Below are 144,179 nucleotides of genomic sequence, written 5' to 3'. Positions count from 1 at the left end.
TTGCCTTCAAATTGAATCGGGTGTTTTTTCCTAGCCGCAGACAATATATTTTCCTTGTCTTTAAAACTAGTGAACTTAATGACTATGTCACGAGGTGGTGCATTCTCTTTCGGGATCGGGCGCAATGCCCTATGATATCTATCCAGTGGGAACTCAATCTCCTCTTTATCTTCTGAAATAGAGTTGAACAGTCTCTGTAAATATGGTAATAGTTGTCCCGTCTGCACTGTTTCAGGGACACCCCGCAATCTTACATTCTGGCGGCGGCCCCTGTTGTCCAGGTCCTCAACCTGCTCTTGTAGCTGCGTTATTAAAGTGTAGTGAAGTGTGGACTGCCTAGATTGTTGGTCAAGATATTTATTAGTGAATTCTGCATCTTCCTCCAATGCAGCTATTCTGTTGCCAATTTCCTGGACATCTTTCTTTACTTCTGCTATGCTGGATTTGATAATCTGGCTCATTTGTGCAATCAGGGCAGTGAAATCTTCTTTAGACGGGAGCAGCTGGAGGTCTGCTCTTGTTAATGGTGCTTGCACCTCCGCATCTGTGTCTGAGTCTGTAGGATCATGTGTGGCATCTTCCTCTTCCCTGATCTCAACAGCGGTATTATCATTGAGTTTAAAAAAATTATGCATTTTAGGATTGGGAGTACCTGTAGTCTTGGATGGTTTTTCTGCTCTGGGAAGTCGCCTAGATGCCATGCCAAAATGTATGTCATTTTTATTTGAGTAAGTCCCAGTATCCAATTTCCTCATTATGCTTTAAGCTTTAAGTGCGCCATTCATCTGCATGCCAGTAGCAAGGTGTAGTATAAGTCTTCAGCTATTTCGCTGTTTGCAATAGATGTATAATAACAAAAGGGGCCTCACACACATTCCGGCAACAAAGCAGTCTATATTGTGTGTGTAAGTTTACCCTAAGTCTGTATTTACCCCAGTGGTATCTCCGCTGTGCAGGCCAATATGGCGTCTTTCGCGCCCTTTCTAGATGAAGCAGCCGCAGTGTTAAGTATTTAATTTACCTGCTCTGGCGGTTCGCGTATGTGCTGACTGAATGGCGACTGCAGTCCTCAGGTTAGTGATCGTGTGTCAGGTGCCCAAGATCTAAACCTGCTCTCTGTAGTGTCTCTGCGCCTCCATGCTGCACCGGGAGTTACGTGAGTAGGCCGCGGCTGGGAGTCTTTGCCGATAGTGTAAAATGCCTTTAAAATACTCCTTCGCCGTTTTACCGGTCGGTCCTCTGTATTCTAAGTGCTTCCCGGTTGCAGTTTGGGCTTTCTGCTTGCTTTTGGATAGCAAAAAACATTAAGGTGGTTGTCTGCCTCATGGAGCTCTCCTTTCACACGACCATCTTAGGCGCTGGTCGGCTCCGCCCCCTCAAAAAAGAAGAACTTTTTAACCTATCCCGTAGAAACCAACCAGTTAAGTTCAGGGGCAATGTGCTCCAGTTCTACACTGATCTTTCTCAACGGACATTACAGAGAAGGAAGGAATTGGCACCATTAACATCTTTACTAAGAAGTAAAAAAATATTATACAGGTGGGGTTTTCCTTTCCATTTATATGTGCTACACGGAAACAGGAAGCTTTCCTGCACCAAAATCTCAGAGATACCGGACTTTTGTGCTGCTCTAGACCTTTAACCACCCCTTGAACAGGGAGATACAGACCCTCAACCACTACCGCAACGGAAGAAAAGACAAAAGGATACCAGTAAATAACGCAAAGATGCCCGTAGCGTGGGAGGCAGTCCCACTAGAGGACATCTTCCACCGCAGGCAAAAAATATGTCCCAGATCTCGAAAACTGTCATGCAGGACAATGATTAAAAGACTTGACACACGTCTGGATGGGTACATTATGTTTACTGAACCTAAAAGGGCTACATACAGACTATATAATGCAATGAAGGTATAGAAAAATGTATTGAGTAGGTTAGATGTATATGCTGTAACCTATATAAATAGTTATAACCACTAATTGAAATGTTCAGGGTTATGTAGAGAATCTAAGGCTCAAGGTGTTAACAGATAATATGAAGATATCCCAGTTATCTAGGGGAAAACCTCAGGGAAAGGTAAAAGGTTTCATAGAACTTTTTATATTGTTATGTGTTTTATAGGAAATATGTTCAACGTTGGTTTACGCCTCTTGTTTTATTAACAGGTGAAAATAAGATCTAGTATTATATTTCAGTCATATTATAGACAACCCAGAGCGTCTTTCAATAATAATTTCTAATTTAGTTATATTTGTTTTAAGAAACAAGGAACAAAAAGAAAGCGAAGAAGCTACTGTTAATTTTGTTTGTTTTACCTTATTTTTCTCTTTTTATTTTCTTTTCTTGGTTGTTTTTCTTATTAGTTGTTTCTTGTATGTAATTTTGATTCAAAGCTGTGTGCATATGCTGTTGCGCTACTAAAACAGTCAGACTTGCAATACCACTTACAAGACATATCATATATACATTGAAGACACATATAGGTTTCATATTTGTAAGATTATGATGAGCAAAATAATCAATATCATCTCTCAAAATACAAGGGGATTAAACTCTCCACAGAAAAGATTGATAGCACTGCTAGATTTGTATAAAAGAAAGGGAGACATACTTTTCCTCCAAGAGACCCACTTTAGGAGAAAGAATGAACCTAAATATTTAGGGACAAGGTACACTCAACACTTCCATAGCTCAGTAGATTCTAAAAGATGTGGGGTTAGTATATTAATACATAGGGATATCCCTTCTAAACATATACAAACCACGTCAGACACTGAGGGCAGATTTCTAGGGGTGTTCGGGCTCCTTTATGGAAGCCCAGTAACCTTGATAAATATATATGCACCAAATGTGCGGCAATTACCATTCTTTAAGAAAATCTTTAACAAGATCGTGGACTTCTCTAGAGGAGTGACCTTCTTAGGAGGAGACCTAAACTTAGCACTAATCCCAGCATGGATAACTCATACGCCACAAATAGAACCTCAAAACATGTAACTAAGTACTTGGGGAAACTAATAAGAGACCATAACTTATATGACGTATGGAGATTTATAAACACTCATAAAAGGGATTACACATTCTTTTCATCGCCACACCATACGTATAGCCAGATAGATTATATCATGACCAATCAATGTGGTTTAACAACCATACGGACCTCAAAAATCTCACACACTGCATGGTCAGACCATTCTGCTGTAATAACACAAATACAATGGCCCGACACTCCGATACACCCTTTTATATGGAGGCTTGATGACTCCATACTCAACACGCCTAATCACACAGAAAGACTAGTCAACTCCCTGAAAGAATACTTTACGATAAACACACAAGCAGATACCGATCTATACATGGTTTGGGAGGCACACAAGTGCTACATGAGAGGCAAATTTATTAAAATTAAATTACAGATGAAGAAAAAAGCCAGGCAGCAATACATGGATCTCTCAAACACTCTCTCTCACGTAGAATATATACATAAACAAGATCCACAGAATGAGGAGGTTCTCAAAGAATTACAAAACACTAGAGAGGCCGTTAGAGATCTTTTAGCCAAGGAACACAATCTTATGGCCATAAAACTTAAACAGCGATATTACTATGAAAGCAATAGAAGTGGAAAATTACTAGCACGGGCATTGAAATTGAAAAAGCTCAAAACATATATCCATGAGCTGGTTACACCTGATAAACATAAAGTGAAAACAAAACCAGATATTCTTACTCACTTCGAGAACTACTACTCAAACTTATATAATATAGAGGACAAAGATAATCACAGTACATCACCACCAAATATATTGTCATACTTAGAAAGTTGCCAAATTCCTCAATTGTCAGCAGACCAAAGAATTAGAAAAACCATTAACATCCGAAGAGATAACATTGGCCATTGCTAACTTAAATTCGGGGAAAAGCCCGGGACCTGACGGTTATACTGTCCAATATTATAAAAAATTCTCTACTATTTTAATTCCGCATTTACAGACAATTTTAAATCAAATATCAGAGACCTCGCCATTCCCATCTAGTATGCTAGAAGCGCACATTACAGTGCTCCCAAAGCCTGGGAAACCATCTACTACTCCATCTAACTTTCGGCCCATCTCCTTGTTAAATGTAGCTGTGAAAATCTATGCGAAAGTATTGGCGGCGAGACTCAATAGATACCTGCCGGAATTAATACATATAAACCAGGCCGGATTTGTGCCTCGTAGAGAGGCACAGGATAACACAGTAAAAGTGATAAACCTCATGGAATATGTCCAAAGAGAAAAAAAATCCCCACAATCTTCCTAGGAATTGATGCCGAAAAGGCCTTTGATAGGCTCAATTGGTCTTTTTTACGCCACTCTCTTATCAGATTCGGACTAGGGCCTCTTATGATAGACAAGATTTTTGCACTATATTCCAATCCCTCAGCTTAGGTTAGACTAAATGATTCCCTATCGAAAGCCATCCCTATTAAAAATGGAACCAGGCAGGTATGTCCCCTATCCCCCCTACTTTTTGTGCTGGCCATGGAGGTATTAGCCTGCAAAAAATGTCATAACACGGCCATTGAAGGTATTAAGATTAGAGACACACACTATAAACTATCGTTGTATGCGGATGACCTTATGCTGACAATGACTAACCCAGTGACATCTCTTAAAGCACTACAGAAAGAATTCGACCTATATAGCTCATACTCTTATTTTAAAATCAATACAACTAAATTAGAGGTCCTAGGAGCAGCGGTGCCCGAAACACTATTACAACAAATTAGCAACCAATTTCAGTTCTCTATTCAGAGAAATTCCTTGAAATATTTAGGAATACATGTAGCAAAAACTAGAGAAGATCTTTTCACATTAAACTATATGAAACTGTTAAAAGACCTACAAATAGAGATACAGGGATGGAGAAGCAAATATCTCTCCTGGCTTGGTAGAATTCATGCCTTTAAGATGTCATTTCTGCTGAGAATACTGTACATTTTCCAGACAGTCTCCATTCCACTTACAAAATCTTACCTAAATAGGCTCCAGAATCAAGTTAACATATTTATATGGCAGAACAAAATGCCTAGAGTATCGAAGAAAATTATATACAGAGATAGACATAACAGGGGCTTGAGCGTACCTAACCTAACATATTATAAACAAGCATCTATTATGAATAGAATAATAGACTGGAGCAAACATTTCAGGGATAAAGAATGGGTAATATTAGAGCATGAATTAGCACAGTCACCAAGCTTGAGCGGTCAATGCTGGTTACGCAAATCGCAGAGGAATATTAGTAATGCAGCTACAAGTATAGTAATAGAAACATTCGAAGTATGGGACACATTACTGAAAAACAAACAGGATATATCATCTGTTCCATCTCCACTAACTCCTCTATTAGCTAACGCAGACTCCCCAGTAAGCCATAACATTATAGAAGGCGGTAACATGGACCTACATTGTTGTGTACCCACATACTCAGTTCTAGATAATGGCAAGATGCTGACAAAAAAAGAAATGGTAGACAGACACATATTCAGCAGCCAGAATTGGTATGAATACCTGCAACTTTCACATTACATCAATCATAATAAGAATAGGACAGACCTTTTTAGGCCGCTCACCACATTTGAATCCATATGTTATACAACAGACTCGTCGAGGAGAGGGTTATCGCAGTCATATAGATTACTATTAACAAGACACTCACAGCAATTGCCAGCATATACTAAAGTGTGGGAGGAGGAATTGAATGTATCTTTAGCACTGAGCGAGAGGCAAGCGATCTTCCACCAAAAAGGAAAAGCCCCATCATCTATGAATATCACAGAGACAAATATGAAGCTACTCACCAGATGGTACTTAACCCCTACACGATTATCTAATATATTCCCAAATACCAGCAAACTTTGCTGGAGAGGATGTGGTCAGGAAGGAAATCTCTCACATATATGGTGGAACTGCCCGCTATTAGAAATATACTGGAGAGACATACGCGTAGAAATAGGGAAAGTAATATCAACCCACTTAAGCAACGACCCAGCTGTATTTTTGTTTAACAAAGTTCCTAAAATAAAATGTAAGCTAAGGTCAATGTTATTATACATTATGTTAAGTTGTGCAAAACAACTAATCCCAAGGCTATGGAAAAATACATGAATCCCTAAAGTACAAGAATGGGAACAGGTTTCGAGATTACTATCCCTGGAAAGGTACCACTACCAACAAACTAATCGCATGGAAGAGTACCATTCTATACTATTCCTTTGGGAGGATTACTTAGGGCCACTGAAAAGGAGAATGTAAGTGTATACATTAGACATTTACAGACATTTACGGGGAATAGATACAAAGGTTTATGAGTGTAAGAACAGGAGCAGTCTAATCTGGTAGCAACACAACAAGGCAAGTGGTAGATAGTAAGGAGAAGCGCGGCAGCAGCACTCTTATCTTTAATCTTTAAATGTTTATCCCTATGTGTTTTGTTATCTCTTCTCACTGTTAAAGTCTGCAACCAGGGGACAACAACTGTGGAGTGGTCTCTGTCTTTACATGTACAATCTTTGAATGTATTGTAATGTTTGATTATATATGTTGTAAACCAAATAAAAATTTAAATAAAAAAAATAATAATAATAATTTTGACACATAAAATTAAAAAATATATACACACACACACACACACACACACACACACACATTGAGAGCACCTAATAATAAATGCTAAAAAGTAAAATACTTTACAAAGGGAGTGACTTATATACAGATACAGTGAAAAATATTGGCACCCATGCATTTTGGACTACTCTTCTTTTGCCAACTGCTCCATGTCTCTCAGATTGGAAGGGTTCCTTTTCCCACCTGCTGTTTTGAGATCTTTCTACAGGTGCTCTATGGGATTGAGATCTGGGGGCTGATTTATCCGTATGGAGCTTGATGCCCCTGTTTCCATGCGAGCCTTCAGCCTCGCCGGAAACCGAAGTTATGAAGCAGCGGTCTAAAGACCACTATTCCATAACTTGTCCACCTGCTCTGAGGCCGTAGACAGAAATCAACCCAATTGGGTTGATTGACACCCCCTGCTTGTGCAATGATACATCGCTGTCAGCATTTATAGATATGTAGCAGAAATAAGACCCATGACCTCTGACACCGGGCCCTACATTGCACCACATAATTCCTTGGTAGTCTTCAGATTTCATAATGCCATACAGACAGTCAAGACATCCAGTGCCTGAAGCAGCAAAGCAACCTCAAAACATTAGTGAACCTCCACCATTTTTGACTGTAGGGACTGTATTATCTTCTTTAAAAGCCTCATTTCTTTTTCTGAAAACAGTAGATTGATGGGCTTTACCATGTTTCTGTGCCAGCAGTGGGGTCCTCCTGGGTCTCTTCCATAGCATCCCTTTTCATTCAGATGGTGACGTATAGTGCAAGCTGACATATGTTGTACCCTATGCCTGAAGGTCCGCTTGAATTTGCCTGGAAGTTTATCAAGATTCTTTATCCACCATTCAACAATGTTCGATCAATTTTTCTCTTTCTTCCACATTCAGGGAGATTAGCTACAGTGCCATGGGCTGTATACTTCTTGACAATGTTAGCACAGTGTACACAGGAACATTAAGATCTCTAGAGATGGACTTGTAACCTTGAGATTGTGCAATCTGTCCAAAATTTTTGTTCTCAAATCCTCAGACATTTTTTTGCTGCTCTTTCTGTTCTCCCTGCTCAGTATGGCACACACAACAGAAAAGTTGAGTCAATTATTCACCATTTGAACTGGTTTCCGGTGTGATTTCTATATTGTCAGCGCCTGTTAATTGATACAAGTGAGTTTAATTACAAATTACAGGAGCATCACAAACTTGGAATGCAATTATTTCTTTCCTAAGATATGGTGAGTCCACGGACTCATCAATTACTAGTGGGAATATCACTCCTGGCCAGCAGGAGGAATATTCCCATGAGTAATTGATGATTCCATGGACTCACATATCCGGAAATTTATCAGGTAAGCATAAATTATGGGGGGGGTTCTCCACTTTTTCATGGGGAATTGCTATTGGAATATAAATAGACAGTGAAAAATATATAAATGTCACAATTTATTACACACACACATGACCTCAAGGCCCAGTGAAATTTAGCAGAACATATATACACACACTATCTACTGGGCCCTGGTCATGTTCAGCTAAAATTTACTGGGCCCTGAGGTCACTTGGTTTGAGAACCAATGATCTATATTGCACACATGAATTTACACCCTCTAGTTGTGAAAAAAAATTCAAAATGCATTCAGATAAGAGGTTGCCTATAAGGGCTCAGAAATTAGCATGTGAACCTACCTAGGTTTAGCGATCAACTAAGAATACCAAGAGAACAAAGCAAACTTGATGATAAAAGTAAATTTGGAAAGCCGTTTAAAATGACATGCCCTAGTTGCTGTCAATAGCGCAGAGAAAGAGCATTAGAAATAATTTCAATAAAACAACATAAAAAAAAGACTTGTCAAACTGTAAACCTTTCAACTCAGGAGGCCACTTTTAGGATCAAATTACAGTAGAAGGTAACCTAAAACCAAGGAGACCAATCATGGGTCTCAACACATAAACCTCAGATTTTTAACATCCTAGTAAGTTTTAGGCTATATCTAACATTGATTGTAACAAGGAATATAAATTTCTATTTTTACTTTGTTTAGTAATCCCCTTAGAACACAATAAATGCTGAAATAAAAGATTTACCCCTGCATGACACTAGCGGCCACTCTTGACCACTAAAAATGCTAAAAATACAATGCAGAGTAGAATATTAGAGGAAACGAAACATAAAGGGAAAAGGGTCACTTTTATACCCGACTATTGGCTAAATTATAAGTGGAGCGCAAATTTAAGCTCCCGTGAGTGCTTTATCTGTGCTCAACCCTTTTTTTTATATTTTTTATAGAACCATCGCACATCCAGTTGCGCATGTATTACAGGGCATAAGTAATATTTTTGCACGGTCGCATCCACTTGCAGACAAAAAGGATTTGAAGTTGAAAAACCAGGATCGTATTACCCCATGATATTTTAATGAAGCTTCATTTTTAGCAAAAGAAAACAGTCACTAGCTCATGCAAACATTACAGTTGTGCTCATAAGTTTACATACCCTGGCAGAATTTATGATTTCTTGGCCATTTTTTAGAGAATATGAATGATAACACAAAAACTTGTCTTTCACTCATGGTTAGTGATTGGCTGAAGCCATTTATTATCAATCAACTGTGTTTACTCTTTTTAAATCATAATTACAACAGAAACTACCCAAATGACCCTGATCAAAAGTTTACATACCCTGGTGATTTTGGCCTGATAACAAGCACACAAGTTGTCACAAAGGGGTTTGAATTGTTTTAGTGTGTGTGTGTATAAAAGGTCAATGAGTTTCTGGACTCCTGACAGACCCTTGCATCTTTCATCCAGTGCTGCACTGACGATTCTGGATTCTGAGTCAAGGGGAAAGCAAAAGAATTGCCAAAGGATCTGTGGGAAAAGGTAGTTGAACTGTATAAAACAGGAAAGGGATATAAAAAGATATCCAAGGAATTGAGAATGCAAATCAGCAGTGTTTAAACTCTAATAAAGAAGTGAAAAATGAGGGGTTCTGTTGAAACCAAACCACGGTCAGGTAGACCAACTAAAATTTCAGCCACAACTGCCAGGAAAATTGTTCGGGATGCAAAGACAAACCCACAAATAACTTCCGGTGATACACAGGACATGTGGTGTGGCTGCTTAAAGATGCACAATAAGGAGGCACTTGAAGAAAGATGGGCTGCATGATTGAGTCGCCAGAAGAAAGCCATTACTATGCAAATGCCACAAAGTATCCCACTTACAATACGCCAAACAGCACAGAGACAAGCCTCAAACCTTCTTGCACAAAGTCATTTGGAGTGATGAGACCAAAATTGAGCTTTTGGCCACAACCATAAACGCTACATTTGGAGAGGAGTCAACAAGGCCTATGATGAAAGGTACACCATTCCTACTGTGAAACACAGAGGTGGATCACTGATGTTTTGGGGATGTGTGAGCTACAAAGGCACAGGAAATTTTGTCAGAATTGATGGCAAGATGAATGCAGTATGTTATCAAACAGAATGCCTCATTTTCCACTTCTTGATTAGAGTTTGAACACTGCTTATTTGCATTTTCAATTCCTTGGATATCTTTTTATATCCCTTTCCTGTTTTATAAAGTTCAACTACCTTTTTCCCACAGATCCTTTGACAATTCCTTTTCTTTCCCCATGACTCAGAATCCAGAAACGTCAGTGCAGCACTGGATGAAAGATGCAAGGGTCTGTCAGGAGTCCTGAAACTCATTGACCTTTTATACACACACACTAATTACAAGCAAACAGATCACAGGTGTGGATGATTACCTTTAATAGCCATTCAAACCCCTTGTGTCAACTTGTGTGCATGTTATCAGGCCAAAATCACCAGGATATGTAAACTTTTGATCAAGGTCATTTGGGTAGTTTCTTTTGTCATTACGATTTAAAAAGAGTAAAACCAGTTGATTGATAATAAATGGCTTCAGCCAAACACTAACCATGAGTGAAAGAAAAGTTTGTGTTATCATTCATATTCTCTGAAAAATGGGCACAACTGTATGCATTTCTATACCTATGTATCTTTTTTATATGTGTATATGTCTGTAAATACATAGGTATAGAAATACATGCATATATATTTATATACATACATATATTTATACATGTGTTCCTATGGATCCTTATGTAAAAACACATTTTTTTCTAACACCTGACATCTCATATCTTTGAGCCCATATAACTTTTATTGCAATTTTTTTTAAAATAATTTTTATTAGTGTCATTAATGTAACTGTACTTTTAAATGCATTTTTTATATGTTTTTTGACTTGTGTAACAGTTAACCAGAGCTCTGAAGTCACTGTAATCATTCTAGCATAAATTGCAATTGCGCTCACATGTTCGTATTTACTTATAACTTGTAATGTGGTGGAATTTAACTTGCGCTCAAACTGCCACCTAAAAAACCTGACATTGCTCGCACTTCACTCGTAATCTAGCCCTCTGAGATATTACGTAAGATTGGTAAATCTGAACACATTAGTACAAACATAATAAATATAACGTATAATTGGAGCATGCCCTGAGGAAGCCCCGTCTCACTGATGATGAGGGGGTGAAACGCATGTCGGCAATTGGCTGACTCACGTGACTTTCCATGCTGGTTTGGCTTGTGGCAGGACAGAGCAACTATTCGGAGAACGCTGAATATTGGCACTCACTTTGAATCAACAGATGCATCCCAATGTTGGGCTAAGCAGCAACGCAATAAGTAAGCAAGTCTTATGGGTGACTTAAAAAGAGGATATTGCCTGAGCAGAGTACAGGACTGTTGGGCTCCTTTGCCGATGTGTATCGAGGGAACAGGTGCAGTTGACAGAGGGGTACATAATTAAAAACGAGTTATCGTCCTGTACTGTGTTCCGTGCTTTATTAACCCAACCTTTGCATTTACATGTGCTCTATACTTCGCTGTCCTGACCGACTTGACTTCACTTTGCTTAAAAATCTGCTTTAACAACCTGCTTCATTTGCACAGAACTTTCAATCTGCTATACAATTTTGCCACTTGCCGCTTTATTGACAGTTTGCAATTATTGGATGACGTTTTTCAATTGGAGTTCTAGGAACATGAACAGTTACTGACAGGACTGTCTATCCAACTTTATTTTACCAGCAACAGTATTTGCAATTATTCGCCCTGTTATTTCTATATACAGAGGCGTGTTCAACTACATATCCCTTGTGCGTGGCCACGCATTTAGTATTTTCTGTATGATATGTATAGAATTGCATCTAATCACATGTGTCTAGGGATACATTTATCATTTATACAGCAGTAGGTATAAGATTGTGATAGTTGTGTATAGATAAATTTTGTTCCCATAATATATTCATTTCAGTCTTTTTACTAAAACCTATTTTGGTCTGAATATTTGAACGGAACATACACATCTATTCATTCTCTAATTCATATGATTTATCACATTATTATCATTGAACTGTCTTACAATTCACCAGCATAGTTAGTCACTGGGGCTGGTCCTATTTTGTAAACTTAGGCTTTGTTCTAGTTTATATTTTAGTGTTTTAATTATGTTTTGAATAGTATTCAATGCAGGCTTTGATACTTTCTCTGGTCTGGGACCTCGGCCAACAGTTTGCATAAATAAAACCCTTTTTTGATATTGTATCAATTTGAGTGTTCCGTTTTTGTTATTATTGAACGAGTGCTGAATTCCCAGTCTTTTATAAGTGTTACTATTGTGTGTCGCTTTATCTTTCTATTTTTTTATCTTAAATATAACTGCCTCTGGGCAAAATTACAAGTTTTGCGGTACTGCTATACCGCTGAAAAATTGTCCTTTTCGCGCGGAATGGCGGTTCTCCCATAGTAAAAGTCGTGGCCATACGGCTATACCTCAAGCGTTTTAGCCTGTACAGCAACTCTCTATTCCACACTCAAAAAAAATAGCTTTTGAGTGTGGAATTTTCATTGCACCTTTTTAACAGGTTGTATGGTCCAACTATAACGCTAGCGTTATAGCTTATACCGCTGTGATCCATTCAGTGATCAGAGACCAGTAGTTATAGATTTTGCAAAACCAAAATGTTACAGAGTACACAACACCTATAAACTGCACTATTCACCCCTAAAACGCCATCCACCTGCATTGCAAATACTTTATTTAACTTCTTAACCCCTAATCTGCTGCCCACCCACATAGTCAACACTAAATTAAAGTATTAACCCCTAAACCACCAGTCCCCCACATCCCAACCACTATAATAAACCTATTAACCCCTAAACCGCCGGCCCCCTCACCGCGACTACTATAATAAGTCTATTAAGCCCTAAACTGCTGGCCCCCATACATTGCAACTACTATAATAAACCTATTAGCCCCTAAACCGCCGGCCCCCCAAATCGCAACTACTATAATAAACCTATTAACCCCTAAACTGCCAGCCCCCTCCAATTGCCACACACTAAAATAAACTATTAACCCGTAAACCTAACACCCCCTAACTTTAAATTAAAGCTTCAATATGCTAACTACCTTAAAATAAATAAAAACTTACCTGTGAAATAAAAAAAGCTAATCTTAAACTATAAATTAACCTAACATTACTATTTTAAAAAAATAAAATAAAATAAAAAATTTAAGTTACAAAATTAAAAAATCTTAACACTACGAAAAAATAAAAAAAATCTAACATTACAAAAAAAAACCACTAAAATTACGAAAAATAAATAAATCTAAGATAACAAAAAAATAAACTAAATAATCCAAAATAATAAAAATGAAGCCAAATCTAATACCCCTATAAAAACAAAAAGCCACCCCAAAATTAAGCCCCCCTAATCTAACAATAAACTACCAATAGCCCTTAAAAGGGCCTTTTGTAGGGCATTGCCCTAAAGGAATCAGCTTTTTTACATAAAAAAAATTACAAAGTACCCATAACAGTAAAACCCCCCACCCAGGGGCATTTGTAAGGGCATTGCCCTTAAAAGGGCAATCAGCTCTTTAGTGCCCATTAAAATAAAAAATCCCTAATCTAAAAAAAAACCCACCCCAAAAAAAACCAAAAAAAACCCAACACTAACCCCAAAAAATGTACTCACATTTCCTGAAGTCCTGACATCCATCTTCATCCAGGCAGCGGCAAGTCGTCATCCAGGCGGCACATCTTTATCCATCACGGGGGCATCTTCTATATTCATCCCGGTGGTGCGGAGCTGTGGTGGCGCTGAGTTGAGCAGGACGACGACATCCAGGGGTTAGCCATCAGCAATGAAGAATTGTATAATTCATCTCCTGCAGCTTGTGAGCTGCTGGTGCAATGCTGAAGACGAAGAGTGTATTGCTCTCCGTATTCAGTGAGGTCTGCCAGACCTTGATAAATAGAGGCCATATTGTTAGCCCAGTCTCTGGCTTCCCCAGTAAGAAAAGAGATAGTGGTGCAAACTTTAATTTTTTTCTGTTCAATAAGTATGTAGTTTCATTCTAAAGAGTAAATTGCAAGCATTTTTGAATTCCCTAAATTCTGTACGTTTACCAGAAAAAGGGGTAGGCAGGTTTATGTGTGGCTCAGGTGCTTATGTTTGCTTGTGAGTCATTACATCTTTTTTTTTTTTTTATATATATATATCTTTTTATTGATTTACAACATGTTTATATTTACAATAAGAAGGCAAAAGAAAAAACAAAAATAACACAAAAGCAATAATAAAGAGAAAAAATTGAGCATTTACAAATCGTAAGGTATCAGTACATGATCAGTTAAACATTATATATATAGTTTTTACTACTAGTCAATTGAAAAGGCCAAAAAAAAAAAATGAAAAAAAGGATACTTCATCAACTGATACTTCCTCTCTATATTTTTCTGTTGAAACCAAAAAAAATTTTCTCTCTCTTCTTTTCCATCTTCATCCCTTCTCTTTCTACTCTCCTTCCCTCTCCCCCTCTCTCTCTCTTATCCTCTATTTCCCCTTCCCCTTCTAATTCCACTTTCCTTTTTGAATCAAGACAAGTTGTAAAAAAGTATAACAACTACAACAACAACAACAACAACAGGGGGGGGGAAGAAAAAAAAAAAAAGGGGAGGGGGAAATAATTCTCCCCCCCTTCCTTCTTCCCCTCCTTCCTCCCTTCCTCTCCTCTTCATCAAGTTACCATATCCCTAATAATACTAACTCTGTGTTTCTGAACGGGTAGATTAAATATTCAATTTCACTTGGAGAAAAGGATTTGATAAAGATTGACCATTTTCTAAAGAATCTTATTACACTATTTTCATTATTTAAGTCCGTATCTATCTGCTCAAGTATGCACTGCTTTTTAAGACAGTTTTTAACCTCTTGGATACTGGGGGGTGTCCTATTTTTCCATTTTTTAAGAATTAAATATCTTACTGCCAAAATGGCTAAATTTACAATCTTGGTGTTCATGAGCCGCTCCTGTGAGTCTTTCCAGAGAAATATTATATGTAATGGTGATAGTGTCGGAGGAGAGGCTCCTATTGCCCCAAGCCAATATTGTATCTTTAACCAAAGTTGTTGAATGATTGGGCATTCCCAGATCATATGTATAAGATTTGCTAAAGGTAGGGAACATCTAGGACATCTAGTAAAGTCAAGGCTCCCACATTTAAAACCTTTCTCAGGGGTGAAGAAAGTATGTAATAACAATTTTACATGGGTCTCTCTCCATGTGGATGAAAGAGTAATTCTTGAGACCTCTGATATAGAAAATCGAATTGCTCCAATGTCTCTGCAATTTTGCGGAAGTATCGGTGCCCATTTAATAAATATATTTTCCAGGTTTATATCTCCCTTTAAGGAAATTAAATCCAGATAACTAGTCGAGATAGACATGATGCCATTTTTGGCTAAAATTAGCCATTTTTCTATGGGCCCAAGAGTCCAATTCCATCCCATTTTATGTATTAAACTCAGGGCTAAGTGTCTTGCTTGCAAATAAGCAAAGAACTCCTTATGTGGGATATTAAACTCCTCCCTTAAAGAACCAAAAGTTTTTATACATTTCCTATCAAAATCAAGTAACTGAGAGATTTTACTAAGACTCAGTACTTCCCATTTTTGAAAAAGAGGTGATTGGATTCCGGCTTGGAATTGTGGATTCCCTGTTATTGGGATAATTTTGGACACATTATATTCTATGTTTAACAATTTACAAACTTTCCACCAAATCTTAAGTGGATTAAACATAGATCTCATTTTTTTCACCTCTTTAGGTACAGTACAGGGGGTACAATGGATAATTGCCACCGGATTATATGGAAATATTGCATTTTTTTCGAGTTCATTGTCAGTGACATAGTTTCTCTCTGCGAGCCAATCTAAGATCAAACGGATCTGGTATGCATAATTGTATACCTTGATATCAGGAAGGGCTAGTCCCGCATATTCTCTGGGAAGAGATAATTTAGTTAGGGAAATCCTGGGTTTTTTATCTTGCCAAATAAATTTTCTTAATGCTATGTTAAACGTCAAAATATATTTTCCTTTAATAATGAAAGGAGTATTTTGTAAAATATACAATATTTTAGGGAGGCTAATCATTTTAAAAAGAGCGATTCGGCCCGACAGGGAGAGCAGAAGATTCTGCCAATTTTTCAAGTTATCTTTAATTCTATTCAAGACTGGAGAAATATTGAGATTGTACCACTCATTAGGATTGGAAGAAATTGAAATACCCAAGTATTTAAATGAATTAATCACTCTTTTAAATGGGATATTCAATAAGGAATCTTTAGTTTGTTTAATCCATAGTAATTCAGTTTTAGAAGTGTTTACCCTATATCCCGAGAATGAGCCGAATTTTTCAATAATAGAGACTAATTTAGGAATATTCATAGAGGTGTTTGAAATATATATTAGGATATCGTCAGCATCAAGTGCAATTCTCATTTCTTTCTTGCCCACTTTAATACCGTTAAGATGTTGCCTAATAAATATGGCTAACGGTTCAATAGAAATATTAAAAAGCAGAGGGGAGAGAGGGCACCCCTGTCGGGTTCCTCTTTTGAGAAAGATGTTTGAAGAGATTAGTCCATTGACTAAGAGTTTAGTGGAAGAGTTTTTATATAAATTATGGACAATGTTAAGAAAATTTCCATAAAAGCCAAATTGCTGAAGAGAGTATAACAAGTGGTCAAAATGGACTGAATCGAAAGCTTTCTCTGCATCGATTGATATAATTGCAGAGTCAGGGGGGTCCCTCTCTCTATCCCTCTCCACCTCTTCTTTGGCCCAATGGTAATCTATGGTGAGAAAGAGTTCTCTTATCTTAGCTGATGAGTTTCGTTTAGACATGAACCCTGCCTGATCTTTATGAATAATTTTAGGGAGCAGTATTTGTAACCTTGAAGCTAAAATTGATGACATTATTTTATAGTCTACATTTAACAATGCAATAGGCCTATAGGATTCTTTCTTATCCGGTTCCTTCCCAGGTTTAAGTATTAGAGTGGTAAATGAGGCCGTGAAACTCGATGGTGGGGTATTATTCTTTATGTAAATATCATTATATACTAAGGATAAGTACGGTAGCAGATTTGGTGAAAGCATTTTATAAAATTCATTTGGAAGCCCGTCCTTTCCTGGGGATTTATTAAAGGAGAGATTTTGTATTGCCTTAGATATTTCAATTTCCTATATGGGAGAGTTAAGGGAATCAATCAGATCTGCGGGCAAGGTTTCAGTTGTGACATCCATCTTCATCAAGGCAGCGGCAAGTCGTCATCCAGGCGGCCACATCTTTATCCATCACGGGGGCATCATCTATATTCATCCCGGTGGTGCGGAGCTGTGGTGGCGCTGAGTTGAGCAGGACGACGACATCCAGGGGTTAGGCATCAGCAATGAAGAATTGTATAATTCATCTCCTGCAGCTTGTGAGCTGCTGGTGCAATGCTGAAGATGAAGAGTGTATTGCTCTCCGTATTCAGTGAGGTCTGCCAGACCTTGATAAATAGAGGCCATATTGTTAGCCCAGTCTCTGGGTTCCTCAGTAAGAAAAGAGATAGTGGTGCAAACTTAAATTTTTTTCTGTTCAATAAGTATGTAGTTTCATTCTAAAGAGTAAATTGCAAGCATTTTTGAATTCCCTAAATTCTGTACGTTTACCAGAAAAAGGGGTAGGCAGGTTTATGTGTGGCTCAGGTGCTTATGTTTGCTTGTGAGTCATTACATCTTTTAACATACCCTTTAATGCTGAATTCTCAGCTTGTACTTCAGTGAATCCACATGCTAAATAATCAATTTCCTGATTGAATGAGGCAAACTGATTATTAATTTCGTTTGGATCCATTTCACTCAGTTTTCAGAATAATATTGGCCTGATTATTATGTTAGGATTCACTAAATATATTTGGTTGATATATAAGTTTTGTTGCTGTAATAGGCCAGATAAATTGGTAATAAATCCAGGGGTGGAACAAGCTCTGCATCTGAGCGGTCACACAATTCATTAGCTCTAAATATACTCCGATATTATAACCATATCTGACCGCTCAGACCATGCAGAATTCCATCTGAAGAAGAGGCTAAGTTGTGTAAGAACCCTACCAAACAGTGGTGACTGTGGAAGCAGCCCATTTAGAGATATCTATCATCTTTATACCCACGGAGATCGCTGAGATGAACACAAGGGAGCGGCCATCTTTCATTGCCCCTGTGACACACTGCCTTTGTCTGCCGACTGCCCGTCTACACCTGGGAGGAAGCAGTTACCTAGGCCGGTAAATAACACTGAGGATCACCCCAGGCAGCAAATTTACCTCGCACACAGTGACTCGCAGACGAGCCGCAGTATGCTAACAAAGCCAGTAAGTCAGCAGCAGACTCAAGATAGTTCGGCATAATCTGTAGCCTAGTTCCGAACTCAACACACCATTTCCAACTCACTCACAAGACGCAAACTCAGCGCCGGACTTCTATCTCACTAAACTTAACTCTCCTATAATCCATTATCAGTCCATTAGAATGACCATCAGGTGATAGGCTACAAACGCAACTACTAAATGTTCAGTGACAGCAATAGCGTGATCTACAACTATTACTACCAAAGTCACTCTCTGGATTCCTCACTTCCTTAATTTATCATGGAGGATCAATACAGATCTTTGCAGACCCTTCTAGTGCACCTAGGACACAAGATGGACACTGGCTTTGAAAGAGCTTACTGCGCTATGTAGGGCTACTGCTAATCAGGAATCCTCACCATTGAGTGAGAATTCCACCTCGGATGTTCAGAGCCTAGTACGGATGCCATCAAGAATCCTCAAATCCACCAAGGCTACCTACAGACGAATGGTGTGAAATAGACGGAGCACCCCGGTGCGCAGATGCTAGCACATATGTCAGACTGCCACAGGCCTACAAACTAAGTCTATAGAGCTGCAGACCCTGAATGTCGCCTCGAGCGATGCGGCCAATCGTTCGGGACATATCTGGAAATGGAGGGACTTGACCACTACAAAGGCAATCTCAACACAGCTAAAATCTCAAGCTGCCAGCCCAGAGCACTTACCAGAAGGGTTTGAGTATGTCTCCTCTGATCTGGCTGGTATTCATACTAGACAGAACTCTGCCATAGCTTGCTTAGTCTGTAGATGCCAGTCTTTCTGCAAGCCGTCTACACACTTGTGGAGGAGCAGATTATGCATCTGAGAGCTGGTATAGGCTAAGGACAAATGATACCAACATGATGTGGGACTTTGACTAGCTTTAAATAGGTTGTAAGTAGTGATGTTGTGAATAGTTCGCCGGCGAATAGTTCCTGGCGAATATAGCTTGTTCGTGTTCACCGCGGCGGGCGAACATATGCGATGTTCGATCCGCCCCCTATTCATCATCATTGAGTAAAACTTTGACCCTGTACCTCACAGTCACCAGACACATTCCAACCAAACAGCAGCAGACCCTCCCTCCCAGACCCTCCTACCTCCTGGACAGCATCCATTTTAGATTCATTTGGAAGCTGCATTCTTAGTGAGAGGAGGGACAGTGTAGCTGCTGCTGATTTAATAGGGAAATAGATAGCTAGGCTAGTGTATTCAGTGTCCACTACAGTCCTGAAGGACTCATCTGATCTCTGCTGTAAGGACAGCACCCTGCTTTTTTTTTCCTGTGTAATCTAATTGCAGTTGCCTGTCTGCCAGCGTGTGTGTCAGGCTCACAGCGTATACTGTGCCCACTTGCCCAGTGCCACCACTCATATCTGGTGTAACAGTAGTGTACATTTTAAAAAAACAACACTTTTTTGACTGTGAAATAATAGCAGTCAGTTTCCTTCACACGTGTGCGTTTCAGTGCCGGCCAGGGCACAGTGTCACCCCAGTGCAACTCATATCTGGTGTAACAGTAGTGTACATTTAAAAAAAAACAACACTTTTTTGACTGTGAAATAATAGCAGTCAGTTTCCTTCACACGTGTGCATTTCAGTGCCTGCCAGGGCACAGTGCAACCCCAGTGCAACTCATATCTGGTGTAACAGTAGTGTACATTTAAAAAAAAACAACACTTTTTTGACTGTGAAATAATAGCCGTGTCAGTTTCCTTCACACGTGTGCGTTTCAATGCCTGCCAGGGCACCGTGTCACCCCAGTGCAACTCATATCTGGTGTAACAGTAGTGTACATTTAAAAAATAAAAAAAAACACTTTTTTGACTGTGAAATAATAGCAGTGTCCGTTTCCTTCACATGTGTGCGTTTCAGTGCCTGCCAGGGCACAGTGTCACCCCAGTGCAACTCATATCTGGTGTAACAGTAGTGTACATTTAAAAAACAAACAAACACTTTTTTGACTGTGAAATAATAGCAGTCAGTTTCCTTCACATGCGTGCGTTTCAGTGCCTGCCAGGGCACAGTGTCACACCAGTGCAACTCATATCTGGTGTAACAGTAGTGTATTACATTTAAAAAAAAAATAGATTGAATAGCAGTTAGTTGTCTGCAAGCTTGTGTGTCAGGCCTACAGCGTCTACTCTGCCAACTTCTGCCAGTGCACAGTGCCACTCATATCTGTTGTCACAGTAGCTTGCACGCATAGTACCACTAATCGAAAAAAAAATGACAGGTAGAGGCAGGCCACCCCGCAGGGGCCATCGTGTTCATGGTGCTGTGATTCCCTTTGGCCCTAGAATAATGTCCAGTGTTCAGAGGCCACATACCCCAAACTCGAACAGTTCTGAGGACATAGTTGACTGGCTAACACAGGACACCCAATCTTCTACAGCTTCTGCTCGGAACCTTGACGCACCATCCTCCTCCAGCTTAGCTTCGGGCACCTCTCAAGTTATCACTCGCCCGCCTGCCACCACCACCAACACTAGCACCACAGCCGCTTCACTTGATCTGTCAGAGGAGTTATTTACACATCAGTTGGAAGAAATGGAGTGATAGTGATGCGCAACCATTATTGCCAGAGGATAAAGATAACAGGGATATGTCTCAGTCAGGCAGCATTACACACATGGACGTACGGTGTGATGATGATGATGTTGTACCTGCTGCTGCTTCCTTTGCTGAGTTTTCAGATACAAGTGAAGCGGTTGATGATGATGATGCGTCCGTGGATGTCACGTGGGTGCCCGCTAGAAGAGAAGAAGAAGAGGGGGAAAGTTCAGATGGGTAGACAGAGAGGAGGAGGAGACGAGTTGGAATCAGGGGGAGGTCATCACAACGAGCTAGTGGCACAGTCATACAGCATGCATCGGCACCCGGGGTCAGCCAGACAGCACGCCAATCAACGCATGCTGTTGCCACCACCAGAATGCCGTCATTGCAGAGCTAAGCAGTGTGGCAATTTTTTGTGTGTCTGCCTCTGACAACAGCGATGCCATTTGCAACCTGTGCCAAAAGAAACTGAGTCATGGGAAGTCCAACACCCACCTAGGTACAACTGATTTGCGAAGGCACATGATCGCACATCACAAACGCCTATGGGATCAACTCATGAGTACAAGCAGCATGCAAACTCAAAGCTGCCATTCTCCTCCTGGTCCAGCATCTTCAGCCACATCAACCACTGCTGTCCTCCTTGTCCCCTCTCAGCCATCTGCCACTACGTGTCTCGCCTTGAGCAGTTCCTGCTCATCTGCCCACAGTCAGGTGTCTGTCAAGGACATGTTTGAGCGTAAGAAGCCAATGTCACAAAGTCACCCCCTTGCCCGGCATCTGACAGCTGGCTTGTCTGAACTCTTAGCCCGCCAGCTTTTAACATACAAGCTGGTGGAGTCTGAGGCGTTCAAAAAATTTGTAGCTATTGGGACACCGCAGTGGAAGGTACCCGGCCGAAATTTCTTTGCACAAAAGGCAATCCCCAACCTGTACTTAATTGTGCAAAAGGAAGTAATGGCATGTCTGGCACACAGTGTTGCAGCAAGGGTCCATCTGACCACTGATACCTGGTCTGCAAAGCATGGTCAGGGCAGGTATATCACCTACACTGCGCATTGGGTAAACCTGCTGATGGCTGCCAAGCATGGAATGCCTGGCTCTCTGCCACCTCCTCTACTCCTCCTACTCCATCCTCTTCCATAACCTCCTCGGCTGAGTCCTCTTCTGCTGCTGCATCTTGCTCCACATCAACGGCACCCCCCAGCTCCCCAGGTACTATTCAACATCCCGGATATGGCAGTGTCACGCCATCTTGGGGTTGACTTGCCTGAAAGCCGAGAGTCACACCGCACCTGCACTCCTGTCCACCCTGAACGCACAGGTGGATCAGTGGCTGACTCCGCACCAACTGGAGATTGGCAAGGTTGTTTATGACAATGGAAGTAATTTGGTGGCGGCATTGAAATTGGGCAAGTTGACACATGTGCCGTGCATGGCACATGTGTGTAATCTGATTGTACAACGCTTTGTGCATAAGTACCCAGGCTTACAGGACATCCTGAAGCAGGCCAGGAAGGTGTGTGGCCATTTCAGGCATTCCTATACGGCCATGGTGCACTTGTCCGATATCCAGCGTCAAAACAACCTGCCAGTGAGGCGCTTGATTTGCGACAGCCCGACACATTGGAATTCAACACTCCTAATGTTCGACCGCCTGCTCCAACAAGAAAAAGCTGTTAATGAGTATTTGTATGACCGGGGTGCTAGGACAGCCTCTGGGGAGCTTGGGATTTTTTTGCCAAATTACTGGATGCTCATGCGCAATGCCTGTAGGCTCATGCGTCCTTTTGAGGAGGTGACAAACCTTGTCAGTTGCACCGAAGGCACCATCAGCGACATCATACCATTTGTTTTCTTCCTGGAGCGTGCCCTGCAAAGAGTGCTGGATCAGGCCATAGATGAGTGTGAAGAGGAAGAGTTGTGGTGTCCATCACCACCAGAAACAGCCGTATCAGCATCGCTTGCTGGACCTGAGGCAACGCAGGAAGAGGATTGTGAGGAAGAGGAGTCAGAGGAGGAATGTGGCTTTGAGGAGGAGGAGGAGGAAGACCAAGCACAACAGGCATCCCAGGGTGCTCGTTGTTGTCACCTATCTGGTACCCATAGTGTTGTACGTGGCTGGGGGGAAGAAGATACCTTCAGTGACATCAGTGAGGACGAGGAACGGGTCATGATTAGCTCGGCATCCAACCTTGTGCAAATGGGGTCTTTCATGCTGTCGTGCCTGTTGAGGGACCCTCGTATAAAAAAGCTGAAGGAGAACGACCTGTACTGGGTGTCCACGCTACTAGACCCCCGGTATAAGCATAAAGTCCATAAATCCTCCTCCTCCTCCCACGACCACAGTGGCAAGGACAGGACGCTTTCCTGACGTGTTGTTGATGGAGGACATGCAGACCTTTTTAACTCCTATGCATCGCCAGAGCCTTTCGGGATCCAGCCTCAGAAAAATACTCAACCGACAGGTAGCAGACTACCTAGCATTAACTGCGAATCTCGACACTCTGAGGAGCGATGGACCCCTGGGTGTACAGGCTTGACCTGTGGCCTGAGCTATCCCAATTTGCAATCAAACTTCTGGCCTGCCCCGCTTCAAGTGTCCTGTCAGAAAGGACCTTCAGTGCAGCAGGAGGTTTTGTCACTGAGAAGAGAAGTCGCCTAGGTCAAAAAAGCCTGGACTATCTCACCTTTATTAAAATGAATGAGGGATGGATCCCAAACGGACTGACATTGGGCGATACATTTGAGTAAAAAAGGCCTGATGATGAGATGAGCTGCCTTGGGCTACAAATGGTACACACGCTGGCGTATTTTTTCTTAGAATGCAGGATGACTTGCATGACTTATCCGCCAACAACTAGTGTTCAATCCGCAAGGTTTTAGGGCACTTTCTAACTGATTTACAAACATCAATTTTTCTGGCCGCTGCTACAGCAGCAGCTGCAACAATACCTAATTTTTCAGGCATTTGGACATGCCTAATTTTTCTGGCCTCTGGTGCTGCACTGTGGCTACAAAACCCAAACCAAAAAACGGCACATAACAGTGATGAAACTGTTAAGAATAGTACTCAGTCATTAACACACCACTCATATCTGGTGGCACAGTAGATTGTACGCGCAGTGCCCCAAATTTGAAGTAGGAGGACCGACCAAGCACCTTTTTCCATCTCACGGTTCCGAAAAATTATCTATGGGTTCCTAAAAACGATGCCATACCTGTACTCGATTGTGCAAAAGGATTGTGTGGTGTTTCATGCTGTTGTGCCTGTTGAGGGTCATGGATCATTGTATAAAAAGTTTGAAGGAGAACGACCTGTACTGGGTGTCCAGGCATGGTTTTTTGTTCAATTTCCCGGTTCCTAAAAATTATCTCCGGGTTCCTAAAATCAATCCCCTATCTGTAATCTATTGTGCAAAAGGATGGTATATGTGGTGTTTCATGCTGTTGTGCCTGTTGGGGGTCGTGGACCATCGTATAAAAAGGCTGAAAGAGAACGAGCTGTACTGGGTGTCCAAGCATCTTTTTCCATCTCCCGGTTCCTAAAAATGATCTCCGGGTTCCTAAAATCATACCTGTACTGGATTGTTCAAAAGGATGGCATATGTGTTGTTTCATGCTGTTGTTTCTGTTGAGGGTCCTGGACCCTCGTCTAAAAAGGCTGAAGGAGAACAAGCTGTACTGGGTGTCCAAGCATGGTTTTTTGTTCAATTTCCTGGTTCCTAAAAATTATCTCCGGGTTCCTAAAATCAATGTCATACCTGTACTGAATTGTTCAAAGGGATGGAATATGTGGTGTTTCATGCTGTTGTTTCTGTTGAGGGTCTGGGACCCTCTTATAAAAAGGCTGAAGGAGAATGACCTGTACTGGGTGTCCAAGCATGTTTTTTTTGTTCAATTTCCTGGTTCCTAAAAATTATCTCCGGGTTCCTAAAATCAATGCCATACCTGTACTGAATTGTTCAAAAGGATGGAATATGTGGTGTTTCATGCTGTTGTTTCTGTTGAGGGTCTGGGACCCTCTTATAAAAAGGCTGAAGGAGAACGAATTGTACTGGTTGTTCCAAGCATCTTTTTCCATCTCCCGGTTCCTAAAAATTATCTCCGGGTTCCTAAAATGGATGCCATACCTGTACTCTTTTGTGCAAAAGGAAGTAACCTTCCCATGGGTCCCAGTCAACATGTCTTGTTGTTATATTTGGTGAGGGTAATCAGACAGGCTGTATAGACCTCTCCCGATAGGGGGAGTAAAAGGGATTAAAGTGCTAAGAATAGTACTAATATAAATACAACCTAGTTGCCATGGGTCCCAGACTGAATGTCTTGTTGTTATATTTGGTCAGGGTAATCATGCAGGCCGTATAGACCTCCCCCGATAGGGGGAGTTACAGGGATTAAAATGCTAAGAATAGTACTACTTAAAACACAACCTAGTTACCATGGGTCCCAGACCGCATGTCTTGTTGTTATATTTGGTGAGGGTAATCAGGCAGGCCATATAGACCTCCCCCGATAGGGTGAGTAAAAGGGATTAAAGTGCTAAGAATAGTACTAATATAAACACAACCTAGTTACCATGGGTCCCAGACCGCATGTCTTGTTGTTATATTTTGTCAGGGTAATCAGGCAGGCCGTATAGACCTCCCCCGATAGGGTGAGTAACAGGTATTAAACTAATAAGAACAGTACTACTTAACACAACCTAGTTACCATGGGTCCCAGACCGAATATCTTGTTGTTATATTTGGTGAGGGTAATCAGGCAGGCTGTATAGACCTCCCCCGATAGGGGGAGTAACAGGGATTAAAGTGCTAAGAATAGTACTACTTAAAACACAACCTAGTTACCATGGGTCCCAGACCGCATGTCTTGTTGTTATATTTGGTGAGGGTAATCAGGCAGGCCGTATAGACCTCCCCCGATAGGGTGATTAAAAGGGATTAAAGTGCTAAGAATAGTACTAATATAAACACAACCTAGTTACCATGGGTCCCAGACCGCATGTCTTGTTGTTATATTTGGTGAGGGTAATCAGGCAGGCTGTATAGACCTCCCCCGATAGGGGGAGTAACAGGGATTAAAGTGCTAAGAATAGTACTACTTAACACAACCTAGTTACCATGGGTCCCAGACCGCATATCTTGTTGTTATATTTGGTGAGGGTAATCAGGCAGGCTGTATAGACCTCCCCCGATAGGGGGAGTAACAGGGATTAAAGTGCTAAGAATAGTACTACTTAAAACACAACCTAGTTACCATGGGTCCCAGACCGCATGTCTTGTTGTTATATTTGGTCAGGGTAATCATGCAGGCCGTATACACCTCCCCCGATAGGGTGAGTAACACGTATTAAACTAATAAGAACAGTACTACTTAACACAACCTAATTACAATGGGTCCCAGACCGCATGTCTTATTATTATATTTTGTCAGGGTAATCAGGCAGGCCGTATAGACCTCCCCCGATAGGGTGAGTAACAGGTATTAAACTAATAAGAACAGTACTACTTAACACAACCTAGTTACCATGGGTCCCAGACCGCATATCTTGTTGTTATATTTGGTGAGGGTAATCAGGCAGGCTGTATAGACCTCCCCCGATAGGGGGAGTAACAGGGATTAAAGTGCTAAGAATAGTACTACTTAAAACACAACCTAGTTACCATGGGTCCCAGACCGCATGTCTTGTTGTTATATTTGGTGAGGGTAATCAGGCAGGCCGTATAGACCTCCCCCGATAGGGGGAGTAAAAGGGATTAAGGTGCTAAGAATAGTACTAATATAAACACAACCTAGTTACCATGGGTCCCAGACCGCATGTCTTGTTGTTATATTTGGTCAGGGTAATCATGCAGGCCGTATACACCTCCCCCGATAGGGTGAGTAACACGTATTAAACTAATAAGAACAGTACTACTTAACACAACCTAGTTACAATGGGTCCCAGACCGCATGTCTTATTATTATATTTTGTCAGGGTAATCATGCAGGCCATATAGACCTCCCCCGATAGGGTGAGTAACAGGGATTAAAGTGCTAAGAATAGTACTACTTAACACAACCTAGTTACCATGGGTCCCAGACCGCATGTCTTATTATTATATTTTGTCAGGGTAATCATGCAGGCCATATAGACCTCCCCTGATAGGGGGAGTAACAGGGATTAAAGTGCTAAGAATAGTACTACTTAAAACACAACCTAGTTACCATGGGTCCCAGACCGCATGTCTTGTTGTTATATTTGGTGAGGGTAATCAGGCAGGCCGTATAGACCTCCCCCGATAGGGTGATTAAAAGGGATTAAAGTGCTAAGAATAGTACTAATATAAACACAACCTAGTTACCATGGGTCCCAGACCGCATGTCTTGTTGTTATATTTGGTGAGGGTAATCAGGCAGGCTGTATAGACCTCCCCCGATAGGGGGAGTAACAGGGATTAAAGTGCTAAGAATAGTACTACTTAACACAACCTAGTTACCATGGGTCCCAGACCGCATATCTTGTTGTTATATTTGGTGAGGGTAATCAGGCAGGCTGTATAGACCTCCCCCGATAGGGGGAGTAACAGGGATTAAAGTGCTAAGAATAGTACTACTTAAAACACAACCTAGTTACCATGGGTCCCAGACCGCATGTCTTGTTGTTATATTTGGTCAGGGTAATCATGCAGGCCGTATACACCTCCCCCGATAGGGTGAGTAACACGTATTAAACTAATAAGAACAGTACTACTTAACACAACCTAATTACAATGGGTCCCAGACCGCATGTCTTATTATTATATTTTGTCAGGGTAATCAGGCAGGCCGTATAGACCTCCCCGGATAGGGTGAGTAACAGGTATTAAACTAATAAGAACAGTACTACTTAACACAACCTAGTTACCATGGGTCCCAGACCGCATATCTTGTTGTTATATTTGGTGAGGGTAATCAGGCAGGCTGTATAGACCTCCCCCGATAGGGGGAGTAACAGGGATTAAAGTGCTAAGAATAGTACTACTTAAAACACAACCTAGTTACCATGGGTCCCAGACCGCATGTCTTGTTGTTATATTTGGTGAGGGTAATCAGGCAGGCCGTATAGACCTCCCCCGATAGGGGGAGTAAAAGGGATTAAGGTGCTAAGAATAGTACTAATATAAACACAACCTAGTTACCATGGGTCCCAGACCGCATGTCTTGTTGTTATATTTGGTCAGGGTAATCATGCAGGCCGTATACACCTCCCCCGATAGGGTGAGTAACACGTATTAAACTAATAAGAACAGTACTACTTAACACAACCTAATTACAATGGGTCCCAGACCGCATGTCTTATTATTATATTTTGTCAGGGTAATCATGCAGGCCATATAGACCTCCCCTGATAGGGTGAGTAACAGGGATTAAAGTGCTAAGAATAGTACTACTTAACACAACCTAGTTACCATGGGTCCCAGACCGCATGTCTTATTATTATATTTTGTCAGGGTAATCATGCAGGCCATATAGACCTCCCCTGATAGGGTGAGTAACAGGGATTAAAGTGCTAAGAATAGTACTACTTAAAACACAACCTAGTTACCATGGGTCCCAGACCGCATGTCTTGTTGTTATATTTGGTGAGGGTAATCAGGCAGGCCGTATAGACCTCCCCCGATAGGGTGATTAAAAGGGATTAAAGTGCTAAGAATAGTACTAATATAAACACAACCTAGTTACCATGGGTCCCAGACCGCATGTCTTGTTGTTATATTTGGTGAGGGTAATCAGGCAGGCTGTATAGACCTCCCCCGATAGGGGGAGTAACAGGGATTAAAGTGCTAAGAATAGTACTACTTAACACAACCTAGTTACCATGGGTCCCAGACCGCATGTCTTGTTGTTATATTTGGTGAGGGTAATCAGGCAGGCTGTATAGACCTCCCCCGATAGGGGGAGTAACAGGGATTAAAGTGCTAAGAATAGTACTACTTAAAACACAACCTAGTTACCATGGGTCCCAGACCGCATGTCTTGTTGTTATATTTGGTCAGGGTAATCATGCAGGCCGTATACACCTCCCCCGATAGGGTGAGTAACACGTATTAAACTAATAAGAACAGTACTACTTAACACAACCTAATTACAATGGGTCCCAGACCGCATGTCTTATTATTATATTTTGTCAGGGTAATCAGGCAGGCCGTATAGACCTCCCCCGATAGGGTGAGTAACAGGTATTAAACTAATAAGAACAGTACTACTTAACACAACCTAGTTACCATGGGTCCCAGACCGCATATCTTGTTGTTATATTTGGTGAGGGTAATCAGGCAGGCTGTATAGACCTCCCCCGATAGGGGGAGTAACAGGGATTAAAGTGCTAAGAATAGTACTACTTAAAACACAACCTAGTTACCATGGGTCCCAGACCGCATGTCTTGTTGTTATATTTGGTGAGGGTAATCAGGCAGGCCGTATAGACCTCCCCCGATAGGGGGAGTAAAAGGGATTAATGTGCTAAGAATAGTACTAATATAAACACAACCTAGTTACCATGGGTCCCAGACCGCATGTCTTGTTGTTATATTTGGTCAGGGTAATCATGCAGGCCGTATACACCTCCCCCGATAGGGTGAGTAACACGTATTAAACTAATAAGAACAGTACTACTTAACACAACCTAATTACAATGGGTCCCAGACCGCATGTCTTATTATTATATTTTGTCAGGGTAATCATGCAGGCCATATAGACCTCCCCTGATAGGGTGAGTAACACGTATTAAACTAATAAGAATAGTACTACTTAAAACACAACCTAGTTACCATGGGTCCCAGACCGCATGTCTTATTATTATATTTTGTCAGGGTAATCATGCAGGCCATGATTACCCTGATAGGGGGAGTAATAGGGATTAAAGTGCTAAGAATAGTACTACTTAACACAACCTAGTTACCATAGGTTCCAGACCACTTTGTCTTATTATTATATTTTGTCAGGGCAATCATGCAGGCCATATAGAACTCCCCTGATAGGGGGAGTAACAGGGATTAAAGTGATAAGAATAGTACTACTTAACACAACCTAGTTACCATGGGTCCCAGACCACATGTCTTATTATTATATTTTGTCAGGGTAATCATGCAGGCCATATAGACCTCCCCCAATAGGGGGAGTAACAGGGAATAAAGTGCTAAGAATAGTACTACTTAATACAACCTAGTTACCATGGGTCCCAGACCGGATCTCTTATTATTATATTTTGTCAGGGTAATCATGCAGGCATGCAGGCCATATAGACCTCCCCCGATAGAGGGAGTAACAGGGATTAAATGCTAAGAATAGTACTACTTAACACAACCTAGTTACCATGGGTCCCAGACCGCATGTCTTGTTGTTATATTTGGTAAGTGTAATCATGCAGTCCATATAGACCTCCCCCGATAGGGGGAGTAAAAGGGATTAAAGTGCTAAGAATAGTTCTAATATAAATACAACCTAGTTGCCATGGGTCCCAGACCGAATGTCTTGTTGTTATATTTGGTCAGGGTAATCACGCAGGCCGTATATACCTCCCCCGATAGGGTGAGTAAACAGGTATTAAACTAATAACAACAGTACTACTTAACACAACCTAGTTACCATGGGTCCCAGACCGTGTGTCTTGTTGTTATATTTGGTGAGGGTAATCAGGCAGGCCGTATAGACCTCCCCCGATAGGGGGAGTTACAGGGATTAAAGTGCTAAGAATAGTACTACTTAAAACACAACCTAGTTACCATGGGTCCCAGACCGCATGTCTTATTATTATATTTTGTCAGGGTAATCATGCAGGCCATGATTACCCTGATAGGGGGAGTAATAGGGATTAAAGTGCTAAGAATAGTACTACTTAACACAACCTAGTTACCATAGATTCCAGACCACATGTCTTATTATTATATTTTGTCAGGGTAATCATGCAGGCCATATAGAACTCCCCTGAAAGGGGGAGTAACAGGGATTAAAGTGATAAGAATAGTACTACTTAACACAACCTAGTTACCATTGGTGCCAGACCACATGTCTTATTATTATATTTTGTCAGGGTAATCATGCAGGCCATATAGACCTCCCCCAATAGGGGGAGTAAAAGGGATTAAAGTGCTAAGAATAGTACTACTTAACACAACCTAGTTACCATGGGTCCCAGACCGGATGTCTTATTATTATATTTTGTCAGGGTAATCATGCAGGCCATATAGACCTCCCTCGATAGGGGGAGTAACAGGGAATAAAGTGCTAAGAATAGTACTACTTAATACAACCTAGTTACCATGGGTCCCAGACCGGATGTCTTATTATTATATTTTGTCAGGGTAATCATGCAGGCCATATAGACCTCTCCCGATAGGGGGAGTAACAGGGACTAAAGTGCTAAGAATAGTACTACTTAACACAACCTAGTTACCGTAGGGTCCCAGACCGGATGTCTTATTATTATATTTTGTCAGGGTAATCATGCAGGCCGTATAGACCTCCCCCGATAGGGTGAGTAACAGGTATTAAACTAATAAGAACAGTACTACTTAACACAACCTAGTTACCATGGGTCCCAGACCGCATGTCTTGTTATATTTGGTGAGGGTAATCAGGCAGGCCGTATAGACCTCCCCCGATAGGGGGAGTAAAAGGGATTAAAGTGCTAAGAATAGTTCTAATATAAATACAACCTAGTTGCCATGGGTCCCAGACCGAATGTCTTGTTGTTATATTTGGTCAGGGTAATCATGCAGGCCGTATATACCTCCCCCGATAGGGTGAGTAAACAGGTATTAAACTAATAACAACAGTACTACTTAACACAACCTAGTTACCATGGGTCCCAGACCGTATGTCTTGTTGTTATATTTGGTAAGTGTAATCATGCAGTCCATATAGACCTCCCCCGATAGGGGGAGTAAAAGGGATTAAAGTGCTAAGAATAGTTCTAATATAAATACAACCTAGTTGCCATGGGTCCCAGACCGAATGTCTTGTTGTTATATTTGGTCAGGGTAATCATGCAGGCCGCATATACCTCCCCCGATAGGGTGAGTAAACAGGTATTAAACTAATAACAACAGTACTACTTAACACAACCTAGTTACCATGGGTCCCAGACCGTGTGTCTTGTTGTTATATTTGGTGAGGGTAATCATGCAGGCCATATAGACCTCCCCCAATAGGGGGAGTAACAGGGAATAAAGTGCTAAGAATAGTACTACTTAATACAACCTAGTTACCATGGGTCCCAGACCGGATGTCTTATTATTATATTTTGTCAGGGTAATCATGCAGGCCATATAGACCTCTCCCGATAGGGGGAGTAACAGGGACTAAAGTGCTAAGAATAGTACTACTTAACACAACCTAGTTACCGTAGGGTCCCAGACCGGATGTCTTATTATTATATTTTGTCAGGGTAATCATGCAGGCCGTATAGACCTCCCCCGATAGGGTGAGTAACAGGTATTAAACTAATAAGAACAGTACTACTTAACACAACCTAGTTACCATGGGTCCCAGACCGCATGTCTTGTTATATTTGGTGAGGGTAATCAGGCAGGCCGTATAGACCTCCCCCGATAGGGGGAGTAAAAGGGATTAAAGTGCTAAGAATAGTTCTAATATAAATACAACCTAGTTGCCATGGGTCCCAGACCGAATGTCTTGTTGTTATATTTGGTCAGGGTAATCATGCAGGCCGTATATACCTCCCCCGATAGGGTGAGTAAACAGGTATTAAACTAATAACAACAGTACTACTTAACACAACCTAGTTACCATGGGTCCCAGACCGTATGTCTTGTTGTTATATTTGGTAAGTGTAATCATGCAGTCCATATAGACCTCCCCCGATAGGGGGAGTAAAAGGGATTAAAGTGCTAAGAATAGTTCTAATATAAATACAACCTAGTTGCCATGGGTCCCAGACCGAATGTCTTGTTGTTATATTTGGTCAGGGTAATCATGCAGGCCGCATATACCTCCCCCGATAGGGTGAGTAAACAGGTATTAAACTAATAACAACAGTACTACTTAACACAACCTAGTTACCATGGGTCCCAGACCGTGTGTCTTGTTGTTATATTTGGTGAGGGTAATCATGCAGGCCATATAGACCTCCCCCAATAGGGGGAGTAAAAGGGATTAAAGTGCTAAGAATAGTACTACTTAACACAACCTAGTTACCATGGGTCCCAGACCGCATGTCTTATTATTATATTTTGTCAGGGTAATCATGCAGGCCATGATTACCCTGATAGGGGGAGTAATAGGGATTAAAGTGCTAAGAATAGTACTACTTAACACAACCTAGTTACCATAGATTCCAGACCACATGTCTTATTATTATATTTTGTCAGGGTAATCATGCAGGCCATATAGAACTCCCCTGATAGGGGGAGTAACAGGGATTAAAGTGATAAGAATAGTACTACTTAACACAACCTAGTTACCATTGGTGCCAGACCACATGTCTTATTATTATATTTTGTCAGGGTAATCATGCAGGCCATATAGACCTCCCCCAATAGGGGGAGTAAAAGGGATTAAAGTGCTAAGAATAGTACTACTTAACACAACCTAGTTACCATGGGTCCCAGACCGGATGTCTTATTATTATATTTTGTCAGGGTAATCATGCAGGCCATATAGACCTCCCTCGATAGGGGGAGTAACAGGGAATAAAGTGCTAAGAATAGTACTACTTAATACAACCTAGTTACCATGGGTCCCAGACCGGATGTCTTATTATTATATTTTGTCAGGGTAATCATGCAGGCCATATAGACCTCTCCCGATAGGGGGAGTAACAGGGACTAAAGTGCTAAGAATAGTACTACTTAACACAACCTAGTTACCGTAGGGTCCCAGACCGGATGTCTTATTATTATATTTTGTCAGGGTAATCATGCAGGCCGTATAGACCTCCCCCGATAGGGTGAGTAACAGGTATTAAACTAATAAGAACAGTACTACTTAACACAACCTAGTTACCATGGGTCCCAGACCGCATGTCTTGTTATATTTGGTGAGGGTAATCAGGCAGGCCGTATAGACCTCCCCCGATAGGGGGAGTAAAAGGGATTAAAGTGCTAAGAATAGTTCTAATATAAATACAACCTAGTTGCCATGGGTCCCAGACCGAATGTCTTGTTGTTATATTTGGTCAGGGTAATCATGCAGGCCGTATATACCTCCCCCGATAGGGTGAGTAAACAGGTATTAAACTAATAACAACAGTACTACTTAACACAACCTAGTTACCATGGGTCCCAGACCGTATGTCTTGTTGTTATATTTGGTAAGTGTAATCATGCAGTCCATATAGACCTCCCCCGATAGGGGGAGTAAAAGGGATTAAAGTGCTAAGAATAGTTCTAATATAAATACAACCTAGTTGCCATGGGTCCCAGACCGAATGTCTTGTTGTTATATTTGGTCAGGGTAATCATGCAGGCCGCATATACCTCCCCCGATAGGGTGAGTAAACAGGTATTAAACTAATAACAACAGTACTACTTAACACAACCTAGTTACCATGGGTCCCAGACCGTGTGTCTTGTTGTTATATTTGGTGAGGGTAATCATGCAGGCCATATAGACCTCCCCCAATAGGGGGAGTAAAAGGGATTAAAGTGCTAAGAATAGTACTACTTAACACAACCTAGTTACCATGGGTCCCAGACCGGATGTCTTATTATTATATTTTGTCAGGGTAATCATGCAGGCCATATAGACCTCCCTCGATAGGGGGAGTAACAGGGAATAAAGTGCTAAGAATAGTACTACTTAATACAACCTAGTTACCATGGGTCCCAGACCGGATGTCTTATTATTATATTTTGTCAGGGTAATCATGCAGGCCATATAGACCTCCCCCGATAGGGGGAGTAACAGGGACTAAAGTGCTAAGAATAGTACTACTTAACACAACCTAGTTACCATAGGGTCCCAGACCGGATGTCTTATTATTATATTTTGTCAGGGTAATCATGCAGGCCGTATATACCTCCCCCGATAGGGTGAGTAAACAGGTATTAAACTAATAACAACAGTACTACTTAACACAACCTAGTTACCATGGGTCCCAGACCGTATGTCTTGTTGTTATATTTGGTAAGTGTAATCATGCAGTCCATATAGACCTCCCCCGATAGGGGGAGTAAAAGGGATTAAAGTGCTAAGAATAGTTCTAATATAAATACAACCTAGTTGCCATGGGTCCCAGACCGAATGTCTTGTTGTTATATTTGGTCAGGGTAATCATGCAGGCCGTATATACCTCCCCCGATAGGGTGAGTAAACAGGTATTAAACTAATAACAACAGTACTACTTAACACAACCTTGTTACCATGGGTCCCAGACCGCATGTGTTGTTGTTATATTTGGTAAGTGTAATCATGCAGTCCATATAGACCTCCCCCGATAGGGGGAGTAAAAGGGATTAAAGTGCTAAGAATAGTTCTAATATAAATACAACCTAGTTGCCATGGGTCCCAGACCGAATGTCTTGTTGTTATATTTGGTCAGGGTAATCATGCAGGCCGTATATACCTCCCCCGATAGGGTGAGTAAACAGGTATTAAACTAATAACAACAGTACTACTTAACACAACCTAGTTACCATGGGTCCCAGACCGTGTGTCTTGTTGTTATATTTGGTGAGGGTAATCAGGCAGGGCGTATAGACCTCCCCCGATAGGGGGAGTTACAGGGATTAAAGTGCTAAGAATAGTACTACTTAAAACACAACCTAGTTACCATGGGTCCCAGACCGCATGTCTTATTATTATATTTTGTCAGGGTAATCATGCAGGCCATGATTACCCTGATAGGGGGAGTAATAGGGATTAAAGTGCTAAGAATAGTACTACTTAACACAACCTAGTTACCATAGGTTCCAGACCACATGTCTTATTATTATATTTTGTCAGGGTAATCATGCAGGCCATATAGAACTCCCCTGATAGGGGGAGTAACAGGGATTAAAGTGATAAGAATAGTACTACTTAACACAACCTAGTTACCATGGGTCCCAGACCACATGTCTTATTATTATATTTTGTCAGGGTAATCATGCAGGCCATATAGACCTCAACCAATAGGGGGAGTAACAGGGATTAAAGTGCTAAGAATAGTACTACTTAACACAACCTAGTTACCATGGGTCCCAGACCGCATGTCTTGTTGTTATATTTGGTAAGTGTAATCATGCAGTCCATATAGACCTCCCCCGATAGGGGGAGTAAAAGGGATTAAAGTGCTAAGAATAGTTCTAATATAAATACAACCTAGTTGCCATGGGTCCCAGACCGAATGTCTTGTTGTTATATTTGGTCAGGGTAATCATGCAGGCCGTATATACCTCCCCCGATAGGGTGAGTAAACAGGTATTAAACTAATAACAACAGTACTACTTAACACAACCTAGTTACCATGGGTCCCAGCCCCGCATGTCTTGTTGTTATATTTGGTAAGTGTAATCATGCAGTCCATATAGACCTCCCCCGATAGGGGGAGTAAAAGGGATTAAAGTGCTAAGAATAGTTCTAATATAAATACAACCTAGTTGCCATGGGTCCCAGACCGAATGTCTTGTTGTTATATTTGGTCAGGGTAATCATGCAGGCCGTATATACCTCCCCCGATAGGGTGAGTAAACAGGTATTAAACTAATAACAACAGTACTACTTAACACAACCTAGTTACCATGGGTCCCAGACCGTGTGTCTTGTTGTTATATTTGGTGAGGGTAATCAGGCAGGCCGTATAGACCTCCCCCGATAGGGGGAGTTACAGGGATTAAAGTGCTAAGAATAGTACTACTTAAAACACAACCTAGTTACCATGGGTCCCAGACCGCATGTCTTATTATTATATTTTGTCAGGGTAATCATGCAGGCCATGATTACCCTGATAGGGGGAGTAATAGGGATTAAAGTGCTAAGAATAGTACTACTTAACACAACCTAGTTACCATAGGTTCCAGACCACATGTCTTATTATTATATTTTGTCAGGGTAATCATGCAGGCCATATAGAACTCCCCTGATAGGGGGAGTAACAGGGATTAAAGTGATAAGAATAGTACTACTTAACACAACCTAGTTACCATGGGTCCCAGACCACATGTCTTATTATTATATTTTGTCAGGGTAATCATGCAGGCCATATAGACCTCCCCCAATAGGGGGAGTAACAGGGATTAAAGTGCTAAGAATAGTACTACTTAACACAACCTAGTTACCATGGGTCCCAGACCGGATGTCTTATTATTATATTTTGTCAGGGTAATCATGCAGGCCATATAGACCTCCCCCGATAGGGGGAGTAACAGGGAATAAAGTGCTAAGAATAGTACTACTTAATACAACCTAGTTACCATGGGTCCCAGACCGGATGTCTTATTATTATATTTTGTCAGGGTAATCATGCAGGCCATATAGACCTCCCCCAATAGGGGGAGTAACAGGGATTAAAGTGCTAAGAATAGTACTACTTAACACAACCTAGTTACCATAGGGTCCCAGACCGGATGTCTTATTATTATATTTTGTCAGGGTAATCATGCAGGCCGTATAGACCTCCCCCGATAGGGTGAGTAACAGGTATTAAACTAATAAGAACAGTACTACTTAACACAACCTAGTTACCATGGGTCCCAGGCCGCATGTCTTGTTATATTTGGTGAGGGTAATCAGGCAGGCCGTATAGACCTCCCCCGATAGGGGGAGTTACAGGGATTAAAGTGCTAAGAATAGTATTACTTAAAACACAATCTAGTTACCATGGGTCCCAGACCGCATGTCTTATTATTATATTTTGTCAGGGTAATCATGCAGTCCATATAGACCTCCCCCGATAGGGGGAGTAACAGGGATTAAAGTGCTAAGAATAGTTCTACTTAACACAGCTTGGTTACCATAGGTTCAAGACCGCATATCTTATTATTATATTTTGTCAGGGTAATCATGCAGGCCATATAGACCTTCCACGATAGAGGGAGTAACAGGGATTAAAGTGCTAAGAATAGTACTACTTAACACAACCTAGTTACCATGGGTCCCAGACCGCATGTCTTGTTGTTATATTTGGTGAGGGTAATCAGGCAGGCTGTATAGACCTCCCCCGATAGGGGAGTTACAGGGATTAAAGTGCTAAGAATAGTACTACTTAAACACAACCTAGTTACCATGGGTACCAGACCACATGTCTTATTATTATATTTTGTCAGGGTAATCATGCAGGCCATATAGACCTTCCACGATAGAGGGAGTAACAGGGATTAAAGTGCTAAGAATAGTACTACTTAACACAACCTAGTTACCATGGGTCCCAGACCGCATGTCTTGTTGTTATATTTGGTGAGGGTAATCAGGCAGGCTGTATAGACCTCCCCCGATAGGGGAGTTACAGGGATTAAAGTGCTAAGAATAGTACTACTTAAAACACAACCTAGTTACCATGGGTCCCAGACTGCATGTCTTATTATTATATTTTGTCAGGGTAATCATGCAGGCCACATAGACCTCCCCCGATAGGGGGGAGTAAAAAGGGATTAAAGTGCTAAGAATAGTACTAATATAAACACAACCTAGTTACCATGGGTCCCAGACCGCATGTCTTATTATTATATTTTTTCAGGGTAATCATGCAGGCCATATAGACCCCCCCCCCCCCCCCGATAGGGGGAGTAACAGGGATTAAAGTGCTAAGAATAGTACTACTTAAAACACAATCTAGTTACCATGGGTCCCAGACCGCATGTCTTATTATTATATTTTGTCAGGGTAATCATGCAGTCCATATAGACCTCCCCCGATAGGGGGAGTAACAGGGATTAAAGTGCTAAGAATAGTTCTACTTAACACAGCTTGGTTACCATAGGTTCAAGACCGCATATCTTATTATTACATTTTGTCAGGGTAATCATGCAGGCCATATAGACATCCCCCGATAGGGGGAGTAACAGGTATTAAAGTGCTAAGAATAGTACTACTTAACACAACCTAGTTACCATGGGTACCAGACCACATGTCTTATTATTATATTTTGTCAGGGTAATCATGCAGGCCATATAGACCTTCCATGATAGAGGGAGTAACAGGGATTAAAGTGCTAAGAATAGTACTACTTAACACAACCTAGTTACCATGGGTCCCAGACCGCATGTCTTGTTGTTATATTTGGTGAGGGTAATCAGGCAGGCTGTATAGACCTCCCCCGATAGGGGAGTTACAGGGATTAAAGTGCTAAGAATAGTACTACTTAAAACACAACCTAGTTACCATGGGTCCCAGACTGCATGTCTTATTATTATATTTTGTCAGGGTAATCATGCAGGCCATATAGACCTCCCCGATAGGGGGAGTAAAAGGGATTAAAGTGCTAAGAATAGTACTAATATAAACACAACCTAGTTACCATGAGTCCCAGACCACATGTCTTGTTGTTATATTTGGTGAGGGTAATCAGGCAGGCTGTATAGACCTCCCCCGATAGGGGGGAGTAAAAAGGGATTAAAGTGCTAAGAATAGTACTAATATAAACACAACCTAGTTACCATGGGTCCCAGACCGCATGTCTTATTATTATATTTTGTCAGGGTAATCATGCAGGCCATATAGACCTCCCCCGATAGGGGTAGTAACAGGGATAAAAGTGCTAAGAATAGTACTACTTAACACAACCTATTTACCATGGGTCCCAGACCACATGTCTTATTATTATATTTTGTCAGGGTAATCATGCAGGCCATATAGACCTCCCCAGATAGAGGGAGTAACAGGGATTAAAGTGCTAAGAATAGTACTACTAAAAACACAACCTAGTTACCATGGGTCCCAGACCACATGTCTTGTTGTTATATTTGGTGAGGGTAATCAGGCAGGCTGTATAGACCTCCCCCGATAGGAGGGAGTAAAAAGGGATTAAAGTGCTAATAATAGAACTAATATAAACACAACCTAGTTACCATGGGTCCCAGACCGCATGTCTTATTATTATATTTTGTCAGGGTAATCATGCAGGCCATATAGACCCCCCCCCCCCGATAGGGGAAGTAACAGGGATTAAAGTGCTAAGAATAGTACTACTTAACACAACCTAGTTACCATAGGTCCCAGACCGCATGTCTTATTATTATATTTTGTCAGGGTAATCATGCAGGCCATATAGACCTCCCCCGATAGGGGTAGTAACAGGGATTAAAGTGCTAAGAATAGTACTTCTTAACACAACCTATTTACCATGGGTCCCAGACCACATGTCTTATTATTATATTTTGTCAGGGTAATCATGCAGGCCATATAGACCTCCCCCGATAGGGGGAGTAAAAGGGATTAAAGTGCTAAGAATAGTACTAATATAAACACAACCTAGTTACCATGGGTCCCAGACCACATGTCTTGTTGTTATATTTGGTGAGGGTAATCAGGCAGGCTGTATAGACCTCCCCCGATAGGAGGGAGTAAAAAGGGATTAAAGTGCTAATAATAGAACTAATATAAACACAACCTAGTTACCATGGGTCCCAGACCGCATGTCTTATTATTATATTTTGTCAGGGTAATCATGCAGGCCATATAGACCCCCCCCCCCCCGATAGGGGAAGTAACAGGGATTAAAGTGCTAAGAATAGTACTACTTAACACAACCTAGTTACCATAGGTCCCAGACCGCATGTCTTATTATTATATTTTGTCAGGGTAATCATGCAGGCCATATAGACCTCCCCCGATAGGGGTAGTAACAGGGATTAAAGTGCTAAGAATAGTACTTCTTAACACAACCTATTTACCATGGGTCCCAGACCACATGTCTTATTATTATATTTTGTCAGGGTAATCATGCAGGCCATATAGACCTCCCCCGATAGGGGGAGTAAAAGGGATTAAAGTGCTAAGAATAGTACTAATATAAACACAACCTAGTTACCATGGGTCCCAGACCACATGTCTTGTTGTTATATTTGGTGAGGGTAATCAGGCAGGCTGTATAGACCTCCCCCGATAGGGGTAGTAAAAGGGATTAAAATGCTAAGAATAGTACTAATATAAACACAGCCTAGTTACTATGGGTCCCAGACCGCATGTCTTATTATTATATTTTGTCAGGGTAATCATGCAGGCCATATAGACCCCCCCCCCCGATAGGGGAAGTAACAGGGATTAAAGTGCTAAGAATAGTACTACTTAACACAACCTAGTTACCATAGGTCCCAGACCGCATGTCTTATTATTATATTTTGTCAGGGTAATCATGCAGGCCATATAGACCTCCCCCGATAGGGGTAGTAACAGGGATTAAAGTGCTAAGAATAGTACTTCTTAACACAACCTATTTACCATGGGTCCCAGACCACATGTCTTATTATTATATTTTGTCAGGGTAATCATGCAGGCCATATAGACCTCCCCCGATAGGGGGAGTAAAAGGGATTAAAGTGCTAAGAATAGTACTAATATAAACACAACCTAGTTACCATGGGTCCCAGACCACATGTCTTGTTGTTATATTTGGTGAGGGTAATCAGGCAGGCTGTATAGACCTCCCCCGATAGGAGGGAGTAAAAAGGGATTAAAGTGCTAATAATAGAACTAATATAAACACAACCTAGTTACCATGGGTCCCAGACCGCATGTCTTATTATTATATTTTGTCAGGGTAATCATGCAGGCCATATAGACCCCCCCCCCCCGATAGGGGAAGTAACAGGGATTAAAGTGCTAAGAATAGTACTACTTAACACAACCTAGTTACCATGGGTCCCAGACCGCATGTCTTATTATTATATTTTGTCAGGGTAATCATGCAGGCCATATAGACCTCCCCCGATAGGGGTAGTAACAGGGATTAAAGTGCTAAGAATAGTACTTCTTAACACAACCTAGTTACCATGGGTCCCAGACCACATGTCTTATTATTATATTTTGTCAGGGTAATCATGCAGGCCATATAGACCTCCCCCGATAGGGGGAGTAAAAGGGATTAAAGTGCTAAGAATAGTACTAATATAAACACAACCTAGTTACCATGGGTCCCAGACCACATGTCTTGTTGTTATATTTGGTGAGGGTAATCAGGCAGGCTGTATAGACCTCCCCCGATAGGGGTAGTAAAAGGGATTAAAATGCTAAGAATAGTACTAATATAAACACAGCCTAGTTACTATGGTTCCCAGACCGGATGTCTTATTATTATATTTTGTCAGGGTAATCATGCAGGCCATATAGACCTCCCCCGATAGGGGGAGTAACAGGGAATAAAGTGCTAAGAATAGTACTACTTAAAACACAACCTAGTTACCATGGGTCCCAGACCGCATGTCTTATTATTATATTTTGTCAGGGTAATCATGCAGGCATGCAGGCCATATAGACCTCCCCCGATAGAGGGAGTAACAGGGATTAAAGTGCTAAGAATAGTACTACTTAAAACACAACCTAGTTACCATGGGTCCCAGACCGCATGTCTTATTATTATATTTTGTCAGGGTAATCATGCAGGCCATGATTACCCTGATAGGGGGAGTAATAGGGATTAAAGTGCTAAGAATAGTACTACTTAACACAACCTAGTTACCATGGGTCCCAGACCACATGTCTTATTATTATATTTTGTCAGGGTAATCATGCAGGCCATATAGACCTCCCCTGATAGGGGGAGTAACAGGGATTAAAGTGCTAAGAATAGTACTACTTAACACAACCTAGTTACCATGGGTCCCAGACCACATGTCTTATTATTATATTTTGTCAGGGTAATCATGCAGGCCATATAGACCTCCCCCAATAGGGGGAGTAACAGGGATTAAAGTGCTAAGAATAGTACTACTTAACACAACCTAGTTACCATGGGTCCCAGACCGCATGTCTTATTATTATATTTTGTCAGGGTAATCATGCAGGCCATATAGACCTCCCCCGATAGGGGGAGTAACAGGGAATAAAGTGCTAAGAATAGTACTACTTAATACAACCTAGTTACCATGGGTCCCAGACCGCATGTCTTATTATTATATTTTGTCAGGGTAATCATGCAGGCCATATAGACCTCCCCCAATAGGGGGAGTAACAGGGATTAAAGTGCTAAGAATAGTACTACTTAACACAACCTAGTTACCATAGGGTCCCAGACCGGATGTCTTATTATTATATTTTGTCAGGGTAATCATGCAGGCCGTATAGACCTCCCCCGATAGGGTGAGTAACAGGTATTAAACTAATAAGAACAGTACTACTTAACACAACCTAGTTACCATGGGTCCCAGGCCGCATGTCTTGTTATATTTGGTGAGGGTAATCAGGCAGGCCGTATAGACCTCCCCCGATAGGGGGAGTTACAGGGATTAAAGTGCTAAGAATAGTATTACTTAAAACACAATCTAGTTACCATGGGTCCCAGACCGCATGTCTTATTATTATATTTTGTCAGGGTAATCATGCAGTCCATATAGACCTCCCCCGATAGGGGGAGTAACAGGGATTAAAGTGCTAAGAATAGTTCTACTTAACACAGCTTGGTTACCATAGGTTCAAGACCGCATATCTTATTATTATATTTTGTCAGGGTAATCATGCAGGCCATATAGACCTTCCACGATAGAGGGAGTAACAGGGATTAAAGTGCTAAGAATAGTACTACTTAACACAACCTAGTTACCATGGGTCCCAGACCGCATGTCTTGTTGTTATATTTGGTGAGGGTAATCAGGCAGGCTGTATAGACCTCCCCCGATAGGGGAGTTACAGGGATTAAAGTGCTAAGAATAGTACTACTTAAACACAACCTAGTTACCATGGGTACCAGACCACATGTCTTATTATTATATTTTGTCAGGGTAATCATGCAGGCCATATAGACCTTCCACGATAGAGGGAGTAACAGGGATTAAAGTGCTAAGAATAGTACTACTTAACACAACCTAGTTACCATGGGTCCCAGACCGCATGTCTTGTTGTTATATTTGGTGAGGGTAATCAGGCAGGCTGTATAGACCTCCCCCGATAGGGGAGTTACAGGGATTAAAGTGCTAAGAATAGTACTACTTAAACACAACCTAGTTACCATGGGTCCCAGACTGCATGTCTTATTATTATATTTTGTCAGGGTAATCATGCAGGCCATATAGACCTCCCCCGATAGGGGGGAGTAAAAGGGATTAAAGTGCTAAGAATAGTACTAATATAAACACAACCTAGTTACCATGGGTCCCAGACCGCATGTCTTATTATTATATTTTGTCAGGGTAATCATGCAGGCCATATAGACCCCCCCCCCCCGATAGGGGGAGTAACAGGGATTAAAGTGCTAAGAATAGTACTACTTAAAACACAATCTAGTTACCATGGGTCCCAGACCGCATGTCTTATTATTATATTTTGTCAGGGTAATCATGCAGGCCATATAGACCTTCCATGATAGAGGGAGTAACAGGGATTAAAGTGCTAAGAATAGTACTACTTAACACAACCTAGTTACCATGGGTCCCAGACCGCATGTCTTGTTGTTATATTTGGTGAGGGTAATCAGGCAGGCTGTATAGACCTCCCCCGATAGGGGAGTTACAGGGATTAAAGTGCTAAGAATAGTACTACTTAAAACACAACCTAGTTACCATGGGTCCCAGACTGCATGTCTTATTATTATATTTTGTCAGGGTAATCATGCAGGCCATATAGACCTCCCCGATAGGGGGAGTAAAAGGGATTAAAGTGCTAAGAATAGTACTAATATAAACACAACCTAGTTACCATGAGTCCCAGACCACATGTCTTGTTGTTATATTTGGTGAGGGTAATCAGGCAGGCTGTATAGACCTCCCCCGATAGGGGGGAGTAAAAAGGGATTAAAGTGCTAAGAATAGTACTAATATAAACACAACCTAGTTACCATGGGTCCCAGACCACATGTCTTATTATTATATTTTGTCAGGGTAATCATGCAGGCCATATAGACCTCCCCCGATAGGGGTAGTAACAGGGATAAAAGTGCTAAGAATAGTACTACTTAACACAACCTATTTACCATGGGTCCCAGACCACATGTCTTATTATTATATTTTGTCAGGGTAATCATGCAGGCCATATAGACCTCCCCCGATAGAGGGAGTAACAGGGATTAAAGTGCTAAGAATAGTACTACTAAAACACAACCTAGTTACCATGGGTCCCAGACCACATGTCTTGTTGTTATATTTGGTGAGGGTAATCAGGCAGGCTGTATAGACCTCCCCCGATAGGAGGGAGTAAAAAGGGATTAAAGTGCTAATAATAGAACTAATATAAACACAACCTAGTTACCATGGGTCCCAGACCGCATGTCTTATTATTATATTTTGTCAGGGTAATCATGCAGGCCATATAGACCCCCCCCCCCCCCCGATAGGGGAAGTAACAGGGATTAAAGTGCTAAGAATAGTACTACTTAACACAACCTAGTTACCATAGGTCCCAGACCGCATGTCTTATTATTATATTTTGTCAGGGTAATCATGCAGGCCATATAGACCTCCCCCGATAGGGGTAGTAACAGGGATTAAAGTGCTAAGAATAGTACTTCTTAACACAACCTATTTACCATGGGTCCCAGACCACATGTCTTATTATTATATTTTGTCAGGGTAATCATGCAGGCCATATAGACCTCCCCCGATAGGGGGAGTAAAAGGGATTAAAGTGCTAAGAATAGTACTACTATAAACACAACCTAGTTACCATGGGTCCCAGACCACATGTCTTGTTGTTATATTTGGTGAGGGTAATCAGGCAGGCAGTATAGACCTCCCCCGATAGGGGTAGTAACAGGGATTAAAGTGCTAAGAATAGTACTAATATAAACACAGCCTAGTTACTATGGGTCCCAGACCGGATGTCTTATTATTATATTTTGTCAGGGTAATCATGCAGGCCATATAGACCTCCCCCGATAGGGGGAGTAACAGGGAATAAAGTGCTAAGAATAGTACTACTTAAACACAACCTAGTTACCATGGGTCCCAGACCGCATGTCTTATTATTATATTTTGTCAGGGTAATCATGCAGGCATGCAGGCCATATAGACCTCCCCCGATAGAGGGAGTAACAGGGATTAAAGTGCTAAGAATAGTACTACTTAAACACAACCTAGTTACCATGGGTCCCAGACCGCATGTCTTATTATTATATTTTGTCAGGGTAATCATGCAGGCCATGATTACCCCTGATAGGGGGAGTAATAGGGATTAAAGTGCTAAGAATAGTACTACTTAACACAACCTAGTTACCATGGGTCCCAGACCACATGTCTTATTATTATATTTTGTCAGGGTAATCATGCAGGCCATATAGACCTCCCCTGATAGGGGGAGTAACAGGGATTAAAGTGCTAAGAATAGTACTACTTAACACAACCTAGTTACCATGGGTCCCAGACCACATGTCTTATTATTATATTTTGTCAGGGTAATCATGCAGGCCATATAGACCTCCCCCAATAGGGGGAGTAACAGGGATTAAAGTGCTAAGAATAGTACTACTTAACACAACCTAGTTACCATGGGTCCCAGACCGCATGTCTTATTATTATATTTTGTCAGGGTAATCATGCAGGCCATATAGACCTCCCCCGATAGGGGGAGTAACAGGGATTAAAGTGCTAAGAATAGTACTACTTAACACAACCTAGTTACCATGGGTCCCAGACCGCATGTCTTATTATTATATTTTGTCAGGGTAATCATGCAGGCCATATAGACCTCCCCCAATAGGGGGAGTAACAGGGATTAAAGTGCTAAGAATAGTACTACTTAACACAACCTAGTTACCATGGGTCCCAGACCGCATGTCTTATTATTATATTTTGTCAGGGTAATCATGCAGGCCATATAGACCTCCCCCGATAGGGGGAGTAACAGGGATTAAAGTGCTAAGAATAGTACTACTTAACACAACCTAGTTACCATGGGTCCCAGGCCGCATGTCTTATTATTATATTTTGTCAGGGTAATCATGCAGGCCATATAGACCTCCCCCGATAGGGGGAGTAACAGGGATTAAAGTGCTAAGAATAGTACTACTTAAACACAATCTAGTTACCATGGGTCCCAGACCGCATGTCTTATTATTATATTTTGTCAGGGTAATCATGCAGGCCATATAGACCTCCCCCGATAGGGGGAGTAACAGGGATTAAAGTGCTAAGAATAGTACTACTTAACACAGCTTGGTTACCATAGGGTCCAGACCGCATGTCTTATTATTATATTTTGTCAGGGTAATCATGCAGGCCATATAGACCTCCCCGATAGAGGGAGTAACAGGGATTAAAGTGCTAAGAATAGTACTACTTAACACAACCTAGTTACCATGGGTCCCAGACCGCATGTCTTGTTGTTATATTTGGTGAGGGTAATCATGCAGGCAGTATAGACCTCCCCCGATAGGGGGAGTTACAGGGATTAAAGTGCTAAGAATAGTACTACTTAAACACAACCTAGTTACCATGGGTACCAGACCACATGTCTTATTATTATATTTTGTCAGGGTAATCATGCAGGCCATATAGACCTCCCCCGATAGGGGGAGTAACAGGGATTAAAGTGCTAAGAATAGTACTACTTAACACAACCTAGTTACCATGGGTCCCAGACCGCATGTCTTATTATTATATTTTGTCAGGGTAATCATGCAGGCCATATAGACCTCCCCCGATAGGGGGAGTAACAGGGATTAAAGTGCTAAGAATAGTACTACTTAAACACAACCTAGTTACCATGGGTCCCAGACCGCATGTCTTATTATTATATTTTGTCAGGGTAATCATGCAGGCCATATAGACCTCCCCCGATAGGGGGAGTAACAGGGATTAAAGTGCTAAGAATAGTACTACTTAAACACAACCTAGTTACCATGGGTCCCAGACCGCATGTCTTATTATTATATTTTGTCAGGGTAATCATGCAGGCCATATAGACCTCCCCCGATAGGGGGAGTAACAGGGATTAAAGTGCTAAGAATAGTACTACTTAAACACAACCTAGTTACCATGGGTCCCAGACCGCATGTCTTATTATTATATTTTGTCAGGGTAATCATGCAGGCCATATAGACCTCCCCCGATAGGGGGAGTAACAGGGATTAAAGTGCTAAGAATAGTACTACTTAACACAACCTAGTTACCATGGGTCCCAGACCGCATGTCTTATTATTATATTTTGTCAGGGTAATCATGCAGGCCATATAGACCTCCCCCGATAGGGGGAGTAACAGGGATTAAAGTGCTAAGAATAGTACTACTTAACACAACCTAGTTACCATGGGTCCCAGACCGCATGTCTTATTATTATATTTTGTCAGGGTAATCATGCAGGCCATATAGACCTCCCCAGATAGGGGGAGTAACAGGGATTAAAGTGCTAAGAATAGTACTACTTAACACAACCTAGTTACCATGGGTCCCAGACCGCATGTCTTATTATTATATTTTGTCAGGGTAATCATGCAGGCCATATAGACCTCCCCCGATAGGGGGAGTAACAGGGATTAAAGTGCTAAGAATAGTACTACTTAACACAACCTAGTTACCATGGGTCCCAGACCGCATGTCTTATTATTATATTTTGTCAGGGTAATCATGCAGGCCATATAGACCTCCCCGATAGGGGGAGTAACAGGGATTAAAGTGCTAAGAATAGTACTACTTAAACACAACCTAGTTACCATGGGTCCCAGACCGCATGTCTTATTATTATATTTTGTCAGGGTAATCATGCAGGCCATATAGACCTCCCCCGATAGGGGGGAGTAACAGGGATTAAAGTGCTAAGAATAGTACTACTTAAACACAACCTAGTTACCATGGGTCCCAGACCGCATGTCTTATTATTATATTTTGTCAGGGTAATCATGCAGGCCATATAGACCTCCCCCGATAGGGGGAGTAACAGGGATTAAAGTGCTAAGAATAGTACTACTTAACACAACCTAGTTACCATGGGTCCCAGACCGCATGTCTTATTATTATATTTTGTCAGGGTAATCATGCAGGCCATATAGACCTCCCCCGATAGGGGGAGTAACAGGGATTAAAGTGCTAAGAATAGTACTACTTAACACAACCTAGTTACCATGGGTCCCAGACCGCATGTCTTATTATTATATTTTGTCAGGGTAATCATGCAGGCCATATAGACCTCCCCCGATAGGGGGAGTAACAGGGATTAAAGTGCTAAGAATAGTACTACTTAACACAACCTAGTTACCATGGGTCCCAGACCGCATGTCTTATTATTATATTTTGTCAGGGTAATCATGCAGGCCATATAGACCTCCCCCGATAGGGGGAGTAACAGGGATTAAAGTGCTAAGAATAGTACTACTTAACACAACCTAGTTACCATGGGTCCCAGACCGCATGTCTTATTATTATATTTTGTCAGGGTAATCATGCAGGCCATATAGACCTCCCCCGATAGGGGGAGTAACAGGGATTAAAGTGCTAAGAATAGTACTACTTAACACAACCTAGTTACCATGGGTCCCAGACCGCATGTCTTATTATTATATTTTGTCAGGGTAATCATGCAGGCCATATAGACCTCCCCCGATAGGGGGAGTAACAGGGATTAAAGTGCTAAGAATAGTACTACTTAACACAACCTAGTTACCATGGGTCCCAGACCGCATGTCTTATTATTATATTTTGTCAGGGTAATCATGCAGGCCATATAGACCTCCCCCGATAGGGGGAGTAACAGGGATTAAAGTGCTAAGAATAGTACTACTTAACACAACCTAGTTACCATGGGTCCCAGACCGCATGTCTTATTATTATATTTTGTCAGGGTAATCATGCAGGCCATATAGACCTCCCCCGATAGGGGGAGTAACAGGGATTAAAGTGCTAAGAATAGTACTACTTAACACAACCTAGTTACCATGGGTCCCAGACCGCATGTCTTATTATTATATTTTGTCAGGGTAATCATGCAGGCCATATAGACCTCCCCCGATAGGGGGAGTAACAGGGATTAAAGTGCTAAGAATAGTACTACTTAACACAACCTAGTTACCATGGGTCCCAGACCGCATGTCTTATTATTATATTTTGTCAGGGTAATCATGCAGGCCATATAGACCTCCCCCGATAGGGGGAGTAACAGGGATTAAAGTGCTAAGAATAGTACTACTTAACACAACCTAGTTACCATGGGTCCCAGACCGCATGTCTTATTATTATATTTTGTCAGGGTAATCATGCAGGCCATATAGACCTCCCCCGATAGGGGGAGTAACAGGGATTAAAGTGCTAAGAATAGTACTACTTAACACAACCTAGTTACCATGGGTCCCAGACCGCATGTCTTATTATTATATTTTGTCAGGGTAATCATGCAGGCCATATAGACCTCCCCCGATAGGGGGAGTAACAGGGATTAAAGTGCTAAGAATAGTACTACTTAACACAACCTAGTTACCATGGGTCCCAGACCGCATGTCTTATTATTATATTTTGTCAGGGTAATCATGCAGGCCATATAGACCTCCCCCGATAGGTGGAGTAACAGGGATTAAAGTGCTAAGAATAGTACTACTTAACACAACCTAGTTACCATGGGTCCCAGACCGCATGTCTTATTATTATATTTTGTCAGGGTAATCATGCAGGCCATATAGACCTCCCCCGATAGGGGGAGTAACAGGGATTAAAGTGCTAAGAATAGTACTACTTAACACAACCTAGTTACCATGGGTCCCAGACCGCATGTCTTATTATTATATTTTGTCAGGGTAATCATGCAGGCCATATAGACCTCCCCCGATAGGGGGAGTAACAGGGATTAAAGTGCTAAGAATAGTACTACTTAACACAACCTAGTTACCATGGGTCCCAGACCGCATGTCTTATTATTATATTTTGTCAGGGTAATCATGCAGGCCATATAGACCTCCCCCGATAGGGGGAGTAACAGGGATTAAAGTGCTAAGAATAGTACTACTTAACACAACCTAGTTACCATGGGTCCCAGACCGCATGTCTTATTATTATATTTTGTCAGGGTAATCATGCAGGCCATATAGACCTCCCCCGATAGGGGGAGTAACAGGGATTAAAGTGCTAAGAATAGTACTACTTAACACAACCTAGTTACCATGGGTCCCAGACCGCATGTCTTATTATTATATTTTGTCAGGGTAATCATGCAGGCCATATAGACCTCCCCCGATAGGTGGAGTAACAGGGATTAAAGTGCTAAGAATAGTACTACTTAACACAACCTAGTTACCATGGGTCCCAGACCGCATGTCTTATTATTATATTTTGTCAGGGTAATCATGCAGGCCATATAGACCTCCCCCGATAGGGGGAGTAACAGGGATTAAAGTGCTAAGAATAGTACTACTTAACACAACCTAGTTACCATGGGTCCCAGACCGCATGTCTTATTATTATATTTTGTCAGGGTAATCATGCAGGCCATATAGACCTCCCCCGATAGGTGGAGTAACAGGGATTAAAGTGCTAAGAATAGTACTACTTAACACAACCTAGTTACCATGGGTCCCAGACCGCATGTCTTATTATTATATTTTGTCAGGGTAATCATGCAGGCCATATAGACCTCCCCCGATAGGGGGAGTAACAGGGATTAAAGTGCTAAGAATAGTACTACTTAACACAACCTAGTTACCATGGGTCCCAGACCGCATGTCTTATTATTATATTTTGTCAGGGTAATCATGCAGGCCATATAGACCTCCCCCGATAGGGGGAGTAACAGGGATTAAAGTGCTAAGAATAGTACTACTTAACACAACCTAGTTACCATGGGTCCCAGACCGCATGTCTTATTATTATATTTTGTCAGGGTAATCATGCAGGCCATATAGACCTCCCCCGATAGGGGGAGTAACAGGGATTAAAGTGCTAAGAATAGTACTACTTAACACAACCTAGTTACCATGGGTCCCAGACCGCATGTCTTATTATTATATTTTGTCAGGGTAATCATGCAGGCCATATAGACCTCCCCCGATAGGGGGAGTAACAGGGATTAAAGTGCTAAGAATAGTACTACTTAACACAACCTAGTTACCATGGGTCCCAGACCGCATGTCTTATTATTATATTTTGTCAGGGTAATCATGCAGGCCATATAGACCTCCCCCGATAGGGGGAGTAACAGGGATTAAAGTGCTAAGAATAGTACTACTTAACACAACCTAGTTACCATGGGTCCCAGACCGCATGTCTTATTATTATATTTTGTCAGGGTAATCATGCAGGCCATATAGACCTCCCCCGATAGGGGGAGTAACAGGGATTAAAGTGCTAAGAATAGTACTACTTAACACAACCTAGTTACCATGGGTCCCAGACTGCATGTCTTATTATTATATTTTGTCAGGGTAATCATGCAGGCCATATAGACCTCCCCCGATAGGGGGAGTAACAGGGATTAAAGTGCTAAGAATAGTACTACTTAACACAACCTAGTTACCATGGGTCCCAGACCGCATGTCTTATTATTATATTTTGTCAGGGTAATCATGCAGGCCATATAGACCTCCCCTGATAGGGGGAGTAACAGGGATTAAAGTGCTAAGAATAGTACTACTTAACACAACCTAGTTACCATGGGTCCCAGACCGCATGTCTTATTATTATATTTTGTCAGGGTAATCATGCAGGCCATATAGACCTCCCCCGATAGGGGGAGTAACAGGGATTAAAGTGCTAAGAATAGTACTACTTAACACAACCTAGTTACCATGGGTCCCAGACCGCATGTCTTATTATTATATTTTGTCAGGGTAATCATGCAGGCCATATAGACCTCCCCCGATAGGGGGAGTAACAGGGATTAAAGTGCTAAGAATAGTACTACTTAACACAACCTAGTTACCATGGGTCCCAGACCGCATGTCTTATTATTATATTTTGTCAGGGTAATCATGCAGGCCATATAGACCTCCCCCGATAGGGGGAGTAACAGGGATTAAAGTGCTAAGAATAGTACTACTTAACACAACCTAGTTACCATGGGTCCCAGACCGCATGTCTTATTATTATATTTTGTCAGGGTAATCATGCAGGCCATATAGACCTCCCCCGATAGGGGGAGTAACAGGGATTAAAGTGCTAAGAATAGTACTACTTAACACAACATAGTTACCATGGGTCCCAGACCGCATGTCTTATTATTATATTTTGTCAGGGTAATCATGCAGGCCATATAGACCTCCCCCGATAGGGGGAGTAACAGGGATTAAAGTGCTAAGAATAGTACTACTTAACACAACCTAGTTACCATGGGTCCCAGACCGCATGTCTTATTATTATATTTTGTCAGGGTAATCATGCAGGCCATATAGACCTCCCCCGATAGGGGGAGTAACAGGGATTAAAGTGCTAAGAATAGTACTACTTAACACAACCTAGTTACCATGGGTCCCAGACCGCATGTCTTATTATTATATTTTGTCAGGGTAATCATGCAGGCCATATAGACCTCCCCCGATAGGGGGAGTAACAGGGATTAAAGTGCTAAGAATAGTACTACTTAACACAACCTAGTTACCATGGGTCCCAGACCGCATGTCTTATTATTATATTTTGTCAGGGTAATCATGCAGGCCATATAGACCTCCCCCGATAGGGGGAGTAACAGGGATTAAAGTGCTAAGAATAGTACTACTTAACACAACCTAGTTACCATGTGTCCCAGACCGCATGTCTTATTATTATATTTTGTCAGGGTAATCATGCAGGCCATATAGACCTCCCCCGATAGGGGGAGTAACAGGGATTAAAGTGCTAAGAATAGTACTACTTAACACAACCTAGTTACCATGGGTCCCAGACCGCATGTCTTATTATTATATTTTGTCAGGGTAATCATGCAGGCCATATAGACCTCCCCCGATAGGGGGAGTAACAGGGATTAAAGTGCTAAGAATAGTACTACTAAACACAACCTAGTTACCATGGGTCCCAGACCGCATGTCTTATTATTATATTTTGTCAGGGTAATCATGCAGGCCATATAGACCTCCCCCGATAGGGGGAGTAACAGGGATTAAAGTGCTAAGAATAGTACTACTTAACACAACCTAGTTACCATGGGTCCCAGACCGCATGTCTTATTATTATATTTTGTCAGGGTAATCATGCAGGCCATATAGACCTCCCCCGATAGGGGGAGTAACAGGGATTAAAGTGCTAAGAATAGTACTACTTAACACAACCTAGTTACCATGGGTCCCAGACCGCATGTCTTATTATTATATTTTGTCAGGGTAATCATGCAGGCCATATAGACCTCCCCCGATAGGGGGAGTAACAGGGATTAAAGTGCTAAGAATAGTACTACTTAACACAACCTAGTTACCATGGGTCCCAGACCGCATGTCTTATTATTATATTTTGTCAGGGTAATCATGCAGGCCATATAGACCTCCCCCGATAGGGGGAGTAACAGGGATTAAAGTGCTAAGAATAGTACTACTTAACACAACCTAGTTACCATGGGTCCCAGACCGCATGTCTTATTATTATATTTTGTCAGGGTAATCATGCAGGCCATATAGACCTCCCCCGATAGGGGGAGTAACAGGGATTAAAGTGCTAAGAATAGTACTACTTAACACAACCTAGTTACCATGGGTCCCAGACCGCATGTCTTATTATTATATTTTGTCAGGGTAATCATGCAGGCCATATAGACCTCCCCCGATAGGGGGAGTAACAGGGATTAAAGTGCTAAGAATAGTACTACTTAACACAACCTAGTTACCATGGGTCCCAGACCGCATGTCTTATTATTATATTTTGTCAGGGTAATCATGCAGGCCATATAGACCTCCCCCGATAGGGGGAGTAACAGGGATTAAAGTGCTAAGAATAGTACTACTTAACACAACCTAGTTACCATGGGTCCCAGACCGCATGTCTTATTATTATATTTTGTCAGGGTAATCATGCAGGCCATATAGACCTCCCCCGATAGGGGGAGTAACAGGGATTAAAGTGCTAAGAATAGTACTACTTAACACAACCTAGTTACCATGGGTCCCAGACCGCATGTCTTATTATTATATTTTGTCAGGGTAATCATGCAGGCCATATAGACCTCCCCCGATAGGGGGAGTAACAGGGATTAAAGTGCTAAGAATAGTACTACTTAACACAACCTAGTTACCATGGGTCCCAGACCGCATGTCTTATTATTATATTTTGTCAGGGTAATCATGCAGGCCATATAGACCTCCCCCGATAGGGGGAGTAACAGGGATTAAAGTGCTAAGAATAGTACTACTTAACACAACCTAGTTACCATGGGTCCCAGACCGCATGTCTTATTATTATATTTTGTCAGGGTAATCATGCAGGCCATATAGACCTCCCCCGATAGGGGGAGTAACAGGGATTAAAGTGCTAAGAATAGTACTACTTAACACAACCTAGTTACCATGGGTCCCAGACCGCATGTCTTATTATTATATTTTGTCAGGGTAATCATGCAGGCCATATAGACCTCCCCCGATAGGGGGAGTAACAGGGATTAAAGTGCTAAGAATAGTACTACTTAACACAACCTAGTTACCATGGGTCCCAGACCGCATGTCTTATTATTATATTTTGTCAGGGTAATCATGCAGGCCATATAGACCTCCCCCGATAGGGGGAGTAACAGGGATTAAAGTGCTAAGAATAGTACTACTTAACACAACCTAGTTACCATGGGTCCCAGACCGCATGTCTTATTATTATATTTTGTCAGGGTAATCATGCAGGCCATATAGACCTCCCCCGATAGGGGGAGTAACAGGGATTAAAGTGCTAAGAATAATACTACTTAACACAACCTAGTTACCATGGGTCCCAGACCGCATGTCTTATTATTATATTTTGTCAGGGTAATCATGCAGGCCATATAGACCTCCCCCGATAGGGGGAGTAACAGGGATTAAAGTGCTAAGAATAGTACTACTTAACACAACCTAGTTACCATGGGTCCCAGACCGCATGTCTTATTATTATATTTTGACAGGGTAATCATGCAGGCCATATAGACCTCCCCCGATAGGGGGAGTAACATGGATTAAAGTGCTAAGAATAGTACTACTTAACACAACCTAGTTACCATGGGTCCCAGACCGCATGTCTTATTATTATATTTTGTCAGGGTAATCATGCAGGCCATATAGACCTCCCCCGATAGGGGGAGTAACAGGGATTAAAGTGCTAAGAATAGTACTACTTAACACAACCTAGTTACCATGGGTCCCAGACCGCATGTCTTATTATTATATTTTGTCAGGGTAATCATGCAGGCCATATAGACCTCCCCCGATAGGGGGAGTAACAGGGATTAAAGTGCTAAGAATAGTACTACTTAACACAACCTAGTTACCATGGGTCCCAGACCGCATGTCTTATTATTATATTTTGTCAGGGTAATCATGCAGGCCATATAGACCTCCCCCTATTGGGGGAGTAACAGGGATTAAAGTGCTAAGAATAGTACTACTTAACACAACCTAGTTACCATGGGTCCCAGACCGCATGTCTTATTATTATATTTTGTCAGGGTAATCATGCAGGCCATATAGACCTCCCCCGATAGGGGGAGTAACAGGGATTAAAGTGCTAAGAATAGTACTACTTAACACAACCTAGTTACCATGGGTCCCAGACCGCATGTCTTATTATTATATTTTGTCAGGGTAATCATGCAGGCCATATAGACCTCCCCGATAGGGGGAGTAACAGGGATTAAAGTGCTAAGAATAGTACTACTTAACACAACCTAGTTACCATGGGTCCCAGACCGCATGTCTTATTATTATATTTTGTCAGGGTAATCATGCAGGCCATATAGACCTCCCCCGATAGGGGGAGTAACAGGGATTAAAGTGCTAAGAATAGTACTACTTAACACAACCTAGTTACCATGGGTCCCAGACCGCATGTCTTATTATTATATTTTGTCAGGGTAATCATGCAGGCCATATAGACCTCCCCCGATAGGGGGAGTAACAGGGATTAAAGTGCTAAGAATAGTACTACTTAACACAACCTAGTTACCATGGGTCCCAGACCGCATGTCTTATTATTATATTTTGTCAGGGTAATCATGCAGGCCATATAGACCTCCCCCGATAGGGGGAGTAACAGGGATTAAAGTGCTAAGAATAGTACTACTTAACACAACCTAGTTACCATGGGTCCCAGACCGCATGTCTTATTATTATATTTTGTCAGGGTAATCATGCAGGCCATATAGACCTCCCCCGATAGGGGGAGTAACAGGGATTAAAGTGCTAAGAATAGTACTACTTAACACAACCTAGTTACCATGGGTCCCAGACCGCATGTCTTATTATTATATTTTGTCAGGGTAATCATGCAGGCCATATAGACCTCCCCCGATAGGGGGAGTAACAGGGATTAAAGTGCTAAGAATAGTACTACTTAACACAACCTAGTTACCATGGGTCCCAGACCGCATGTCTTATTATTATATTTTGTCAGGGTAATCATGCAGGCCATATAGACCTCCCCCGATAGGGGGAGTAACAGGGATTAAAGTGCTAAGAATAGTACTACTTAACACAACCTAGTTACCATGGGTCCCAGACCGCATGTCTTATTATTATATTTTGTCAGGGTAATCATGCAGGCCATATAGACCTCCCCCGATAGGGGGAGTAACAGGGATTAAAGTGCTAAGAATAGTACTACTTAACACAACCTAGTTACCATGGGTCCCAGACCGCATGTCTTATTATTATATTTTGTCAGGGTAATCATGCAGGCCATATAGACCTCCCCCGATAGGGGGAGTAACAGGGATTAAAGTGCTAAGAATAGTACTACTTAACACAACCTAGTTACCATGGGTCCCAGACCGCATGTCTTATTATTATATTTTGTCAGGGTAATCATGCAGGCCATATAGACCTCCCCCGATAGGGGGAGTAACAGGGATTAAAGTGCTAAGAATAGTACTACTTAACACAACCTAGTTACCATGGGTCCCAGACCGCATGTCTTATTATTATATTTTGTCAGGGTAATCATGCAGGCCATATAGACCTCCCCCGATAGGGGGAGTAACAGGGATTAAAGTGCTAAGAATAGTACTACTTAACACAACCTAGTTACCATGGGTCCCAGACCGCATGTCTTATTATTATATTTTGTCAGGGTAATCATGCAGGCCATATAGACCTCCCCCTATCGGGGGAGTAACAGGGATTAAAGTGCTAAGAATAGTACTACTTAACACAACCTAGTTACCATGGGTCCCAGACCGCATGTCTTATTATTATATTTTGTCAGGGTAATCATGCAGGCCATATAGACCTCCCCCGATAGGGGGAGTAACAGGGATTAAAGTGCTAAGAATAGTACTACTTAACACAACCTAGTTACCATGGGTCCCAGACCGCATGTCTTATTATTATATTTTGTCAGGGTAATCATGCAGGCCATATAGACCTCCCCAGATAGGGGGAGTAACAGGGATTAAAGTGCTAAGAATAGTACTACTTAACACAACCTAGTTACCATGGGTCCCAGACCGCATGTCTTATTATTATATTTTGTCAGGGTAATCATGCAGGCCATATAGACCTCCCCCGATAGGGGGAGTAACAGGGATTAAAGTGCTAAGAATAGTACTACTTAACACAACCTAGTTACCATGGGTCCCAGACCGCATGTCTTATTATTATATTTTGTCAGGGTAATCATGCAGGCCATATAGACCTCCCCCGATAGGGGGAGTAACAGGGATTAAAGTGCTAAGAATAGTACTACTTAACACAACATAGTTACCATGGGTCCCAGACCGCATGTCTTATTATTATATTTTGTCAGGGTAATCATGCAGGCCATATAGACCTCCCCCGATAGGGGGAGTAACAGGGATTAAAGTGCTAAGAATAGTACTACTTAACACAACCTAGTTACCATGGGTCCCAGACCGCATGTCTTATTATTATATTTTGTCAGGGTAATCATGCAGGCCATATAGACCTCCCCCGATAGGGGGAGTAACAGGGATTAAAGTGCTAAGAATAGTACTACTTAACACAACCTAGTTACCATGGGTCCCAGACCGCATGTCTTATTATTATATTTTGTCAGGGTAATCATGCAGGCCATATAGACCTCCCCCGATAGGGGGAGTAACAGGGATTAAAGTGCTAAGAATAGTACTACTTAACACAACCTAGTTACCATGGGTCCCAGACCGCATGTCTTATTATTATATTTTGTCAGGGTAATCATGCAGGCCATATAGACCTCCCCCGATAGGGGGAGTAACAGGGATTAAAGTGCTAAGAATAGTACTACTTAACACAACCTAGTTACCATGGGTCCCAGACCGCATGTCTTATTATTATATTTTGTCAGGGTAATCATGCAGGCCATATAGACCTCCCCCGATAGGGGGAGTAACAGGGATTAAAGTGCTAAGAATAGTACTACTTAACACAACCTAGTTACCATGGGTCCCAGACCGCATGTCTTATTATTATATTTTGTCAGGGTAATCATGCAGGCCATATAGACCTCCCCCGATAGGGGGAGTAACAGGGATTAAAGTGCTAAGAATAGTACTACTTAACACAACCTAGTTACCATGGGTCCCAGACCGCATGTCTTATTATTATATTTTGTCAGGGTAATCATGCAGGCCATATAGACCTCCCCCGATAGGGGGAGTAACAGGGATTAAAGTGCTAAGAATAGTACTACTTAACACAACCTAGTTACCATGGGTCCCAGACCGCATGTCTTATTATTATATTTTGTCAGGGTAATCATGCAGGCCATATAGACCTCCCCCGATAGGGGGAGTAACAGGGATTAAAGTGCTAAGAATAGTACTAATATAAACACAACCTAGTTACCATGGGTCCCAGACCGCATGTCTTATTATTATATTTTGTCAAGTTAATCATGCAGGCCATATAGACCTCCCCCGATAGGGGGAGTAACAGGGATTAAAGTGCTAAGAATAGTACTACTTAACACAACCTAGTTACCATGGGTCCCAGACCGCATGTCTTATTATTATATTTTGTCAGGGTAATCATGCAGGCCATATAGACCTCCCCCGATAGGGGGAGTAACAGGGATTAAAGTGCTAAGAATAGTACTACTTAACACAACCTAGTTACCATGGGTCCCAGACCGCATGTCTTATTATTATATTTTGTCAGGGTAATCATGCAGGCCATATAGACCTCCCCCGATAGGGGGAGTAACAGGGATTAAAGTGCTAAGAATAGTACTACTTAACACAACCTAGTTACCATGGGTCCCAGACCGCATGTCTTATTATTATATTTTGTGAGGGTAATCAGGCAGGCCATATAGACCTCCCCTGATAGGGGAGTAACAGGATTAAAGTGCTAAGAATAGTACTACTTAACACAACCTAGTTACCATGGGTCCCAGACCGCATCTCTTATTATTATATTTTGTCAGGGTAATCATGCAGGCAGGCCATATAGACCTCCCCCGATAGAGGGAGTAACAGGGATTAAAGTGCTAAGAATAGTTCTACTTAACACAACCTAGTTACCATGGGTCCCAGACCGCATGTCTTGTTGTTATATTTGGTCAGGGTAATCATGCAGGCCATATAGACCTCCCCCGATAGGGGGAGTAACAGGGATTAAAGTGCTAAGAATAGTACTACTTAATACAACCTAGTTACCATGGGTCCCAGACCGAATGTCTTGTTGTTATATTTTGTCAGGGTAATCATGCAGGCCGTATAGACCTCCCCCGATAGGGTGAGTAACAGGGATTAAACTAATAAGAACAGTACTACTTAACACAACCTAGTTACCATGGGTCCCAGACCGCATGTCTTATTATTATATTTTGTCAGGGTAATCATGCAGGCCATATAGACCTCCCCCGATAGGGGGAGTAACAGGGATTAAAGTGCTAAGAATAGTACTACTTAAACACAACCTAGTTACCATGGGTCCCAGACCGCATGTCTTATTATTATATTTTGTCAGGGTAATCATGCAGGCCATATAGACCTCCCCGATAGGGGGAGTAACAGGGATTAAAGTGCTAAGAATAGTACTACTTAACACAACCTAGTTACCATGGGTCCCAGACCGCATGTCTTATTATTATATTTTGTCAGGGTAATCATGCAGGCCATATAGACCTCCCCCAATAGGGGGAGTAACAGGGATTAAAGTGCTAAGAATAGTACTACTTAACACAACCTAGTTACCATGGGTCCCAGACCGCATGTCTTATTATTATATTTTGTCAGGGTAATCATGCAGGCCATATAGACCTCCCCCGATAGGGGGAGTAACAGGGATTAAAGTGCTAAGAATAGTACTACTTAACACAACCTAGTTACCATGGGTCCCAGACCGCATGTCTTATTATTATATTTTGTCAGGGTAATCATGCAGGCCATATAGACCTCCCCCGATAGGGGGAGTAACAGGGATTAAAGTGCTAAGAATAGTACTACTTAACACAACCTAGTTACCATGGGTCCCAGACCGCATGTCTTATTATTATATTTTGTCAGGGTAATCATGCAGGCCATATAGACCTCCCCCGATAGGGGGAGTAACAGGGATTAAAGTGCTAAGAATAGTACTACTTAACACAACCTAGTTACCATGGGTCCCAGACCGCATGTCTTATTATTATATTTTGTCAGGGTAATCATGCAGGCCATATAGACCTCCCCCGATAGGGGGAGTAACAGGGATTAAAGTGCTAAGAATAGTACTACTTAAACACAACCTAGTTACCATGGGTCCCAGACCGCATGTCTTATTATTATATTTTGTCAGGGTAATCATGCAGGCCATATAGACCTCCCCCGATAGGGGGAGTAACAGGGATTAAAGTGCTAAGAATAGTACTACTTAACACAACCTAGTTACCATGGGTCCCAGACCGCATGTCTTATTATTATATTTTGTCAGGGTAATCATGCAGGCCATATAGACCTCCCCCGATAGGGGGAGTAACAGGGATTAAAGTGCTAAGAATAATACTACTTAACACAACCTAGTTACCATGGGTCCCAGACCGCATGTCTTATTGTTATATTTTGTCAGGGTAATCATGCAGGCCATATAGACCTCCCCCGATAGGGGGAGTAACAGGGATTAAAGTGCTAAGAATAGTACTACTTAAACACAACCTAGTTGCCATGGGTCCCAGACCGCATGTCTTATTATTATATTTTGTCAGGGTAATCATGCAGGCCATATAGACCTCCCCCGATAGGGGGAGTAACAGGGATTAAAGTGCTAAGAATAGTACTACTTAACACAACCTAGTTACCATGGGTCCCAGACCGCATGTCTTATTATTATATTTTGTCAGGGTAATCATGCAGGCCATATAGACCTCCCCCGATAGGGGGAGTAACAGGGATTAAAGTGCTAAGAATAGTACTACTTAACACAACCTAGTTACCATGGGTCCCAGACCGCATGTCTTATTATTATATTTTGTCAGGGTAATCATGCAGGCCATATAGACCTCCCCCGATAGGGGGAGTAACAGGGATTAAAGTGCTAAGAATAGTACTACTTAAACACAACCTAGTTACCATGGGTCCCAGACCGCATGTCTTATTATTATATTTTGTCAGGGTAATCATGCAGGCCATATAGACCTCCCCCGATAGGGGGAGTAACAGGGATTAAAGTGCTAAGAATAGTACTACTTAACACAACCTAGTTACCATGGGTCCCAGACCGCATGTCTTATTATTATATTTTGTCAGGGTAATCATGCAGGCCATATAGACCTCCCCCGATAGGGGGAGTAACAGGGATTAAAGTGCTAAGAATAGTACTACTTAACACAACCTAGTTACCATGGGTCCCAGACCGCATGTCTTATTGTTATATTTTGTCAGGGTAATCATGCAGGCCATATAGACCTCCCCCGATAGGGGGAGTAACAGGGATTAAAGTGCTAAGAATAGTACTACTTAAACACAACCTAGTTACCATGGGTCCCAGACCGCATGTCTTATTATTATATTTTGTCAGGGTAATCATGCAGGCCATATAGACCTCCCCCGATAGGGGGAGTAACAGGGATTAAAGTGCTAAGAATAGTACTACTTAACACAACCTAGTTACCATGGGTCCCAGACCGCATGTCTTATTATTATATTTTGTCAGGGTAATCATGCAGGCCATATAGACCTCCCCCGATAGGGGGAGTAACAGGGATTAAAGTGCTAAGAATAGTACTACTTAAACACAACCTAGTTACCATGGGTCCCAGACCGCATGTCTTATTATTATATTTTGTCAGGGTAATCATGCAGGCCATATAGACCTCCCCGATAGGGGGAGTAACAGGGATTAAAGTGCTAAGAATAGTACTACTTAACACAACCTAGTTACCATGGGTCCCAGACCGCATGTCTTATTATTATATTTTGTCAGGGTAATCATGCAGGCCATATAGACCTCCCCCGATAGGGGGAGTAACAGGGATTAAAGTGCTAAGAATAGTACTACTTAAAACAAACCTAGTTACCATGGGTCCCAGACCGCATGTCTTATTATTATATTTTGTCAGGGTAATCATGCAGGCCATATAGACCTCCCCCGATAGGGGGAGTAACAGGGATTAAAGTGCTAAGAATAGTACTACTTAAACACAACCTAGTTACCATGGGTCCCAGACCGCATGTCTTATTATTATATTTTGTCAGGGTAATCATGCAGGCCATATAGACCTCCCCCGATAGGGGGGAGTAACAGGGATTAAAGTGCTAAGAATAGTACTACTTAAACACAACCTAGTTACCATGGGTCCCAGACCGCATGTCTTATTATTATATTTTGTCAGGGTAATCATGCAGGCCATATAGACCTCCCCCCGATAGGGGGAGTAACAGGGATTAAAGTGCTAAGAATAGTACTACTTAAACACAACCTAGTTACCATGGGTCCCAGACCGCATGTCTTATTATTATATTTTGTCAGGGTAATCATGCAGGCCATATAGACCTCCCCCGATAGGGGGAGTAACAGGGATTAAAGTGCTAAGAATAGTACTACTTAACACAACCTAGTTACCATGGGTCCCAGACCGCATGTCTTATTATTATATTTTGTCAGGGTAATCATGCAGGCCATATAGACCTCCCCCGATAGGGGGAGTAACAGGGATTAAAGTGCTAAGAATAGTACTACTTAACACAACCTAGTTACCATGGGTCCCAGACCGCATGTCTTATTATTATATTTTGTCAGGGTAATCATGCAGGCCATATAGACCTCCCCCGATAGGGGGAGTAACAGGGATTAAAGTGCTAAGAATAGTACTACTTAAACACAACCTAGTTACCATGGGTCCCAGACCGCATGTCTTATTATTATATTTTGTCAGGGTAATCATGCAGGCCATATAGACCTCCCCCGATAGGGGGAGTAACAGGGATTAAAGTGCTAAGAATAGTACTACTTAACACAACCTAGTTACCATGGGTCCCAGACCGCATGTCTTATTATTATATTTTGTCAGGGTAATCATGCAGGCCATATAGACCTCCCCCGATAGGGGGAGTAACAGGGATTAAAGTGCTAAGAATAGTACTACTTAACACAACCTAGTTACCATGGGTCCCAGACCACATGTCTTATTATTATATTTTGTCAGGGTAATCATGCAGGCCATATAGACCTCCCCGATAGGGGAAGTAACAGGGATTAAAGTGCTAAGAATAGTACTACTTAACACAACCTAGTTACCATGGGTCCCAGACCGCATGTCTTGTTGTTATATTTTGTGAGGGTAATCATGCAGGCCATATAGACCTCCCCCGATAGGGGGAGTAACAGGGATTAAAGTGCTAAGAATAGTACTACTTAAAACACAACCTAGTTACCATGGGTCCCAGACCGCATGTCTTATTATTATATTTTGTCAGGGTAATCATGCAGGCCATATAGACCTCCCCCGATAGGGGGAGTAACAGGGATTAAAGTGCTAAGAATAGTACTACTTAACACAACCTAGTTACCATGGGTCCCAGACCGCATGTCTTATTATTATATTTTGTCAGGGTAATCATGCAGGCCATATAGACCTCCCCCGATAGGGGGAGTAACAGGGATTAAAGTGCTAAGAATAGTACTACTTAACACAACCTAGTTACCATGGGTCCCAGACCGCATGTCTTATTATTATATTTTGTCAGGGTAATCATGCAGGCCATATAGACCTCCCCCGATAGGGGGAGTAACAGGGATTAAAGTGCTAAGAATAGTACTACTTAAACACAACCTAGTTACCATGGGTCCCAGACCGCATGTCTTATTATTATATTTTGTCAGGGTAATCATGCAGGCCATATAGACCTCCCCCGATAGGGGGAGTAACAGGGATTAAAGTGCTAAGAATAGTTCTACTTAACACAGCTTGGTTACCATAGGTTCAAGACCGCATATCTTATTATTATATTTTGTCAGGGTAATCATGCAGGCCATATAGACCTCCCCCGATAGGAGAGTAACAGGGATTAAAGTGCTAAGAATAGTACTACTTAACACAACCTAGTTACCATGGGTACCAGACCACATGTCTTATTATTATATTTTGTCAGGGTAATCATGCAGGCCATATAGACCTTCCACGATAGAGGGAGTAACAGGGATTAAAGTGCTAAGAATAGTACTACTTAACACAACCTAGTTACCATGGGTCCCAGACCGCATGTCTTGTTGTTATATTTGGTGAGGGTAATCAGGCAGGCCTGTATAGACCTCCCCCGATAGGGGAGTTACAGGGATTAAAGTGCTAAGAATAGTACTACTTAACACAACGTTACCATGGGTCCCAGACTGCATGTCTTATTATTATATTTTGTCAGGGTAATCATGCAGGCCATATAGACCTCCCCCGATAGGGGGAGTAACAGGGATTAAAGTGCTAAGAATAGTACTACTTAACACAACCTATTTACCATGGGTCCCAGACCACATGTCTTATTATTATATTTTGTCAGGGTAATCAGGCAGGCCTGTATAGACCTCCCCCGATAGGTGGGAGTAACAGGGATTAAAGTGCTAAGAATAGTACTACTTAAACACAACCTAGTTACCATGTGTCCCAGACCACATGTCTTGTTATATTTTGTGAGGGTAATTAGGCAGGCCAGTATAGACCTCCCCCGATAGGGGGAGTAACAGGGATTAAAGTGCTAAGAATAGTACTACTTAACACAACCTAGTTACCATGGGTCCCAGACCGCATGTCTTATTATTATATTTTGTCAGGGTAATCATGCAGGCCATATAGACCCCCCCCCCCGATAGGGGGAGTAACAGGGATTAAAGTGCTAAGAATAGTACTACTTAACACAACCTAGTTACCATGGGTCCCAGACCGCATGTCTTATTATTATATTTTGTCAGGGTAATCATGCAGGCCATATAGACCTCCCCCGATAGGGGGAGTAACAGGGATTAAAGTGCTAAGAATAGTACTACTTAACACAACCTAGTTACCATGGGTCCCAGACCGCATGTCTTATTATTATATTTTGTCAGGGTAATCATGCAGGCCATATAGACCTCCCCCGATAGGGGGAGTAACAGGGATTAAAGTGCTAAGAATAGTACTACTTAACACAACCTAGTTACCATGGGTCCCAGACCGCATGTCTTATTATTATATTTTGTCAGGGTAATCATGCAGGCCATATAGACCTCCCCCGATAGGGGGAGTAACAGGGATTAAAGTGCTAAGAATAGTACTACTTAACACAACCTAGTTACCATGGGTCCCAGATAGCATGTCTTATTATTATATTTTGTCAGGGTAATCATGCAGGCCATATAGACCTCCCCGATAGGGGGAGTAACAGGGATTAAAGTGCTAAGAATAGTACTACTTAACACAACCTAGTTACCATGGGTCCCAGACCGCATGTCTTGTTATTATATTTTGTCAGGGTAATCATGCAGGCCATATAGACCTCCCCCGATAGGGGGAGTAACAGGGATTAAAGTGCTAAGAATAGTACTACTTAACACAACGTTACCATGGGTCCCAGACTGCATGTCTTATTATTATATTTTGTCAGGGTAATCATGCAGGCCATATAGACCTCCCCCGATAGGGGGAGTAACAGGGATTAAAGTGCTAAGAATAGTACTACTAAAACACAACCTAGTTACCATGGGTCCCAGACCGCATGTCTTATTATTATATTTTGTGAGGGTAATCATGCAGGCCATATAGACCTCCCCCGATAGGGGGGAGTAACAGGGATTAAAGTGCTAAGAATAGTACTACTTAACACAACCTAGTTACCATGGGTCCCAGACCGCATGTCTTATTATTATATTTTGTCAGGGTAATCATGCAGGCCATATAGACCTCCCCCCGATAGGGGGAGTAACAGGGATTAAAGTGCTAAGAATAGTACTACTTAACACAACCTAGTTACCATGGGTCCCAGACCGCATGTCTTATTATTATATTTTGTCAGGGTAATCATGCAGGCCATATAGACCTCCCCCGATAGGGGGAGTAACAGGGATTAAAGTGCTAAGAATAGTACTACTTAACACAACCTAGTTACCATGGGTCCCAGACCGCATGTCTTATTATTATATTTTGTCAGGGTAATCATGCAGGCCATATAGACCTCCCCCGATAGGGGAGTAACAGGGATTAAAGTGCTAAGAATAGTACTACTTAACACAACCTAGTTACCATGGGTCCCAGACCGCATGTCTTATTATTATATTTTGTCAGGGTAATCATGCAGGCCATATAGACCTCCCCCGATAGGGGAGTTACAGGGATTAAAGTGCTAAGAATAGTACTACTTAAAACACAACCTAGTTACCATGGGTCCCAGACTGCATGTCTTATTATTATATTTTGTCAGGGTAATCATGCAGGCCATATAGACCTCCCCCGATAGGGGGAGTAAAAGGGATTAAAGTGCTAAGAATAGTACTAATATAAACACAACCTAGTTACCATGGGTCCCAGACCACATGTCTTGTTGTTATATTTGGTGAGGGTAATCAGGCAGGCTGTATAGACCTCCCCCGATAGGGGGAGTTACAGGGATTAAAGTGCTAAGAATAGTACTACTTAAAACACAATCTAGTTACCATGGGTCCCAGACCGCATGTCTTATTATTATATTTTGTCAGGGTAATCATGCAGTCCATATAGACCTCCCCCGATAGGGGGAGTAACAGGGATTAAAGTGCTAAGAATAGTTCTACTTAACACAGCTTGGTTACCATAGGTTCAAGACCGCATATCTTATTATTATATTTTGTCAGGGTAATCATGCAGGCCATATAGACCTCCCCCGATAGGGGGAGTAACAGGGATTAAAGTGCTAAGAATAGTACTACTTAACACAACCTAGTTACCATGGGTCCCAGACCACATGTCTTATTATTATATTTTGTCAGGGTAATCATGCAGGCCATATAGACCTCCCCGATAGGGGGAGTAACAGGGATTAAAGTGCTAAGAATAGTACTACTTAACACAACCTAGTTACCATGGGTCCCAGACCGCATGTCTTATTATTATATTTTGTCAGGGTAATCATGCAGGCCATATAGACCTCCCCCGATAGGGGGAGTAACAGGGATTAAAGTGCTAAGAATAGTACTACTTAACACAACGTTACCATGGGTCCCAGACTGCATGTCTTATTATTATATTTTGTCAGGGTAATCATGCAGGCCATATAGACCTCCCCCGATAGGGGGAGTAACAGGGATTAAAGTGCTAAGAATAGTACTACTTAAACACAACCTAGTTACCATGGGTCCCAGACCGCATGTCTTATTATTATATTTTGGTGAGGGTAATCATGCAGGCCATATAGACCTCCCCCGATAGGGGGGAGTAACAGGGATTAAAGTGCTAAGAATAGTACTACTTAAACACAACCTAGTTACCATGGGTCCCAGACCGCATGTCTTATTATTATATTTTGTCAGGGTAATCATGCAGGCCATATAGACCTCCCCCCCGATAGGGGGAGTAACAGGGATTAAAGTGCTAAGAATAGTACTACTTAAACACAACCTAGTTACCATGGGTCCCAGACCGCATGTCTTATTATTATATTTTGTCAGGGTAATCATGCAGGCCATATAGACCTCCCCCGATAGGGGGAGTAACAGGGATTAAAGTGCTAAGAATAGTACTACTTAACACAACCTTGTTACCATGGGTCCCAGACCGCATGTCTTATTATTATATTTTGTCAGGGTAATCATGCAGGCCATATAGACCTCCCCGATAGGGGGAGTAACAGGGATTAAAGTGCTAAGAATAGTACTACTTAACACAACCTAGTTACCATGGGTCCCAGACCGCATGTCTTATTATTATATTTTGTCAGGGTAATCATGCAGGCCATATAGACCTCCCCCGATAGGGGGAGTAACAGGGATTAAAGTGCTAAGAATAGTACTACTTAAACACAACCTAGTTACCATGGGTCCCAGACCGCATGTCTTATTATTATATTTTGTCAGGGTAATCATGCAGGCCATATAGACCTCCCCCGATAGGGGGAGTAACAGGGATTAAAGTGCTAAGAATAGTACTACTTAAACACAACCTAGTTACCATGGGTCCCAGACCGCATGTCTTATTATTATATTTTGTCAGGGTAATCATGCAGGCCATATAGACCTCCCCCGATAGGGGGGAGTAACAGGGATTAAAGTGCTAAGAATAGTACTACTTAACACAACCTAGTTACCATGGGTCCCAGACCGCATGTCTTATTATTATATTTTGTCAGGGTAATCATGCAGGCCATATAGACCTCCCCCGATAGGGGGAGTAACAGGGATTAAAGTGCTAAGAATAGTACTACTTAAAACACAACCTAGTTACCATGGGTCCCAGACCGCATGTCTTATTATTATATTTTGTCAGGGTAATCATGCAGGCCATATAGACCTCCCCCGATAGGGGGAGTAACAGGGATTAAAGTGCTAAGAATAGTACTACTTAACACAGCTAGGTTACCATGGGTCCCAGACCGCATGTCTTATTATTATATTTTGTCAGGGTAATCATGCAGGCCATATAGACCTCCCCCGATAGGGGGAGTAACAGGGATTAAAGTGCTAAGAATAGTACTACTTAACACAACCTAGTTACCATGGGTACCATACCGCATGTCTTATTATTATATTTTGTCAGGGTAATCATGCAGGCCATATAGACCTCCCCCGATAGGGGGAGTAACAGGGATTAAAGTGCTAAGAATAGTACTACTTAACACAACCTAGTTACCATGGGTCCCAGACCGCATGTCTTATTATTATATTTTGTCAGGGTAATCATGCAGGCCATATAGACCTCCCCCGATAGGGGGAGTAACAGGGATTAAAGTGCTAAGAATAGTACTACTTAAACACAACCTAGTTACCATGGGTCCCAGACCGCATGTCTTATTATTATATTTTGTCAGGGTAATCATGCAGGCCATATAGACCTCCCCGATAGGGGGAGTAACAGGGATTAAAGTGCTAAGAATAGTACTACTTAACACAACCTAGTTACCATGGGTCCCAGACCGCATGTCTTATTATTATATTTTGTCAGGGTAATCATGCAGGCCATATAGACCTCCCCCGATAGGGGGAGTAACAGGGATTAAAGTGCTAAGAATAGTACTACTTAACACAACCTAGTTACCATGGGTCCCAGACCGCATGTCTTATTATTATATTTTGTCAGGGTAATCATGCAGGCCATATAGACCTCCCCCCGATAGGGGGAGTAACAGGGATTAAAGTGCTAAGAATAGTACTACTTAACACAACCTAGTTACCATGGGTCCCAGACCGCATGTCTTATTATTATATTTTGTCAGGGTAATCATGCAGGCCATATAGACCTCCCCCGATAGGGGTAGTAACAGGGATTAAAGTGCTAAGAATAGTACTACTTAACACAACCTATTTACCATGGGTCCCAGACCGCATGTCTTATTATTATATTTTGTCAGGGTAATCATGCAGGCCATATAGACCTCCCCCGATAGAGGGAGTAACAGGGATTAAAGTGCTAAGAATAGTACTACTTAAACACAACCTAGTTACCATGGGTCCCAGACCGCATGTCTTATTATTATATTTTGTCAGGGTAATCATGCAGGCCATATAGACCTCCCCCGATAGGGGGAGTAACAGGGATTAAAGTGCTAAGAATAGTACTAATATAACACAACCTAGTTACCATGGGTCCCAGACCACATGTCTTATTATTATATTTTGTCAGGGTAATCATGCAGGCCATATAGACCTCCCCCAATAGGGGGAGTAACAGGGATTAAAGTGCTAAGAATAGTACTACTTAAACACAGCCTAGTTACCATGGGTCCCAGACCGCATGTCTTATTATTATATTTTGTCAGGGTAATCATGCAGGCCATATAGACCTCCCCCGATAGGGGGAGTAACAGGGATTAAAGTGCTAAGAATAGTACTACTTAACACAACCTAGTTACCATGGGTCCCAGACCGCATGTCTTATTATTATATTTTGTCAGGGTAATCATGCAGGCCATATAGACCTCCCCCGATAGGGGGAGTAACAGGGATTAAAGTGCTAAGAATAGTACTACTTAACACAACCTAGTTACCATGGGTCCCAGACCACATGTCTTATTATTATATTTTGTCAGGGTAATCATGCAGGCCATATAGACCTCCCCCGATAGGGGGAGTAACAGGGATTAAAGTGCTAAGAATAGTACTACTTAAACACAACCTAGTTACCATGGGTCCCAGACCGCATGTCTTGTTGTTATATTTTGTGAGGGTAATCATGCAGGCCATATAGACCTCCCCCGATAGGGGGAGTAACAGGGATTAAAGTGCTAAGAATAGTACTACTTAAACACAACCTAGTTACCATGGGTCCCAGACCGCATGTCTTGTAGTTTTATTTGGTCAGGGTAATCATGCAGGCCGTATAGACCTCCCCCGATAGGGGGAGTAACAGGTATTAAAGTGCTAAGAATAGTACTACTTAACACAACGTAGTTACCATGGGTCCCAGACCGCATGTCTTGTTGTTATATTTTGTCAGGGTAATCATGCAGGCCATATAGACCTCCCCCGATAGGGGGAGTAACAGGGATTAAAGTGCTAAGAATAGTACTACTTAACACAACCTAGTTACCATGGGTCCCAGACCGCATGTCTTTTTTTTATATTTTGTGAGGGTAATCATGCAGGCCATATAGACCTCCCCCGATAGGGGGAGTAAAAGGGATTAAAGTGCTAAGAATAGTACTAATATAAACACAACCTAGTTACCATGGGTTTTATTAGATAATAAAGTGTGGTTGTCTTTGAATGAGCAGCTTTTAAACAAACGCAGGCCTCTAGGAATCTGTGTTTTGTCCTTATATTTTTTTAAGTGTGTCCATAACCCACCAATGTCTGCATTCATCTTTAAGCTGCTCCTCCAATTTAAATAAACAAAGTATGAATAGATATATTATTCTGTGAATTAATATCAGTGGATTCAGAATTGGTTATAGATGGAAAATTGGCACCCAAAAGTAATCTTTTGTTATTACGCTCATTCATAGATAATATCTTGACTGCTCTCTTGTAATGGCAGAAAAAAACAAAACTGTAAAATATATATAGATATTTGTTCACACCACACCAAGTTGTGAACCAGAAAGCTATAAAGAGGCACCAAAAGATGATGTGGTAAGGAAAAAAGAAATGGAAAATAAAAATAGTATTAAAATAAAATACAATTCATCTAATATACAACTAATATACAAGTGGTATACAACAGTATATATAAGCGCAATCAGTGTGTGCTTCCTAGTGGCAGTGATAAAACAATTAATTGATAATATCAATAAGTGTCCATATAGAAAACAGAGCAACCAAATATATGATCCAGGGTCTCCAAATACTCATGCAGAGTACGGGCAGCTTTTCCTGTAATGTCCAGCCAGACACTCGAGGAAGCTATAACAAAGAGAGAAGAAAAGTAAGGTCCTCATAGGGTAGACCAACCAGTATCAGGGAAGCACAAACGACAGGTAGAAATCTACTCACATGGAGGAAAGCACTATAATGTGCAAAAAAGGTAGGCCGGGTCCTCAAAGTTGCCCCAAAAGACTTAAACACCACGGCTATCACAGGGGATCAGCGGAGGTGTACTAGAGGAAGGCCACCCACAGCAGCCACATGATATCCGTATCAGTCTAGGCAGCGGTAACACCGGGAGCACTCCAAACAAACTGACAGGCAATTACAGTCAGTGGTGCGTATAACAGTTTACGCAAGGTGAACTTCTGGGAGAGACTAGGCTCTAAGACATAAAGGAGTCGCAGCAGCAAAAGTTAAAACACTATCGCCTAGATTACAAGTTTTGCGTTATGAGTGAAAAAGCCTCATAACGCTGATTTTTCACTACCGCTGCTATTACGAGTCTTGTAAGTACAGCTGTACCGCACACTTTTTTGGCCGTCACGCAACGTAACTACCGCATCTTTTAAAAAGTCCTTTTTCAATGGGACTTCCCCAGCGTCGGTATTACGAGTTTGCCTGTCCGTCCAAAAGGTGAGCGGTACAGCCCATAACTACAAGATCTTTACCGTCTCCTGAAAGTCAGTAGTTATGAGTTTTACGTTACAAAGCTGTAGCATAAAACTCATAACTAAAGTGTTACAAAGTACACTAACACCCATAAACTAACAATTAACCCCTAAAACTAGGCCCTCCCTCATCACAAACACTAAATTAATTTATTACCCCCTAATCTGCCATTCCAGGCATCGCCGCCTCTATAATAAATATATTAACCCCTAAACCGCCATACTCCCCGCATCGCAAACACTGGTTAAATATTATTTACCGCAATCTGCTGCTCCCAATGTCGTTGCCACCTACATAAACTTATTAACCCCTAATCTGCTGTCTCTAACATCGCCGCAACCTACATTACTATTATTAACCCCTAAATCTCCACAACCTAACTACACTTCTTAACCCCTAATCTGCTGCCCCCCAATGTTGCCGCCACTATACTAAAGTTATTAACCCCTAAACCTAACCCTAACCCTTACCCCCCCTAACTTTAATATAACTAAAATAAATCTAAATACAAATTACTATCATTACCTAAATAATTCCTATTTAAAATTAAAATTCATTAAAATTATGGAGGGAGATAAAAAAACTGAAATTAAAATCCTCCATGTCTCAAATTTAAATCAATGTAAATATTTGCATATAAAGTGCTAAGAATAGTACTAATATAAACACAACCTAGTTACCATGGGTCCCAGACCGCATGTCTTATTATTATATTTTGTCAGGGTAATCATGCAGGCCATATAGACCCCCCCCCCCGATAGGGGGAGTAACAGGGATTAAAGTGCTAAGAATAGTACTACTTAACACAACTTAGTTACCATAGGTCCCAGACCGCATATCTTATTATTATATTTTGTCAGGGTAATCATGCAGGCCATATAGACCTCCCCCGATAGGGGTAGTAACAGGGATTAAAGTGCTAAGAATAGTACTACTTAACACAACCTATTTACCATGGGTCCCAGACCACATGTCTTATTATTATATTTTGTCAGGGTAATCATGCAGGCCATATAGACCTCCCCCGATAGAGGGAGTGTTACAAACTGCTATTTGTAACTGGCCCTTTAAATGGAAAATTGCCCTGCTTCCCTGGATTTTGGAGAAGCCTATTTGCCAGCCTCCTTCCACATGACTATGGCCCCTGGAAGATTGTGCCCCTGAAAACATATTAACTTTTATTGGGTGTGTATGGCCCTTTAAGAACCGTCTGGGGACATATTGTGACTTTGGTGAACAATGCCCCTTTAAGACTATGTCCCCAGACCTGTGAAATGACTTGTCCCTGGCTTTCTCCCACTTGGTTCAGTTTCATTGTGTGCCATTAAGTGCTATGTGACAGACCCTTCGGTCAGAACTACAGAGATAACTTTGTTCAGCTTCAAGAAGCATTCTAAATACAAGTTTGCTGGGATCAGCTCTAATTAAGTTTAGTGATAAAACATTCCCATTGTCTAATCAGACTTCTAGTATTGATAAGGTGGACTGCATTGTTTTATTGTGTGTAATGTTATCTGCTGAAGTAAATGTTGTGGCCTGTCAAGGGGAGTGTCTCTCTATCTAATATCAAATGTGTGATGGGGGATTTTGTGCCTCCCCCTGAGAGTGTCCTGTTTGCATGTGACCTCGATGGGAGGCAGGCTGTGTGCTCCAGCACTTGAGACCTATTTTCTGTCCCTCTAACTTGCAGCTTTGACTCATGTTTGTAGGGGACAGCTTCAGCTAATATCACTACAGGGATTGCTGACTATGGTGCTGATGATTCTTTGGTGAGCGCTAGGAGCATCCTTTTCTACGGTCCAACTTCCAGCCAGCCTGGAGGCAACCGTAACATTTGGCGGCAGCGGTGGGATCGCGTCCTAGCGCAAGGAGCAGCACCACAACAGCACTGGTATCGTAAGAGAGTAATTGAGGGCAACGCTAGCCACTGCGCAGCGTCCCTACCTACAGCAGCATGGAGCTGACAAGACACTGGTCAGAACCCTGTGAAGAGCACCTCAACCTAATCCGTCGCTATGAGGGCGCTGATTTCGTTCCAGAGGTAAAGAGGCGGCTAGTCCGATATGGTCCAGACCCTGCACAGGAGGTAGTCAGTCGCCTCATCCGGGAATTGGCTACTGAGAACAAAGCGGCACGAGCCTTTGAGCGCCAACTGTGGAGTTTGGGGGTATGGACACCTGCTCTCCAGCGAGAAAATGAGTTACAGGGGGCAGAGACAGTTGGTCCTGTCCCCCAGCAGCAGAGTGAATTGCAGGGAATTGGGAGCCCAGACTCCATTCCCCAGCGGCAGGCTGAGTTACAGGGGGCAGAGACAGTTGGTCCTGTCCCCCAGCAGCAGAGGAATATGCAGGGAATTGTGAGCCCAGACTCCATTCCCCAGCGGCTGGAAGTATGTAAGGGAGAGGAGAGCAGCGACCTCCCTCCCCAGCGGCAGTATACTGTGCAGAGGGAAGAGACAACCAGTCTCCTTCCCCAACCCCAACCAGAGATACCAGAGGCAGCAGGCCTCATAGACTGGTCCTGGGAGGACCCCCAGCAGGCAGGTGGAGATGGGACCGCAGTCTCTCTACCGGCCCTACAGGGATGCTGGGCAGGCGGCCCAGATCCCCAGCGACAGACCCAGCCACAGGGAGGGGAGAGCATTGACCTCCCTCCCCAGCCGGAGTGTGCCTTCCAGGGAGAGGAGACAGCCGGTCTCTCTCCCCAGCTGCAGCATGTTCCACAGGAAGCGGAGAGCATCGACCTCCCTTCCCAACGGCCGCCGGAGTATCAGGAGGAGGAGGTAAGCCAATCTCCCCCTCCCCAGCTAACTCCTAACTTGGGCCCAGGGTTAACAGTGGAGATGTTAACCCCCACTGACCCCCACGTTCCCTTTGCCACCGGGGCAGGACTATGCCCCAATTCCCCCAGCAGAAGAGCTGGCATCAGGACAGAGCGCTGCTGGCCTCTGCCCTACAGACCCCCTTGTTACAGGACTGGCCTGCAAACCCCTCACCCCAGCAGAAGCGCTGGCACCAGGGCAGAGTGCCGCTGGCCTCTGCCCCCCAAGTACCATCAGCTATTTGCCCAGCTGCACCAGGAAGGCAGAGGATGCTACACTTTCATCCTATAACCTGGAACCTACAGGCCAGTGCTACTTGTTGTGGGGGGGCTGCTTTGCTGCTAGTGTTTATTTGTGGGTGGGTTGCGAGACTAACTTAGGCACTGACCGACAGAAGGTCAGGTGCCTTGTTAGTCTCCCTCCAAAAGGGGAGATATGTTACAAACTGCTATTTGTAACTGGCCCTTTAAATGGAAAATTGCCCTGCTTCCCTGGATTTTGGAGAAGCCTATTTGCCAGCCTCCTTCCACATGACTATGGCCCCTGGAAGATTGTGCCCCTGAAAACATATTAACTTTTATTGGGTGTGTATGGCCCTTTAAGAACCGTCTGGGGACATATTGTGACTTTGGTGAACAATGCCCCTTTAAGACTATGTCCCCAGACCTGTGAAATGACTTGTCCCTGGCTTTCTCCCACTTGGTTCAGTTTCATTGTGTGCCATTAAGTGCTATGTGACAGACCCTTCGGTCAGAACTACAGAGATAACTTTGTTCAGCTTCAAGAAGCATTCTAAATACAAGTTTGCTGGGATCAGCTCTAATTAAGTTTAGTGATAAAACATTCCCATTGTCTAATCAGACTTCTAGTATTGATAAGGTGGACTGCATTGTTTTATTGTGTGTAATGTTATCTGCTGAAGTAAATGTTGTGGCCTGTCAAGGGGAGTGTCTCTCTATCTAATATCAAATGTGTGATGGGGGATTTTGTGCCTCCCCCTGAGAGTGTCCTGTTTGCATGTGACCTCGATGGGAGGCAGGCTGTGTGCTCCAGCACTTGAGACCTATTTTCTGTCCCTCTAACTTGCAGCTTTGACTCATGTTTGTAGGGGACAGCTTCAGCTAATATCACTACAGGGATTGCTGACTATGGTGCTGATGATTCTTTGGTGAGCGCTAGGAGCATCCTTTTCTACGGTCCAACTTCCAGCCAGCCTGGAGGCAACCGTAACAGGGAGTAACAGGGATTAAAGTGCTAAGAATAGTACTACTAAAAATACAACCTAGTTACCATGGGTCCCAGACCGCATGTCTTATTATTATATTTTGTCAGGGTAATCATGCAGGCCATATAGACCTCCCCCGATAGGGGGAGTAAAAGGGATTAAAGTGCTAAGAATAGTACTAATATAAACACAACCTAGTTACCATGGGTCCCAGACCACATGTCTTGTTGTTATATTTTGTCAGGGTAATCATGCAGGCCATATAGACCTCCCCCGATAGAGGGAGTAACAGGGATTAAAGTGCTAAGAATAGTACTACTAAAAATACAACCTAGTTACCATGGGTCCCAGACCGCATGTCTTATTATTATATTTTGTCAGGGTAATCATGCAGGCCATATAGACCTCCCCCGATAGGGGGAGTAAAAGGGATTAAAGTGCTAAGAATAGTACTAATATAAACACAACCTAGTTACCATGGGTCCCAGACCACATGTCTTGTTGTTATATTTGGTGAGGGTAATCAGGCAGGCTGTATAGACCTCCCCCGATAGGGGAGTTACAGGGATTAAAGTGCTAAGAATAGTACTACTTAAAACACAACCTATTTACCATGGGTCCCAGACCGCATGTCTTATTATTATATTTTGTCAGGGTAATCATGCAGGCCATATAGACCTCCCCCGATAGGGGGAGTAAAAGGGATTAAAGTGCTAAGAATAGTACTAATATAAACACAACCTAGTTACCATGGGTCCCAGACCACATGTCTTGTTGTTATATTTGGTGAGGGTAATCAGGCAGGCTGTATAGACCTCCCCCGATAGGGGTAGTAAAAGGGATTAAAATGCTAAGAATAGTACTAATATAAACACAGCCTAGTTACCATGGGTCCCAGACCGCATGTCTTATTATTATATTTTGTCAGGGTAATCATGCAGGCCATATAGACCTCCCCCGATAGGGGGAGTAACAGGGATTAAAGTGCTAAGAATAGTACTACTTAACACAACCTAGTTAGCATGGGTCCCAGACCACATGTCTTATTATTATATTTTGTCAGGGTAATCATGCAGGCCATATAGACCTCCCCCGAAAGGGGGAGTAAAAGGGATTAAAGTGCTAAGAATAGTACTAATATAAACACAACCTAGTTACCATGGGTCCCAGACCGCATGTCTTGTTGTTATATTTGGTGAGGGTAATCAGGCAGGCCATATAGACCTCCTCCGATAGGGGGAGTAAAAGGGATTAAAGGGCTATAATAGTACTAATATAAACACAGCCTAGTTACTATGGGTCCCAGACCGCATGTCTTGTTGTTATATTTGGTCAGGGTAATCATGCAGGCCGTATAGACGTCCCCCGATAGGGTGAGTAACAGGTATTAAACTAATAAGAACAGTACTACTTAACACAACGTAGTTACTATGGGTCCCAGACCGCATGTCTTGTTGTTATATTTGGTGAGGGTAATCAGGCAGGCCGTATAGACCTCCCCCGATTGGGGGAGTAAAAGGGATTAAAGTGCTAAGAATAGTACTAATATAAACACAACCTAGTTACCATGGGTTTTATTAGATAATAAAGTGTGGTTGTCTTTGAATGAGCAGCTTTTAAACAAACGCAGGCCTCTAGGAATCTGTTTTTTGTCCTTATATTTTTTTAAGTGTGTCCATAACCCACCAATGTCTGCATTCATCTTTAAGCTGCTCCTCCAATTTAAATAAACAAAGTATGAATAGATATATTATTCTGTGAATTAATATTAGTGGATTCAGAATTGGTTATAGATGGAAAATTGGCACCCAAAAGTAATCTTTTGTTATTACGCTCATTCATAGATAATATCTTGACTGCTCTCTTGTAATGGCAGAAAAAAACAAAACTGTAAAATATATATAGATATTTGTTCACACCACACCAAGTTGTGAACCAGAAAGCTATAAAGAGGCACCAAAAGATGATGTGGTAAGGAAAAAAGAAATAGAAAATAAAAATAGTACAATTCATCTAATATACAACTAATATACAAGTGGTATACAACAGTATATATAAGCGCAATCAGTGTGTGCTTCCTAGTGGCAGTGATAAAACAATTAATTGATAATATCAATAAGTGTCCATATAGAAAACAGAGCAACCAAATATATGATCCAGGGTCTCCAAATACTCATGCAGAGTACGGGCAGCTTTTCCTGTAATGTCCAGCCAGACACTCGAGGAAGCTATAACAAAGAGAGAAGAAAAGTAAGGTCCTCATAGGGTAGACCAACCAGTATCAGGGAAGCACAAACGACAGGTTAGAAATCTACTCACATGGAGGAAAGCACTATAATGTGCAAAAAAGGTAGGCCGGGTCCTCAAAGTTGCCCCAAAAGACTTAAACACCACGGCTATCACAGGGGATCAGCGGAGGTGTACTAGAGGAAGGCCACCCACAGCAGCCACATGATATCCGTATCAGTCTAGGCAGCGGTAACACCGGGAGCACTCCAAACAAACTGACAGGCAATTACAGTCAGTGGTGCGTATAACAGTTTACGCAAGGTGAACTTCTGGGAGAGACTAGCCTCTAAGACATAAAGGAGTCGCAGCAGCAAAAGTTAAAACACTATCGCCTAGATTACAAGTTTTGCGTTATGAGTGAAAAAGCCTCATAACGCTGATTTTTCACTACCGCTGCTATTACGAGTCTTGTAAGTACAGCTGTACCGCACACTTTTTTGGCCGTCACGCAACGTAACTACCGCATCTTTTAAAAAGTCCTTTTTCAATGGGACTTCCCCAGCGTCGGTATTACGAGTTTGCCTGTCCGTCCAAAAGGTGAGCGGTACAGCCCATAACTACAAGATCTTTACCGTCTCCTGAAAGTCAGTAGTTATGAGTTTTACGTTACAAAGCTGTAGCATAAAACTCATAACTAAAGTGTTACAAAGTACACTAACACCCATAAACTAACAATTAACCCCTAAAACTAGGCCCTCCCTCATCACAAACACTAAAATTAATTTATTACCCCCTAATCTGCCATTCCAGGCCTCGCCGCCTCTATAATAAATATATTAACCCCTAAACCGCCATACTCCCGCATCGCAAACACTGGTTAAATATTATTTACCGCAATCTGCTGCTCCCAATGTCGTTGCCAGCTACATAAACTTATTAACCCCTAATCTGCTGTCTCTAACATCGCCGCAACCTACATTACTATTATTAACCCCTAATCTGCTGCCCCAAAAATCTCCACAACCTAACTACACTTCTTAACCCCTAATCTGCTGCCCCCAATGTTGCCGCCACTATACTAAAGTTATTAACCCCTAAACCTAACCCTAACCCTTACCCCCCCTAACTTTAATATAACTAAAATAAATCTAAATACAAATTACTATCATTACCTAAATAATTCCTATTTAAAATTAAAATTCATTAAAATTATGGAGGGAGATAAAAAAACTGAAATTAAAATCCTCCATGTCTCAAATTTAAATCAATGTAAATATTTGCATAGGAAATTAGCACATCTAGGCAAGAATCCCCGCTTGCTTTTCCCCAGAAATACCTCATATACAATGTTACCAATGCACAAGAGAATTCTGGGTAAGTAATGCAAATTAGATATGCAAATTCTCAGTTTTTTTGCTTCAAAAATACTGTTTTAACACAGCTATCCTTAATTTTTCAGTAATGACAAAGGGACCTTTCTTCTCCCTAACCTGATCTCTTCCAAAGTTATAAAGATAAACTTTATCATTTATTTCATATTCCTTTTTGGACGTCTTGAGATCATGATAGGTTTTAGTGTCAGTTGCGGCTTTCTCTAAGTTCCTTTGAGCAAATGCAAAGGCATATTGCAGGTGCTTTCTTAGGTTCTCCACATATTGATGTATATTGGCAGCGTTTATCAAATTTTGGTCTGACGTACGGTACAGTAGATGTTGAGGTAGAACCATTCTTCTACCAGTCATCAGTTCAAAAGGTGACATCTTGGTAGCACTACTTGGAGTTGCTCTTAATGCCATTAAGACTAGAGGTAGTTTTACATCCCAGTCTTTAACCGTTTCACTCACAAACCTTTTGAGGATTTTAACAATGGACTGGTTGTAATGCTCTACGCCACCACTTGAGGCAGCTCTATATGCAATATAGAGCTTTCTTTTAACCCCTAGTATTTTCCACATTTTGGTCATCACTTCACTAGTGGGTTCCCGATCTGATTCGATTCTTTGGGGCAAAACAAATCTGGAAAACACATGGTTCATGAGCAATGCTGCACATGTTTCAGCACTATTGTTAGGTGCACTGATGCACTCTACCCATTTAGTGAACAGGCATGTTACTGTTAACATGTATTTGTTACCTCGTGATGACCTTGTTACTGGACCAATAAAATCAATTTGTATATCTGAAAATGGCATTACCATCCCCCTTTTCTGCAATGGCGCTCTATGCGTTGGCGCAGTGGGTTGGAACTGTGGACAGATTAGACACCCTTGACAGTAGGTTTGAACATCTTTCAACATGTGTGGCCAAAAAGCGTAGTCACACAATATTTCATACATGAGTTTGGCATCACGATGACCAGATGTGGGAGCATCATTGGCATGTTGAAGCATTAGACCTCTGAACTTTGTGGGTACTACCCATTGCTGGATGCCAGTTTTGGAGGTTCTAATTAACAAACCATCCTGTAACTTGAATTCTGATCTGGATTTCATTAAGATTCTAAGATCCTCTTTGCCAATACAATCATCTTTTGAAATGGGGTTGCTTTCAGGATCTTCTATGTGTTTATAGAAGATGCCTACAATGGGGTCTTCTTTTTGACTAGTGATCAGGTCCTCACTAGGAGAATCCTGACTCCATTGCACCAGGTTAGGCTCACTCTGTTGTTTAGCCTGGTTTCTGGTAATGGCTTCTACCTGGATTGCACCTATTAAGTGGTCAATATTAAGGAGTTCTCCAGTTATGGCTCCTTGTTTGGCTAATGAATCTGCAAGGTCATTGCCTTCCTTATCAGGACCTAGAACCCTGGAATGACCCTTGGTCTTCTTCCAGTGTATGGTTAAATCATTGGATACCACCAGATTATCAATCTAGCAGAACAACTTGCCATGCTTGACTGGTTTGTTATTGCTTTTCTGCATGCCATTTCTTTTCCAAGTTGGCAGGTATTCAACAAAACTGTCACACACATAATTTGAGTCAGCAATGATTACAAATTCATGAATACCATGTTCAATAGCCAAGTCAATGGTTTTTAGAACAGCAGTGAGTTCTGCAACTTGACTGGATCTTGGTCCAATGTTGAAACCTATAGATATATTTGAGAATCTATTTGCCCAAGTTATACCAATGCCAGCGACTAATCTGCGCTCATTATCAATAGTGGCATGGTAAGAACAACCATCAACATATACCCAAGTTAATGTTTGACAATGGTCCTCATTGTACATTTTATATGGGGAAAGCAATTGTTCCTCCAGGAAATAATCTTCTGATAATCCTTCCCCAGGATGCCTAGCAGTACAGTCGTGGAGCTCAGCAAGCCCCTGTGCGACTGGATTCTTTTGATTCTGCTTGTAGCGAATTTCTAAGGGCCAGCCTTGTAAGGAAAGAGCCCACACTGTTATGCGGCTATTAGACAAATTCCCATCTCTTATTCTCTCACTTTGCAAATATAGCAAAGGCTGGTGGGCCGTTTCTACAATAATTTTCTCGCCCTGTATATAGCTGTAGAAATTTTGTAGAGCCCATACAGTAGATAAGAGGGCTTTTTCACAATCGCTAAATTTTATTTCTACTGGGGATAGAGTTTTGCTCGCATAAGCAATGGCTTTGCTTAAATTATCATGCTTTTGGTATAAAACAGCACTCATGCTTATATCTGTGTAACCTGTCTCTAAGAAGAATGGTTTACCACCTTCAGGGCAAGCTAAGCAAGGTGCTTGAGTAAGTTTTCTCTTCAGCTCTCTTATGGCTCTTGAGACTCACTCCAATGCCATATCACATCCTTCTTTAGAAGAAGTAGTAGTGGTTTAGCTAATTCTGCATAATTATCAATGAATTTGCAAGAATTATTCATCATACCCAGGAATTATCTCAATTCTTTTAAGTTAGTTCGGTTTTTAGAATTTACTATAGCTTCCACCTTTTTCTTCTGAGGATTTAGTCCTTCAGAAGTAACTTCATGTCCCAAGAAGTTTACACGAGTGCGGCACCATTGAGATTTTTGTAGGGATAATTTGACACCTGCCCTTTTTTTTTTTTTTAAATAATTTTTATTGAGGATATTATAAACATATACAGGATATGAAGAATTGCCAAAACTTAAATATTACAAACATTGGGATATTATTCACAATAGTAGACAGTGTATAATCAGGTAAATACAGATACAAACTGTAATGGGCAAAAATAAGGATATCTTAATTTTTATGCGGATATATACCTCCTCTGAAAATAGGAGGCCACTCTTGGACCATGGTATAATATAAATATTCGTCGGAGGTAAGTAAATTGGGTCTATAGCCACTTTTGGGCTTGGTATAGTATGTAACATTAAATAAATATATATCAACAATGATTATAAAATAAGTGTCAACCATCATGAACAACCTAGCAGTCTCTTGGAAACAAATGTGGTACACTCATCATCAACACATCCTCATTATCTAGAGAAGAGCAATTGAACAAACATCTATGTACATTTAATACCACAATATTCCTGAGATCATTAAAAGGAAATAATGATGATGATTGAATTAGGTGGCTGTCATATAAAAAGAAAATAAATGTTTCTATAGGATTCATTTTCCTTTGCCTACGAAGTAGGCTTAATGGTTTCAGGGGGGGAGGTACAGGGGTAAAGTCGCAGGGGGTGAGGCTTTAATGAAAAATAGAGAAATATAAGTTTAAGACCGGGTTGGTAAGGAAATATATCACCATTGGATCCATATGTTAAACGGACTTATGTAGTATCTCCCCTCAGGGGTTGTTGTCACCACTGGACACAGACGAGTAAGGGATAGTGGATATGACCCGCTCACAAATAGAGAGCGGGAAAGGGCGAGGGGAGATACAAACAGCGGGGAAATATTCTGAGAGCTGATAGCCCTATAAACCATCAAACAGGGGATATTGTATTAAATAAGAACCTATGTACTGGCGTAAGTATAGCACACACATACTTGGATATGTCCCACGGGACCAGATAATATTGTTTATGAGGTAGAAAAATAAATAATATAACTAATGTCGTGTCTCACCTGTCTGTTAGTACTGAGTGCATGGGTATTCTCAGTCATCTAGCCTCTATACCCTGAATAGTGTCTAAACCAAGGGGACAGGAGATAGCTCAAAATATAAAGCTTATAGGCACATATCGTTAAATGAAGTCTGCAACAGAAGTCCAATCATAGCTGAACCTATACATCCCTCTAGTGGTGAAAATAGAAAGCTGCACTTTGCCACCAGATATATTACACAACTTTTGGGGAAATTTCTCAAAGTTGATTATTCAGCTTAGGGTATAATATGCGGTCTCTACCTCACCTTTTACACTGATATACTAATAAAATATAGCTTACCGATATTTTGTCATGAAACAGCTCTAATATATCATGTTGCAGATATAGGAGGTATGGTTGAGTTCTGCCGCTTTGAATTATTGCAAACCAGCCAGTTGTTAACACTAAGTCAGCACCAGATCTTATCACTTGGGTATGGGCCCTATACCCAAGCATCTTGTTGTTTACTTTATATAAAAAAGCCATGCACAGGAGACTTCCAACATACTATTTATGATTAAAATAAAGTAACCCCTGGCTGGGTTCCTGGTCATGCATAGTTTACCCCAACAGACCAGTAGAAGAGAGTACTAAAATGAAGTAGCTACAATATCAACCTGTAGGGTTGATTATGTAACCTTTTTATCTAGACGGTAGGTAACTAACGCCTAGATTTGGAGTTTTGCGTTAGCCCTCAAAACCAGCGTTAGAGGCTCCTAACGCTGGTTTTGGGCTAACGCTGGTATTTGGAGTCAGTCAGGAAAGGGTCTAATGCTCACTTTCCAGCCGCGACTTTTCCATACTGCAGATCCCCCTACGCCATTTGCGTATCCTATCTTTTCAATGGGATCTTTCTAATGCCGGTATTTAGAGTCTTGGCTGAAGTCAGCGTTAGAAATCTAACGACAAGACTCCAGCCGCATAAAAAAGCCAGGAGTTAAGAGCTTTCTGGGCTAACGCCGGTTTATAAAGCTCCTAACTACTGTACTCTAAAGTACACTAACACCCATAAACTACCTATGTACCCCTAAACCGAGGTCCCCCCACATCGCCGCCACTCTATTAAAAGATTTTAACCCCTAATCTGCCGACCGCACACCGCCGCCACCTACGTTATCCCTATGAACCCCTAATCTGCTGCCCCTAACACCGCCGACCCCTATATTATATTTATTAACCCCTAATCTGCCGCCCCCAAAGTCGCCTCCACCTACCTACAATTATTAAACCCTAATCTGCCGACCGGACCTCACCGCTACTCTAATAAATTTATTAACCCCTAAAGCTAAGTCTAACCTTAACCCTAACACCCCCCTAAGTTAAATATAATTTAAATCTAACAAAATAAATTAACTCTTATTAAATAAATTATTTCTATTTAAAGCTAAATACTTACCTGTAAAATAAACCCTAATATAGCTACAATATAACGAATAATTATATTGTAGCTATTTTAGGATTAATATTTATTTTACAGGCAACTTTGTAATTATTTTAACCAGGTACAATAGCTATTAAATAGTTATTAACTATTTAATAGCTACCTAGTTAAAATAATTACAAAATTACCTGTAAAATAAATCCTAACCTAAGTTACAATTAAACCTAACACTACACTATCAATAAATTAATTACTTACAAATACCTACAAATAAATACAATTAAATAAACTAACTAAAGTACAAAAAATAAAAAAGAACTAAGTTACAAAAAATAAAAAAAATATTTACAGACATTAGAAAAATATTATAACAATTTTAAGCTAATTACACCTACTCTAAGCCCCCTAATAAAATAACAAAGACCCCCAAAATAAAAAAATGCCCTACCCTATTCTAAATTAAAAAAGTTCAAAGCTCTTTTACCTTACCAGCCCTTAAAAGGGCTTTTTGCGGGGCATGCCCCAAAGAAAACTGCTCTTTTGCCTGTAAAAAAAAAATACAACCCCCCAACATTAAAACCCACCACCCACATACCCCTAATCTAACCCAAACCCCCCTTAAATAAACCTAACACTAAGCCCCTGAAGATCTCCCTACCTTGTATTCACCACACCGGGTTCACCGATCCATCCTTGCTCCGACGTCTTCATCCAAGCCCAAGCGGGGGCTGAAGAGGTCTATGATCCGGCTGAAGTCTTCATCCAAGCGGGAGCTGAAGAGGTCCATGTTCCGGCTGAAGTCTTCTATCAAGCGGCATCTTCAATCTTCTTTCTTCCGGATCCATGTTCATCCCGCCGATGCGGAACATCCATCTTCACCGACGACTTCCCGACAAATGACGGTTCCTTTAAGGGACGTCATCCAAGATGGCGTCCCTCGAATTCCGATTGGCTGATAGGATTCTATCAGCCAATCGGAATTAAGGTAGGAAAATTCTGATTGGCTGATGGAATCAGCCAATCAGATTGAGCTCACATTCTATTGGCTGTTCCGATCAGCCAATAGAATGCAAGCTCAGTCTGATTGGCTGATTGGATCAGCCAATCGGATTGAACTTGAATCTGATTGGCTGATTCCATCAGCCAATCAGAATTTTCCTACCTTAATTCCGATTGGCTGATAGAATCCTATCAGCCAATCGGAATTCGAGGGACGCCATCTTGGATGACGTCCCTTAAAGGAACGGTTATTCGTCGGGAAGTCGTCGGTGAAGATGGATGTTCTGCGTCGGCGGGATGAACATGGATCCGGAAGAAAGAAGATTGAAGATGCCGCTTGATAGAAGACTTCAGCTGGATCATGGACCTCTTCAGCTCCCACTTGGATGAAGACTTCAGCCGGATCATGGACCTCTTCAGCTCCCGCTTGGATGAAGACTTCAGCCGGATCATGGACATCTTCAGCCCCCGCTTGGGCTTGGATGAAGACGTCAGAGCAAGGACGGATCGGTGAACCCAGTGTGGTGAATACAAGGTAGGGAGATCTTCAGGGGCTTAGTGTTAGGTTTATTTAAGGGGGGTTTGGGTTAGATTAGGGGTATGTGGGTGGTGGGTTGTAATGTTGGGGGGGGTATTGTATGTTTTCTTTTTACAGGCAAAAGAGCTGAATTCTTTGGGGCATGCCCCGCAAAAAGCCCTTTTAAGGGCTGGTAAGGTAAAAGAGCTTTGAACTTTTTTATTTTAGAATAGGGTAGGGCATTTTTTTATTTTGGGGGTCTTTGTTATTTTATTAGGGGGCTTAGAGTAGGTGTAAATTAGCTTAAAATTGTTATAATATTTTTCTAATGTCTGTAAATATGTTTTTTATTTTTGTAACTTAGTTCTTTTTTATTTTTGTACTTTAGTTAGTTTATTTAATTGTATTTATTTGTAGGTATTGTATTTAATTAATTTATTGATAGTGTAGTGTTAGGTTAATTGTAACTTAGGTTAGGATTTATTTTACAGGTAATTTTGTAATTATTTTAACTAGGTAGCTATTAAATAGTTATTAACTATTTAATAGCTATTGTACCTAGTAAAAATAAATACAAAGTTGCCTATAAAATAAATATTAATCCTAAAATAGCTACAATATAATTATTCGTTATATTGTAGCTATATTAGGGTTTATTTTACAGGTAAGTATTTAGCTTTAAATAGAAATAATTTATTTAATAAGAGTTAATTTATTTAGTTAGATTTAAATTATATTTAACTTAGGGGGGTGTTAGTGTTAGGGTTAGACTTAGCTTTAGGGGTTAATACATTTATTAGAGTAGCGGTGAGGTCCGGTCGGCAGATTAGGGGTTAATTATTGTAGGTAGCTGGCAGCGACGTTGTGGGGGGCAGATTAGGGATTAATAAATATAATATAGGGATCGGCGGTGTTAGGGGCAGCAGATTAGGGGTACATAGCTATAACGTAGGTTGCGGCGGTGTAAGGAGCGGCAGATTAGGGGTTAAAAAAATATGCAGGTGTCAGCGATAGCGGGGGCGGCAGATTAGGAGTTAATAAGTGTAAGGTTAGGGGTGTTTAGACTCAGGGTACATGTTAGGGTGTTAGGTGCAGACATAGGAAGAGTTTCCTCATAGGAAACAATGGGGCCATGTTAGGAGCTGAATGCTGCTTTTTTGCAGGTGATAGGTTTTTTTTAAGCTCAAACTGTCCCATTGTTTCCTATGGGGGAATCGTGCACAATCACGTTTTTGAAACTGGCCGCGTCCGTAAGCACCGCTGGTATTGAGTGTTGCGGTGGCGTTAAATATGCTATACGCTCCTTTTTTGGAGCCTAACGCAGCCCTTCTGTGAACTCTAAATACCAGCGGTATTTAAAAGGTGCGGCCAAAAAAAGCACGCATAGCTAACGCACCCCTTTGGCCGCAAAACTCCAAATCTAGGCCTAAGTGATTATACATTCCCAAATAGAGTTAGGACGTCCCTCTCTTAGCAGACCAGATTATAGGTTCATACGGTCACTGTCATTGTGTTGCGCTAGCCTCACTATCATGTTGAGTGGTTGAGTTACACTGAAAGCTGTAACTTAAAATGTTGCATAAACAATCAACCTGCTATAATATAAACATAAAACAAACAATAAAACCTCCTGTTGGATACAATAGACATATATATATATAATAAACAATGTGTTAGCGCAGTTTGCGGCAGAGAGGATATTTATACCATGTGAGAGGTTAGTATTCTGAGAGCAGGGCACAGTAACACATATACAGCAGTATTGAAAATGGCTTATTAGGTATTATATGTAGTTAGGCGTATCCTGTAATATCAAGCAATCTAAGCTCAAATATATGAAAAACATGAAGTCTCCTGTAGTAATACTCTTATATCCAATAGGGAATGGAATAATATATAAAGGTGTTATATATTATCATTATATAAATAACTAGTCCTAAAGCCTGTGTACACGGGCCATTTTTTGAAGTACAGTGGTCCCACCCCTTGCTCTCTCTCTATCCCCCCTCTCTTTTGTGCTTTCTCCCCCTCTCTTTTGTGCTGTCGCTCTCCCCCATCTCTTTTGTGCTGTCTCTCTCCCTCTCTCTTTTGTGCTGTCTCTCCCCCTCTCTTTTGTGCTGTCTCTCGCCCCTCTCTCTTTTGTGCTCTCTCCCCCCCTCTCTTTTGTGCTCTCTCCCCCATCTCTTTTCTGTTCTCTTCCCCATTTCTTTTGTGCTGTCTCTCTCCCCCTCTTTTTGTGCTCTCTCCCCCTCTCTTTTGTGCTCTCTCCCCCTCTCTTTTGTGCTCTCTCTCCCCTCTCTTTTGTGCTGTCTCTCTCCCCCATCTCTTTTGTGCTGTCTCTCCCCCTCTCTTTTGTGCTGTCTCTCCCCCTCTCTTTTGTGCTGTCTCTCTCCCCCTCTCTTTTGTGCTGCCTCTCTCCCCCTCTCTTTTGTGCTGCCTCTCTCCCCCTCTCTTTTGTGCTGCATCTCTCCCCCACCTCTTTTGTGCTGTCTCTCCCCCCATCTCTTTTGTGCGGTCTCTCCCCCTCTCTTTTGTGCTGTTTCTCTCCCCTCTCTTTTGTGCTGTCTCTCAACCCCATCTCTTTTGTGCTGTCTCTCCCCCTCTCTTTTGTGCTGTCCTCTCTCCCCCATCCCGTTTGTGCTGTCTCTCCCCCCTCTCTTGTGTGCTGCTTCTCTCCCCTCTCTTTTGTGCTGTCTCTCCCCCCTCTTTTTTGTGCTGTTCTCTCTCCCTTCTCTTTTGTGCTGTTTCTCTCCCCATCTCTTTTTTACTGTCTCTCCCCCTCTCTTTTGTGCTGTCTCTCTCCCCCTCTCTTTTGTGCTGTCTCTCTCCCCCTCTCTTTTGTGCTGTCTCTCTCCCCCTCTCTTTTGTGCTGTCTCTCCCCCCTCTCTTGTGTGCTGTTTCTCTCCCCTCTCTTTTGTGCTGTCTCTCCCCCCTCTCTTTTGTGCTGTTTCTCTCCCCTTCTCTTTTGGTGCTGTCTCTCCCCCCTCTCTTTTGTGCTGTTTCTCTCCCCTTCTCTTTTGTGCTGTCTCTCCCCCCTCTCTTTTGTGCTGTTTCTCTCCCCTTCTCTTTTGTGCTGTTTCTCTCCCCATCTCTTTTGTGCTGTCTCTCCCCTCTCTTTTGTGCTGTCTCTCTCCCCCTCTCTTTTGTGCTGTCTCTCTCCCCCTCTCTTTTGTGCTGTCTCTCTCTCCCATCTCATTTGTGCTGTCTCTCCCCCTCTCTTGTGTGCTGTTTCTATCCCCTTCTCTTTTGTGCTGTCTCTCCCCCTCTCTTTTGTGCTGTTTCTATCCCCTTCTCTTTTGTGCTGTCTCTCCCCCTCTCTTTTGTGCTGTCTCTCGCCCCTCTCTCTTTTGTGCTCTCTCCCCCCCTCTCTTTTGTGCTCTCTCCCCCATCTCTTTTCTGTTCTCTTCCCCATTTCTTTTGTGCTGTCTCTCTCCCCCTCTTTTTGTGCTCTCTCCCCCCCTCTCTTTTGTGCTCTCTCCCCCTCTCTTTTGTGCTGTCGCTCTCCCCCATCTCTTTTGTGCTGTCTCTCTCCCTCTCTCTTTTGTGCTGTCTCTCCCCCTCTCTTTTGTGCTGTCTCTCGCCCCTCTCTCTTTTGTGCTCTCCTCCCCCCCTCTCTTTTGTGCTCTCCTCCCCCATCTCTTTTCTGTTCTCTTCCCCATTTCTTTTGTGCTGTCTCTCTCCCCCTCTTTTGTGCTCTCTCCCCCTCTCTTTTGTGCTCTCTCCCCCTCTCTTTTGTGCTCTCTCTCCCCTCTCTTTTGTGCTGTCTCTCTCCCCCCATCTCTTTTGTGCTGTCTCTCCCCCTCTCTTTTGTGCTGTCTCTCCCCCTCTCTTTTGTGCTGTCTCTCTCCCCCTCTCTTTTGTGCTGCCTCTCTCCCCCTCTCTTTTGTGCTGCCTCTCTCCCCCTCTCTTTTGTGCTGCATCTCTCCCCCACCTCTTTTGTGCTGTCTCTCCCCCCATCTCTTTTGTGCGGTCTCTCCCCCTCTCTTTTGTGCTGTTTCTCTCCCCTCTCTTTTGTGCTGTCTCTCAACCCCATCTCTTTTGTGCTGTCTCTCCCCCTCTCTTTTGTGCTGTCTCTCTCCCCCATCCCGTTTGTGCTGTCTCTCCCCCCTCTCTTGTGTGCTGTTTCTCTCCCCTCTCTTTTGTGCTGTCTCTCCCCCCTCTTTTTTGTGCTGTTTCTCTCCCCTTCTCTTTTGTGCTGTTTCTCTCCCCATCTCTTTTTTTTACTGTCTCTCCCCCCTCTCTTTTGTGCTGTCTCTCTCCCCCTCTCTTTTGTGCTGTCTCTCTCCCCCTCTCTTTGTGCTGTCTCTCTCCCCCTCTCTTTTGTGCTGTCTCTCCCCCCTCTCTTGTGTGCTGTTTCTCTCCCCTCTCTTTTGTGCTGTCTCTCCCCCCTCTCTTTTGTGCTGTTTCTCTCCCCTTCTCTTTTGTGCTGTCTCTCCCCCCTCTCTTTTGTGCTGTTTCTCTCCCCTTCTCTTTTGTGCTGTCTCTCCCCCCTCTCTTTTGTGCTGTTTCTCTCCCCTTCTCTTTTGTGCTGTTTTCTCTCCCCCATCTCTTTTGTGCTGTCTCTCCCCTCTCTTTTGTGCTGTCTCTCTCCCCCTCTCTTTTGTGCTGTCTCTCTCCCCCTCTCTTTTGTGCTGTCTCTCTCCCCATCTCATTTGTGCTGTCTCTCCCCCTCTCTTGTGTGCTGTTTCTATCCCCTTCTCTTTTGTGCTGTCTCTCCCCCTCTCTTTTGTGCTGTTTCTATCCCCTTCTCTTTTGTGCTGTCTCTCCCCCATCTCTTTTGTGCTGTCTCTCTCCCCCATCTCTTTTGTGCTGTCTCTCTCCCCCATCTCTTTGTGCTGCCTCTTTCCCCCTTCTCTTTTGTGCTGTCTCTCTCCCCTCTCTCTTTTGTGCTGTTTCTCTCCCCTTTTTTTTGTGCTGTTTCTATCCCCTTCTCTTTTGTGCTGTCTCTCCCCCTCTCTTTTGTGCTGTTTCTATCCCTTCTCTTTTGTGCTGTCTCTCCCCCATTTCTTTTGTGCTGTCTCTCTCCCCCATCTCTTTTGTGCTGTCTCTCCCCCCTCTCTTTTGTGCTGTTTCTATCCCCTTCTCTTTTGTGCTGTCTCTCCCCCATTTCCTTTTGTGCTGCCTCTTTCCCCCATCTCTTTTGTGCTGCCTCTTTCCCCCATCTCTTTTGTGCTGTCTCTCTCCCCCTCTCTCTTTGGTGCTGTTTCTCTCCCCTTCTCTTTTGTGCTGCCCCTCTCTTTTGTGCTGTCTCTCTCCCCACCCTCTTTTGTGCTGTCTCTCTCCCCCTCTCTTTGTGTGCTGTCTCTCTCCCCCTCCTCTTTTGTGCTGTCTCTCTCGACCATCTCTTTTGTGTTGTCTCTCTCCCCCATCTCTTTTGTGCTGTCTCTCCCCTCTCTCTTTTGTACTGTTTCTCTCCCCTTCTCTTTTGTGCTGTCTCTCCCCCCATCTCGTTTGTGGCTGTCGTCTCTCCCCCCTCTCTTTTGTGCTGTTTCTCTCCCCCATCCCGTTTGTGCTGTTTCTCTCCCCTCTCTTTTGTGCTGTCTCTCAACCCCATCTCTTTTGTGCTGTCTCTCCCCCTCTCTTTTGTGCTGTCTCTCTCCCGTACCATCTCGTTTGTGCGTGTCTCTCCCCCCCGTCTCTCTTGTGTGCTGCTTCTCTCCCCTCTCTTTTGTGGCTGTCTCTCCCCCCTCTCTTTTGTGCTGTCTCTCTCCCCCATCTCTTTTGTGCTGTCTCTCCCCCTCTCTTTTTGTGCTGTCTCTCCCCCTCTCTTTTGTGCTGTCTCTCTCCCCCTCTCTTCGTGCTGCCTCTCTCCACCTCTCTTTTGTGCTGCCTCTCTCCCCTCTCTTTTGTGCTGCATCTCCTCCCCCACCTCTTTTGTGCTGTCTCTCCCCCATCTCTTTTGTGCGGTCTCTCCCCCTCTCTTTTGTGCTGTTTCTCTCCCCTCTCTTTTGTGGCTGTCTCTCAACCCCATCTCTTTTGTGCTGTCTCTCCCCTCTCTTTTGTGCTGTCCTCTCTCCCCAGATCCCGTTTGTGCTGTCTCTCCCCCCCTCTCTTTTGTGCTGTTTCTCTCCCCTCTTCTTTTGTGCTGTCTCTCCCCCCTCTCTTTTGTGCTGTTTCTCTCCCCTTCTCTTTTGTGCTGTTTCTCTCCCCATCTCTTTTTTTACTGTCTCTCTCCCCCTCTCTTTTGTGCTGTCTCTCCCCCTCTCTTTTGTGCTGTCTCTCTCCCCCTCTCTTTTTTGCTGTCTCTCTCCCCCTCTCTTTTGTGCTGTCTCTCCCCCCCTCTCTTGTGTGCTGTTTCTCTCCCCTCTCTTTTGTGCTGTCTCTCCCCCCCTCTCTTTTGTGCTGTTTCTCTCCCCTTCTCTTTTGTGCTGTCTCTCCCCCCTCTTCTTTTGTGCTGTTTCTCCCCCCTTCTCTTTGTGCTGTCTCTCCCCCTCTCTTTTGTGCTGTTTCTCTCCCCTTCTCTTTTGTGCTGTTTCTCTCCCCATCTCTTTTGTGCTGTCTCTCCCCTCTCTTTGTGCTGTCTCTCTCCCCCTCTCTTTTGTGCTGTCTCTCTCCCCCTCTCTTTTGTGCTGTCTCTCTCCCCATCTCATTTGTGCTGTCTCTCCCCCTCTCTTGTGTGCTGTTTTCTTTCCCCCTCTCTTTTGTGCTGTCTCTCCCCCTCTCTTTTGTGCTGTTTCTATCCCCTTCTCTTTTGTGCTGTCTCTCCCCCATCTCTTTTGTGCTGTCTCTCTCCCCCATCTCTTTTGTGCTGTCTCTCTCCCCCATCTCTTTTGTGCTGCCTCTTTCCCCCCATCTCTTTTGTGCTGTCTCTCTCCCCTCTCTCTTTGGTGCTGTTTCTCTCCCCTTCTCTTTTGTGCTGTTTCTCTCCCCTTCTCTTTTGTGCTGTCTCTCCCCCTCTCTTTTGTGCTGTTTTCTATCGCCCTTCTCTTTTGTGCTGTCTCCCCCCATCTCTTTTGTGCTGTCTCTCTCCCCCATCTCTTTTGTGCTGTCTCTCCCCCCCCTCCTCTTTTGTGCTGTTTCTATCCCCTTCTCTTTTGTGCTGTCTCTCCCCCATTTCTTTTGTGCTGCCTCTTTCCCCCATCTCTTTTGTGCTGCCTCTTTCCCCCCATCTCTTTTGTGCTGTCCTCTCTCTCCCCTCTCTCTTTTGTGCTGTTTCTCTCCCCTCTCTTTTGTGCTGCCCCTCTCTTTTGTTCTGTCTCTCTCCCCCTCTCTTTTGTGCTGTCTCTCTCCCCCCTCTCTTTTGTGCTGTCTCTCTCCCTCTCCCCCTCCTCTTTTGTGCTGTCTCTCTCGACATCTCTTTTGTGTTGTCTCTCTCCCCCATCTCTTTTGTGCTGTCCTCCTCCCCTCTCTCTTTTGTACTGTTTCTCTCCCCTTCTCTTTTGTGCTGTCTCTCCCCCCAATCTCGTTTGTGCTGTCTCTCCCCCCTCTCTTTTGTGCTGTTTCTCTCCCCTTTTTTTTTGTGCTGTTTCTCTCCCCTCTCTTTTGTGCTGTCTCTCAACCCCATCTCTTTTGTGCTGTCTCTCCCCCTCTCTTTTGTGCTGTCTCTCTCGTCCATCTCGTTTGTGCTGTCTCTCCCCCCTCTCTTGTGTGCTGCTTCTCTCCCCTCTCTTTTGTGCTGTCTCTCCCCCCTCTCTTTTGTGCTGTTTCTCTCCCCTTATCTTTTGTGCTGTCTCTCCCCCCTCTCTTTTGTGCTGTTTCTCTCCCCTTCTCTTTTGTGCTGTTTCTCTCCCCATCTCTTTTTTTACTGTCTCTCCCCCTCTCTTTTGTGCTGTCTCTCTCCCCCTTCTCTTTTGTGCTGTCTCTCTCCCCTCTCTTTTGTGCTGTCTCTCCCCCTCTCTTGTGTGCTGTTTCTCTCCCCTCTCTTTTGTGCTGTCTCTCCCCCCTCTCTTTTGTGCTGTTTCTCTCCCCTTCTCTTTTGTGCTGTCCTCTCCCCCCTCTCTTTTGTGCTGTTTCTCTCCCCTTCTCTTTTGTGCTGTTTCTCTCCCCCATCTCTTTTGTGCTGTCTCTCCCCCTCTCTTTTGTGCTGTCTCTCTCCCCCCTCTCTTTTGTGCTGTCTCTCTCCCCTCTCTTTTGTGCTGTCTCTCTCCCCATCTCATTTGTGCTGTCTCTCCCCCTCTCTTGTGTGCTGTTTCTCTCCCCTCTCTTTTGTGATGTCTCTCTCCCCCATCTCTTTTGTGCTGTCTCTCTCCCCCTCTCTTTTGTGCTGTCTCTCTCGCCCATCTCTTTTGTGCTGCCTCTTTCCCCCATCTGTTTTGTGCTGTCTCTCTCCCCTCTCTCTTTTGTGCTGTTTCTCTCCCCTTCTCTTTTGTGCTGCCCCCCCCTCTGTTTTGTTCTGTCTCTCTCCCCCTCTCTCTTTTGTTCTGTCTCTCTCCCCTCTCTTTGTGCTGTCTCTCCCCCCTCTCTTTTGTGCTGTCTCTCTCCCCCTCTCTTTTGTGCTGTCTCTCTCCCCTCTCTTTTTTGCTGTCTCTCTCTCCCCTCTCTTTTGTTCTGTCTCTCTCTCCCCCTCTCTTTTGTGCTGTCTCTCTCCCCCTCTCTTTTGTGCTGTCTATCCACCTCCTCTTTTGTGCTGTCTCTCCCCCTCTCTTGTGTGCTGTTTCTCTCCCCCTCTCTTGTGTGCTGTTTCTCTCCCCCTCTCTTTTGTGCCTCTTTCCCCCATCTCTTTTGTGATGTCTCTCTCCCCCATCTCTTTTGTGCTGCCTCTTTCCCCCATCTCTTTTGTGCTGTCTCTCTCCCCTCTCTCTTTGGTGCTGTTTCTCTCCCCTTCTCTTTTGTGCTGCCCCCCCTCTCTTTTGTTCTGTCTCTCTCCCCCTCTCTTTTGTGCTGTCTCTCCCCTCTCTTTTGTGCTGTCTCTCCCCCCCTCCTCTTTTGTGCTGTCTCTCTCCCCCTCCTCTTTGTGCTGTCTCTCTCGCCCATCTCTTTTGTGTTGTCTCTCTCCCCCATCTCTTTGTGCTGTCTCTCCCCCTCTCTCTTTTGTACTGTTTCTCTCCCCTTCTCTTTTGTGCTGTTCTCTCCCCCATCTCTTTTGTGCTGTCTCTCCCCCCTCTCTTTTGTGCTGTTTCTCTCCCCTTCTCTTTTGTGCTGTTTCTCTCCCCTCTCTTTTGTTCTGTCTCTCGACCCCATCTCTTTTGTGCTGTCTCTCCCCCTCTCTTTTGTGCTGTCTCTCTCGCCCATCTCGTTTGTGCTGTCTCTCCCCTCTCTTGTGTGCTGCTTCTCTCCCCTCTCTTTTGTGCTGTCTCTCCCCCCTATCTTTTGTGCTGTTTCTCTCCCCTTATCTTTTGCGCTGTCTCTCCCCCTCTCTTTTGTGCTGTTTCTCTCCCCTTCTCTTTTGTGCTGTTTCTCTCCCCATCTCTTTTTTTACTGTCTCTCCCCCCTCTCTTTTGTGCTGTCTCTCTCCCCCTCTCTTTTGTGCTGTCTCTCTCCCCCTCTCTTTTGTGCTGTCTCTCCCCCTCTCTTGTGTGCTGTTTCTCTTCCCCTCTCTTTTGTGCTGTCTCTCCCCCTCTCTTTTGTGCTGTCTCTCCCCCCCTCTCTTTTGTGCTGTTTCTGTCCCCTTCTCTTTTGTGCTGTTTCTCTCCCCATCTCTTTTGTGCTGTCTCTCCCCCTCTCTTTTGTGCTGTCTCTCTCCCCCTCTCTTTTTTGCTGTCTCTCTCCCCCTCTCTTTTGTGCTGTCTCTCTCCCCTCTCTTTTGTGCTGTCTCTCCCCCCTCTCTTTTGTGCTGTTTCTCTCCCCTTCTCTTTTGTGCTGTCTCTCCCCCCTCTCTTTTGTGCTGTTTCTCTCCCCTTCTCTTTTGTGCTGTTTCTCTCCCCATCTCTTTTGTGCTGTCTCTCTCCCCATCTCATTTGTGCTGTCTCTCCCCCTCTCTTGTGTGCTGTCTCTCCCCCTCTCTTGTGTGCTGTACTCTCCCCCATCTCATTTGTGCTGTCTCTCCCCCTCTCTTTTGTGCTGTCTCTCTCCCCTCTCTTTTGTGCTGTCTCTCCCCCTCTCTTTTTGTGCTGTCTCTCTCCCCCATCTCGTTTGTGCTGTGTCTCTCCCCCTCTCTTTATTCCCCCTCTTCTGCTCTCTGTCTCCGATGTCTCGGCCCCGTCTGGCCACGCCCACGCCACGCCCGACCACGCACATGCCGCGTCTGGCCATGCCTACATCACGCCCGACCGCACCCGGACACGCCCATGTCGCGTCCGGCCACACCCACGGCGCACCCGCCGGGCCTCGCCCACTCCACCACACGCTGACTCTGATGCCAGATGCCAGTTCAGTCGGAAGGCCAGGTGTGTTTGTCCTTGCGCGCAGTTTCTACTGCGCATGACAGCTTTGAACAAACACACTTGGCCTTTTATTATATAGGATAATCTTAGAGTAGTAATAAAGTCGCATGGAAGAAATCTGTAATCTAGGAAATGTGGCTTGTCAAATAAAATAAGCCTGAAACCTATGAACAGAGATAATAATGCAAGTTTGGTCCCCACACCATATTTTGTTCACTGAAAGGTAAAATTTAACTCAACAGGGGCATTTTTATATACGATAAACAAATTAGAGAGTCTAGAATATAAGCGTGTATAACTAGGAAACTTTAAAAAACTATGAGTATCTACCTATCATACAACACATTTTAGGGATAACAGTTCTCCAGAGCAGCCAATTAGTCCGCACAAACCATAATGTATTTAAGGAGCTACGGTACAGACCCTTTAACCACATACAAACTAAGAGAGACAAAGCTTATAGTAGACTGGCTACTATAAAAATTGGAGCCATTGGGGGGTAGTTATCAAGCCGTCTACTTTACCTGCCTTCGCCGGTCCAATACGCCCGCCTAAGCTCGCCTACCATCGCCGCCGCGGACCTGCAAAATTTCGCCTAAGTTATCAAAAAAGCTGTCAAAAAGCTGTGCACCAAGTACGGGGCGATGAGCAGCGGACTGTGAGAGTTATCACTCATCCGATCTCGCTGCGCTTCGGCTTTTTGACAGCTTTATTGCTAGCCTGTCACTAAACACCCACACTAACTACACTGTTCTACCCCCTATACCGGCGCCCCCGGAGCCCCGCAACTCAATAAAGTTTTTAACCCCTAAACCGCCGCTCCTAGACCCCGCCGCAACTCTTATAAACGTATTAACCCCTAAACCGCCGCTCCCGGACACCGCCGCCACATACATTATACTTAGTAACCCCTATCCTGCCCCCCCATACCGCCGCCCTCTATAATAAAGTTATTAACCCCTATCCTGCTGATCCCGGACCCCGCCGCAACCTATATTAAATTTATTAATCCCTAATCTGCCCCCCCCTACACCGTTGCCACCTATAATAAATTTATTAACCCCTATCCTGCCCCCCCCTACACCGCCGCCACTTTAATAAAATTATTAACCCCTAAACCTAAGTCTAACACTAACCCTAACACCCCCCTAACTTAAATATTAATTAAATAATTCTAAATAATATTTCTCTTATTAACTAACGGCTAGATTTGGAGTTTGGCGGTAGCCGTCAAAACCAGCGTTAGAGGCTCCTAACGCTGGTTTTAGGCTACCGCCGGTATTTGGAGTCAGTCAAAAAAGGGTCTAACGCTCACTTTTCAGCCGCGACTTTTCCATACCGCAGATCCCCTTACGTCAATTGCGTATCCTATCTTTTCAATGGGATCTTTCTAACGCCGGTATTTAGAGTCGTGTCTGAAGTGAGCGTTAGAAATCTAACGACCAAACTCCAGCCGCAGAAAAAAAACAGTAGTTAAGAGCTTTCTGGGCTAACGCCGGTTCATAAAGCTCTTAACTACTGTGCCCTAAGGTACACTAACACCCATAAAATACCTGTGTACCCCTAAACCGAGGCCCCCCCACATCGCCGACACTCGATTACATTTTTTTTAACCCCTAATCTGCCGACTGCCACCTACGTTATCCTTATGTACCCCTAATCTGCTGCCCCTAACACCGCCGACCCCTATATTATATTTATTAACCCCTAATCTGCCCCCCACAACGTCGCCACCAGCTACCTACACTTATTAACCCCTAAACTGCCGTCCACACGCCGCCGCCAGCTACATTATAGCTATGTACCCCTAATCTGCTGCCCCTAACACCGCCGACCCTATAGTATATTTATTAACCCCTAATCTGCCCCCCACAGACGGTCGCCTCCAGCTTGCCTACACTTATTAACCCCTATCTGACCGACCGGACCGCACCGCTATTATAAATAAAGTTATTAACCCTAATCCGCCTTCACTAACCCTATAATAATAGTATTAACCCCCTAATCTGCCCTCCCCTAACATTGCCGACACCTAACTTCAAACATTAACCCCTAATTCTGCCGACTGGAGCTCACCGCTATTCTAATACAGAATTTATGTTTACCTGATAATATTACTTTCTCCAACGGTGTGTCCGTCCACGGCGTCATCCTTACTTGTGGGATATTCTCTTCCCCAACAGGAAATGGCAAAGAGCCAGGCAAAGCTGGTCACATGATCCCTCCTAGGCTCCGCCTACCCCCAGTCATTCGACCGACGTTAAGGAGGAATATTTGCATAGGAGAAACCATATGTTACCGTGGTGACTGTAGTTTAAAGAAAATAAATTGATCAGACCTGATTAAAAAAAAAAAAACCAGGGCGGGCCGTGGACCGGACACACCGTTGGAGAAAGTAATTTATCAGGTAAACATAAATTCTGTTTTCTCCAACATAGGTGTGTCCGGTCACGCGTCATCCTTACTTGTGGGAACCAATACCAAAGCTTTAGGGACACGGATGAAGGGAGGGGAGCAAATCAGGTCACCCTAAATGGGAAGGCACCACGGGCTTGCAAAACCTTTCTCCCAAAAATAGCCTCAGAAGAAGCAAAAGTATCAAATTTGTAAAATTTAGAAAAAGTTGCAGTGAAGGACCAAGTCGCTGCCTTACATATCTGATCAACAGAAGCCTCGTTCTTGAAGGCCCATGTGGAAGCCCACAGCCCTAGTGGAAGGTGAGCTGTGATTCTTTCAGGAGGCTGGCCGTCCGGCAGTCTCATAAGCCAATCGGATTAATGCTTTTAATCCAGAAGGAGAGAGAGGTAGAAGTTGCTTTTTGACCTCTTCCGTTTACCAGAATAAACAACAAACAAAGACAAAGTTTGTCTGAAAACCTTAGTAGCTGCTAAGTAAAATTTGAGAGCACGAACTACATTCCCAAGTTGTGCAACAAACCGTTCCTTCCTTTGAAACTGGGTTAGGACACAAAGAAGGCACAACTATCTCCTGGTTAATGTCTTTGTTAGAAACAACTTTTGGAAGAAAACCAGGTTTAGTACGCAAAACCACCTTATCTGCATGGAACACCAGATAAGGAGAAGAACACTGCAGAGCAGATAATTCTGAAACTCTTCTAGCAGAAGAAATTGCAACCAAAAACAAAACTTTCCAAGATAATAACTTAATATCAACGGAATGTAAGGGTTCAAACGGAACCCCTGAAGAACTGAAAGAACTAGGTTGAGACTCCAAGGAGGAGTCAAAATTTTGTAAACAGGCTTGATTCTAACCAGAGCCTGACAAAGGGCTAGAACATCTGGCACAGCTGCCAGCTTTTTGTGAAGTAACACAGACAAGGCAGAAATCATGTCCCATCAAGGGAACTTGCAGATAATCCTTTTTCCAATCCTTCTCGAAGGAAGGATAGACTCTTAGGGAATCTTAACCTTGTCCCAAGGGAATCCTGCAGATTCACACCAAAGATATACCAAATTATGTGGTAATTTTCTGGTTACAGGCTTTCAGGCCTGAACAAGAGTATTAATAACAGAATCTGAGAACCCCTCGCTTTGATAAGATCAAGCGTTCAATTCTCCAAGCAGTCCAGCTGGAGTGGTTCGAACGGACCTAGAACAAGAAGGGTCTCGTCTCAAAGGGTAGCTTCCATGGTGGAGCCGATGACATATTCACCAGATCTGCATACAAGTCCTGCATGGCCACGCAGGAGCTATCAAAATCACCGACGCCCTCTCCTGATTGATCTTGGCTACCAGCCTGGGGATGAGAGGAAACGGCGGGAACACATAAGCTAGTTTGAAGGTCCAAGGTGCTACTAGTGGCATCCACTAGAGCCGCCTTGGGTATCCCTGGATCTGTACCCGTAGTAAGGAACTCTGAAGTTCTGACGAGAGGCCATCAGATCCATGTCTGGAATGCCCACGGTTGAGGTGACTTGGGCAAAGATTTCGGATGGGAGTTCCCACTCCCCCCGGATGCAATGTCTGACGACTCAGAAAATCCGCTTCCCAATTTTCACTCCTGGGATGTGGATAGCAGACAGGTGGCAGGAGTGAGACTCCGCCCATAGAATGATTTTGGTCACTTCTTCCATCGCTAGGGAACTCCTTGTTCCCCCCTGATGGTTGATGTATGAACTTGGCCCTCGTTTTTAAAATAAAACCGTTACTGTCACTTTAAATTTTAAACTAAACACACTTTATTACTGCAATTGCGAAAAAGTATGAAGGAATTGTTCAAAATTCACCAAAATTTCACCACAGTGTCTTAAAGCCTTAAAAGTATTGCACACCAAATTTGGAAGCTTTAACCCTTAAAATAACGGAACCGGAGCCGTTTTTATATTTAACCCCTTTACAGTCCCTGGGAATCTGCTTTGCTGAGACCCAACCAAGCCCAAAGGGGGAATACGATACCAAATGATGGCCTTCAGAAAGACCTTTCTATGTATCAGAGCTCCACACACATGCAGCTGCATGCCATGCTGTCCTCAAAAACAAGTGCGCCATACGGCGCGAAAATGAGGCTCTGTACTATGATTAGGAAAGGCCCCTAAAGAATAAGGTGTCAAAAACAGTGCCTGCCGATATAATCATATCAAAATACCCAGAATAAATGATTCCTCAAGGCTAAATATGTGTTAATAATTGAATCGATTTTAGCCCAGAAAAAGTCTACAGTCTTAATAAGCCCTTGTGAAGCCCTTATTTACTATCTTAATAAACATGGCTTACCGGATCCCATAGGGAAGAATGACAGCTTCCAGCATTACAATCGTCTTGTGTAGAATGTGTCATACCTCAAGCAGTAAGAGTCTGCACACTGTTCCCCCAACTGAAGTTAATTGCTCTCAACAGTCCTGTGTGGAACAGCCATGGTTTTTAGTTACGGTGCTAAAATCATTTTCCTCATACAAACAGAAATCTTCATCTCTTTTCTGTTTCTGAGTAAATTTAGTACATACCAGCACTATTTTAAAATAAACAAACTCTTGATTGAATAATAAAAACTACAGTTAAACACTAAAAAACTCTAAGCCATCTCCGTGGAGGATGTTGCCTGTACAACGGCAAAGAGAATGAATGGGGTAGGCGGAGCCTAGGAGGGATCATGTGACCAGCTTTGCTGGGCTCTTTGCCATTTCCTGTTGGGGAAGAGAATATCCCACAAGTAAGGATGACGCCGTGGACCGGACACACCTATGTTGGAGAAAAATGTATTAACCCCTAAAGCTAAGTCTAACCCTAACACTAACACCCCCCTAATTTAAATATAATTTAAATCTAAAGAAATTAATTAACTCTTATTAAATAAATTATTCCTATTTAAAGCTAAATACTTACCTGTAAAATAAACCCTAATATAGCTACAATATAACGAATAATTATATTGTAGCTATTTTAGGATTTATATTTATTTTACAGGTAACTTTGTATTTATTTTAACCAGGTACAATAGCTATTAAATAGTTAAGAACTATTTAATAGCTAAAATAGTTAAAATAATTACAAAATTACCTGTAAAATAAACTTCCTAACCTAAGTTACAATTAAAACCTAACACTACACTATCAATAAATTAATTAAATAAAATACCTACAATTATCTACAATTAAACCTAACACTACACTATCAATACCATTAATTAAATACAATATCTACAAATAAATACTATTAAATAAACTAACTAAAGTACAAAAAAATAAAAAAGAACTAAGTTACAAAAAAATAAAAAAAATATTTACAAACATTAGAAAAATATTACAACAATTTTAAACTAATTACACCTACTCTAAGCCCCCTAATAAAATAACAAAAGACCCCCAAAATAAAAAATGCCCTACCCTATTCTAAATTACTTAAGTTCAAAGCTCTTTTACCTTACCAGCCCTGAACAGGGCCCTTTTGCGGGGCATGCCCCAAAGAATTCAGCTCTTTTGCCTGTAAAAAAAAACATACAATACCCCCCCCCAACATTACAACCCACCACCCCACAATACCCCTAATCCAACCCAAACCCCCTTAAATAAACCTAACACTAAGCCCCTGAAGATCTTCCTACCTTGTCCTCACCATGCCAGGTATGACCGTCCGTTCCAGGCTCCGATATCTTCATCTAAGCCCAAGCGGGGGCTAGACATCCATCATCCGACGGCTGAAGAAGTCCAGAAGAGGCTCCAAAGTCTTCATCCTATCCGGAAGAAGAGTAGATCCGACCGGCAAACCATCATCTTCCAAGCGGCATCTTCTATCTTCATCCGATGAGGACCGGGCTCCATCCTGAAGACCTCCACCGCGGACCCATCTTCATCCGGCCGACGTCCAACTGAAGAATGACGGTTCCTTTAAGGGACGTCATCCAAGATGGCGTCCTCGAAATTCCGATTGGCTGATAGGATTCTATCAGCCAATCGGAATTAAGGTAGGAAAATTCTGATTGGCTGATGTGAATCAGCCAATCAGAATCAAGTTCAATCCGATTGGCTGATCCGATCAGTCCAATCAGATTGAGCTCGGCATTCTATTGGCTGTTCCGATCAGAACAGCCAATAGAATGCAATCTCAATCTGATTGGCTGATTGGATCAGCCAATCGGATTGAACTTCAATCTGATTGGCTGATTCAATCAGCCAATCAGATTTTTCCTACCTTAATTCTGATTGGCTGATAGAATCCAATCAGCCAATCGAATTGAAGGGACGCATCTTGGAGATGTCCCTTAAAGGAATATCCATTCGTCGGTAGTCGTCGGGAAGAAGAGGATGGCTCCGCGTTCGGCTCGTCTGAAGATGGCTCCGCTCCGGGATGGATGAAGATTGAAGGCGCCGCCTGGAAGATGATATCGCCGGGATGGAAGACTTCTTCAGCGCCCCTTGGATGATGACTTCTGCCGCTCCGGATCTCCTCTTCGGTTCCATCGATGGTTGGCTGGCTGAACACGACTCAAGGTAGGATGATCTTCAGGGGGGTAGTGTTAGGTTTTTTTTAAGGGGGGTTTGGTTAGATTAGGGGTATGTGGGAGGTGGGTTTTAATGTTGGGGGGGTTGTATTTTTCTTTTACAGGCAAAAGAGCAGAATTCTTTGGGGCATGCCCCGCAAAAGGCCCTTTTAAGGGCTGGTATTAGGTAAAAGAGCTTTTAAATTTTTAATTTAGAATAGGGTAAGGATTTTTTTTATTTTGGGGGGCTTTGTTATTTTATTAGGGGGCTTAGATTAGGTGTAAGTAGCTTAAAATTGTTGTAATATTTTTTAAATGTTTGTAACTTATTTTTTTTATTTTTTGTACTTTAGTTAGTTTATTTAAATGTATTTAATTGTAGTTATTTGTAGGTAATTTATTTGATTAATTTAATGATAGTGTAGTGTTAGGTTTAATTGGAACTTAGGTTAGGATTTATTTTACAGGTAATTTTGTATTTATTTTAGCTAGGTAGTTAATAAATAGTTAATAACTATTTAATAACTATTCTAACTAGCTAAAATAAATACAAAGTTACCTGTAAAAAAATATAAATCCTAAAATAGCTACAATATAATTATTAATATATATTGTAGCTATCTTAGGGTTTATTTTACAGGTAAGTATTTAGTTTTAAATAGAAATAATTTATTAAAGTATAGTGTAGTGTTAGGTGTAATTGTAACTTAGGTTAGTTTTTATTTACAGGTTAATTTCTCTTTATTTTACTAGGTAGCTATTAATATAGTTAATAATATTTAATAGCTATTGTACCTAGTTTAAAATAAATTGAAAGTTGCCTGGTAAAATAAAAATAAATCCTAAGATAGTTACAATATAATTATTATTTATATTGTAGCTATATTAGGGTTTATTTTTAAAGGTAAGTATTTAGTTTTAAATAGGATTAAATTTATTTAATAAGAGAAATATTATTTAGATTTATTTAATTTAATATTTAAGTTAGGGGGGTGTTAGGGTTAGGTTTAGACATAGGTTTAGGGGTTAATAATTTTATTACAGTGGCAGCGGTGTAGGAGGGCAGGATAGGGGTTAATAAATTTATTATAGGTGGCGACGGTGTAGGGGGGCAGATTAGGGGTTAATACGTTTAATATAGGTTGCGGCGGTTTAGGGGTTAAATTATTTATTTAGTTGAGGCAAGGTCCGGGATCGGCAGGATAGGGGTTAATAACTTTGTTATAGAGGGCGGTGGTATAGGGGGGGCAGGATAGGGGTTAATAGGTATCATGTAGGTGTCAGCGTGGTCTGGGAGCAGTGGTTTAGGGGTTAATACATATATTATAGTTGCGGCGGGGGACCGGGAGCGGCGGGTTTAGGGGTTAAACAGTTATAGAGTGGGCGGTGGCTCTGGGAGCGGCGGTTTAGGGGGGGTAATACATTTATTTAGTTGCGGTGGTGTAGGGGGGACAGATTAGGGGTGTTTAGACTCGGGGGTACATGTTTACAGTGTTAGGTGGCAGACATTTCCCCATAGGAATGAATGGGATGTCTGGCAGCAGCGAACATGAACTTTAGCTATGGTCAGACTCCCATTGATTCCTATGGGAATCCGCCGCCTCCAGGGGCGGCGGTTTTTAAAACCAGGTACGCTGGGCCAGAAAGGTGCGAGAGCGTACCTGCTAGTTTTTTGATAACTAGCAAAAGTAGTCAGATTGTACCGCACTTGTGTGCGGAACATCTGGAGTGACGTAAGAATCGATCTGTGTCGGACTGAGTCCAGCGGATCGAAGCTTACGTCGACAATATTCTACTTTTTCCGGTAACTAGGGCTTGATAACTAAGGCGATTCAGCCTCGGCCACAAATACGCTGCGGAATTCCAGCATATTTGAGGTTGACGTCTTGATAACTACCTCCCCATAATCTAGTGTACTAATTACTTAAGGTATAATGTGGCTTATTTCAATTTTTTATATCTGGGATAGTGTGTCAAGGCTTGGTATGAGAAACGATATAGTACAAGTTATATGCCGGTTCAAAACACTTATGACATAAAGATCATACAGTTCCTTGCTGAGGCGTAACTAGAAAACACAGGGCCCAGGTGCAAGAATCTAAGAAGGGCCCCCCCCACCGCCCCCCCCCCTCCAAAAAATGTGAATTTAATACATATAATTTTTTTTTTATTTTTTTTTTACATTTAACACAGAAAAAAATGTGAATCAGAGTACATGTCTGCAAAAGGGAGGGTACCCCTGTGCCCACAGGTCTGTGAGATGGTCTGAACCCCTATTACTGTAAATAGTGACACTGTTTAACCCACCAGTTCTGTATATAGTGAGTTAGTGACACAGTCTGTAATCGGTCGGTTGAGAGTGGGCTGGGCCTGACCCTACCCGCGCCAGTACTTTATAAAGTGACCACAGTAGTCAGTGACATAGTCCACCCCCCATACTGTATATAGTGGTACTGTATAGTGACACTGTTTACCCCCCTGCACCCCATGCTGTAGTAACAAGGTCTGTAATTTGCTGGTTCCACAAAACATACACATACACACATACATGCATAAATACACACAAAGTCACATACATACACACACACATAAACATCAATGTAAAACAGAAACACTAACCCCTGTAGTCAGTGTCACATCACAAGATATCAGTGCAGGCAGTGGTTAGGTTAGCATTTTTTTTTTTAAAAAAAAATCTAAAAAAATTTTTTTTAATTTTTTTTTAAGCTGGCCCCCCACCCTCAGGGGCCCAGTCGCACCTGTGACCTCTGCACCCCCTGTAGTTTCGCCCTGGTTCCTTAAAAGCTAAATCTACCTACCTATACTGTGTTTGTGTATAGCAGAATCTGAAGTTAAAGGGTTTAGAGATATTGAAATAGACCTGGACCGTAGCACAGAGCAAACTACAGGATCACCTATGTCTATTGCATATGACAAACCATAACTTATCCTTGACTCCCCTCTAGTTGGTCACAGTTGAGATTATCATCTTATTTCTAGAAATGTTAATTTAATTTAAATCCCTAGCCTGTCGTTAAGTAAATATAGGTAAATGTATTGGGTAATATCTAGCAAATGTCTAGCAAATGTCTAGGTCTCATTAGTCAGGCTTAGCAGTATTGTCCGCCCGATCCGATACATCTATTACTGGGTTCAGCATAAATAAATTGACAGTACTGTACATTCCCCTGCATGCAAGGTTCCAATCTAAAACATTTCTAAAAAACATAACAGACCAAATATATCAACCTCAAACCTATGATAATTTTCGACATATATTCTAGTTATAGCACTACATTCAAAACAATGGTTGCTATATAGGGAAAATACTTAACCAACACCAGTCTTATGAATGATAATAAGAAATGGGGTAATTGCAAAACATGCATTCTTATAGGCACTAGGATCTGGTTGGTAAACCTTCATGTAACGCCCATGTCCAGAGTTATTGCAAATATAGTCTTTTACAAGTGAAAGGCTATGAGGGTAAGTTTGACTATATAGAGGGGTCATTAGCCAATTCCCTGCAGGCAAGTCATTATCCAGAGAGGGAGTGTGTAGGCACACGCTGCTGGGTTCCTGCTACCCTATTCCTGATCTGCATGTAAGCACAGTGTCCACCGACTGTAGTATAGGCATTGCTACTTGCAGCACAGTAGAACTGGTCAAGCAGTAATTGACACCATAGCAGAGTAGTTGGAAATCCGTGCCAAATTCAAGTGAACCAGAGGCAGATCTGAGAGATTGTCATCCACCCTCACTAGAGCCGAACCGCGCCCCCCGCATATCTTCAGACTGTGATCTCCAGCTCTACTATCATGCTGCAGCTTAGTCGGCACGAAAGTGGCACATCAGTCTGGTTGACAGGACCATCCGATCCTGTCTGTTCTTCTTATATGGCACCGGTGAGGGGGAGGGTTATAGAGGGCTGATCCATATGCACCCCACACATAGTTTGTAGGGTTTGCCTGGGGTCATGTGTAATAGTGTTCCCACGGTTTTAGTCATCTGCATAAAATGAATGTGCAATCAGGTCTAACATGTTTTCGTTCCCATGTTTCCACTGTCTCCATGTCGCCCTCTCACCCTTGCTATAGGTGTCAGGTGAGTGGCGTGGCTTCTCCAATCGGCGAAGCGGTCTATTGCTTTGTAGGGTGCTCGACATTGCTTTCTCTCCTGATCAAGGCGATGTTGAACGCTGCATCTACTATTACTTCATAAGCGCCACTGTAGCTGGTAGTGGAAGTATTGTAGCTCAAACCCCTTGCGGTAAGCGCATGATCTAGAAAAATGGCCGCTTCTACACGGCTGTATGTAGTAGCGAGCTGCGGGGAAGGGAAAAGCTCTGATCTGTTAGTCCTGGTTCTCTTCTTGTCACCCAGGACCTTGTTGTCTTGCTCCCTATTGTAATAGTCACAAATATTTGATTTCTTGGAGAGTCTTGAACGGTCGCATAAGTATAACTTTTTTAATATCAATGGCTGGATATGCGACCACCTCCGGCTCCCCGGCTAGCTCCGCCCCACACCCTGCCCTCATGTACCTTTATGGTCAATATCCCTGTGCACAATCAAATGGCAGTGAATATTTTGGATCCCTGCATCTGCGCTAGGCACTGGTCAATATTTGGGCACAGGCCAGCCAGACATGTACACATCGTTTGTTTAGCTGTCTTAAGTCAGCAAACAAACGCAATTGTCCATTGTGCTTAAGAACACTAGAATAGGATTATTATAAAAACTGTGCACCTGTCTGATAATACCTCTTTCTTCAAAGTTCTTATGATTTCTGTGAGAGAATCATATAAGGCTAAAGGAAGTCTGTATTGTTTAACAAAGACAGGTGGCGCATTGGGATCTGTTTGTATTCTTGCAATGTGCAAAGTCTGTAGTACCACAGTCATAAGAATCCCTAGCAAAAATATCCTTGTACTCCATCAGGAGTTTTAGGCAGCTGTTGGCGTTCATCATCACTGGAACAGCCATTAGCTAAGGATATTTGGTTCTTTTCGACTATTTGCTGAAATCCTGGAAAGATTTCAGGCTGTCCTATTGCCATAGGCTTCTTCCAATCTAGAGGTGAGATCCCCTTGATTATAATTTACATTGCCCCCATGACTCTGGGTGTTGGGGTAATCTTGCTGTTTGATCGGCTGATCAAATACTAGAGAGGCTTCCTCAATTTTACAGATGCCTTCCTATGAGCTGAAGGGATAAATAGACTGAATAGTAAATAGACCCTCTGGCATAGATGCAAAGGATTGTTCTATTAATTGTTCTTCAGTAAGTATCCTTCAGTTATTAGCCCAATTTATATTATTCTGGAATCCAAAAGTGTAATAACTTGATTCCAGCGCATATCCTATGGTAGTTCCCCTTGGATAAGATTATATCCTGTGGGGTCATGTTATGTACAATAACATGTATTGGAATAGTTCCAATATTTACCAAAGGAATATGGGGACATTGTTATACCCAGATTGTGTATTCAGTTGTTTCAGAGTTTTTAATTTCTGACCTCTCTTTACCCTGTAAAGGGTAAAAGAAATTTATCAGCCCCGGCAGGAATTATAACATCGCTAGATACCTGCATATTAACAGCATATGGCAATTGCTGGTTTGATTTCAGGGCTGCATTTTCATCCTGAAATACTTCAGGGTCCCCCTTTAACCTGCTCCAGAGGCAGGAGTTAATCAAATCTATTTGTATGGCATATCTATGTAAGATATCATTGCCAATGTATATTTGATTATGGGGAGTATTTAAAACTAAAAACAGGTACTTCACTGACTTATTACCTATAGATACAGATAATAAGCACTTAGCTGTGATGTTATAGCTTTCAAACCTGTTATCCGGGCCATGGACACAGTGGTCTTGGGGAGAAAGATATTTAATCACTTTAGGTTCAGCTATCTGCGCTAACAAGCCTTCGCTTATAGAGCTAGCTTCCTGTTTTAAGCTCAATTTGGCATATTTTGTTGTACCAAGGTCATGCACTTGTATAGGGATAAATAGATCCTCTTTAACTCTCTCAATTCCTGCGAGGTATTGAGTGTGGCTTTCCCCATTAGGGGTTAATAAATTTATTATAGGTGGCGACGGTGTAGGGGGGCAGATTAGGGGTTAATACGTTTAATATAGGTTGCGGCAGTTTAGGGGTTAAATTATTTATTTAGTTGAGGCAAGGTCCGGGATCGGCAGGATAGGGGTTAATAACTTTGTTATAGAAGGCGGTGGTATAGGGGGGGCAGGATAGGGGTTAATAGGTATCATGTAGGTGTCAGCGTGGTCTGGGAGCAGTGGTTTAGGGGTTAATACATATATTATAGTTGCGGCGGGGACCGGGAGCGGCGGTTTAGGGGTTAAACAGTTTATTAGAGTGGCGGTGGGCTCCGGGAGCGGCAGTTTAGGGGGTAATACATTTATTTAGTTGCGGTGGTGTAGGGGGGACAGATTAGGGGTGTTTAGACTCGGGGTACATGTTACAGTGTTAGGTGCAGACATTTCCCATAGGAATGAATGGGATGTCTGGCAGCAGCGAACATGAACTTTAGCTATGGTCAGACTTCCATTGATTCCTATGGGATCCGCCGCCTCCAGGGCGGCGGTTTTAAAACCAGGTACGCTGGGCCAGAAAAGTGCAGAGCGTACCTGCTAGTTTTTTGATAACTAGCAAAAGTAGTCAGATTGTACCGCACTTGTGTGCGGAACATCTGGAGTGACGTAAGAATCGATCTGTGTCGGACTGAGTCCAGCGGATCGAAGCTTACGTCACAATATTCTACTTTTTCCGGTAACAAGGGCTTGATAACTAAGGCGAATCAGCCTCGCCACAAATACGCTGCGGAATTCCAGCATATTTGAGGTTGACGTCTTGATAACTACCCCCCATAATCTAGTGTACTAATTACTTAAGGTATAATGTGGCTTATTTCAATTTTTATATCTGGGATAGTGTGTCAAGCTTGGTATGAGAAACGATATAGTACAAGTTATATGCCGGTTCAAAACACTTATGACATAAAGATCATACAGTTCCTTGCTGAGGCGTAACTAGAAAACACAGGGCCCAGGTGCAAGAATCTGTAGTTTCCCCCCTGGTTCCTTAAAAGCTAAATCTACCTACCTATACTGTGTTTGTGTATAGCAGATCTGAAGTTAAAGGTTTAGAGATATTGAAATAGACCTGGACCGTAGCACAGAGCAAACTACAGGATCACCTATGTCTATTGCATATGACAAACCATAACTTATCCTTGACTCCCCTCTAGTGGTCACAGTTGGGATTATCATCTTATTTCTAGAAATGTTAATTTAATTTAAATCCCTAGCCTGTCGTTAAGTAAATATAGGTAAATGTATTGGGTAATATCTAGCAAATGTCTAGCAAATGTCTAGGTCTCATTAGTCAGGCTTAGCAGTATTGTCGCCCCGATACATCTATTACTGGGTTCAGCATAAATAAATTGACAGTACTGTACATTCCCCTGCATGCAAGGTTCCAATCTAAAACATTTCTAAAAAACATAACAGACCAAATATATCAACCTCAAACCTATGATAATTTTCGACATATATTCTAGTAATAGCACTACATTCAAAACAATGGTTGCTATATAGGGAAAATACTTAACCAACACCAGTCTTATGAATGATAATAAGAAATGGGGTAATTGCAAAACATGCATTCTTATAGGCTCTAGGATCTGGTTGGTAAACCTTCATGTAACGCCCATGTCCAGAGTTATTGCAAATATAGTCTTTTACAAGTGAAAGGCTATGAGGGTAAGTTTGACTATATAGAGGGTCATTAGCCAATTCCCCTGCAGCAAGTCATTATCCAGAGAGGGAGTGTGTAGCACACCTGCTGGGTTCCTGCCTACCCTATTCCTGATCTGCATGTAAGCACAGTGTCCACCGACTGTAGTATAGGCATTGCTACTTGCAGCACAGTAGAACTGGTCAAGCAGTAATCGACACCATAGCAGAGTAGTTGGAAATCCGTGCCAAATTCAAAGTGAACCAGAGGCAGATCTGAGAGATTGTCACCCACCCTCACTAGAGCCGAACCGCGCCCGGATATCTTCAGACTGTGATCTCCAGCTCTACTATCATGCTGCAGCTTAGTCGGCGCGAAAGTGCACATCAGTCTGGTGACAGGACCATCCGATCCTGTCTGTTCTTCTATATGGCACCAGTCAGGGGAGGGTATAGAGGGCTGATCCATATGCACCCCACACATAGTTGTAGGGTTTGCCTGGGTCATGTGTAATAGTGTTCCCACGGTTTTAGTCATCTGCATAAAATGATGTGCAATCAGGTCTAACATGTTTCGTTCCCATGTTTCCACTGTCTCCATGTCGCCCTCTCACCTTGCTATAGTGTCAGGTGAGTGGCGTGGCTTCTCCAATCGGCAGCGGTCTATTGCTTTGTAGGGTGCTCGACTTGCTTTCTCCTGATCAAGGCGATGTTGAACGCTGCATCTACTATTACTTCATAAGCCGCCACTGTAGCTGGTAGTGGAAGTATTGTAGCTCAAACCCCTTGCGGTAACGCATGATCTAGAAAATGGCCGCTCACCGGCTGTATGTAGTAGCGAGCTGCGGGGAAGGGAAAAGCTCTGATCTGTTAGTCCTGGTTCTCTTCTTGTCACCAGACCTTGTTGTCTTGCTCCCTATTGTAATAGTCACAAATATTTGATTTCTTGGAGAGTCTTGAACGGTCGCATAAGTATAACTTTTTTAATATCAATGGCTGGATATGCGACCACTCCGGCTCCCGGCTAGCTCCGCCCCACACCTGCCCTCATGTACCTTTATGGTCCAATATCCCTGTGCACAATCAATGGCAGTGAATATTTTGGATCCCTGCATCTGCGCTAGGCACTGGTCAATATATGGCACAGGCCAGCCAGACATGTACACTCGTTTGTTTAGCTGTCTTAAGTCAGCACACAAACGCAATTGTCCATTGTGCTTAAGAACACCTAGAATAGGATTATTATAAAAACTGTGCACCTGTCTGATAATACCTCTTTCTTCAAAGTTCCTTATGATTTCTGTGAGAGAATCATATAAGGCTAAAGGAAGTCTGTATTGTTTAACAAAGACAGGTGGCGCATTGGGATCTGTTTGTATTCTTGCAATGTGCAAGTCTGTAGTACCACAGTCATAAGAATCCCTAGCAAAAATATCCTTGTACTCCATCAGGAGTTTTAGCAGCTGTTGGCGTTCATCATCACTGGAACAGCCATTAGCTAAGGATATTTGTTCTTCGACTATTTGCTGAAATCCTGGAAAGATTTCAGGCTGTCCTATTTCATAGGCTTCTTCCAATCTAGAGGTTGAGATCCCCTTGATTATAATTTACATTGCCCCATTGACTCTGGGTGTTGGGGTAATCTTGCTGTTTGATCGGCTGATCAAATACAGAGAGTGGCTTCCTCAATTTTACAGATGCCTTCCTATGAGCTGAAGGGATAAATAGACTGAATAGTAAATAGACCCTCTGGCATAGATGCAAAGGATTGTTCTATTAATTGTTCTTCAGTTAAGTATCCTTCAGTTATTAGCCCAATTATATTATTCTGGAATCCAAAAGTGTAATAACTTGATTCCAGCGCATATCCTATGGTAGTTCCCTTGGATAAGATTATATCCTGTGGGGTCATGTTATGTACAATAACATGTATTGGAATAGTTCCAATATTTACCAAAGGAATATGGGACATTGTTATACCCAGATTTTGTATTCAGTGTTTCAGAAGTTTTTAATTTCTGACCTCTCTTTACCTGTAAGGGTAAAAGAAATTTATCAGCCCCGGCAGGAATTATAACATCGCTAGATACCTGCATATTAACAGCATATGGCAATTGCTGGTTTGATTTCAGGGCTGCATTTTCATCCTGAAATACTTCAGGGTCCCCCTTTAACCTGCTCCAGAGGCAGGAGTTAATCAAATCTATTTGTATGGCATATCTATGTAAGATATCATTGCCAATGTATATTTGGATTATTGGGGAGTATTTAAAACTAAAAACAGGTGCTTCACTGAACTTATTACCTATAGATACAGATAATAAGCACTTAGCTGGTGATTGTTATAGCTTTCAAACCTGTTATCCAGGCCATGGACACAGTGGTCTTGGGGAAGAAAGATATTTTAATCACTTTAGGTTCGAGCTATCTGCGCTAACAAGCCTTCGCTTATAGAGCTAGCTTCCTGTTTTAAGCTCAATTTTGGCATATTTTTGTTGTACCAAGGTACATGCACTTGTATAGGATAAATAGATCCTCTTTAACTCTCTCAATTCCTAGCGAGGTATTGAATGTGGCTTTCCCCATTAGGGGTTTTAGCACCCCCCTTGTGGAGAGATATGATTAATACATCGCTGTCTAAGGAAATATTCACTATCTTTCCAGGCAAAATTTTAAAAGTATTACCATCAGAGCCACTTAATGGAGTCTGATGATCTATTTGTAAAATAGTGATTTCAGGTACAGAGTTATTCCTGAAATGAATCTCCACAGCATCTGGCTTCTCTTCCAGCACGTGTGTTATGAATTAATAGGAGAGATGGAACTCAACTGCAGAAATTCAGTAAATTAGGTTTTGTTAGCCAGTAGTAGCACTGAGAAGCTAAGGCCTAGATTTGGAGTTCGGCGGTAGCCGTCAAAACCAGCGTTAGAGGCTCCTAACGCTGGTTTTAGGCTACCGCCAGTATTTGGAGTCAGTGATTAAAGGGTCTAACGCTCACTTTTCAGCCGCGACTTTTCCATACCGCAGATCCCCCTACGCCATTTGCGTATCCTGGCCTAGATTTGGAGTTCGGCGGTAGCCGTCAAAACCAGCGTTAGAGGCTCCTAACGCTGGTTTTAGGCTACCGCCGGTATTTGGAGTCAGTGATTAAAGGGTCTAACGCTCACTTTTCAGCCGCGACTTTTCCATACCGCAGATCCCCCTACGCCATTTGCGTATCCTATCTTTTCAATGGGATCTTTCTAACGCTGGTATTTAGAGTCGTTTCTGAAGTGAGCGTTAGAGCTCTAACGACAAAATTCCAGCCGCCTGAAAATAGCAGGAGTTAAGAGCTTTCTGGCTAACGCCGGTTCATAAAGCTCTTAACTACTGTACCCTAAAGTACACTAACACCCATAAACTACCATATGTACCCCTAAACCGAGCTCCCCCCCACATCGCCGCCACTCGATTTAAATTTTTAACCCCCTAATCTGCCGACCGCCACCTACGTTATACTTATGTACCCCTAATCTGCTGCCCCTAACCCCGCCGACCCCTGTATTACATTTATTAACCCCTAACCTGCCCCCCACACAACGTCGCCGCCCAGCTACTTAAAATAATTACCCCCCCTAACTCTTCCGACCGCAAAGCGCCGCCACCTACGTTATCCTTATGTACCCCTAATCTGCTACCCCTAACACCGCCGACCCCTTATTATAATTATTAACCCCTAATCTGCCCCCCTCAACGTCGCCGACACTGCCTACACTTATTAACCCCTAATCTGCCGAGCGGACCCTGAGCGCTTACTATAATAAAGTTATTAACCCCTAACCCCGCCTCACTAACCCTATCATAAATAGTATTAACCCCTAATCTGCCCTCACCTAACATCGCCGACACCTAACTTCAATTATTAACCCCTAATCTGACGACCCGGAGCTCATCCGCTATTCTAATAAATTGATTAACCCCTAAAGCTAAGTCTAACCCTAACACTAACACCCCCCTAACTTAAATATAATTTACATCTAACGAAATTAATTAACTCTTATTAAATAAATGATTCCTATTTAAAGCTAAATACTTACCTGTAAAATAAATCCTAATATAGCTACAATATAAATTATAATTATATTATAGCTATTTTAGGATTAATATTTATTTTACAGGCAACTTGGTATTTATTTTAACTAGGTACAATAGCTATTAAATAGTTAAGAACTATTTAATAGCTACCTATTTAAAATAATAACAAATTTACCTGTAAAATAAATCCTAACCTAAGATATAATTAAACCTAACACTACCCTATCAATAAATTAATTAAATAAACTACCTACAATTACCTACAATTAACCTAACACTACACTATCAATAAATTAATTAAACACAATTGCTACAAATAAATACAATTAAATAAAATAGCTAAAGTACAAAAAATAAAAAAGAACTAAGTTACAAAAATAATAAAATATTTACAAACATAAGAAAAATATTACAACAATTTTAAACTAATTACACCTACTCTAAGCCCCCTAATAAAATAACAAAGCCCCCCAAAATAAAAAATTCCCTACCCTATTCTAAATTAAAAAAGTTACAAGCTCTTTTACCTTACCAGCCCTGAACAGGGCCCTTTGCGGGGCATGCCCCAAGAATTTCAGCTCTTTTGCCTGTAAAAAAAAAAACATACCATACCCCCCCCCCCAACATTACAAACCCACCACCCACATACCCCTAATCTAACCCAAACCCCCCTTAAATAAACCTAACACTAAGCCCCTGAAGATCTTCCTACCTTGTCTTCACCATACCAGGTTCACCGATCCGTCCTGGCTCCAACATCTTCATCCAACCCAAGCGGGGGTTGGCGATCCATCATCCGGTGCTGAAGAGGTCCAGAAGAGGCTCCAAAGTCTTTCCTCCTATCCGGCAAGAAGAGGACATCCGGACCGGCAAACATCTTCTCCAAGCGGCATCTTCAATCTTCTTCCATCCGGTGCGGAGCGGGTCCATCTTGAAGCAGGCGACGCGGATCCATCCTCTTCTTCCGTTGTCTCCCGACGAATGACGGTTCCTTTAAGGGACGTCATCCAAGATGGCGTCCCTCGAATTCCGATTGGCTGATAGGATTCTATCAGCCAATCGGAATTAAGGTAGGAATTTTCTGATTGGCTGATGGAATCAGCCAATCAGAATCAAGTTCAATCCGATTGGCTGATCCAATCAGCCAATCAGATTGAACTCGCATTCTATTGGCTGTTCCGATCAGCCAATAGAATGCGAGCTCAATCTGATTGGCTGATTGGATCAGCCAATCGGATTGAACTTGATTCTGATTGGCTGATTCCATCAGCCAATCAGAAAATTCCTACCTTAATTCCGATTGGCTGATAGAATCCTATCAGCCAATCGGAATTCGAGGGACGCCATCTTGGATGACGTCCCTTAAAGGAACCGTCATTCGTCGGGAGACAACGGAAGAAGAGGATGGATCCGCGTCGCCTGCTTCAAGATGGACCCGCTCCGCACCGGATGGAAGAAGATTGAAGATGCCGCTTGGAGAAGATGTTTGCCGGTCCGGATGTCCTCTTCTTGCCGGATAGGAGGAAGACTTTGGAGCCTCTTCTGGACCTCTTCAGCACCGGATGATGGATCGCCAACCCCCCGCTTGGGTTGGATGAAGATGTTGACCCAGGACGGATCGGTGAACCCCTGGTATGGTGAAGACAAGGTAGGAAGATCTTCAGGGGCTTAGTGTTAGGTTTATTTAAGGGGGGTTTGGGTTAGATTAGGGGTATGTGGGTGGTGGGTTGTAATGTTGGGGGGGGTATGGTATGTTTTTTTTTTACAGGCAAAAGAGCTGAAGTCCTTGGGGCATGCCCCGCAAAGGGCCCTGTTCAGGGCTGGTAAGGTAAAAGAGCTTGTAACTTTTTTAATTTAGAATAGGGTAGGGAATTTTTTATTTTGGGGGGCTTTGTTATTTTATTAGGGGGCTTAGAGTAGGTGTAATTAGTTTAAAATTGTTGTAATATTTTTCTTATGTTTGTAAATATTTTATTATTTTTGTAACAGTTCTTTTTTATTTTTTGTACTTTAGCTAGTTTATTTAATTGTATTTATTTGTAGCAATTGTGTTTAATTAATTTATTGATAGTGTAGTGTTAGGTTTAATTGTAGGTAATTGTAGGTAGTTTATTTAATTAATTTATTGATAGGGTAGTGTTAGGTTTAATTATATCTTAGGTTAGGATTTATTTTACAGGTAAATTTGTTATTATTTTAACTAGGTAACTATTAAATAGTTCTTAACTATTTAATAGCTATTGTACCTGGTTAAAATAATTACAAAGTTGCCTGTAAAATAAATATTAATCCTAAAATAGCTATAATATAATTATAATTTATATTGTAGGCTATATTAGGATTTATTTTACAGGTAAGTATTTAGCTTTAAATAGGAATAAGTTATTTAATAAGAGTTAATTTATTTCGTTAGATTAAAAATTATATTTAATTTAGGGGGGGTTGTTAGTGTTAGGGGTTAGACTTAGCTTTAGGGGTTAATACATTTATTATAGTAGCGGTGAGGTCCGCTCGGCAGATTAGGGGTTAATAATTGAAGGTAGGTGTCGGCGATGTTAGGGAGGGCAGATTAGGGGTTAATACTATTTATGATAGGGTTAGTGAGGCGGATTAGGGGTTAATAACTTTATTATAGTAGCGCTCAGGTCCGCTCGGCAGATTAGGAGTTAATAAGTGTAGGCAGGTGTCGGCGACGTTGAGGGGGGCAGATTAGGGGTTAATAAATATAATATAGGGGTCGGCGATGTTAGGGCAGCAGATTAGAGGTACATAGGGATAACGTAGGTTGCGGCGGTTTACAGAGCGGCAGATTAGGGGTTAAAAAAAATATGCAGGTGTCAGCGATAGCGGGGGGCGGCAGATTAGGGGTTAATAAGTGTAAGGTTAGGGGTGTTTAGACTCGGGGGTACATGTTAGAGTGTTAGGTGCAGACGTAGGAAGTGTTTCCCCATAGGAAACAATGGGGCTGCGTTAGGGAGCTGAACGCTGCTTTTTTGCAGGTGTTAGGTTTTTTTTCAGCTCAAACAGCCCCATTGTTTCCTATGGGAGAATCGTGCACGAGCACGTTTTTGAGGCCGGCCGCGTCCCGTAAGCAACTCTGGTATCGAGAGTTGCATTTGCGGTAAAAATGCTCTACGCTCCTTTTTTGGAGCCTAACGCAGCATTTGTTTAAACTCTCGATACCAGAGTTAAATTTATCGTGCGGCCAGAAAAAAGCCCGCGGAGCGTTAACAGCCCTTTTACCGCCGAACTCCAAATCTAGGCCCCTATCTTTTGAATGGGATCTTTCTAACGCCGGTATTTAGAGTCGTTTCTGAAGTGGAGCGTTAGAGCTCTAACGACAAAATTCCAGCCGCCTGAAAATAGCAGGAGTTAAGAGCTTTCTGGCTAACGCCTGTTCATAAAGCTCTTAACTACTGTACTCTAAAGTACACTAACACCCATAAACTACCTATGTACCCCTAAACCGAGCTCCCCCCACATCGCCGCCACTCGATTTAAATTTTTAACCCCTAATCTGCCGACCGCCACCTACGTTATACTTATGTACCCCTAATCTGCTGCCCCTAACCCCGCCGACCCCTGTATTACATTTATTAACCCCTACCCTGCCCCCCACAACGTCGCCGCCAGCTACTTAAAATAATTAACCCCTAATCTTCCGACCGCAAAGCGCCGCCACCTACGTTATCCTTATGTACCCCTAATCTGCTACCCCTAACACCGCCGACCCCTATATTATATTTATTAACCCCTAATCTGCCCCCCCTCAACGTCGCCGACACCTGCCTACACTTATTAACCCCTAATCTGCCGAGCGGACCTGAGCGCTACTATAATAAAGTTATTAACCCCTAACCCGCCTCACTAACCCTATCATAAATAGTATTAACCCCTAATCTGCCCTCCCTAACATCGCCGACACCTAACTTCAATTATTAACCCCTAATCTGACGACCGGAGCTCACCGCTATTCTAATAAATTGATTAACCCCTAAAGCTAAGTCTAACCCTAACACTAACACCCCCCTAACTTAAATATAATTTACATCTAACGAAATAAATTAACTCTTATTAAATAAATGATTCCTATTTAAAGCTAAATACTTACCTGTAAAATAAATCCTAATATAGCTACAATATAAATTATAATTATATTATAGCTATTTTAGGATTAATATTTATTTTACAGGCAACTTGGTATTTATTTTAACTAGGTACAATAGCTATTAAATAGTTAAGAACTATTTAATAGCTACCTATTTAAAATAATAACAAATTTACCTGTAAAATAAATCCTAACCTAAGATATAATTAAACCTAACACTACCCTATCAATAAATTAATTAAATAAACTACCTACAATTACCTACAATTAACCTAACACTACACTATCAATAAATTAATTAAACACAATTGCTACAAATAAATACAATTAAATAAAATAGCTAAAGTACAAAAAATAAAAAAGAACTAAGTTACAAAAAATAATAAAATATTTACAAACATAAGAAAAATATTACAACAATTTTAAACTAATTACACCTACTCTAAGCCCCCTAATAAAATAACAAAGCCCCCCAAAATAAAAATTTCCCTACCCTATTCTAAATTAAAAAAGTTACAAGCTCTTTTACCTTACCAGCCCTGAACAGGGCCCTTTGCGGGGCATGCCCCAAGAATTTCAGCTCTTTTGCCTGTAAAAAAAAAACATACCATACCCCCCCCCAACATTACAACCCACCACCCACATACCCCTAATCTAACCCAAACCCCCCTTAAATAAACCTAACACTAAGCCCCTGAAGATCTTCCTACCTTGTCTTCACCATACCAGGTTCACCGATCCGTCCTGGCTCCAACATCTTCATCCAACCCAAGCGGGGGTTGGCGATCCATCATCCGGTGCTGAAGAGGTCCAGAAGAGGCTCCAAAGTCTTCCTCCTATCCGGCAAGAAGAGGACATCCGGACCGGCAAACATCTTCTCCAAGCGGCATCTTCAATCTTCTTCCATCCGGTGCGGAGCGGGTCCATCTTGAAGCAGGCGACGCGGATCCATCCTCTTCTTCCGTTGTCTCCCGACGAATGACGGTTCCTTTAAGGGACGTCATCCAAGATGGCGTCCCTCGAATTCCGATTGGCTGATAGGATTCTATCAGCCAATCGGAATTAAGGTAGGAATTTTCTGATTGGCTGATGGAATCAGCCAATCAGAATCAAGTTCAATCCGATTGGCTGATCCAATCAGCCAATCAGATTGAACTCGCATTCTATTGGCTGTTCCGATCAGCCAATAGAATGCGAGCTCAATCTGATTGGCTGATTGGATCAGCCAATCGGATTGAACTTGATTCTGATTGGCTGATTCCATCAGCCAATCAGAAAATTCCTACCTTAATTCCGATTGGCTGATAGAATCCTATCAGCCAATCGGAATTCGAGGGACGCCATCTTGGATGACGTCCCTTAAAGGAACCGTCATTCGTCGGAGACAACGGAAGAAGAGGATGGATCCGCGTCGCCTGCTTCAAGATGGACCCGCTCCGCACCGGATGGAAGAAGATTGAAGATGCCGCTTGGAGAAGATGTTTGCCGGTCCGGATGTCCTCTTCTTGCCGGATAGGAGGAAGACTTTGGAGCCTCTTCTGGACCTCTTCAGCACCGGATGATGGATCGCCAACCCCCGCTTGGGTTGGATGAAGATGTTGGACCCAGGACGGATCGGTGAACCCCTGGTATGGTGAAGACAAGGTAGGAAGATCTTCAGGGGGCTTAGTGTTAGGTTTATTTAAGGGGGGTTTGGGTTAGATTAGGGGTATGTGGGTGGTGGGTTGTAATGTTGGGGGGGGGTATGGTATGTTTTTTTTTACAGGCAAAAGAGCTGAAGTCCTTGGGGCATGCCCCGCAAAGGGCCCTGTTCAGGGCTGGTAAGGTAAAAGAGCTTGTAACTTTTTTAATTTAGAATAGGGTAGGGAATTTTTTATTTTGGGGGGCTTTGTTATTTTATTAGGGGGCTTAGAGTAGGTGTATTTAGTTTAAAATTGTTGTAATATTTTTCTTATGTTTGTAAATATTTTATTATTTTGTAACAGTTCTTTTTTATTTTTTGTACTTTAGCTAGTTTATTTAATTGTATTTATTTGTAGCAATTGTGTTTAATTAATTTATTGATAGTGTAGTGTTAGGTTTAATTGTAGGTAATTGTAGGTAGTTTATTTAATTAATTTATTGATAGGGTAGTGTTAGGTTTAATTATATCTTAGGTTAGGATTTATTTTACAGGTAAATTTGTTATTATTTTAACTAGGTAACTATTAAATAGTTCTTAACTATTTAATAGCTATTGTACCTGGTTAAAATAATTACAAAGTTGCCTGTAAAATAAATATTAATCCTAAAATAGCTATAATATAATTATAATTTATATTGTAGCTATATTAGGATTTATTTTACAGGTAAGTATTTAGCTTTAAATAGGAATAAGTTATTTAATAAGAGTTAATTTATTTCGTTAGATTAAAATTATATTTAATTTAGGGGGGGTGTTAGTGTTAGGGTTAGACTTAGCTTTAGGGGTTAATACATTTATTATAGTAGCGGTGAGGTCCGCTCGGCAGATTAGGGGTTAATAATTGAAGGTAGGTGTCGGCGATGTTAGGGAGGGCAGATTAGGGGTTAATACTATTTATGATAGGGTTAGTGAGGCGGATTAGGGGTTAATAACTTTATTATAGTAGCGCTCAGGTCCGCTCGGCAGATTAGGAGTTAATAAGTGTAGGCAGGTGTCGGCGACGTTGAGGGGGGCAGATTAGGGGTTAATAAATATAATATAGGGGGTCGGCGATGTTAGGGCAGCAGATTAGAGGTACATAGGGATAACGTAGGTTGCGGCGGTTTACGGAGCGGCAGATTAGGGGTTAAAAAAAATATGCAGGTGTCAGCGATAGCGGGGGCGGCAGATTAGGGGTTAATAAGTGTAAGGTTAGGGGTGTTTAGACTCGGGGGTACATGTTAGAGTGTTAGGTGCAGACGTAGGAAGTGTTTCCCCATAGGAAACAATGGGGCTGCGTTAGGAGCTGAACGCTGCTTTTTTGCAGGTGTTAGGTTTTTTTTCAGCTCAAACAGCCCCATTGTTTCCTATGGGAGAATCGTGCACGAGCACGTTTTTGAGGCCGGCCGCGTCCGTAAGCAACTCTGGTATCGAGAGTTGCATTTGCGGTAAAAATGCTCTACGCTCCTTTTTTGGAGCCTAACGCAGCATTTGTTTAAACTCTCGATACCAGAGTTAAATTTATCGTGCGGCCAGAAAAAAGCCCGCGGAGCGTTAACAGCCCTTTTACCGCCGAACTCCAAATCTAGGCCCCTATCTTTTGAATGGGATCTTTCTAACGCCGGTATTTAGAGTCGTTTCTGAAGTGAGCGTTAGAGCTCTAACGACAAAATTCCAGCCGCCTGAAAATAGCAGGAGTTAAGAGCTTTCTGGCTAACGCCTGTTCATAAAGCTCTTAACTACTGTACTCTAAAGTACACTAACACCCATAAACTACCTATGTACCCCTAAACCGAGCTCCCCCCACATCGCCGCCACTCAATTTAAATTTTTAACCCCTAATCTGCCGACCGCCACCTACGTTATCCCTATGTACCCCTAATCTGCTGCCCCTAACCCCGCCGACCCCTGTATTACATTTATTAACCCCTAACCGGCCCCCCACAACGTCGCCGCCAGCTACTTAAAATAATTAACCCCTAATCTTCCGACCGCAAAGCGCCGCCACCTACGTTATCCCTATGTACCCCTAATCTGCTACCCCTAACACCGCCGACCCCTATATTATATTTATTAACCCCTAATCTGCCCCCCTCAACGTCGCCGACACCTGCCTACACTTATTAACCCCTAATCTGCCGAGCGGACCTGAGCGCTACTATAATAAAGTTATTAACCCCTAACCCGCCTCACTAACCCTATCATAAATAGTATTAACCCCTAATCTTCCCTCCCTAACATCGCCGACACCTAACTTCAATTATTAACCCCTAATCTGACGACCGGAGCTCACCGCTATTCTAATAAATTGATTAACCCCTAAAGCTAAGTCTAACCCTAACACTAAAACCCCCCTAAATTAAATATAATTTACATCTAACGAAATAAATTAACTCTTATTAAATAAATGATTCCTATTTAAAGCTAAATACTTACCTGTAAAATAAATCCTAATATAGCTACAATATAAATTATAATTATATTATAGCTATTTTAGGATTAATATTTATTTTACAGGCAACTTGGTATTTATTTTAACTAGGTACAATAGCTATTAAATAGTTAAGAACTATTTAATAGCTACCTAGTTAAAATAATAACAAAATTACCTGTAAAATAAATCCTAACCTAAGATATAATTAAACCTAACACTACCCTATCAATAAATTAATTAAATAGACTACCTACAATTACCTACAATTAACCTAACACTACACTATCAATAAATTAATTAAACACAATTGCTACAAATAAATACAATTAAATAAACTAGCTAAAGTACAAAAAATAAAAAAGAACTAAGTTACAAAAAATAATAAAATATTTACAAACATAAGAAAAATATTACAACAATTTTAAACTAATTACACCTACTCTAAGCCCCCTAATAAAATAACAAAGCCCCCCAAAATAAAAAATTCCCTACCCTATTCTAAATTAAAAAAGTTACAAGCTCTTTTACCTTACCAGCCCTGAACAGGGCCCTTTGCGGGGCATGCCCCAAGTATTTCAGCTCTTTTGCCTGTAAAAGAATAAATACAATACCCCCCCCCAACATTACAACCCACCACCCACATACCCCTAATCTAACCCAAACCCCCCTTAAAGAAACCTAACACTAAGCCCCTGAAGATCTTCCTACCTTGTCTTCACCATACCAGGTTCACCGATCCGTCCTGGCTCCAACATCTTCATCCAACCCAAGCGGGGGTTGGCGATCCATCATCCGGTGCTGAAGAGGTCCAGAAGAGGCTCCAAAGTCTTCCTCCTATCCGGCAAGAAGAGGACATCCGGACCGGCAAACATCTTCTCCAAGCGGCATCTTCAATCTTCTTCCATCCGGTGCGGAGCGGGTCCATCTTGAAGCAGGCGACGCGGATCCATCCTCTTCTTCCGTTGTCTCCCGACGAATGACGGTTCCTTTAAGGGACGTCATCCAAGATGGCGTCCCTCGAATTCCGATTGGCTGATAGGATTCTATCAGCCAATCGGAATTAAGGTAGGAATTTTCTGATTGGCTGATGGAATCAGCCAATCAGATTCAAGTTCAATCCGATTGGCTGATCCAATCAGCCAATCAGATTGAGCTCGCATTCTATTGGCTGATCGGAACAGCCAATAGAATGCGAGCTCAATCTGATTGGCTGAATGGATCAGCCAATCGGATTGAACTTGATTCTGATTGGCTGATTCCCTCAGCCAATCAGAAATTTCCTACCTTAATTCCGATTGGCTGATAGAATCCTATCAGCCAATCGGAATTCGAGGGACGCCATCTTGGATGACGTCCCTTAAAGGAACCGTCATTAGTCGGGAGACAACGGAAGAAGAGGATGGATCCGCGTCGCCTGCTTCAAGATGGACCCGCTCCGCACCGGATGGAAGAAGATCGAAGATGCCGCTTGGAGAAGATGTTTGCCGGTCCGGATGTCCTCTTCTTGCCGGATAGGAGGAAGACTTGGAGCCTCTTCTGGACCTCTTCAGCACCGGATGATGGATCGCCAACCCCCGCTTGGGTTGGATGAAGATGTTGGAGCCAGGACGGATCGGTGAACCTGGTATGGTGAAGACAAGGTAGGAAGATCTTCAGGGGCTTAGTGTTAGGTTTATTTAAGGGGGGTTTGGGTTAGATTAGGGGTATGTGGGTGGTGGGTTGTAATGTTGGGGGGGGGTATGGTATGTTTTTTTTTACAGGCAAAAGAGCTGAAATCCTTGGGGAATGCCCCGCAAAGGGCCCTGTTCAGGGCTGGTAAGGTAAAAGAACTTGTAACTTTTTTAATTTAGAATAGGGTAGGGAATTTTTTATTTTGGGGGGCTTTGTTATTTTATTAGGGGGCTTAGAGTAGGTGTAATTAGTTTAAAATTGTTGTAATATTTTTCTTATGTTTGTAAATATTTTATTATTTTTTGTAACTTAGTTCTTTTTTATTTTTTGTACTTTAGCTAGTTTATTTAATTGTATTTATTTGTAGCAATTGTGTTTAATTAATTTATTGATAGTGTAGTGTTAGGTTAATTGTAGGTAATTGTAGGTAGTTTATTTAATTAATTTATTGATAGGGTAGTGTTAGGTTTAATTATATCTTAGGTTAGGATTTATTTTACAGGTAAATTTGTTATTATTTTAACTAGGTAACTATTAAATAGTTATTAACTATTTAATAGCTATTGTACCTGGTTAAAATAAATACAAAGTTACCTGTAAAATAAATATAAATCCTAAAATAGCTATAATATAATTATAATTTATATTGTAGCTATATTAGGATTTATTTTACAGGTAAGTATTTAGCTTTAATTAGGAATAATTTATTTAATAAGAGTTAATTTATTTCGTTAGATTAAAATTATATTTAATTTAGGGGGGGGTGTTAGTGTTAGGGTTAGACTTAGCTTTAGGGGTTAATACATTTATTATAGTAGTGGTGAGGTCCGCTCGGCAGATTAGGGGTTAATAATTGAAGGTAGGTGTCGGCGATGTTAGGGAGGGCAGATTAGGGGTTAATACTATTTATGATAGGGTTAGTGAGGCGGATTAGGGGTTAATAACTTTATTATAGTAGCGCTCAGGTCCGCTCGGCAGATTAGGTGTTAATAAGTGTAGGCAGGTGTCGGCGACGTTAAGGGGGGCAGATTATGGGTTAATAAATATAATATAGGGGTCGGCGATGTTAGGGCAGCAGATTAGGGGTACATAGGGATAACGTAGGTTGCGGCGGTTTACGGAGCGGCAGATTAGGGGTTAAAAAAAATATGCAGGTGTCAGCGATAGCGGGGGCGGCAGATTTGGGGTTAATAAGTGTAAGGTTAGGGGTGTTTAGACTCGGGGTACATGTTAGAGTGTTAGGTGCAGACGTAGGAAGTGTTTCCCCATAGGAAACAATGGGGCTGCGTTAGGAGCTGAACGCTGCTTTTTTGCAGGTGTTAGGTTTTTTTTTCAGCTCAAACAGCCCCATTGTTTCCTATGGGAGAATCGTGCACGAGCACGTTTTTGAGGCCGGCCGCGTCCGTAAGCAACTCTGGTATCGAGAGTTGCATTTGCGGTAAAAATGCTCTACGCTCCTTTTTTGGAGCCTAACGCAGCATTTGTTTAAACTCTCGATACCAGAGTTAAATTTATGGTGCGGCCAGAAAAAAGCCCGCGGAGCGTTAACAGCCCTTTTACCGCCGAACTCCAAATCTAGGCCTAAGAGACTGAACTCAGAGCAACTGATACTTAGGCTATAATATAATATATACAAAGATCACCTTAACAAGAATGTAAAGGTTATAAAGTGAACAGAACTTGCAATTCTGATTTAGGTATATTAGGCTTTGTCCAGCTAGCTCCCAGTGACACAGAAATAACTCAAATCTTGGGTGTAGGCAATATTCTGATAAGAATTCCCAAAGTTAGTTAATGTCCATGCATCATAACTTGCAATTCTGATTTAGGTATATTAGGCTTAGCCCAGCTAGCTCCCAGTGACACAGAAATAACTCAAATCTTGGGTGTAGGCAATATTCTGTTAAGCATTCCCAACGTTAGTTAATGTCCATGCTTCATATAGGAAATAACATAAGGGAATGTTAGGAGAATATCTTTTTAAGAAAAGATGTGTTGCGCTTTGTTTAGATAACAGGAATTCAGTGCAGTAATATATACAGTGAGAGGTTTCCTTAACAAGACTTAGGCCTAGATTTGGAGTTTGGCGGTAGCCGTGAAAACCAGCGTTAGAGGCTCCTAACGCTAGTTTTAGGCTACCGCCGGTATTTGGAGTCATTCAAAAAAGGGTCTAACGCTCACTTTTCAGCCGCGACTTTTCCATACCGCAGATCCCCTTACGTAAATTGCGTATCCTATCTTTTCAATGGGATCTTTCTAACTCCGGTATTTAGAGTCGTGGCTGAAGTGAGCGTTAGAAATCTAACGACAAAACTCCAGCCGCAGAAAAAAGTCAGGAGTTAAGAGCTTTTTGGGCTAACGCCGGTTCATAAAGCTCTTAACTACTGTACTCTAAAGTACACTAACACCCATAAACTACCTATGTACCCCTAAACTGAGGTCCCCCCACATCGCCGCCACTCGATTAAATTTTTTTAACCCCTAATCTGCCGACAGCCACCTACGTTATACTTATGTACCCCTAATCTGCTGCCCCTAACACCGCCGACCCCTGTATTATATTTATTAACCCCTAATCTGCCCCCCACAGCGTCGCCGCCAACTACCTACAATAATTAACCCCTAATCTGCCGAGCGGACCGCACCGCTACTATAATAAAGTTATTAACCCCTAATCCGCCTCACTAACCCTATGATAAATAGTATTAACCCCTAATCTGCCCTCCCTAACATCGCCGACACCTAACTTCAATTATTAACCCCTAATCTGCCGACCGGAGCTCACCGCTATTCTAATAAATGTATTAACCCCTAAAGCTAAGTCTAACCCTAACACTAACAACCCCCTAAGTTAAATATAATTTTAATCTAACGAAATTAATTAACTCTTATTAAATAAATTATTCCTATTTAAAGCTAAATACTTACCTGTAAAATAAATCCTAATATAGCTACAATATAAATTATAATTACATTGTAGCTATTTTAGGATTAATATTTATTTTACAGGCAACTTTGTAATTATTTTAACCAGGTACAATAGCTATTAAATAGTTAAGAACTATTTAATAGTTACCTAGTTAAAATAATAACAAAATTACCTGTAAAATAAATCCTAACCTAAGTTACAATTAAACCTAACACTACACTATCATTAAATTAATTAAATAAAATATCTACAATTACCTACAATTAAACCTAACACTACACTATCAATACATTAATTAAATACAATATCTACAAATAACTACAATGAAATAAACTAACTAAAGTACAAAAAATAAAAAAGAACTAAGTTACAAAAAATAAAAAAATATTTACAAACATAAGGAAAATCTTACAACAATTTTAAACTAATTACACCTACTCTAAGCCCCCTAATAAAATAACAAAGCCCCCCAAAATAAAAAAATGCCCTACCCTATTCTAAATTACTAAAGTTCAAAGCTCTTTTACCTTACCAGCCCTGAACAGGGCCCTTTGCAGGGCATGCCCCAAGAAGTTCAGCTCTTTTGCCTGTAAAAAAACACATACAATACCCCCCCCCAACATTACAACCCACCACCCACATACCCCTAATCTAACCCAAACCCCCCTTAAATAAACACTAAGCCCCTGAAGATCTTTCTACCTTATCTTCACCTCACCGGGTATCACCGATCCGTCCTGGCTCCAAAATCTTCATCCAACCCAAGCGGGGGCTGGCGATCCATAATCCGGCTGAAGTCTTCTATCATCCAGCGGCTGAAGAGGTCCAGAAGAGGCTCCAAAGTCTTCATCCTATCCGGGAAGAAGAGTAGATCCGGACCGGCAACCATCATCTTCCAAGCGGCATCTTCTATCTTCATCCGATGAGGACCGGCTCCATTGTGAAGACCTCCACCGCGGACCCATCTTCATCCGGCGACGTCCAACTGAAGAATGACGGTTCCTTTAAGGGACGTCATCCAAGATGGCGTCCCTCGAATTCCGATTGGCTGATAGGATTCTATCAGCCAATTGGAATTAAGGTAGGAATATTCTGATTGGCTGATGGAATCAGCCAATCAGAATCAAGTTCAATCCGATTGGCTGATCCAATCAGCCAATCAGATTGAGCTCGCATTCTATTGGCTGTTCCGATCAGCCAATAGAATGCGAGCTCAATCTGATTGGCTGATTGTCATTCTTCAGTTGGACGTCGCCGGATGAAGATGGGTCCGCGGTGGAGGTCTTCACGATGGAGCCGGTCCTCATCGGATGAAGATAGAAGATGCCACTTGGAAGATGATGGTTGCCGGTCCGGATCTACTCTTCTTCCCGGATAGGATGAAGACTTTGGAGCCTCTTCTGGACCTCTTTAGCCACCGGATGATAGAAGACTTCAGCCGGATTATGGATCGCCAGCCCCCGCTTGGGTTGGATGAAGATTTTGGAGCCAGGACTGATCGGTGATACCCGGTGAGGTGAAGATAAGGTAGGAAGATCTTCAGGGGCTTAGTGTTAGGTTTATTTAAGGGGGGTTTGGGTTAGATTAGGGGTATGTGGGTGGTGGGTTGTAATGTTGGGGGGGGTATTGTTTGTGGTTTTTTACAGGCAAAAGAGCTGAACTTCTTGGGGCATGCCCCGCAAAGGGCCCTGTTCAGGGCTGGTAAGGTAAAAGAGCTTTGAACTTTAGTAATTTAGAATAGGGTAGGGCATTTTTTATTTTGGGGGGCTTTGTTATTTTATTAGGGGGCTTAGAGTAGGTGTAATTAGTTTAAAATTGTTGTAAGATTTTCCTTATGTTTGTAAATATTTTTTTATTTTTTGTAACTTAGTTCTTTTTTATTTTTTGTACTTTAGTTAGTTTATTTCATTGTAGTTATTTGTAGATATTGTATTTAATTAATGTATTGATAGTGTAGTGTTAGGTTTAATTGTAGGTAATTGTAGATATTTTATTTAATTAATTTAATGATAGTGTAGTGTTAGGTTTAATTGTAACTTAGGTTAGGATTTATTTTACAGGTAATTTTGTTATTATTTTAACTAGGTAACTATTAAATAGTTATTAACTATTTAATAGCTATTATACCTGGTTAAAATAAATACAAAGTTACCTGTAAAATAAATATAAATCCTAAAATAGCTACAATGTAATTATAATTTATATTGTAGCTATAATAGGATTTATTTTACAGGTAAGTATTTAGCTTTAAATAGGAATAATTTATTTAATAAGAGTTAATTAATTTCGTTAGATTAAAATTATATTTAATTTAGGGGGTGTTAGTGTTAGGGTTAGACTTAGCTTTAGGGGTTAATACATTTATTAGAATATCGGTGAGCTCCGGTCGGCAGATTAGGGGTTAATAATTGAAGTTAGGTGTCGGCGATGTTAGGGAGGGCAGATTAGTGGTTAATACTATTTATTATAGGGTTATTGAGGCGGATTAGGGGTTAATAAATATAATATAGGGGTCGGCGGTGTTAGGGGCAGCAGATTAGGGGTACATAAGGATAATGTAAGTAGCGGCGGTTTACGGAGCGGCAGATTAGGGGTTAAAAATAATATGCAGGGGTCAGCGATAGCGGGGGCGGCAGAATAGGGGTTGATAAGTGTAAGATTAGGGGTGTTTAGACTCAGGGTACATGTTAGGGTGTTAGGTGCAGACGTAGGAAATGTTTCCCCATAGAAAACAATGGGGCTGCGTTAGGAGCTGAACGCGGCTTTTTTGCAGGTGTTAGGTTTTTTTTCAGCTCAAACAGCCCCATTGTTTTCTATGGGGGAATCGTGCATGAGCACGTTTTTGAGGCTGGCCGCGTCCGTAAGCAACTCTGGTATCGAGAGTTGCAGTTGCGTTAAAAATGCTCTATGCTCCTTTTTTGTAGCCTAACGCAGCCATTCTGTGGACTCTCAATACCAGAGTTATTTTAGAGGTGCGGCCAGAAAAAAGCCAGCGTTAGCTACGCGGGTCGTTACCGACAAAACTCTAAATCTAGCCGTTAGAAAGTAGTATCCTAGATGAAGGACGTAATTCAGCAACTACTCACAGTAAGGATGACAGGAGCATCATGAAGGTTAGAGTGAATACGCTGTTAGGAGATTCACAGCACAGCAGACTGCAGACAAAGCAGATTGATCACACAGGGAACCACTCACTGTGAGTCAGGCAGTTACACACTGACCGGAGCTTCGCAGCACAGCTGAATCCTCACAATTAAATGTTTGTGGAAAGATATGATACACTTCAATAAAGGTTCTTCAGGGTTAAAGCTGAAATGAAATACTGTAGTAGCAATTCCAGAGTTGGTAGAGACTGTAGATAAATGGCTTTAATTCAATCAGGACAAATCCAGGAGATGCAACTTCTAGGATTACCAAATACAAAATACTAAAGCAGGAAAAAGTGGGCGTGTCAGGTTTAAATAACCTTGCTCACAAGGTGAAGTTGAATTAAAGGCACAGTAGCTGAAACATGAGTCCTGAAAAGAAAGACATCCATTACAACGTGGCCGTTATGTCGGGAGCGAGATATACCAGGTTTGTCATAATTGATAGGCCTTTTAACTTGTGACCAAATTACATTTTTTATGCAATTAATTATGGTGCTTAATCGCTTCAGGAGATCACTACCAATAATTAAACGATCAGTTGGCAGATCCACTATAATGACAGGGTGTCTTATGACCCTGTTCCCCAGTTTAAATTTTAACCAGGCCGTACCGTAGACTTTTAGAGTTCACCCCCAACACCTATTAGAGAACCATCAAATTATTTTATTTTAGGTTTGTGGGGTGTTAGCTCATTTAGCTGTGTGTAGTACATGTGGGATAAAATAGTTGCCTGAGATCAAGTATCAATTAATCCCATGTTAGGGTTGGAGACTGAATCCTGCAGCTCAGCAAATACATAATATCTCCCTGCAGTTTCTACCATTTCACACATAAAATTGGTGTGATTGCACACTTGTTGGCTTCGCCACGTGTTACCTGAATCCACCGGTCTCCTCTATGACTGGGTTCTTGTGTACTGCATCTGTGGAAATAAGGTTAAGAGAAAGCTGCAAAGGAAGAATTTGGTTAATTTTTCCCGGCTGAGGTTGCTTGTTATCACAGCTAAATCGTCCGTTTCCGGTCTGTGGGGAGAGAATATGATTAGTACCATTATTGACATTTATCATTACATTTTGGATAACTCTCCCCTCCCTTTCAAGTGATACTGCAGTATTTATGACTGTGCCTGTGGCCCATTGCTGACCACTGGCTGTACCCCTAAAAAAGTATTGTACAGTTGCTGAGCCGTAAAAAGTTGGCTCATATTAGCGAATTGTTTGCTCAACCGATTTAACTGGGTATAAAGCTGATGTACTTGATCGTGCAAGTTACCTCTACCTCTGGGCCTATCTCTTGATGCCCCATAATAATGATTCCTGGACCATTGGTTCCCCTCAGAATCAGGGCCGCTGTTTCTATCCTGGTGTGGTTGCCCCTGGGGTTCAACTTGTTCAGCATTAGTATTTTGGGGAGCATTATTTACTTGGGATGTTTGGTTACTCTGAGAATATCTTCGCCACTTATTGTATCTACCCTTGCGTGGGTACCAATTATTTTGTGGGTATTCTCTTTGGGAGTAATTATTTACCTGAGTATGTTGCCCACTTTGGTTATAGTCTCTCTCTGCCTCAGCCCATGTTGGGGGAGGGGTAGAGTTAAACCTCTGTGGAGATGGCCTGTTTCCTCTGGCCACCTCTGTGTAGGTTTTCTTTTTAGACTCCAAATTCAGGGGGCTAGGTGACACCCTAGTTTCTGCTACAATTTTGGGTTTTGATTCCTTTTTAACCCCCTGTTCACCGGACTGCTGAATAGAGTATAACTTTGTACTCTCTTTGATCAGCCATTCCAATGAGCAGTTTTCATCAAAATCTCTAGATAAATTGATTTTGATGGGTGTGGGCAGTGCTTCAAAAAATAAATTCACAAATTCTGAGCATTCAAATATGTCATACTGTACGCATTTTTCAGTATGGAAAGGAAGTCTATGGGGCACTGATTTACACTACATTTTTAAACCATATACAGCTATTTTTGCTGCAGTTTTAGTGCGATGTTGCCCGAATTCTTTTCTGCACTGTCGTTTTGTTTCACCCCAGGAATGAATATTCATATCCTTTAGTGAAGCAGAGAATTTGTGATGTTTACCTTCAAATACCCAGGGCAGAAATTTAATTTTTAATTGCTCACTTGTAACATTCATTATAGCTAATGCATTTTCAAAGGCCTCTAAGTGATCAATTACAGAGTTTGTTCCCTTTTTGGAGAATATAGGTACTGCATCCTTTAGGAAAGTAATTATTTTATGAGAGTCATAAACCTTATTAGACTTATTTTGGGGTTCTCTAGGAGCCTTATTTTTTTGGTTGGAGTGTTCCCTATTTTCACTATGGGGAGACCCCTATGTATATTATTGTTACGTGGGCTATTTGGGTATCTTGTTCCGCCCTCTGACTCTCTATTAAAGTTTCCCTCCCCCTCATCAGCTGAGTTACAGCAGCTCCCTAAATTTACATCATGTGGTGACTGTCTATTTGGGAAATCTATTTCTGACTCAACAGGGGTCCTTTGTCTCCATTCTTCAATATATTTCTGCATTTCGTCCCTGACGCATTCTCTAAGGGAGTTAGAATTATCTGCATTATTCTCACTGTTAATATAGGGGTTTTCATTATGGCAATATGACCTTTTTAAATCACTGTTTACTTAACTCTTGTGTCTTTGCTAGTAAATCTAAGTTATGCTTATCTAAAGTGGTTATGTCTTTGGCAAACTCATCAATTTTATTTTCGGCTATTTTTAAATTCTCTTTGCATCTGCGTGAGGAGAGAATACTACTTTCTAGCTCCTGTATTTTCAATTCTTTCTCTATGAGATATAGCGACATTTCGTCAATAATGTATATTACAAGGGGCCAAGATTTTAGTATTAGTTCGTCTCGCTTTTTGAGAGCCTTGCATTGATTAATCATTAATAATTCTTGGAATAATTCACTGTTTTTATTCCACCTATTATCATCAATGAAACACAGAGTAGTGTATGAGCGCACAACGGGACCGTAATAAGGTAACCAATATTAGAAAATTGTTACCTGTGAAGCGGTAATGAAAACGGCTTTGAACCGGCACATCCGTAGCAATGGAGGTATAGTTGTTGAGAACTGCAGCTGTGTGTACTCCAAATCCTGGTCTGTGAAACAGGTCACATGTGAATAAGTATCCAATGGTAGGCAGAGTACTGGAAAAAGCGCAAAGAACTCCTTATAAAAGTTAAAAGTCCATTTATTAGAATTTACAGGGTAAAAACATAACAACCATTGGGTTGTAAAAATAAGCACTAAAGTTAAAACCAGACACAATGTTGCAAAGATCAGGACCTCATGCAGACATGTTTCGTGCAAGTTGCGCACTTGGCCACTGCTTGTGTGAGGTCCTGATCATACAAGCTTTATAGCAAATTTCTTAAAGGGACAGATAATCTTTGATCAACATTGTGTAATCTAATACATGATATATATTTATTTATTTGCCCTAGACAGTATTTAGTGAATAATTTCTCAAAACAGAAGTGTATATATATTTTATCATTGTATTACAGCTAATGTTACCTATCAAATGTTTATATATTTCATATTTTTATTCAAAAATTTATTTTTAGGTATTAAGCTATAAAAAGGTATTTTGATAAGATAGATAAAGTAATTGTTGTTATAGTTGAACTTTATATTTAATTCACAAATAAAGTGAAACTCCAGAAAACTTCACGTTTATTTAATTTGTCCTCTCTATCTCCTCCCCTTTTCCATAAGGGAACATGATCTATACCCTGGATTTTTAACAGTGATGAATCAGCATTATGACAATTTTCAAAGTGTCTGGATACTGGAGTATCCATTTCATCATCCTCAATGGATCTCAAATGTTGTAGGAATCTATCCTTAATGCTACGTTTTGTTTTTCCTACATATTGAATTTTACATAGTTGACACGTAAGTAAATACACTACGTGTGTTGTAGAACAATTTATATAATAATTAATATTAAATTTTTGTTGTGTGGTACTTGAGACAAAATTGTCTCCTTCAGTTACATGATGACAAGTTTTGCAGATATTCCTTCTGCATTTGTAAAAAACATTTCTTCCTTTTAGCCAACAGCTATTGGTCTTAGTTGGTAAATCAGAGGGTGAAAGATAATTGGACAAATTTTTTCCTCTCTTGGATATTATGTCAATACCTTCACTTGTTATTACTTTAAGAATTGGTCTGAGAGCAAAATGGGAATGGTTTCTTTTACAATTTTCTTAATGCTGTTGAAATATTCACTATACGTAGTAATAAACCTAGGTTTGTTTTTGTGTTTTGGATTTAAAGATTTCATTTTATATGTTAACAAATCCTCTCTTTTTTTAGACTGTACATCTTCCCTAGATTTCTTTAGTATATCCTCATTATAAGCTCTTTGTTTTAACCTTGTTGTTATAACATTACACTGCTCTGTAAAATCTGCTTCTGTTGAGCAATTTCTCCTTGCTCTAATAAACTCTCCTCTTGGGATACCCTTAAAGACATGTTTTGGATGACATGAATTGAATTGCAGTGTGGTGTTCCCTGCTGTCGGCTTCCTATATAGAGTAGTAGTTATGGTCTCATTAATATGGTCTGCCTTTAATTCTAAGTCCAAAAAGTGAATGGACACTGGACTGTATTCTCCCACAAATTTCAAGCCACAATTATTGTGATTGAGATAAGTACAAAAATCTTCTACATCTGATGTTTCTCCCTCAAAAATAAAAAGCAAATCATCTATGTATCTGAAAAAAATGTATTACTTTGTCTTTGAAGGGGTTTCTGTCTCCAAAGACGTGGAACAGCTCCCACCAACCCATGAAAAGGTTGGCGTAAGAGGGGGCAAACTTGGCCCCCATAGCTGTTCCACGTCTCTGGAGAAAGAATTCCCCCCCAAACAGAAAAAAATTGTGTGTTAAAAGGTATTCAATTGCACTCAATATGAACAATTTAGTTGCTGGTTCATAATCACTGTAGTGATTTAAGAAAAATTCAATTGCTGTTAAACCTAGGTTGTGCTGTATACATGTGTACAGAGAAGATACATCTACTACCACAAAACAATAATTCTTTTTCCATTTGATATTATTTAATTTGTTAAGAAGTGATGTACTGTCCTGTATGTAAGTCATGAGATCCTTAACTAAATGTTGAAGAAATGCATCTATGAGATCTGATAAGGGCTCATTTAGGGAGTTAATCCCTGCGATTATTGGTCGCCCAGGTGGTTTTACTGGGTCTTTGTGTAGTTTTGGAAAATAATGAAATACAGGTATAACTGAGTTAGAAGGTGTAAGTGCTTCTGCTGTAGATAGAGTTATTATATCATCTAATTTGGCTTTTTGAACTATTTTTAAAAGTTCTTTCCTATACTCATTTATGGGATTACCTTTTAGTTTTAAATAGACCTCTTCATCTGTCAGCTGTCTTTTTGCTTCAGTGATGTAATCTCTGGTATCTAAAACAACAAGATTTCCCCCCTTATTATCATCAATGGCAATATTTTTAGCCTTAATTTCCAGCATATCTATAAAATCATTGAATTCACCCGCAATATTAAACCTCTCTTTAATGTGGCCTATAATGTTCCTCTTAACCCCTTAACGACCAACGACGTATGGGGTACGTCCTGCAAAAAAAATGCAGTTAATGACCAAGGACGTACCCCATACGTCGTTGGTCTTTGAAAGCAGTGGAAGCGATCCTGATAGCTTCCAGCTGCTTTCATGTTATTGCAGCGATGCCTCAATATTGAGGCATCCTGCAATAACTGTTTTTAGCCATCCGATGCAGAGAGAGCCACTCTGTGGCCCTCTCTGCATGTCTATCGATGGCCGTTATCGTTGGTGGGTGGGAGCTCATCCAGGGAGGTGGGTGGGCAGTAATTGGTGGAGGAGGGGGGAGGGATCTTGTGCGGGTGCGTGCGCGTGCACAAGAGCTGTGCACGCGTGTGCACGGGTGCGCGCGTGCATGTGAAATCTGTTTCAACATCAATATGCTGTAGATCTGGAGGGTGGGAGAGAGGACTGGGGAGGGTGGGATTTTAAAATCAAGGCATCTGGGAGAGGGTGGGGGGTTGGATGTTGAGGGGGGGCAGCTACACTACAGAAATAAAGAACATATTTAATAAAATAAAAAAATTAAAATGCATTATTATTTTTCAAACTGGGTACTGGCAGACAGCTGCCAGTACCCAATATGCTGCACAATAAAGGCGGGGGGGGGTTAAAGAGCTGTTTGGGGGGGGATCAGGGAGGTTGGGGGCTAAGGGGGGTCCTACACAGCAGAAGAATTTTTTTTTTTAAATAACCTAAAACCCCCCCAAAAAAACTTTTATTTTAGTACTGGCAGACTTTTGTCGGGTGGGGGAGGGAAGGGAGCTGTTTGGGAGGGATCAGGGAGTGGGATGTGTCTAGTGGGAGGTTGATCTCTAGACTAAAGCTAAAATTAACCCTGCAAGCTCCCTACAAGCTACCTAATTAACTCCTTCACTGCTAGACATAATATACGTGTGATGCGCAGCAGCATTTAGCGACCTTCTAACTACCAAAAAGCAACGCCAAAGCCATATATGTCTGCTATTTCTGAACAAAGGGGATCCCAGAGAAGCATTTACAACAATTTGTGCCATAATTGCACAAGCTGTTTATAAATAATTTCAGTGAGAAACCTAAAATTGTGAAATATTTAAAGTTTTTTTTTAATTTGATCGCATTTGGCAGTGAAATGGTGGCATGAAATATACCAAAATGGGCCTAGATCAATACTTGTGGTTGTTTACTACACTACACTAAAGCTAAAATTAACCCTACAAGCTCCCTACATGCTCCCTAATTAACCCCTTCACTGCTGCGCATAATACACGTGTGGTGCGCAGTGGCATTTAGCGGCCTTCGAATTACCAAAAAGCAACATAAAAGCCATATATGTCTGCTATTTCTGAACAAAGGGGATCCCAGAGAAGCATTTAAAACCATTTGTGAAATAACTGCACAAGCTGTTTGTAAATAATTTCAGTGAGAAACCTAAAGTTTGTGAAAAAAAATTGTGAAAAAGTGAACTTTTTTTTTTTATTTTATCGCATTTGGCGGTGAAATGGTGGCATGATATATACCAAAATGGGCCTTGATCAATACTTTGGGATGTCTTCTAAAAATATATATATATATATACATGTCAAGGGATATTCAGGGATTCCTGAAAGATATCAGTGTCCCAATGTAACTAGCGCTAATTTTGAAAAAAAAGTGGTTTGGAAATAGCAAAGTGCTACTTTTATTTAGTGCCCTATAACTTGCAAAAAAAGCAAAGAACATGTAAACATTGGGTATTTCTAAACTCAGGACAAAATTTAGAAACTATTTAGCATGGGTGTTTTTTGGTGGTTGTAGATGTGCAACAGATTTTGGGGGTCAAAGTTTGAAAAAAATGTTTTTTTTTTAATTTTTTCCTCTTATTTTATAATTTTTTTTAATAGTAAATTATAAGATATGATGAAAATAATGGTATCTTTAGAAAGTCCATTTAATGGCAAGAAAAACGGTATATAATATGTGTAGGTACTTAAGAGGAAAATTACAGCTAAACACAAACACAGCAGAAATGTAAAAATAGCCTTGGTCCCAAACGGTCAACAAATGGAAAAGTGCTCTGGTCACTAAGGGGTTAAGGACCTGACCTCGAGTAAAGGGTATTGTTAGGACACAACCTTCAACGTTATGTATAGAATTAAATGATTCACTCTTTGTAACAGACATTATTATATTGGCTTAGTATTTAGTTAAATTAAAACGCTAATACTATTTTTACCAATAAAAAGAGAGAAAAAAATATATATTTTCAAAACAAATTAATATTAATTTTGAAATATGAAAAATTTATATTTTTATTAATTTTGAAATATGAAAAATTTATATTTTTATGAATTTTTGAAATATGAAAAATTTAAATTTTTATTAATTTTGAAATATGAAAAATGTATATTTTTATTAATTTTTCAAAAATGTATTTTTTAATAATATTTCAAAATATCAATATTAATCTCAAAATATGAAAATCAATATTTCAATTTTCAAAAAAAAATTATATTTTCAAAATATTAATTTCAAAATATGAAATTTTTCTCTTTTTTATAATAATTTCTATTTACTACAAATATATTATATCAATATGAGAAATATTAATAATATCTCATGCAATGCCGCCAAATAATATGTCAATATATGGCAGGGTTATAACACTATCGCCTAGATTTAAAGTTTTTACCCGGGTAGCTAACGCTGCTTTTTTTCCAACGCACCCTTCAAACAATGCTGGTATTTAGAGTTGTCTGAGTGGCTGCGTTAGGCTCAGAATAGGGTGCATTGAGCCTAATTTAGCTCCACTTCAACCCTCAATACCAGCGTTGCTTACGGTAGCGGTAAGCTTGAAAAACGTGCTCGTGCACAATATCCCCATAGGAAACAATGGGGCTGAGCTGACTGAAAAAAAACCTAACACCTGCAAAAAAGCAGCGTTCAGCTCCTAACACAGCCCCATTGTTTCCTATGGGGAAACACTTTCTAAGTCTGCACCTAACACCCTAACATGAACCCCGAGTCTAAACACCCCTAACCTTACACTTATTAACCCCTAATCTGCCTCCCCCGCTATCGCTGACACCTGCATTTTATTATAAACCCCTAATCTGCCACTCTGGACACCGCCGCCACCTACATTATAGCTATGATCGGAACAGCCAATAGAATGCGAGCTCAATATGATTGACTGATTGGATCCGCCAATCGGATTGAACTTCAATCTGAGTGGCTGATTGCATCAGCCAATCAGATTTTTTCTACCTTAATTCCGATTGGCTGATAGAATCCTATCAGCCAATCGGAATTCGAGGGACACTATCTTGGATGACGTCCATTAAAGGAACCTTCATTCGTCGTTAGTCCGTCGGGGAAGGAGGATGTTCCGCATCGGCGGGATGAAGATGGATCCGGAAGACAGAAGATAGAAGATGCCGCTTGGAAGAAGACATCGCCCGGATGGAAGACCTCTTCTTTGCCGCTTGGATCAAGACTTCTACCGGATGGAATACCACATCGCCCGGATTGGATGAAGAATTCGGCTCGGCTAAGTGAAGATGACTCAAGGTAGGGAGATCTTCAGGGGGTTAGTGATAGGTTTCTTTAAGGGGGGTTTGGGTGGGTTAGAATAGGGGTATGTGGGTTGTAATGTTGGGGGGGTATTGTATTTTCTTTTACAGGTAAAAAAGCTGATTACTTTGGGGCAATGCCCCGCAAAAAGCCCTTTTAAGGGCTGGTAATAGAGCTGATTACTTTTGTAATTTAGAATAGGGTAGGGATTTTTTTTATTTTGGGGGGCTTTTTTATTTTATTAGGGGGCTTAGATTAGGTGTAATTAGATTAAACTTCTTGTAATATTTTTTATTTTTTGTAATTTAGTGTTGTTTAGCTAATTGTAGGTAATTTATTTAATTAATTTAATGATAGTGTAGTGTTAGGTTTAATTGTAACAGGTTAGGATTTATTTTACAGGTAATTTTGTACTTATTTTAACTAGGTAGCTATTAAATAGTTATTGACTAATAGCTACTGTACCTAGTTAAAATAAATACAAAGTTGCCTGTAAAATAAATATAAATCCTAAAATAGCTACAATGTAATTATTACTTATATTGTAGCTATATTAGGGTTTATTTTATAGATAAGTATTTAGTTTTAAATAGGAATAATTTATTTAATTTTAGGAATATTATTTTGTTTATTTTAAATTATATTTATGTTAGGGGGGTGTTATGGTTAGAGTTAAAGTTAGGGTTAGAGTTAGGTTTAGGGGTTAATACCTTTATTATAGTAGCGGCGACATTGCGGGCGGGAGATTAGGGGTTAATAATTGAAGGTAGGTGGTGACGATGTTAGGGAGTGCAGATTAGGGGTTAATACTATTTATTCTAGTGTGTGCGAGGTGGGAGTGCAGCAGTTTAGGGGTTAATACATTTATTATAGTGGCGGCGAGGTCCGGTCGGCATATTAGGGTTTAATAAGTGTAGTTAGGTAGCAGCGACGTTGGGTGGGGCAGATTAGGGGTTAATAAATATAATATAGGGGTCGGCGATGTTAGGGGCAGCAGATTAGTGGTTTATAGGTATAATGTAGGTGGCGGCGGTGTCCGGTCGGCAGATTAGGGGTTAAATAATGTTATTATAGTGGCGGCGATGTGGGGGGGCCTCGGTTTAGGGGTACATAGGTAGTTTATGGGTGTTAGTGTACTTTATAGCACAGTAGTTAAGAGCATTATATTCCAGCGTTAGCCCATGAAGCTCTTAACTACTGACTTTTTTTGGCGGTAAGAGTCTTGTCAGTAGAGGGTCTACCGCTCACTTCTTGCAAGACTCCAAATACCAGCGTTAGGCAAATCCTATTGAAAAGATAGGATACGCAATTGGCGTAAGGGGATCTGTGGTAGCCTGGAGTCGCGGTGAGGAAGTGAGTGGTAGAACCTTTCCTGCCTGACTCTAAATACCAGCGGGCGGTATAAAGCAGCATTAGGACCCCTTAAAGCTGCTTTTGACGGCTAACGCCAAACTCTAAATCTAGCCGTATATATTTAATAATTATCCTTTAAACTGAACGCCAATAAAATATGCATATACCAGAAACCATAAAATTAATATAAATTCCTGAATTCTTTTTATTAGTGGATATCTATAAACACATTGAAATATATTTGTAGGAACCAGGGTATGAGTCAATATTATACACGTTTAAAACTATTAAAATATGCTATGCAAAGTTCATAAAAGTTTACCTTTAAAATTAACCTTATTCACAATAGAATTTCATTCAGTTAACACAATGAGATTCCAAGATATTTAGATGCTAACGTTCAAGCAATACAATTTTAACAGTGCTTAGTTAAACAATAGGACAATATATATATATTCTAATTGAAACATCAGAAATTGTAAATATTATTTGTGCCAATAACCATACTCTGAGTTATAACTCTATATTTGCACAGATAAAACAACTTAGCATTAAGGATATATGTTTAACAATAAACAGACTATGAATATAAACTAAAATACAAACTGCTCTCTTTAATCTATCAACTATAATTTAAACTGCAGTGACTATGCATATATTTGTGTTAAAATATTAATGTAATTAATAACCTTATATATATACTTTACCAAATAAACAAATCGATATCCATTTTCCAATGTTCTC

This window comes from Bombina bombina, chromosome 9 (genome assembly GCF_027579735.1).
Source record: "Bombina bombina isolate aBomBom1 chromosome 9, aBomBom1.pri, whole genome shotgun sequence".
Classification (NCBI taxonomy): Eukaryota; Metazoa; Chordata; class Amphibia; order Anura; family Bombinatoridae; genus Bombina; species Bombina bombina.
This window is presented reverse-complemented; position numbering follows the sequence as displayed.